The sequence below is a fragment of the Homalodisca vitripennis genome, chromosome 5 (genome assembly GCF_021130785.1).
Source record: "Homalodisca vitripennis isolate AUS2020 chromosome 5, UT_GWSS_2.1, whole genome shotgun sequence".
Lineage (NCBI taxonomy): Eukaryota > Metazoa > Arthropoda > Insecta > Hemiptera > Cicadellidae > Homalodisca > Homalodisca vitripennis.
Window position 1 is genome coordinate 103,220,036 of NC_060211.1, and position 113,282 is coordinate 103,333,317.

Below are 113,282 nucleotides of genomic sequence, written 5' to 3' on the forward strand. Positions count from 1 at the left end.
GACGTAATTCATAACGTCTCTTTCCATACCTCTCCACCAGAACTTCTGTTTCACCCGGTCTAGTGTTTTTGCCACTCCGGCGTGTCCGGCTGTGGGCAAATCATGATTGATCCTAATTATCTCCTGGACTAAGGAAGTTGGTACTACAATTTTCTTTTCACCCGAGCTCAAACGGTACAGGACCTTCTCCGGGCTCATCCGGAAGTTCTTGGCTTGTCTCAATCCCTGAACTACGGGATCTTCGCGTTGACGTGTTCTAATTAACTCAAGGTCAACGACAGGGAGCACTTCCTGTTTAACCGCTCGCACTGCGCGACTTAGCCCATCCGCGTTAGTGTGTTTTTTTCCGGCTTTATGTTCTACCGTGAAATCAAACTCAGCTAGTCGCAACGACCATCTCATCAGCCTACTGCTAGGGTCCTTCAGCGACATCATCCACTTCAGAGCGGAGTGATCGGTGATTACTTTGAAAGGACGCCCCAACAAGTAGCATCTGAAATATTTTGTACTCCAGACTAGACTAAGTAATTCGCGCTCGGTTGTCGAGTAGTTCTTCTCGGCTGGGAATAATGTTCTAGAACAGTACGCTACGGGGTGTTCCCGGCCATCTATCTCCTGTGAGAGGACTGCTCCTAAGGCAACAGTACTCGCGTCTGTCGCTAATATGAACGGCTTGGTAAAGTCAGGGTATATCAACACAGGGGCAGATATTAGTTTTGTCTTTAAGAGATCAAAAGCCTCCTGACATTCTGGTGTCCACACAAATTCGCTATCCTGTTTGGTCAACTCGAATAGTGGACGTCCAATGGTGGCAAAACCGTCAATGAAACGCCGATAATAGCCAGCCAAACCTAGGAAAGAGCGCACGTCCTTCACCGTAGTGGGCACAGGGAAGTCCCTTACAGCCGATACCTTTCCAGGATCGGGTTCAACACCTTTCTTAGTGATTACATGACCAAGATAGCTGACTTCATTGACCACAAAATTACATTTACTAAGTTGTACTGTCAGGTTCACATTTTGTAATTTCGATAGCACTTCACGAAGGGCTTCCAGGTGTGAAGGCAAGTCCCTGGAAAACAAAATTATGTCATCCAAGTAGACAAGGCATTTCTCACCTTTCAAGCCCATTAACACTGAGTCCATTAGTCTTTGGAAAGTGGCCGGAGCCGTGTTTAGTCCAAATGGCATACGCTGATACTCATAATGTCCGCCGGGGACATTGAATGCTGTTTTTGGTCGGCTATCTTCGTCAACTCGAATCTGGTGATACCCAGACCGGAGATCTAACGTCGTGAACATCTGGCACCCGCCAAGTGAGTCAAGTGTTTCTGTGATGTTCGGGAGGGGGTACACGTCAGGGGTGGTCACCGCATTAAGTCCTCTGTAGTCGACACAAAACCTTAATTTAGGGGTACCGTCGGGAGATTTCTTAGGCACAAGTACTACAGGCGATGCCCACTCGCTCTGACTAGGAACAATGATACCTTTGTTTAGTTGATCTTTAACTAATTCGTCAAGTGTGGCCTTCTGATGGTATGGTACGCGATACGCTTTTTTGTAAATAGGGGCTGCATTCCCGGTTCGTATGACATGTGTCACTGCCGAAGTACAACCCAGAGGTTGGTCTTCACTGTGAGCAAGAACATTTTTGAATCCCATGAGAGTGGACTTCACAAGGTCTCGCTCGTGACTTGGCAGATGCCTAAGCTTCTCGTCCAAGCACGCCTCTAAGTCGGACTCGTCAGAACGACTCACCATGCCTACTCTTGCCTGTGGCCTTTTGTAGCTATGAAGTGCTATGTCGCGCACAACAGTGGCCAATTTCACTTTACCCTGTTGGTTCAGATGCAACCCGTGCTTTGTGTACATGTTATGGCTCAATTTTCCTTTGAGGTCTAGAAATTCAATCCTACCCTGTTGAATTTTATCTCTATTTTTAGCTAAATTTTGAATGATGGATTTAAGAATTCCGTTGGCATCTCCAAGTTCGGATTTGAGGTCTTGATCATAGCGGTCAAATATCGACAGAACAGTTACTCTCGCTTTCCACTTCACCGGAAAATTTTCAAATGCTTGTTTCAGGGTTAACGGGTAAGGCGCACACTTGTCAACATCGTTTGTTCCCCCTATCAAGATCACCGTGTCGTTCTCGGTCAATGTATCAATAGTACTACCAAATTTCGAGGTTACTTGTTTTAGTTTTCCATTGGGCATGAAAAAGACTTCTACATCAAAATTTCTAGGTAGTCTTTCGGATAGTATTTCCTGGAGTCCACGACCATGACTGTCTGCTAAAACTAGTAGTTTTTGTCGCACAGGATTTCCTCCCTCCACTGGGTTGAAATCTCTGTCGAGCGTTCCTAACTTCAAGTTCTTGGGTAGAGTTAACTCCTCAGCACTTGCGTTTACGGTCTTGACCCAACAGCGGTTTCCTTTTACCTTTGTCAGGGTTCGAGCAAGATAAACACCGTGCATGATAAAGTCAGGGGGTTCAATCACAACGTCCTTTCCTTCTAAGTCGTCGGAACCGGTGGCACATCGGTTAGTCTTCACTTGGATAATCTTTTCACACCGGGGCGGAATTTTCACATCGCTACAGAAGTACACATAACGTTGCTGTTTTGGAGGTGCACAGCTAGCTGAGGGACGGTTAGGATCCGGCACGGCCTCCCCTTTCTTTATCCGATTTAACCAAATGTCTCCACCATACAACCGAAGTAGACCATGTTCAACATTTATTTCTCCGTTTCCTTTGCCCAAAATATCGCAACCAAGTACGGCTAGGTATCCCTTAGGGAGGTTCCCAACCACAAAATTTCCTACCACTTCAACGCCCGGTTTCATTTTTAAAGTCAACTCTTGTCGCCCGTAAGTTTTCAATGTCCTACCAGAAATACCTTTCAAAATTACGTCTGGTTTGGTGAGCTCAGCGGATGAGGCTCCTCTTTTTACGAGGGAAACCTGCGCTCCAGTGTCAATTAGGACCTTTCCCTCTGCATCTTCTATCTTACCGATGGCTACAAGTTCATCTACCACATCTCGAATCTCGGGGACGGTCCTGACCTGCTTCTCAGTAGTGCAGTTCTTACGAGTCGTACACATATTTAGGTTCACCTTAGTAGGTAGCTGCGAAACAGCTTCCTTTAATTCCGGGGCTTCGTGTCGGTGGATCCACTTACCCCGCTCCCGTTTCCCGAATGAGGTCTTTTAGAGTCTAGTCGAACTCTACAATCTTTCTGTATGTGGCCTGCCTTGTTGCAACGCCAGCACGTTATTCGACTAGAGCGGTCCTCTCTTTTATTCCTGCAGTCCCGAGAGATGTGGCCTTTCATATGACAATTAAAACATGTAATATCTGAGGTATTGGCTGCCTGGAACACCTTGCGTTCAGGCGTGGGACGGGCATTGCCCCGAGTCGGCCCGCGAGGAGGAGGAGGATATGCTAAGTCTGGCTCGAGTACACCCACGTTAGATGTTACCGCACGCGTGGTGACGGACCTCAAGCGTCCCGCTTCTGCCTTTCTACCCATCACTCTCAGTTGTTCAAGAGAGGTAACATCAAAAAGAGCAAGCCGGTCTTGCAGCTGGGGATGTAAGTTATGCAATATTTGCCTAAGCTTTACTTCTTCCACTACGGGTGTTGACAAGCGACTGTACAACCCCTCCATCGCAGCGATAAATAAGTCAATGGGTTCCGTTTCGGCTTGAACTCGATTGAATATCTCTTGCTGTAGGTATATGTCATGGTCAGGATGTTGGAAGACCAGTTCCATATCCCTACACAGCTGTTCCCAGTTCTTGAGACGGCCTATCGTGGATCGATACCACGTTAGGGCAGGTCCCGTGAACAAATCCACTGCCGAATCAAACAGTTCGGTTGTGGTGACCCCTCGAGCTCTGCGCAGTTCTTCTGCTCTCTGCAGAAACGCCCCTACGCTCTGTGATTGGCCGTCAAATTGTAAGCCCCATTTATACACAGGCACTCCTCTACTATGTGCGGATGACGTTAAGTTAAAATTTTGTTGCGGTGTGATCGCGATGGTTGAATCTATTTGTCGAGCAAGTGCACCGACAGTGATGTGGCTTGTTGCCTCTGGAGGCGAGTGCACATCCGCATTTTTGGGCCGCGGGGTCTGCTCGGCTGTTGAATTTTCAGCTTCGGCGTTTGCCGCGTCTTTCTTGGCTTCGGCCGCGTCACACAGTTCTTTGGTCTTATCCATTAACACCTCATGACGTTTTGCGATACTTTTGTCACCCAATGCGCCTATTGGTATACGTCCCGCCCTTAAATAGTTATGCCACATCCTGGCTTGAAGACGCTGACCTTCAGTGTCTGTATAGTCCCCCTCATATTCATTCGCGGAGGCAGCCAATGACTTATATTTATCTTCACAGGCCTCCAGTTCCTCATCTACATTTAAGGAAGCTAAGACAGCCTGATCAATAGGCGTACCTGCCTTAACACACTTCGTCAGCCGTTTTCTTAAATCCTCAGCCGTACCGGAAGTAGGCTGTCCTCGGATTTTCAATTCATATTGATTCTCTTCCTTTTTCAAGAGATACGCGTTCATAGTGTATGCCAATACTAAATTCCAAAGGGGAAATGAAAATTCCATACACTAACTCAACTCTTCAAATAATTTTAAAAATTGTCACGTTCAATTAATCAATTAATTTTTTTTTTTAATTACTCGTCATTAAATCATACCCTCACGCAATATCTCTTCAAATGTCTAACTAATCATCACAGTTATACGCCTAAGTCCACGTAGCGTTTAATATTTTTAATTTAAAAGTCGATAAATTTAGTTCCTGATTTATGAATAAACTTTTTAGTCAATAACAAGTTTTAATATTGAATTAGTCACTAAGCTATTCCTCACACCGCCATAGGCACCCTACCGTAATCAGTAAAGTCCAAAAATTTCGACTAAGTCCTTAGCTCAAAATATCGAATTAAATCCCGAAATTATCATAGAATAGCTAGTTATCACTTATTGAATCGGTAACCGTTCAATTCTAATTTTGCTTTGATTCTACTACTTATGTTGTAAGTTCATACTATCAATCAATAATAATAATAAATAATCAATAATTAGTTAATTTTTATAGTATGTCAAATGCGCTGGCGTCTTTTGACCTGACATGGAAAATTAGCCACAATGCGACTCTATATTTTTCAGAGTCGATGTCTCAAGTTATTATTATTCTATTTATTTTAATTTGACATTAAATTCAATCAATCAATTATAATTAATTATCAGCCATTTTCAATGACGCCCAGACGGCTTCCAACGCACTTTAACACACTAGGTATGGTTATTCTAATATTAGTTTATACTAATACTAGGTTAGTTTAAAAGCTTCTATTGTATGTTAAACAGGTTAAGTAATAATTAGAATACTGTTAACTAAGAATAAGTAGCAGTTAACGTGGACTGTTAGGCTTCACTGCCTTTATGATAGTCTGAACTGATGCCTAGATCAATGCATCACTATTAAATTTAAATACGTCTTCCAAATATGCTTTAATTTAAATTGATAATATATTACCAGATTATTTTCAAATTTCAACTAATTGATTAATATCTGTGCCCTTCCTCTAAAAATATACAAAATAAATTTTGAATAGAAGAACTATTAATTAATCTGCTAGCTGATTATTATTGCTAGCTTAGGTTAAGCGTAATAGATTATTTTTACTTACTGGAATCGCTGATGATCCGCAGTCCCATCTCCACAGGGTTCCTCAGCTCCGTAGGACTCGCAGAAACGTGGAAACAATTCAATCACGGACTTTTGAACCGCACCTTCACACCTGACACCACTTGTAACGGACGAGACGGGACTTGGGAATTAGATAATCAGAAAACTGTTGGCCGCAAAAATCTGATTTTAATTTAACCTTTCACATTAATAATTATTACAATACTATTCACATTCCCTAAACTGTAATTTTAAAATATATTAATCACTCATCAGCGAAACAGTAGGTTACAAATTTAAGATTTTAGAGGGAAGGGCAAACACGGAGCGACGCGTTACGTGCGAGTACCGGCGATCAACTCACCCCACGCACGTACTTTTTCGCTACAAATTTTTGTTAAAATGGCGGACTAGACTCCGTACGGTGCTGCTCCCAAACGATTTACTTGGGCGTAACAGAGTCTAGAAACGACACAACTTGGCCAGACACAGGCTGGAGTCAGCAGAATCAGCAAATTCCTCAGCCAGCTGCAGCTAAAGCTGCCACGGGTATCGGGCTACTTCCGCTTAACAACTCAGTTGAGATCAACTAGAATATTCCGAGCAACTATTACTTGGACTTATATCTTACTAAATAAATATATAATAATCACTGTTCCTTATTTCCTTCTAATAATTTAGGTGACGGTAGATATTTTGTAAGTAATAGTACTTACATTTTACTGTTAGGAACAATGAAGAATCGTTGGTTGGTAATACTACAATATAAATACTGTAGTACTTCACTGGTCAATAATAATATTGACCTCACAGTGTCAAATGGTCAGGGGCTTTCTTAATGGGCCGTCACATACCGTCTATGTCTTCAGGCGTGTACCCGATTTTAGTAATGCGCTTTGTGTGGTTGTTACGTTGATGTAGGGTCGCAGAGAGAGGATTCAATAATAAACTAATAATAATTAAACGACACAAAATCCTCTATAGTTCTCAATTAATCTGCGTCTTCTGAGGGTTCGCTTAAACAAGTTAAGGAGTTCTAAAATGTTGACGACCAGTGAATGAACTTCTTGTTTAACATGGGAAAGTTTAGGGAAGATGTGGGCTTGGATAGAATTTATTAGATTAAAAATACTTTTCAATATTATGAAGTGGGTAAGTATCGTTAATAACATTTTATGGAATTAAAAACGTAATAGAGAGAAACAACATTTTAACTTTAATTTTTGAGGTCACTCTACAACACACGACAATCAACTTGTATTTTGGAGATGTTATCTAACAGCAACATTCAAAGTGACGTTGGGAATCATCAAAAAGGAGATCCCCACAATTTGATCTTTATTTGAATCATTATTAAGATAAAAACATCCGAAATTTAAATGTTTTATTTGTTTTTCTATTTTTACTTAACTAGTTTTGTTAAATCATTGAAAATGATTGAATTTGAACATTTAATGTAGAAAGAATGGCCGTTCAAGTACGGGAAGAATAAACTTACGACAACCTTCTTGATTTGTTGAAATTTTCGTTGTTCAGTCTTTGAAATTAAATAGCATTGAAACATTTGAGACTAATTTTCTTCAGACCTGTATATGAACTATGTTAAAAATAGTCGTCCAAGATTGATTTACGCATTAAATTGTTACTCTTGGAGAGTGAAAAACTTGCATATAAAGTAAACCTCAAGGAATCTTTTTTTGCATCTATATTCACATGTTTTTACCATTGACCATTCTCTTACTAATAGGTCACGTTAAATTTGAGAGGCTCACCAGTCACCAACATTCGCTCACTCAGGCCTCGATGCCCGGCCTCATTCTAAATTCCATCCAGTTGCTTAATGTCATCTGTATACTTATTGGTTATGTGTCGCAAAATGTGTAAACATAAAATCTAACGTTTATTTAAATGTTGTTTAATAAACTCAAATGGGCTCAGAGAGTGAATCTTATTACGATGGGAGTCGTATGTTTTCATGGATTACTGAATTATCTGGGATCCCTATAGATTTGGTAAGATTGGATTATTATTTTACATCAATAGGCCAATGCAAGTAAACAATAGGTAGGCAACTAGGCTTAATGGAAAACAACTAATTTTAAAATGTCAAAAGAAATACATTCAATAGACCTAACTGTTATTAAGCCTAGGCATATTTATATAAATAAATGTGATTATAAATTCAGTTTGTTCTTTTAAATTAGTCTATTCTGATCAGGCTGCAGTATAATAAACGGAATCATCAGTGTTTGTGATTATCTAAACTACTGAACAGGTAGAGTATAATAAGTGGACCCGGTTTTATTATTGATAAGTATAATCATCGATACTTAACATTCATATATTGAATACGAGTCTATCAATCAAAATATCTGTATTCATAATAACAGTCATATTTTAAATTGAAATAATTAATATAATATACATAGTGACAATCTCATTTGAGCTGTAACGATCAAACAAACAATTACGACTGGAAATAGTAAAATTCATAAATAATAAAATGATTAATGTATAACAGAAAATAAGAAATATACCGTACATAGGCTACTATTTATGTGTTTTCTCCTCAGTAGCAATGATTAACCACTTCAAGAAGTTATTTAACCCTTTTACTGCCGACGTCCGATATGTCGGACGTCGGCATTTTTGCCGAAAACGCCAACGTCCGATATGTCGGACGTCTGTTTTTTTTTATTATTACTGGCTACTGTTATGTTCAAATGCCGAAATATTCGGTATTTTGGTTGTTTAGGAGGAAAGGATAATGAAAGAAGCCATTTGAAGAACTTTGGATTTCTACTTTCGTCGTCTTTGACTAGAATTGACGAACTACCTAGACAGCTGTCAAAACCAGATGATCGGGTTAGATTACTGAAATCTTCGTTCATTGTTGTTGTTTACAATGTTATCGAAAGTTTTTTGAAGTATTACTTTTGTTGATCAAGGATAAAATGAGTAAAAGAGTTACATCTAACTCTCCTGTGAGTGAGGGAACAATAATTAACAGTCTAATCGATGGTGGTGTACAAGAGCAAGACGAACTGAGTGACGATTTCCTTCAGAATTTGTCAGATTCATATGCCGATATTAGTGTTAGGGCTATTGATGACAATCAAAGTGATGTGGATGACACTGATGACGATCCTGACTATCTTACCATCAGATAATGAGGAGTTATTAGATAGTGAGGTGGATGTGGCACAGATAAGTTTACCTTCAACTTCCACTGGTAGGCCTAGAGGAGGCCTACCAGTTTTGGGAAAATCCTCATAGTGCAGCTATGTTTCAAGGTAGCACCTTCAAATTTGGTGTATGTTCTAAGCAATTGCTCTAGTTTATAATGATATCATGCTCAAAATTTTAGTATAATTTTAAAAATAAATTATCAGATGCCAAACACAATTTTTATTTATTTTTTTATTTACATAATTTTTAAAATTAAATAATGAGTTTGTTTCAAATTAAAATTTCTTTTTATTATTTAAAAAACAGCATTTAAATACGAGTAAATAAAGTAAAAATTCATGCAAATCTAATGAAAAATAAAAAAGATACAGCATATTTTGTAAATGAATGCACAACAGCGATTTTCCCCCTTGGCAATTTTGACTGGTACGATAAAAAAATGGCCGGCAGTAAAAGGGTTAAAGCATCCTTTCTAGAAAACTGTTCTTCTCTTCTGTACAAATACAGAGATATCTGCAAGCAGTTCAGCTGATATGTCATTTTTTTAAATTCTTTTCACAGTCCTCCACGAGCTTTTAACTGTCTTGTCTATGAAAGATAATACGTTTATGATATGAAAAAGTGTTTATACAGGTTAGTTATCATTCAAAATCACTATTAGTTGGTTATATTGATAGTTATAATTAAGTAATATCATTTGTCAGTATTGATAAAATCCTGGTTCACTTATCGTATCCTACTCCTACTGAACAATAAAAAGCCAAAATGATTAACTGAATTATATATATATATATATATATATACATAACTAATTGTCCAGATCTAAATTGCAGCCACCTAAATTTTGTATGAAAATTTACTATTTATGAAATTGATTGTACGAAAAAGTTGGTGTAGATTGTTAAGTAATAATTTAATGAGTTGTTGACCCACAAGCTCTAGGGATTAGCCTATTGACCATGATCCATTTTTTGGATATTTCACAGGTTGGTTGCCATGGCCAATTTTTCTTCCGTCTGAGGAAAAGAGACGATTGTCCCTGCACTTAGTCCTAAAAGGACCTTTGCTAAAAGGAACTTGTATTTCTGTCCTCAAAATTGAGAGCTCCTGTTCTCTAATGTCCTTGGGGCTGAGAGGATATGCTCCTAGGGATTTTTTCTTAATTTTAGTTATAGCCGGGCATCTTAGCCATATGTGTTCCTGATTATTCCTTATCATAATTACAATTCTTTTTGAGAATCCACCTATACTAATTAAAAATGGGTGGGGAGTTGTAGTATCTCCTGATGGGAAGCGTTTTGGGTATAGTCAACCCAGACTTAATAATTCCATGCTTACATGTTTCCTTAAAATTAAAATGTACAATTTTCATTTTAATCAAACAAGCACAAAACTTTGTAAACCCATACCTCTTGTCATGTTGATTGGCATGGTTTTCAAACCCTGTAAAATTAATTGAGGGATGACAAATTTTGTATGAGTTATCTTGAAAGTAGTTAATAAATAGACGTGTTTTAGAACAAATCTAATCAAAATCGGTCAACTTTTATAAAAGGTTTGTTTTGAAGGAGGGGTCTGGGGATTAATTTACATCATATATTAAATATTGGCTATAGGAACATACCTATAGATCATGGGAAATGGGTTAACCCCAAAACCTGGGGGTCAGCGATGAACTACAGCTATCTATGTACAGACAAGATGGTATAAAACTTACTTATTTTTTACCATTGGAGGTGAGGTCATCAATTTTACTTTCATTCAAATTTACTGTTTTACTTAGTTTGAAATAATTTGGAACAATACTGTTATTATTAATACATTAAAACAGCTAGCAATAATTAATTGCAAATTACTATAATTAGAATTTTTTGCATTCGATACGCTAGTTTAGATATTTTCAATCGAAAATTTGATTTGTTCTGGTGGTGGCTGACAATCTAGCCCTGACTTACTAAAAACTTGCTATTAAGCCCATTTTACATTGGTAAGGTATAGAGGATTATTTTTTTTAATAAGTGTTGAGGGCTTGTGCTAATTTTTAAATCAATTGCAAAGGCGTTAAATCAATCAGCAACAACATACTCAGCTTCAGCTGTTGACGACATACATCCTTGTTTTCTTGAAAACCATGATATGGCATATCTTAGTACTATTTTGTCTTCAAGAACTAGTTTATGTTTAAAATTTCCAATTTGCTAGTTTAGATATTTTCAATCGATAATTTTATTTGATTCAGGTGGTGGCTGATAATCCAGCCCTGACTTACTAAAAACTGGCTATAAAGCCCATTTCACATTGGTAAGATATAGAGCATTATTTTTTGTAATAAGTGCTGAGGGCTTGTGCTAATTTTTAAATAAATTGCAAAGCCGTTAAATCAATCGGTAGCAACATACTCAGCTTCAGCTGTTGACAACGACATACATCCTTGTTTTCTCAAAAAGGGTATGTCCATGTAAAACAGGACAAAAATATTTAAAAAATATTTTTATGAAATAACCTAGGTTTGAATGTTTCCAGATAAAGATTATTCTGAGCAATGTTGGCAGCATTGGCTTTTTAGAGGAAAAATTTTATTTTTGTTGGTATTTTGTGTTTAGTTAACACCTGTTAGCAGAGTTCATTGATGGCTGTTTGTTAAGTCTCACATCTCAATTTTACAACTGATTATACATTAATCTAGAAGGTGGCCAGTACCAAGAAGCCATCTTTAGAACAAAAGCTAACTAAAAATATGTTTTTGTTACATTTAGGTTAAGAATTGTTCTTTCTATTAGGTTATGTTTTAAACCTTACTTCATGTAACGTGAGTTACCAAAATCACAGATTTTTCAAGTTTACTTATGTAATACACAACCAATAACAATAATAAAACAGATTCTATTTAAGAAAACTATTACAAGTATGGTACTATTTTTTTAAATGTTTAAATTTGATTCATTTGCAGGAATTTCATATAAGTTTTTCTTTAACGTGAGTTACTGTAAAGATATTTATTCATAGCACTTTAAACATTGTTTATGTATTGGAGTTAATACTAATACAAAACAAGCTCTTAACATAGTTAACCTCAAAACAATTAAATAATTATGGTAATATTTATATTTGTATTGGTCAGAATATAATGCCTGTTTTAATTGTTCAAACATACTTCTAAATATAAGTGTAACATGAGTTACCGAAATTTTTTCCAATATTTTGGGTTTGATCTTATGATTTTAATAAATATAAAACTTGCATTTAACTTAGATAACCTTACCTTATAAGCTTATATAAATCTTTTTATTCAGGAAATTATTATTTGATTTATTAGACCCACTTCAAGTACACACCAAAATGTTGTAACGTGAGTTACCACTTCAACCTAGAAGTGAGTTCTCGAAGTAACCTTTGTCTTTTATTTTGGTTACTAAGTATTCCCAAAATGTACAGTTCTGGGTAGTTTAGTAGGAGGTAAGATTAATATTAAGCCTAAAAAATTAAGCTGTAATATTTTAAGATTAAGAAATAATCTTCAAACTTTTCTAGTAAGCAAGAAAATATATGAAGTGCCTGTTAATGACCCAATTGTTCCTTCAACAAGTAGTGGTACAGTAAAGAAATGTTCTATATATAATCTGGTGTACAGTGATGACTCTGACCTTTCTGATGAAGAATCATCCGTTCCGAGTATTTCTAGTGAACTAATTAGAAAAGAAAGCATCAAAAGTGGAACTTTTGTCCTTGTGCAATTTTCAAGTGAAAAAGACTCTTTGGTTACATTTAATTATGTTGCTATTTGCCAAAGTGGTAAATTGACAAGTTTGGAGACATTGAAGTAATGTGTTTGAAAAGTGATAAAAACTGTTATACATTCAAACTGATCGAAAATGATGTTACTTTCGTCAAACTTGGACAAATTTTTAGTGTTCTGCCTCTTCCAGAAATTAAAGAAAGGTGGAAGATATTATTATTATTTTAAAAACAAAATAAATATCAGAGAAAAGTAAAATGTTAGCTACACAGACTGTCTAATTGTTTTAAGCGTTGTGCGAGTGAATATTCTTTATATATACAAACCATGTAAAAATGTAGTCTATAATTACCATAAAGTTATTTGATCTTATCTTTTTATTCTTTCATAGTTGTGTTATAAGAAAAATACAAACTGGAAGTTATAGAACAGGCCTAAAGCAAAAAATATGTTGTTTTTAGAAATAATACAACTTGTTTTTACACTGGTTGTATTATTTTTACAATTAAAAACAAATATTTAATTATGCCAAACTAAAATAATTAAGTGTACTGATACTAAAGTAGTTATTAAACACAATTCAATATATAAAATTACATAACAAAATTTATTTCTACAAATAACAAATGTCCTTAGGAAAAAGACATAATGTAACATGAGTCTTTAGTAACATGTAACATGAGTCAATTGGGTCAATAGTATATTATTAAAATTATGTTTTTCAGTTCTTATTGTTGTAGTTGTCACAGGTAAACTACAAACTCTTGAGCCAATCTTAAGTATTTAGATTAAGAAAATTAAACATTTAGGACAAAAGTTGTATCATGTTAAAGTTTGCTTTCAAATTATGACGTCCTTTTTGTGTAACATGAGTTACCGAAACTAGAGAATTATTATTACCTTAATTATTAGTCTCAGGAAGTTGAAATCTGGCCAATGTGTATTATAATTTTTGCTTAATACTGCAAGATATTTTTGCTTAATATTATGCTTTAAAAATTAAAATGTTTCAACAAATAACTTAGGACCCATGTTGAAATGTAACGTGAGTTACCATGGACATGCCCAAAACCATGATATGGCAAATCTTAGTACTATTTTGTCTTCAAGAACTAGTTTAAGTTTACATTTCCAATTTGCAAAATTAGTAAGTTTCTTTTTAGCGAGGTGAAATTAGCTCCTTACTTTAATCTTCAAGAAAATATATAGATTACTAGAAATTGCTGTACCACATAACATTATATAATTTCATATTAAGCTAAATTAATCCTTGAGCTTATCTAGTACAATTTATTAACACTCTTATAACATTCTTTTTAATCAACCAATAACATTGTAAACAATTTAGAGTATTCACACATGATAATAAAAATAAAGATTTACAACACATGATAGTAGAAATAAAGATTTACAACACATGATAAAGTATGCGGTTGTTATAAATCTAACCATACTAATATGGTTATGTTATGTTACTAATATGTTACATTTATAATTACGAGGTATTTTGAAATAAAATAAAATAATTTTATTAGCCCAAGAGAACATGTTATGATGTTATAAGGCTGTCAAATAGATAAGAAACCTAAGTACTAAAATAAATAAATTTAATCTTACAGATATAATAAATTTTCAAAATAATTTTAAGTATGGTAGATCATGGAGTCGATATGTACACTGTTACCAAGTTCTGGGTGAATCCAGCCTATAATCATCAAATGTATGTATTTCATTTTCCAGCAAAATTTAGTTAACCCTTTGGATGCCAAGCAAATTTCAAGATTCGTTTTGAGTAATGCCATGCATGTGAGCTGTGGGTGTTTCCTGAGTGCCAGTGGTAAATGGCCTATAACAGCCAAGTGTGCCAAGCACAAAACAGCTATTTTGTTATGTTAGACTAAAAATTGTATAACTCCTATCATAATACTGATAAATGGACAATTTTTGTTTTGTTTTGTAGGTTATGAAATATACTGTTATGTAATAACAAATTTTTATGATAATATCCAAAAATATAAATAAGTAAACTAAAAAAAAAAAAAAATAAATAAAATTCTTTTTTTATTTTTTATTTTTTTTATTAGAAAACTTACATTATTATACTATTTATGTAAACATATGTTACATTTTACATTAGTATGTATAATTATGAACCAATATAGAAAATTTCAGAAAGAAATATTGAGAAATAAAAGTTTTATAAGATTTTTAATAAAACTTTACATTTGGACTAAAATGCTAAAATATTGACAATGTAATGTAAGGGCATGTTATTGTAAGGACTTTTCTAAACAAAACTATATTTATTAAACTAGCATTGAGATGGTTGAAAAACATTGGTTAGGACCCTAATGCATGTTCAAAAAAAATAAAATCATGACAAATAGCCTATTTTTTATATTATTTGCTTTTACTCACCCTCAGTTATTGAAAGGCAGAAAAAGTCCAATCTTCAATCACTTACTATTTTTTAGTGCCTATAGTCTATAGCATAGGCCTATTGAAAAATGTTACTAAGTCTATAAACAACTATGCAAAGAAATGTCTCTATATAAAATATATACATTGTTACATAAACGTTCAGTCTATTTACACTCGTGGCGGGGGAGACAGTCAAGGTGGCAACCCCGGGTGCACTTGACACATACTGTCGTGGACCTTATACTATAACAAATTATATATCAATTTGTTAAGTAACTCTTCCCCTTTCGTTTGATGTATCCGTTATGAAGATTCGCTTACTATATGATTTAAAAAAATAATATAATCGCAAAGCCGAAAATATCGGCCCGCGGCACACTTCGGTTAAACGTAATGGGCCGAAAATATCGGCTCTCGGCACACTTCGGTTAAACGTAAAGGGCCGAAAATATCGGCTCTTGGCACACTTCGGTTAAACGTAAAGGGCCGAAAATATCGGCTCTTGGCACGCTTTGGTTAAATATAGTGAGCCGATAATATCGGCCCTTGGCACCCAAAGGGTTAAATTACTTTTGAAAGAATTTTATGTTGGAATATGCTTCCATGCTATTGTTAATTCATTGAAAAAATATATGGCTGTTATAAGAAAATAGTTGTTTAAACTGGGTAGTTTTGTGTATTGGGTCTGGAATAGTATTAATGCTCTATGCAAAATAATTATGTTGGGAAATGAGATTTTGCTTTACACACTTTTGTAAGTTTCAAACAGGATTTCCATTATATATTCACCCCTCACTGTCAAAATTCGAAGATCTTTAAAATGGTTCTTGCATGATTGGTTAAAGTCTAAATTACTTAAAACCCTAATTGCTTTTTTCTGAGCCTGGAAAACTTTTTTCTATAAACGGTGACATGTCCCAGCAAGCAATACCATACTGCAGTAAAGATTCAAAATAAACATTTTTTCCCTTTCTTAGATCAGTGAGATCTCTAATTTGTCTAATCGCATAACATGCTGAATTTACTTTTCCAATTGATTGATGTGATTTTCCCAACTCAAATTGACATCAAAAATAAAACCAAGAAATTTTGCAAGTTTTAGAGGACGTTTATTTTCAGAAGAATGTTATTTCTATTTATTCAACTGTATTTCTGATAAAGTGAAAGTTAAGTATTGGTGTTTTTGAGGTATTTAATGAAAGTTTGTTGTTCTTAAGCCAGTAAAATATCAAGTAGCTTTAATGAGTCAAGTTGGTTTGAGATAATATTAGGTACATTAACAAAGTAGTGATTGAATTCTGTTGCAATATCCATTGGATTTGAAATAATTTGATCATTGGCAGCAGACAGATGGTTTTATGGTTAGGAGCTGGTTTTGTTTCTGAGTTTATAATATGCCAATATGTTTTTTTGATATTAGTAGAATTATTTATTTAATTTACAATTGGTTCTTTTTTTCTAATAGGATTAATTTTTTATGACATTTGAGATAAGCTTTGTATTCATTTCAGCTCTTTTCTGTATTAAATGATTTAGCTCTGACAAATAACTTCCTTGTCACAACATCACTTGCCCTAACCTCATCATCCATGAAGGTGGGATTGCCTTGCATTTCTTTGTTTTCTGGATAGGAAATGCCAGTTCATAGTAATAAATTAGTTTCTCCATAAACTTTGAGAACTTCACACTGACAGATAAAAAGATAAAAACATTGAACCAGTCTACATTGAGTAAAAAGTCATTAAAAATTGCGTTCAAAGAGTAATGGGAATTTTCATATTTTTAACAAATATTTAATTGTCTACATAAATGTTGTCACCTACGAAATAATCCCCAGTATATATTGTGCACTTATGCCAATGCTTCTTCTAATTCCTTTAGCACTTTCAGTGATGCAATTTTATGTCTTGTAAAGCAATGGCCTTTTAAGTTTCTCTTTATTTCTGGAAAAAAGTCATACTGAGCCATGTCTGGAGAATATGGCTAGGGCATCATTACAGTACTGTTTTTGTCCAGAAATTCACAACTAAACAATGAAGTTTGCACAGGTGTATTGTCATGGTGCAAAAGCCATGAATTGTTTTGCCACAAATCTAGCCATTTCTTTCGGGTTGTTTCATGCAAATGGCATTGAACATGAAGGTAGTACTCCTTATTGACCCTTTGACCTTATGGCAAGAGTTCATGATGCACTATGCGATTAAAATAGAAGAATATGGTGAGCATAACATTCATGTTCGACTGCACTTGTCTAGCCTTTTTCAGTCTTGGCGATTGAGAATGCCTCCACTGGGATGCCTCAACATTGGACTAATTGTTATATAAGTCAGAATACAGTATAGTGGACAGCTTGAATGGAGACACTTTGCTTAGTTGTAAAGTGATGGGTAAGGTAAGAAGAGATGGATGAACGTGGTAAACCAGAAAAGCGTTGATTCATTGACACCTACTTGTTTACAGTAAATGGGGGCACTGTGAAGACTCACTCTTTCAAAGAATTACATTTAGAGTTAAGTGAAGTATTCAAATTTAATGTTCGATTATAATCTGTAGTCTGTCAGATAAACCGCATTGTTTATTTTTGAAGCTTTTATGTAAACAGAAAAATCAATGTAAAATCTCTGTCTAAAGTAATATTTATGTACAAAAACAAATAGAAGACCTCAAACTTAATCTAAACCACTTATATAGCCTGATAACAAATACTAGGGACAGAGTGGCCTCCTTTTCAGGGACATCACTTCCTTTTGGCGGCAGGAAACCGAACATCATAATGACATGTCATTTTCACAAAAAGTAAATTGATGTTATGTTTGTGCATTACAACTCTTGCCCCCACACAGGTTGATCAGAAAACAAACTTTTGGCTAAGTTTAAACAGGGTGTTTTTGATCGTCCTCCATACAGCCTAGACTCAGCTCCTTGTGACTTTCACATGTTCCTGAACATGTATTGGTGGTTTGCATCTCAGTGATTTACTTATAATGAAGAGCTTCAAAACACCATGACGAGTTGCAACATTCATAGAGAGCATATTTTTTATGCAGAATGTGTTTCAAAAATCTGATATCTGATTGGTAGAATAACAGCTGACTCATACAGTGTGCACAGTTGGTGCAGTATGTGAGAACGTAAACAGATACTTATGTAACTATACTATAGTAAACATACAGACATGTCATGGATTATTTAAAATTATCAGAAATGTTATTATTTTCACAGATAGAATGGACATTGGGTATAACTACTGATACTTTTAGAGCATATTTTAATGGCATAGTAACGAAAAACATAGCTGCCGTCTATAATACAAGTAAAATATCCAATATCAGGCTTTTCTCAGTTGCAGAGTTAAACACATATATTGTAACTATAATACTGGAATGACTCATATTTATTTTCTGTATAATAAATCTTCAAAGTCCAACTCTTAGCACAAGTGAAAAGCATTTGAGTAACTATATTATAACTAGTTTGATCATATCTTGTGAAAGAGATTACAGTGGACTTGATGATGTAATTTATCTTGAATGATTAGTTATTGTAAAAGCTTTAAATATTATAAATAAACATAAGTAACTAAATCTGTTGCTAAGTTTTCAAAATTAAAAGAAGTCGAACTGTATGTTTCAGATAAATTTCACAGTAACTCAAGTGGTGGCTGTAGTTTTGGCACCACTATTCAGACATATTTTGCATCCCTCACGCACAAAGCCAGAGGTCCGCCATGCTTTTGGTTTGGTTGTGGGTGTGGTCATGGGATATTTTGCTTTTGGCAGGTGAGTGTTTAGAGTTTTGGGTCAAAACCAAACATTAGATTAAGTTCATACCTTTAACTGCTTCAATCTAAATTTTAGTGAAATTACTTAAATTTGCACAAAGATGTAGAGTGCAATATTTTAATTACATCCAAGAAATTATTTTGATGTAAAAAAAGTTGCATTACAGTGCAAAATTATGTTTTTGTGGTTCTCTTTCTTGGTGAATGTGTAATTTATGCAATCAGCAAATTTAGTGAATACAATATAATTTTAAAGTTAGTCATTTAGATGTACAGTAGAATCTTGTTTTAAAGCCGAATTAATTAACTGTGACTGGAAGTGATTCAAATAGATGAAAATCAAACATTAAATAGGTCGCAGATAATTAAGAGTGTATTAGATGTAAATGTATGTATATGGTGGTATATAGTAAATGAGAGCCAATTTTTTATTTTTTTACAGAGAGATTAGTCGTAGAGAAAAGAAATAACATAAAATGTAAAGAAATTGTGTTTACTCTTTCATAAAAAAATTGTTCAAGCAAGTAAAATTATACAGATGTTTCAAGACTAACATTGGCATGTAAAGGGTTAAAAAAACAGAAAATAAAAATATTACATATTGCATAGTAAATATTATACATTACATGATGTATATTATAAATTTTAAATAGGGATAGTTTGAGATAGTTATTACATAGTAAATTTTGTTTAGTTTCTAATAAAACAATAGTTGTTGTGTTATTTAAAAGCAAGACTGAACAGATAGTAGAGTTTTTGACATTTAACATTGTGGTATTTTACAAAAATATAGCACTACTGTTCGAGGATTGGACTCTATCCTTCTCTTCACGTGTCAGAAAGACAAATGTTAATCATTCAAACAAAATATAGAACTAATTAATGTTTAGCAATGAATTCACCAAAGCCACAGCAGAATAAGTTTTGTGAGAAAACATCAAGCATATACCTGACAGACCAGAACGGTCAGAAGTAAACATGATAGTGCACAATACATGCTGCACATAATTGTGACTATTGGATCTATTCTGTTAATCAATCAATCAATAAACAGTTTTTATTGCGAGATCATTGACAAAGTCTCATTACAGCTTTCATAATGACTGAGATGTCAAATCATTTACCATTACTAATAAACCTAAGCTTTCAGAAAATATGATACGTCGTTTTATTTTTTATCATTTAAGTATAGTTATGTGAGTTTCAATTGTGTAAAACAACATGATCAGAATTTCGCTAGCAAAACATAACTGCTTTTAGATCCCTAGTACAAATTAATAAATCAGACATAGTTTTTTATATTAAATAAAGTTACGCACCGGTTTAGAGTTTCATTCTAGTTTATTAAAATGTCCTCCTATATGTGTGATTTCAGTATTTTGTTTACAAATCAGGAATATGCAGAAATGTATTTTGTGTTTGCTTTCTGTAATGGCAATGCTAATGTGGCTGAAAGGGAGTACACTGTCCCCCCTGTTCGGCTAGTTGCCAGTACACAACAAGTACTTACAAAGCTGCATCAGCGTTTGGTGCAACATGGATCTGTGCACAAGGAGCCGAGTGAGTCGGGGGCAGCAGCATTGGATTTGAACACAGTAGAATAAATATTGTACAAAGTTAGATAAGACCTGGAGATTAGTAGCAGGGATCTTGCAGGTGACTTCGGCGTGAGTAAAAGTATAATTTTGAAAGTTTTGTAAAAGGAGAAATTTTACTCTTATCATTTTACAAAAATGCACAGACTTGAACCTAATTATTATGCTGTTAGACGAAACTTGTGTCGCTATTTATTAAATTCTGACATTGAACAATATAATTTTTTCATAAAAATCTTATTGACAGACAAGTCAAGTCTTTTTTTTACAAGTCAAGGGGTATTTAACTTTCGCAATATGCACTTTTGGAATACTGAAAATCCAAAAGCTGCAAGAGAGCAGTCATTTTAGAGAAAATTTAATATTAATTTTTGGCAGATGTGATTGATGATCGTTGGGACCTTACATTTTTCAGGGAAGTTTAACTAGAGATATGTATCTTGACTTTTTACAACACAATTTGCCTCAAATGTTGAATGTGTTCGACCCTATACACAGCCAAGATTTTATTTATCAACAAGATGGTGCTCCTCCTCACTGTACCATTGGCGTCCAAAATTGGCTAAATGTTATCTACCCATTTTGGACAGGTAGGCAGTCCTGTACCTTGGCCTGCAAAATCTGATCTCACCCCATGAACTTTTTTGTTTGGGGATTTCTTAAGTTTGAGGCATCTGCAACACCTTTAAATAACGAAGAGGAACTTTTGAATAGGAACCAAGTTGCAGCATAAAAATTAAAGGAAAAGCTAAGCCATAACTGACTTTTGGAGGAATACGAAAGAGAGCCAGAGCCTGCATAATAGAGATCGGAGGACATTTTGAAAATAAGCTGGAATGAAACTCTAAACTGGTGTGTATCTTTTATTTAATAAAAAAATATATGCATAATTTTTTAATTTGTACTATAAATATTGAGGGATCTAAAAGCAGTTGTGTTTAGTGAAACTTTTATCATATTATGTTTTACACAATTGAAACTCACATAACTGTATTTAAATGATTAAAAATTAAACAATGTATCATATTTTCTGAAAGCTTAGGTTTTGAAGCAGTTTCTATGACATATGCTAGTTTCCAGCATTTTTTGTAAAGATTTGCCTTGTCCAAAAAATAAACTATATTGGAAAAGTATTGTTTTAATAACATTTACTATTACTACATTATTACATTTACATTACTATTTTATCCATACTCACTTAAATTGTAATGTAGAATAAAATTGTAGTAATTTAGTTCGAGAAATGTATAGAAATTTTACATATTTTACAAAACTTTCATGATTTTATTAAAAAACAAAAATAATTTTTCTTCATTTATAATAATTCTTAAATCATGTTGATGTTTATAATTCATACTATAACAAAGTTAACCCTTTGAGTGCTAAGTATTTATTGAGTGGGAATACTGAAAAGTGCCAGGTATTTTTCTAGTGGGTGTACCTAAAAAGTGCCAGCCCTTTTAAAGGCATTTTGCAAGGTTTTAGTAAAAAATCCACAGTTTGATTATTTAATAAGCTATCAACATGATTCTTTTATTATTTTTCTCTAAAAACTCTGTTTAATTCACATAAAATAACAAATTTACCATAAGACTAAATTTAGGAATACCAAAAATGGACTTATCTAAAACAATTCCAAATGTTTTTTATTTAATTTTTCAACCAAATTATTATGACAAAAAATCATATCCTTTTCTTTGTCCATATCACTGGAAAGTGTATGCAATTGTCTGTAAATCTCGAAAAATTTATATTGTTATCTTCAATAATGAGTGAGTTATACAACTTTTAAGAAACTATTGTCACATTGTTTCCGGTAGCTATGGCAACCAAAAATGTTTATATATTTTTTTTTGACAATTTTATTTACAATCTGTTCAGACATTCTTAGAACAATAAGTAAATTAGATAAAATAATAAATTAACACGAGTTAGACTCTATCCAGCGATAGAGCTAACACAAATAAACAAGAAAGTTTGAAATTAGAACCTAAGAGGTAAGTCCAGGATTGAGTGTCTCTTCAGACGTGTAACTGACGCACTATTATCCAACAGGTTCATCGCAAGGTAGTTCGGATGAGAATACAGCTTGTCTTGGTACTTCTTGCTGTAGCGAGTTATTTCCTCTTTTACTGTGGGAATTTTGGTGTCTTGATGTATTAATTGATTAGTTATATACCACGGAGCTTCCAGGATGTTCCGAAGGACTTTAAACTGAAAACGTTGGAGAATTTCGATGTTGGAGTTACTGGCTGTACCCCAAAGCTGTATACCATAAGTCCAAACAGGTTTCAAAATCACCTTGTATACTAACAACTTATTTCTTAATGATAATGTCGACCTCTTGTTTAAAAGCCAGGATATTTTTTAAGAAATTTGAGTTTAAAAATAATCTTTTGTGCCAGATATGAGAACGCCAAGTTAGTCTTCGGTCTAGATGCATACCCAGATATTTCACTTCTTCAGATTGGAGGAGGAGGACATTATTAAGAGAGACAGGTGGGCAGTTAGCAGGCCTTGTTGTGAAAGTTACATGAGTGGACTTGGTTTCATTAACCTTCACCCTCCATCTCACAAGCCACTCCGACAAGTCATCCAGCTCAGATTGTAGTCGTTGGGATGCAGTTCCTGGGACTTCATGAGAGGCTAGTATAGCGGTATCATCAGCAAAGGTGGCCATGGTGACATCGGCTCGTACAGGTATGTCAGATGTGAAGAGGGTGTAGAAGATGGGACCCAATACACTGCCTTGTGGAACGCCCGCCTCAATTTTGTGGAGGTCGGAGTATTCGTCTTGAAATTTGACTCGAAAAAACCTGTTTGACAAATAGGACTTGATGACATTAAAGAAAGAATGAGGAACAAGTAGTTTTAATTTATAGAGGAGACCCTCATGCCAACCTTTATCAAAAGCCTGACTGATATCAAGAAAAACAGCCGAGCAGTATATTTTTGCTTCCAGATCTTCCTTCACTACATTGACCACATGATGAATCTGCTCAATGGTAGAGTGCTTCTGGCGGAAACCAAACTGATGGTTGGGGATAAGGTTGCCGCTATCAATAACTTGCTGAAATCGTTTTAGAAAAAGCTTCTCAAAAACTTTTGAAGTCACAGGCAATAGACTTATGGGCCTATAAGAACTAACCTGATGTGGAGGCTTCCCAGGTTTAGCTACCATGACAATTTCCAATAATTTCCACTGTGCTGGAAAATGCTCAATTCTCAATATTGCGTTGAAGACAAAAGTCAAAAACATAATAGCTTTCCTCGGCAGTTCTTTTAAAATCCTTCCTGTAATGAGGTCATACCCAGGAGCTTTGTACGGCTTCAATTGTTTCACAATTATTTCAGTTACTTCAGAGGGAGTAAAGGGCTGAACAGGAAGTAATAGTTGGGTAGGTGATTCTAATAAGTATTCAATTTCTGGGTCAGGAGCTTGAGCTGAGTCACTGGGCTTGAACACATCGCGTAAGTGGGTAGCGAATACTTCAGCTTTCTCCTTGTTGTTCTTGACCCAGCCACCACCTGGCAAGATAATCAGAGGAATCGGCACTCTTGGACTAGTCATGTGTTTAGTAGTTTTCCACATTGAATATTTCGTGTCTTCTGTAGGAGTTAGACTTGCAGTAAAAACCTGAAACCTTTCATTATTGAAGTTAGATAACAAATGTTTCAAATCCCGCGCCGCTCTATTGAAGTTGTTTTTATCACGAGGATTCCTGGAATTTTGCCAAATCCTACGAAGTCTTCTTTTTTGAGCAATCTTTTTCTTGATGCTAAGAGGGTAGTTCAGGCCATTAGTGGTTCCATTTCGTTGATACGGCGTTGATTGCCAAGCACACTTCTGGACTGTCCTGTTAAACAATTCAACAGCTTCATCTATTTCACCATTTGTCTTCAAGGAAACGTGTAAATGCAAGTTTTCATCAAGAAGAGATCGAAATTGGTCCCAGTCAGTATATTTAGAACTTAACCGCAGTGGACCCTCTATAGTAATGGCAGATGAACTTAAAGTGAAGATCAATGGAGAATGGTTTGAGGATAGATCAAGACAAGATTCTACACGTGTGTACGTTTGGGAAATACCTTTAGTCACGAAGAAATCAAGCAAATCAGGAATTTTTAAGGGATCAGTAGACCAATAAGTCGGTTCTCCCTTAGAAAAATATTGATAGTTATTGTCGTTGATAGTCTTGAGGAGATTACGAAGTTTCATAATTTAAAGTTTGTAAAATAAACACAAAAACTATACAAACACACTTAAGCTTGATGAAAATTCCTTTGAAAGTACATATAACATTTAAAAATATTAAAGGTTACAATTTTTTGTGACTTTTTCCCGAACGCCCGGTAAAATCGGACGCCGGCACTTTTCGGCCAACTTTTGTCGTCCGGTAAAATCGGACGTTGGCACTTTTCAGACACCTTTTGTTGTCCGGTAAAATTGGACGTTGGCACTTAAAGGGTTAAGAGAGTGCATGTTCATGAGTTGGATATACATTGATTACCAAAATGAGGCGGAGTTTATTAGGCAGATAACCAATTATTTCCAAATCGAGGGTTAAGCATAATGTTAAAATTTGTAACACATTGGCTATTTAATTATTATTTCAAATAAGACAAGACGTTTCCTGGGATAAAAATTACATACAATGATTTCAAAGACTCAAAAATTCACTTTATAAAAACTTAAGCATAATCCGTCAGCTGGAGTTTGAGATTTATTTTGTAGAATTAACTGTATTAGAGTACACTATTGTATTCCTTGCCTTGTTTGAAGTGGTTGCAATATGATAAAAATACTGAGCTATACCAATTTTGCAGACAAGCCGTACACTTGGCGGGGTTGCCAGCACTGTGTTACCTAATAATCCGCACTCAGGACCCCCAGACCATGCAGAGGTAACATTTCTCTATTGTAATTTGTTTCAAATAAATTGTTATCAATTGATTTTTTAATGTTTACCTAATTACAGACAAATATTGCTTGCTGCACATAAATGTAAAAAAGTGTATGATGAACAAAATAAGATAATTTGAAAGGCACAATTAATTATCTTATTATGTGTTTAAGATGTACAATCAGCGTTTAAGACTTAGGCAAGTCTCAGATCTATTACAACTTATTAAATTAGTTTCACTCTACTGGCAATCTCGTAGCAGCACATGCCTACTTTTCTGATAACTAAGTGTTTGTATTATTAAACACAGTATAATACTGGATAAATATTACTTTTGATTCCTGATCTTTCTTAGTCATTGATTTATTCTAAAGGTACTAACATAAGGTTATTCAGTTTAAAAAATTGTAAGAGTTAGAACAGAAATTAATGTTTGACTGTGGCTAAACATTTACTTCTATAGAATTATTAGTGAAACTGTTACAGTGTACCTCATTTAATATACCTATAAATTATAATAAATTTAAATTTGTTTTCCAGGTTGGTCTTAGTGGTTTCTATGTTTTATCTGTCCTGCATACATATACACCGGCAGATATATGACTATGGCTCACTCTCATTAGATGTTACAGGTTTGTAAAAATTAAATGTGCTTATTAATTCTTTCCACTTGAATGTATATTCCGCGCTGTTCCTCTATACTTGCCTTTGGTTTTGAACAAAAATGTGTGGCTATAAATAAAATATTATTAACTTATTTGAACTAATTAATGTTTTCTTTATAAATTCTGGTCAATCATAACATTGAGAACAACTTACCAGTAAAACAAAAATTATAATTGTATGTATTTGTTAGAAATAAAATAAAACATACAAAATGCTTTTTAAAATCATTTATATTATTTTTTTTAATGTTATGTATTTAAATACGGCTTTGTATTTATTATTGATGTAGTAAAAGTATTTAAATTACAAATAAACTATTATATCAAGTTTTATTAGTGTTTCTAACTTACAAAATATATTTCAGAAATACATACTTTTGTCATTTTACAAATTGCTTGAACTTAATTTATTTCAATATGTCTTAAAACTCCATTTAAACCTGAATGGGATTTACAAAAATCTGTAATAGTAAAATTTCACAAAAAGTATTAAACACAATTTCAGGAATACTAAATTGACTATTCTGAGATCCAAGACAATGTTTGTAGTAATAATTACGTCAAATATAGACTTCCCTATTGTGTTTAAAAATAAACATAAGACTATTTGTAGTAAACAGTTAAGTTGTAATAATTACAAATGAAATCAAATTATCAAACAGAAATAAAAAAAATGATTCTAATCACTAACAGAAAACACGACTCAGCATTCACGAGTCATGAAAACAAAAACAATGTGAAATATTGTTATCAGCTGCTTTTAGTGTGTGCAATAATGCAACTTTACTGTGAATAATATGGTTTAGCAAAGTGTGATAACTACATTGACAAGTTAAAAAGTCTGGAGTCGTTAAATAACAACCAGGAAGTTTCCATAAAAGATATTACTAATCTAATGCCAAGGTATAGATAGGTTTATGACTATGACCCAACACTCTACAAGAAGCAATGCGAGGAAATGGCTTCAATTATGATCAGGCTGTGACTGCATCTTTCCAAATTGGCAATGCACCAGCATATTGGTCAAATCTTATTCAGCACCTTTTAGTGAAACACAGCGTTTCTACAGTATTGACTTAGGTCCATGTGATTTCTGGGTGTTCTCAAAAACGAAAATTTCTCAAAAAAGGAAAATAATAATGCAATGATCGCTGTTGCCACTGAATGACTCATTTTCTTTAAAGTCAAGGTCAAGTATTTATCAAAAAAATCTGTTACTTTTATTGTGTTAATGTGTTTCACATAAAGTTTGCTACAAACTTCCTAACCTTTATTCACATTGTTGTGAATTTCAGTAATAAACAGCTTAATTTTAAAACTTTAAATTAGAAAGGTATGACTAAGAGGGTAAATAGTGATTAGTACAATATACATATAAATCCTCATCTTAAATTTGTGAATGTTAGAATGATTGATGTTAGAGCTTTGAATAATTTGATATTTAAAGTTACAGTGTCTTATAGGTATGAGGTATAACATATAAAAGTAAATAAGATGTAGTGAAATATTTCACTGGTTTTGTTGTTGTTATTGGAATTATATTTAATTTGGTTTTTAAGATATTAGTTTTATTAAAATATCAGTAATATTCAACATTAGGTTTGTAGCAAATGTGGTAATAAAAGTTATTTGCATAAAATGGCATCACCTAATGTATATTTTTACTTTCTGTTTCAATTTACCAATGTCAAATAGACAATAACAAAAATACATTTGTTATGGTGGAATGGGTGGAGTCCGTGAGGACCGAATCCGCCAGGGCCGAATAGTGAATTCGTCCGCCAAGACCGAAAACGATACTTTCCGTCAGCTCCGAATGATTCGACGTTCACGGACTGGAGAGCAAATTATTCGGAGCTATCGGACTAAGACATAAAATATTCGAGGCTCACGGACGATTCTACTTTTCGCCACTCACGGAATCTAGGAGGATTCGGAGTTGGCGGACTGTCTCGTTATTCGGTCCTGGCGGACTCATGTGTCTTTTAGAGGCGAAAATTAAAGATTCCTATAGAGTCGAATAAATTCGGAGCTCACGGACTGATGTAGAAACTCTTCGATGTTGACGGACGAATAATAGAATTTATCGGTGCTATAGGAAAATTTAAAGTAGAATCTTCAACTGTCCGCGAACTCCGAATTCATACCAATCCGCCAGAGCCGAATCAGCTCCATTCCGCCAACGTCGAAAAGAGCCCATTCCGTCAACGCCGAATCGTGAGGAGGGGGCAGTCATGGAGGGATACAAGTTTGCGATGGCTGCTGGCTCCTCCTACTGTCGACAGTAAATTACAGTCGCCTGGCTCTACACTCCTCCCTCTAACGGTACTACTCCGCTACACTTTACGTTAAGTGAAATGAGATAGCTATTTAAGATAGGTACAAAAACTTCAAAATGTCTGCTTCTAAAGAAAAATTTAGTAAAATTAACAGTAAATAGGAAATATTATTTTCGTATATTGTGTTATATTATTTCTTGGATTTTATAGAATTACTTTTAAATTAAAAGTTTGATTAGTACTTAACTAATGTAATTGATATTTACCCAAATGTTAATTATTTTTAAGTTACTCGTATAATTTCAATACTACGATGAAACATCTTTAACCTCATACACCATTATACAAAGGAATTCTAGGTGTATTATATTGACGAAAACATTACTTTATAGAAGGTTTTTATCTTCAGTTTGTTCAAGAACTTACCTTGTCATCTATTAGGCCCAACATATAATAAATCTACACCCTCTTAGTTATAAACGATAGAACGGCGCAACAAAAAATGAGTTCGAACTAACACAAAACATAAGTTGAATGGTTTTCTAAAATTATTACCACATTTGAATCTTCCTTTCACTACAAAATTTACAATTTAATATGGTTTTACTGTAACCGTAGTATTTTGCGTAACAAATTGTTAATTGTAGTGTGATATCAGTAAAATATTTTTAATGAGGAAAAAGATTACATGTTTGCAATCATAGATTGCACATATTTTATTATGTTACTCTCTCAACTTTTATCTATTACAAATAATGAATTAAGTTTTATATCCAGTTTGATATACGTTTGATATACGATTTTTCAAGAATTGAAAACCCAACCAAGGTTACAAGACACATAAAACCAGTTAATTAAGTTGTGATACACTGACTACTTTGTTAGGATTAGATAAGATCATATCGTACGTATTATTGTAGCTTATATGCATTTTCCAGCTACTTGTTACCTAATACCAATAAATAAAGTACCAAATAGTTTGATCTTTTGGCGGTTTCCCACTAATCCTATCCATATTTACAATATTACATAAAGCAATACATACAGTAGTAGAGATCAATCTTGTCTTAGTTGGAGCAATAGTACTTATAATATCCCTCGCAGATAAAGCCATGATAATCGCAGAAAGTTTGGAGCTGGTGAGGATTAACCAAAGTATGTACTGTATAGTTTTAGGGGAGTCGAATATGGAATTAATACCAATGATTCAAAATATTGAATATGTAGAAAATCCCTAAAGGAAATAGTCAATTAATTAACGGAATAGTCAGTTAAATTCTGTATAATGATTAAAATGTAGAAATCTATTTGGCTGTAAAAAAATAATAATGTTAAAAATTAATATATTGGATTAAATGAGTACACTTCATTAGGCATTTTACGTGAAAGATTGTTATCCTTCTCATAAGTTATGAAATAATTTATGCTCACGGAAGTTATTTTTAATATTCAGTGTTTATAATCTGTGTCACTCGGTCAGCCAGAGCGGACGATGCGGTGCATGAGAGAGGGCTAATGGCCAGTAGCGTAGCCAGAAATTTCGTTCGGGGGGGGTCCGAAAATTTGGGCCCGAAACCGGGGGATCCGGGGGACGTTTTGTGTGTTATTTGCCAATGAGTTCACTGGTAAAAGGTAAATACCAAAAATATGGAGCTTTAGTAACTACGCCTTATAGAAAGTGGAAAGATGTAATAGGCAAATACAACTCTCACAGCAACTCTAGTACCACAAAGTTCGATTCTGGCCGAATAGAAGGCACCAAAGTGATGTTGGATTCACTGGATAAGAAAGAAAAAGAACAAAACAGAGCTTCACTCAAGCGTATAGTTGATACAACTATATTCTGTGGAGAAAATGAAATACCTCTGCGGGGACATTGGGCCACTGACGGTCGAAATCCCTTTAGAAAAGGAGGGCAATTTTCGAGTGTTGCTCGGGTACAGATCAAACTAACGGTCGGAAAATGCACCGCAAAAACTCTACTGATTAGAAGTTCGGCTACTTTTGATTTCACTGATTGAGGTATTTATGAATGAATTATAATGACGATTTTTTGTATCATTACACTGTAGACGAGTATATAATTATCGGAAAAACATTTAAAAAATCACTTTCGGTCGGAAATAAAATACACCTGAAAAACTCTAATGATTAGGTAGAACTTCAACTACTTCGGACTTCAGTTATTGAGGTAAACGTGGTATTTTTGATTGAGTTAGGACGACGATTTTTGTTATCATTAATACTCGACTACCTATATAATTATCGAGAAAAAAATCACTTTCTGTCGGTAAATACAGAAGAAAAGCTCTCTACAGATTCAAGTTTTGACGATTTTGGATTTCACTGGTTGAGTGGTTGAGGTAAAATGGTACTTATAATTATGTTAGGACATTGATTTCAGATATTAATTCAATGCCGACTAATAAATATATATTTACCGAGAAAAAAAAACAAAAATAATCACTTCCGATCGGAATATACTAAGGAAAATGAAATAATACCTCAGTCAGTGAAATCCAAAGTAGTCGGAACTTCTTATCAGTAGAGATTTTTTCCGGTGTATTATCCGACCGGAAGTGATTTTTCCAACTTTTCCTTGATAATTAATTATATAGGTATTAGTCGGCGTTCAATTGATACCTAAAATCAATGTTCAAACATCCTACTTCTAAGTACCACTTTTATCTCAACGACTCAACCAGTGAAATCAGTAGAGCTTTTCCTCGGTATTTTCAGACCAGAAGTGATTTTATTGTTTTCTTTCTCGATAATTAGTCGACGTTGCATTAATACCTAAAATAAACGTCCTAACAAAATTATAAGTACCATTTTTACCTCAACCATTCAACCAGTGAAATCCTAAATCGTCAAAACTTGATTCTGTAGACAGTTTTCTTCGGTATTTACCGACCGGAAGTGATTTTTTCTCGATAATTATATAGGTACATTGTATAGTTTAATGATAACAAAAATCGTCGTCCTAACTCAATCAAAAATACCACGTTTACCTCAATAACTGAAGTCCCAAGTAGTTGAAGTTCTACCTAATCATTAGAGTTTTCCAGGTGTATTTTATTTCCGACCGAAAGTGATTTTTTAAATGTTTTTTCCGATAATTATATACACGTCTACAGTTTATTGACACCTAAAATCAACGTCGTAACTTAATTCTAAGCAGTCATTTTAAGTCCTCAAGACGAATTTGAACGAAGTAGTCGCTAATTTAAACTGTTCGCCATGTTACGGTTCACGTTACTTTGCGACGTCACGTGACCGCGCCCTATAGAAATACCGTGATAACACTACACTATCCGAAAGGCCGAGCCCAAAAGTATCGTTTGATACTTTATGATTTAAACGAAAAGACAATTATATTTTTAACAACGGTCACTTCAATTAAATAAATCAATTAATTTAATGTTTGTAGACAAAAGTAAAGACAACTCTCCTTTTTTCTCCTGCTCCATGCTTTATTTTTTAATACGTCTTAAAATTTGGGGGGGGTCCGGACCCCCTGGACCCCCCCCCCTTCGGTACGCCACTGAGGCAGGCCAGCTGCACGGACGAGCAGGAGATGATTGTGTAACATCGCCCATTGAACAGAGTCTCTGCACCTCGAGGTTTGTGGTCGTGTCACAGTCAGGCCCGCGCCGCCCGCACGCGTATTTACAACCCCAAAGTGGTCTCAGCAATCGCTCAGTCGGGTCTGCCGAGGCCTGGCGGGGATATCCGGATTGGCGGGCCCGCATATCCTATCTATTGCATCAGGCTGAGCCCGTGCATAATATTATGTAGACAAACATGAATTTTGTTATTCATTCGTGTCACAATAACGGCCTCTTCCACCAAATGGACATTCTCAAGTTGTAAAATCTACATTGAGGGAATACATAATGTTTTCTTTTCAGAATTAACAGAGTACTCGGTTTATCAATCTTGTACTAGACTTAGGTTTAGTGGCTCATAATATTTTTTGATCACACCGATAAGTGCCGAAATCAATGACTCTGGTTTCATGGTAGTTTTCAAATGACTTGCAAATATACTCAATCAATACATAGTCTATGCATCAAAAGTTTTACATCATTGTAATACTACATCTTTCAATTGAACGCCGACTAATACCTATACAGGGTGAGTGGCTCTTGGTGTGACAAAATTTTTTGGGTTATAATGCAATGTAAATGTGATACAATGGCGGTTATAAAAAAGTCTAACTCCAAAACTTAGGTCTGAAATGAATTATTTTCAGTTTTTCTAAATGACCCGTGTTTTTGTACGTAAATCTGATATTTACTATAACACACAAAACGTCCCCCGGATCACCCGGTTTCGGACCCCCCCCGAACGATATTTCTGGCTACGCTACTGTGTGTCCTCATCATATTTCTGAAAATAGATTTACCTTCACAAACAAAAACAGTAGTTGGGGGATGAACCACCTGCAATCTATTGCCTTAATATCACATAACGTAGTTTGGTCTGTTTTTCTCATTCTTCATATATTAAAAAATCGTAACTTTATTAAAATGGTACTTTCATGTATATATTATTACTATGAAGTTATAGAGAACAAGTTTTTTGTCAATTGGAATTAGTTTGTGTAGACATTCAACAAAGTTTATACAGTTGTAATTACATCAAGTTGGTTTAGGTTTTGTTAGAAATAAGTAAACCTCTTTCTTTCGACATATTTTAAAACTCGTTCAAATAGTGATCCAGGAACGACAGGAGATAATATTTTTTGTTACTAGCAGTTAGTTACCAATGACTTCGAACGCAACATATTCTTAAATATATTCTTAAACAATATTAGTTTTACTCCTCTTTACGATAAACTATTAACCGTTAAACGGTTTAACATTTGGAATATCGTAGTTAATAAAAAACACAAATGCTGTAAGGTTTTTTAAAGGTGCACGATTACAATTCATGTTAAAACTCGTTCATGTTACCCGCGTTTCGCACACAAATTCCTAGGCTTTCTTATGAGCACTTCTCGCTGCAGTGAATTATATATCCGACGTCAATGTTAAGATTTCCTTGTTCAAAGAAATATGTCTAAAAGTGTAGACTTGTAGTCATTGTAATTTATATTTAAAAAAATTAATGATGTAATATGATGGAGCTGTATAGTATTTTTTTCAAACAGGAATAGACATATCAGGTAGCTATTATTTCAGTATCCAAGACACTTTCACAGTTGAGGGGTATCAGATGTTTGTTAATCGAGGTTTTTGCAAGCGTACCTTTAAAGTAGTGGCGCTCCCTTCTACGTCGATGGATTCGTTGAAAAAGTACCTTGAAAATCACAACATTATTTCTTTAAATATCACTTTTATTTATTACATGTGCAGAGTGTATACTTTTTTAAACCATTAAAATTATACCATTTACCATTTTGTGAACTATAACGTATATTGTGTACTTCTATATAGTAATTCTTATACAAATTCAATGGAACCGTTATTTTAAACTAATTACATCTCAATTTAGGTGATTATTTTACTACACTTTACGTTAAGTGAAATAAAATAGCTATTACAGATACGTCTCATAAAGTAGAGTACACAGTTAAACTAATCGCATTATAGGTACAAAAACTTAGAGGCCAAATTGTCTGCTTCTAAAGAAAAATGTAGTAAAATTAACAGTAAATAGTAAATATTATTATTTTCATATAATGTGTTGTATTATTTCTTGGATTTTATAGAACTATTGTAAAAAAAAATGATTTGATTAGTGCTTAACTGTTGTAACTGATATTTATCCAAATGTAGGTAATCATTTTTAAGATACTCGTATAATTTCTATACGACGATGAAACACCAACGTAATGGAATCTTTCAACTCATACACCACTATACGAAAGAATTATAGGTGTAATTATTTTGACGGAAACATTATTTTATAGTAACAGTCAAATCGTCAATTTATGGAAGAACTGACCTTGCCATATATTAACACATAAAACATATACACCCTCTTCACTTTAACCTAAACAATCGCGTACAAACAATAAACTATTACAAAATATAAGTAGAATGGTTTTATAAAATTAATACCGCATTGGAATCTTCTTTTCTTTTCATTGTACAATTTACAATTCAATACGGTTTTACTTTAAACCTTGATATTTTGCGTAACAAATTGTTGATTATAGTAACTTAGTGATATCGGATTTATGCATACACGAAACAATACATACAGTAGTAGAGACCTTTCTTGTCTTAAAGTTGGATCAATAGTAGTTATAATATCCCTCTCAGACAAAGCCTTGATAATCGCATAAAGTTGGAGGACCAGATAAAGACTAACCAAAGTAAGCACAGGTTAAGGAAGTCGAAAATGGAATTAATCTACCAATGATTCAAAATATTATTAAAAATGTAGAAAATAAACCAAGGGAAATAGTCAGTTAATTAACGTAATAGTCAGTTAAATTATGTATAATGAGTTAAATGTAAAACCCTATTTGGCTGTGGACAGAAAAAAATAATGTTTAAGATTATATATTGGATGAAATGAGTACACTACGATACATTACGAATTTTAAGCGCAAGTTTCTATCCTACTGATAAGTTCTGAAATAATGTGTGCTTTTTGTAGTTGTTTCTATTGTTCGGTGTAGGCTATATAATCTTTCACTCGGTCAGCCAGCGCGAACGTTAGGTGCATGAATGAGGCCATGAATGAGGTGCTAACAGTAGGCCACCTGCACATTGAACGCAGGTGCTGTGCGGACGAGCAGGATATGATTTCGTAACATCGCACATTGAACAAAGCCTCTGCGAGCATCCCAGTTTGTGGTCGTGGCGCATTCAGACCCGCGCCGCCCGCACGCGTATTTACAACCCCAAAGTGGCTTCAGTCGCCAGTCGGGTCTGCCAAGGCGCGTGGCAGAGATATCCGAAGACTGGCTGGCCCGTATATCCTATCTATAGCGTGAGGCTGAGCTGTCTATAACCTTGCATAATATTATGTAGACAAACATGAAGTATGTTATTCATTCGTGTCACAATAACGGCCTCTTCTATCAAATGGACATTCACAAGTCACAAAATATACATTAAAAGGAATACATAATGTGTTCTTTCCATGATATTGAATTATCCACAACTAAACAAAGAAATGTACATGACGATGTTACTTTAATATTAGTTAGGTTAAAATTAATATACGTGCTTGCCGATTGGAGTGTTGAGAATATTAATAATTGGCTTTTATTTTCTTTGAACAGTAGCTGAGAACCACTACCCTGCTTCGTCAGTTGCTTGATTAATTTTATTCTCTAAATCATCAAGAGATTTTGTTTTTATAGTGGTGTCGTCAGCAAACACAACTACAGATAATGTAGTTAGGTTAGGTGAAAAATCGTTCACGTAATTTAGAAATAGTAGTGGACCCAGCACTGAGCCTTGGAAACGCCACGATCGTTGAGTTGTCAGTGGGAAGAAAACTTTATCGAAGACTTATTTTTAATTGTAACCTTTTGTTTCTTATGTGATAAATATGAAGATATTGAACTGTGAACTGAAAAGCCATAAATTCTAATTTCTTTAACATTTTTCTGTGTTCAACACAGTCAAAAGCCTTTGATAGGTCACAGAAAAGAGTTGCAGTATGATGTTTTTTGTCAAAATTGAAAAATAAAATTGTATCAATTAGTTCAAACACTGCCTAGGCTGTTGATGAGTTAAACTGATTTTTATACAAAATGTTATATTTAGTAAAATGTTTAAGAATTGTGATTGGGACTACTTTTTCAAAAAATTTAGAAATCACTGGAAGAAGGGGACTCAAGATCCTCATCCGCTTTAATTTTTAACTTGTTAGTTTCTCTATTAACCATCTCCCACATCGCGTGTGGCCTATTCCTCGCATCCAATATGAATCTGTCATTTGCCATTTTTTTGGAAGCAAGAATTACTTTCCTTAAGATATTACAATATACTTCTTATAGTATTTAGTGAGCTCTTGACAGTTCAGTGATTTCTGAGCTTCCATAATATTTTGATCACACCGATAACTGGCGAAATCAATGAATCTGGTTTCACGGTAGTTTTCAAATCAATTGCAAATATAATTAATCAAAGCATAGTCTATCAAGAGATTTACATCATTTTAATCTTTCAAAAAGCTCACGAACGCTTCACAGTACTTGTTTGTATCATCCCTTTGGATCATCACAATGTTGCAAAACGATAGCACCATAGAGCTCTCCACTCCAAAAGAGTTTTAAAATAACACATATAGGTACTCCTTTTTCACGATTCTTAATTTATTAGTCCTCATACCATTGTTCTGCTGCACCGACTGAAGTCGCACTTTCTTCATTCTTGCAGTCTGCTTGTTGTACCTCTTGGAAACTTTTCATTTTAGTTTTCATATCTTATTTCAACACATTGTGTTTTATATCCCACAGCCACCTCCAGACTGCTTGACATACATGAAAGTACACAAAAGTAAATTAGATTTAGGAAAAACATTTGTAAAGAGTTTCGTCTAACAGAAATATAGTCACCTTGTCTGTGTTGTATTAAGCACTTCTTTAAGCAAACTATATGGTATGTTGTAGTTTTCTTCGGTATCTGGTGGATGAAGTACACAGACTAACGGTAGATCTCCTATTTTGTCAGTAGAAGGTAAAGATGTAAGGATTGTGTTTATTTGGTCACATAATCCACTAGAGTCTACAAAAGTTTTATAGTTTGTATCATTCTGTCGTTTCATGATTAGAGATACCTCTGATACAGTTTTAGAGTTTTCACCAATACTTACACGAAACATCTTTTTTTAGATAAGCCTTTGTTATCACAGGTTTCTGAAACGTTTCTCAATCTCTGCCTCCGAAATAGCGTTTCCTTCAACTGTTCATGTGAAAATGTGCATGTGAATAGACTGAACGTTTCTTTAAATACGAAAGTCACATATTCGGTCGGCTTGAGATAAAGAAAAATCGGAAAAAAACTACCTGAAAAACTAATGCCTTCAGGTTTTCTAACAATACGTACACTTCTCATAATAAGCATATAATTTATTAGCAATACGATTACAAAATTTTTGGAATTAGTCTGTCTAGGATATAGTTTTGTTATTGTCACATAGAGCAATGTTCTTTGGTCCTTTACAAGACGAAGAATTCTTTCAGAAGATTAGTATAATACATACAAAAGAAAAGTATTTGATTTCATTCCTTTCCTTTTAAAAATATGAATAGCTAGTGATTTAAATTTGCACATTAAATTACAATTAAATAGTGTATTTGTGTACATTGTTTTCCAAAACCTCCCGCCTTACCTCAGGTCTAAATAAAATATGCGTATTAGACAGCTTTATTTATTTCTAAACTTGAGAGACATCGCTCTCTAAACACAACATGCAGAGTTCTAATATTGTCCAATAAATTGTCTGATAAATAGAATGAAGTGTGACAAAAAGAAGAGGCTCATTGATTTTCAAAGTAATCAAGTATTAGTGGAAAGAGTTTGATTTAAAAGAGGGAAAAGGCGATGAACTCGAAAGGAAGCTAGATCAGTAGGTATGCTGGCCACTATCTCTCCCCCTACCGGGGTTCTCACGGTTCTTATCACATGTCTGAAAATAGATACACCCTGACCGGAAAAAACAGTAGTTGGGAGATCAACGTCCTGGAATATCTTGTCTCAATATCACATAACGTAGTTCGATCTGTTCATCTCATAATTGATGGATGAACTAATCATAACTTTATTTAAGTGGTACTTTCATGTATACCACTAAATAACCATATGTAGGTATATATTGTCACTATGACGTTATAAGGAACAAGTTTTTCATCAAAGGCAATTAGATTGTGTACAGATTTAATAAAGTTTACACAGTTGTGATTTCATCAAATTGATTTTTGATTATAAATAAGCAAAGTCTCTTTCTTGGTATGTTACAATCAATACTTTTTTCAACCTCGTTTCTTAACCCTCCATTTTTATTCTGGATCAGTGTTTCCCAAACGGTTTTTTCTCGCGGCACACAACAAAAAACGGCACACCTATTACTTTATGCCATTGATTAAGCTTAAGTACTTGATATAAACGTACTTATACAACAAAAATCAGGAAAATTATATTATTTATTAAAATAATATAATTTTCTTGGGTAAGTGAAAGAAAAAAATTACATTTAAAAGAAACTTAATTTATTTTAACTTATTGAGCAAAATATAGTAGTATAATACAACCAGTAAAAGTTGGAAAATATTAAACAAAATACTTCTTGATTTCCATTATTCACATTCTTGGTTAATGTTAACACTATTTTCCGCTGTAGAGGTTGAACAACGAATAAGGCCAATTTCAAGTCGTGCTCTACTGTTTCTTTTTTACAACTTGGTCGAGTACAGGTGAAGCAAAAGATGGAAGTACTCCCCGCTTTCTTGTACATGGTCACTCATTATGTTTTTAAACTTTAGATATCGGATTCATTTTAGGCCATACGTCATGAGAAATTAAAATTTGAAATTTCTTAGGCGATATTATTTTCTTTAATTTTCTAACCTTCTTATAAGTATTATACGTTTTCATGTAAATACTTGTATATAGGCTATATTTATCGTACTTCCATTCAAACGGTTTACATACTACCTGTTTCATCATCAGGTATTCCAAGAAAGGTGGAAGTCGAAAATTAACAGTTTTTGCCAGAATGGACCGATTTGTATTGTTTCACGCGTATTGGTACCAAATCGTGTTAGAGCAGTACCATTGTGTTTGAAGTGTCACAAAACAGTTGCGTTATTTAAAAGATGGATTATAAAACGACATTATGAGATCAAACACAAATAATATGCTGATATATTTACACCTGCCAGTAATCTTAGTAAATCTAAAGTTTACTGTCAATCTACGTATCTTCAACTCAAATCAATGACTGAGCAGGTGGAATGTGGAGAGGCTTCTTTACGTATTTCTTGGACTCTTGCTAAGCACATGAAACTATTCAACGATACTGACATAATTAAGGAACACATGCCCGATGTAGGCAATGTTCTAGTGATAACGGAAAACATGGTGTTGAAACTCCATTGTCTGCAAATTCACTAAAAAAACACACATGTTTTGGTAGAATAAAATCATTTTTATTTGAAAGGATAGTTATATAATTCCGAATATTACATATTGGCTAAGGATGACTCTTGTAAAATTACTGTTGAAGCACAATTCATTATATTTGTACGTTTTTTGGATAAAATTAGAGAAACTTTTGTTGATGAGCTATTAGTTATTTTGTTGTTAATAGGAAAAACCCAGGGAAATACATAATCGAAGCGGTAATGGATTATTTCGTTAAATATGAGTTACATTTTAAAAAGCTTTTATCACTAACTACCGACGGTGCACCAGCGATTATTGGGTCAAAAACGACTAGTTCACCTACTAAAAATCAATGGAAAAGTAATGAAAATTTCTTTTCCAACCACTATATCATTCAGCATACTGCGCTTTTCTTCAAACGCAATCCTATTCTTGAGAGAATAATGCAAGAAATTATTTAAATAACAAACTGTCTTCGTGCAATACATCGTGAATTGAAAATATTTCTTTATGAAGTAGACGCTTAAGATGACGTTCTGTTGTTGCAAAATAATGTGTGGTTAAAAGGTTGAAAGCAAAGACTGCATTTTACAACGATTCTTTACCATTTTAGAAGACGAAGACATTTCTTTTCAATATTGATCAGATATCAACCATCACCTACTTAAGTTTTCTTGGCAATAAAGAATAAACACATCCATTGCTTTCTTATCAGATATTCTTTAACAATTCAATAATCTGAACTTTAACTTAAAGGCAAAGAAAAGCTTGCATGGCAGTTCCTGACAAAAGTAAAAAGCTTTTTGCACAAACTAAATCTTTTTAACATTGATCCTGAAAATGAACGCCTGCACTTCCCTAATTAAAAAATAATCAGTAGTGACAACAAGCTTGACGTCGGCCAATACAAAACGTTCATTAAGGACCTTAAAAAGGAATTTGAAAACAAATTCACAGATTTCAAGAAAATTGAGATTGTTGTCGACATCCTTAGTAACATTTACTCTCTGGATTCTGTTGATGAATGGAGCAATGAAGGTGCAAATATTTTCGGGAGTAATAAAGTTGCTCTCAAGATAGAAATGATCGATTTCCAAGAAAATACATTTGTTAAACATCAAAAAGAGAAAGTGTAATGTCAATACTTTTGGATAAAACGTCTACTTTGTCTTAATAAATATCCAGAAAACTAGCCTTGAAACTTCTTACTTTGTATGGGTTGACGTATGTTTGAAAGCAGCATTTTCTAACATGAACTTCTTTAAGAATAAATTCCGAAGCAGACTTATCAACAAAAATCTTTCATATTTAATGATAATAGCCTGTTCAAACTTTAGTCTAGTCTTCGGGAGGATAGTTCAGGGCAAAAATATTATTTTGCTCATTAAAATTGTAAATTACAGATGATACTTCCTTTGGATTATAATGTTTGTTTATTATTTAATAAAATAATATCCCAAAACTCATTTGTTATATGTATTTATTAATATTGCAACTACAATAATGTTTAAATAGGACAATTTAATATTTCAATTATCAAGCCACCATAATATTTCACAATACCTATTTTCTATGACAAGCAATATTTTGTTCAAACCAATTAATTTAATTTTAATTTTAATTTTATAGCGTTTATGTTATAATAACAAAGGCGTTACAATAACAACATAAAGAACTTCGGGAATAGCAAAACTAACGTATACTAAGGATTCCAACCAGTTGTAAGTGAATGGGCTATTTTGCGTGGGCCAAATTGCCAGAAATGAAAACTTAAGGGTTCTTAATATTTCGTTAAATATAAAACAAAGGTGGTGAATGACAAACGTAACAAAACCTACCAAAAATGTATGTTGTCTGGAATGCATTTTGCATCGATGTTACTACAATCTAATTACCCATTAATCTTGTTTCGCCACTTTTTCACGGTGTGAAGTATGCCTAGCCATTAAATTAGGGCTGTAAAATAGATATTATTGCTGAAGTAACGAAAAATAACGAGGGACTGACGATATGAATTTTGAAAACGTATTATTTAATCTGGGTAGGCTAATTTTTATGGTGACACATTGAATTAAGGCTGTAAAGTTTTTAATATTGCTAAACTAACGAAACTTTTGTGAGAACTAACAGGAACTTACGAAGAACTAACGAATAATATGAAAAATGTGGGTAAGCTATTTTGTGTATGTCAACTTTACACACCTGTCGAGTACTACTTTTATTCCAGAAGCCAAAGATATGGCAATCAGAGTTTCTCTATGTAGGAAACAATGTGTATAAACTATATCTGTGTTTTTCTGTTTTGCTAACGTTAGAAAGCCTGTGAAGTGCCCACCCATAAATGGGACACTTAAACAGGACTGCCATAATATTTTGGAATTTTCAAAGAACTTATCAACTAAATTAAAAATGTCTTGTCCTTTTGTTGTATCAGGGAGATCTTTACAAAACAGGAATGGTTCAACTATAGATTTGTCATCAATAAACTGTACAAAAGTCACCACCAGTGATTATATAAGTATATGTATCTTTTCAGTGTAATTATACTAAATCAATAATTAAAGAGTCCATTTCGGTACGTTATATCTCTAAATTGTATGTGTATATAGATTAGTGCACAAACAAAAAGTCAAAAAGTTAGTTAAATAGAGTATAATAATACACATTTCACTGACTGCTCTAACGAGGCCTGTAACTTGTGGGATTAAACAAATTTAATTTGTAAGTTTGTCTGTCTGTCTGTATATCTGTCCGCACGAAAACGAACTAACCTACAAACTTAAAACTGTACCATAAAGCTAAATTAAATTAATTAAAGTTAAATTATGGTACATGTCACTCCATGGGATTTGGCTAAATGTTTAGACTACATTGGGCAACCGTGATAAAAACGAGACAGTATCAACATAAATAAATTTCAAAAATAAACTCATTAACATATTAACGCATGTAGCCTAACTATCCCAACACATATGTAAATTAATAGTGAATTAGTGTGTAGAATTTTATGATTTTAACACCGATATGAAACCCAATTTAATGAACAAAAATTTGAATGTATTATCTGGAAGATATGCCAAGAAAGACCTCATATGAAGGTTTAAAATTTTGCATGAAACTTCATTTATACAAGACTGAGTTTTATTATAGGTAATTTTAGTTTCAAACTCTATTTTGTACGATTGTTTGTCTGATTGTGCACAGTGCATCTTAAGAATGAACTGAGACATAGAATAGCAATTTTTTATGCAACCTTCGCGAATCCTGTTACTTGATCAAAATAATGTCAATAGATGAATTGCATCGAATAATAAGTTTTCACGGTAAGTATATAAAAACGGATTCACAGGTTAAACTATTTAAGTACTAACACGCTAATAAAATGAAAAGTAAATTTAATTTTCTTTGGTTGTAGTATTGCAAAACATATAATTTATGAAGGTGTAAAAAAATATATAGTTTCCTGGAGGTATCCTTCATGAAAGAGAAGTTGAAATGAATCATTATTATTATAGAATGTATCATATCACTAGAAGTTACTCACGGATTGCCTTGCAATTTCGTATGCTTTTTATTTGTGCACGAGTACTTCTTGTTCGAGTGAATTATATTTCCGACGCCGATGTAGTATGCCTTGTTGCCACGATAAAGAAAATCTGTCAAAAGTGTAATATCGTAACATTAAATATGGCCATTATAAATTAATGTTGACTTAGCATTCTTTTCTTCCACAATTTTGTCTTCTATCCCGATCAAGAAAATATGTATACAGGGCAGGGAAAAGCTTCTCTCAAGACAACTAAGATGGGTTTTACAACCAACTTTATTTAAGCTTATAGTAAGTTAGATAGTGACTCTGTCCTTTATATTAGCGTCACAGTACTGACCAAGCACAGAATAAATTAACATTTGCTAAAATTTAGAGTTTATTTTCACAAAAACTGTTATTATCTTATCTGGATATTTTCTTACTCAGTGCTAAACAGCGGTTGCAGAAAATGTAGAGATAAGTGATGCTACTATGAAGCTCTCAGTACGTTTTCAAGCCTATAAATGTAACCAAATTGAAAATAGTGGTTAAACTATATAGTTAAACCTATGATTGTATCTACCGTCAGCAAACTATGTTTACACAAAACATACATTACACACATTACATTACATTTAACAGGTCTTTGAATACATTTCCTTGCTGCAATACAACTTCAGAGACCAAGATGAGGATTTTCATAATTTGGAATACGAATAGGCCTATATGTTAATATACAAACAAACTCACTTTCGCATTTATAATATAAGTTACGATGTAGGTCTCAAAAACTTATTTCGGTCAAAAAATTTCCACATTCGGAACTTGCAATCTTCTTTTAGTCTAAGATATTTCCAGTGCCATTGTGCATTTTACAATGTACCTTTTGTCTATGTTATCTGCATTTCACTACTGACCAAGCACTGTATACCTAATATTTTATAAAATTAAAAGGGTTAAACTTCTTTCAACCTTTTTGAGGAAAATCAGTTGAAACATCAAATAATGCTTTAATATATGTTAATATATTACTAACATATATTAGATATTATATATATATATATTATATATATATATATATATATATATATATATATTCTTTTTCTTCTTCGTCAGAACAACAAGGCAAACTCAACTATGGTACTGGAAATATCTTAGACCTGAAATATATGACAAGGACTAGAAATATACGCTTTTTGACCGAAGTAAGTTTCCGAGACCTGTATGATCTGAGATTTGTCTTTTCTTGATCGGGATGACAAGGCAGATTCAGCTGTGACGTTATGTACATAATTAATTTTAACCAGAAATGCTCCCACATGTGCCAAACATGATTTAATAATTGAGTTAAACTCTGATACTATTTACCATGAACTTAAATAATATCTACCTGATGTATGCCTACAAATTAAAATTTTTATAGGACTTCCATCATATTAGCCTACATCATAATTGCTTTTACTAAGTAATATAAGGACTTTGGTTCTAAGATTGCGTGCGAAGCCGCGGGTAACAGCTAGTATTCTATAAATACCCGGCCCATACTAGAACTACAATGAGATTAACTAACTATTAACTATAGGCCACATGTAAACAAACGATTAACTATATGCCTATAAAGTTGATGTGCTAATGAAAATATGATGCATATATTACCAAGGAATTGACTGTGTAGACTCAACACAAATTCCTAAAACTAAATTTTACGTACAATAATTGTAGTGGAAATATAATGATAATGAGGATTATACTTATTGATGAAGGAAAATGTGACTACACTTGATGTTATTAAATAATGTGTAAAGGTGTAAAGAACGTTTGGAAGTACCCAAGCCAAATTTGACATTTTTTACAAAAAGTTATTGTTTTATGGGTCCTAGAATTTTTAATATTATTCCGAAAAGCATTGCAAATTGTACAAATGCTAAGTTGTTTGCAAAAAATTGAAGTTTTGGCTTTAAAAAAAAGATAATATTGATCACCTTATTAATATACAAGTTTAATTTGTGTTAAATCTATATCGTAAAGAAACAAACATTATTCTAAGCGGCTAGGTTTGTTGAAGTTATATTGCCACAATGCATTTATTTAGTGGGAATTTATGTAGTTAAATAAAATATAAAAATCTTTGTAGCGCAAAATGTTTAATCTTGGAGAAGGAACCTCTACACAGGCTTTGCCTTAGAGGCCCTATGTTTTTGAAAGTAAATATATATAGGATATATACTAGAATATGTGTGTTGCATTTAAACTTATATATAGTATTTTTATTCTTTTAATTATGATAATTTGTGATATTGTATAGTTTAATTGCAGTCAAATTTAAGACTATATTATGTGAATTAATATTATTACCATCTTTTTTGATAATTTTGCACCAGATTATTTTAGTTGTGATAGATTGTAATTACTTTCGAAAAATAAATATATTCTATTCTGAATTCTATTCTATTCTAAATATGTTCATACAATATTCAAGCTCCATGTGAGTTTTAAAATTATTTCTTAAAATGTCGTTCACTTTTCCAACATAATTATGACGTAGAATAAATACCATTCAAATTGTACTCATTGATGGACTAATTGAGTCATTTATATGTATCACATAACATTCTTCTCTACAATGGAGCGAGAGAACAATGAACCTTCCTGTTGCGGAGCCCGCCGCAGTCTGACCTGTACGAAGTGATGGGATAACCGAATGGATTTTATAACCGACTAACCAGTCAGTTATTTTTGTCGTTAATCGGTTATTTTAGTCGAATGAATAACCGATTACCTTTTAAATTCTATCCACAGTTTAGGGATGGGGTGGTGGGGGAATGAACCATTCCTGTTGAGACAGGTACGCGGCGCGGCGCGGCCAATTTACTCACGGCCGTACTTAGCTTTGGCGAGCCCTGGTAAAGATATTCGGTCGGGCCCCGTCGTGTCCCCCCACCAGACACAGTCCCTTCATATAGACGTGTGACTGGCTCCGGAAGAAATTGTACGAAAACCCGGTCTGAGTTCGGACCTGAATATACAATCAAAAAATTCCAAGCAAACCCGCACTGGCAGAACCGTAATTGAAAACGAAATTCTGTAATTGTATTATTACTTTTTTCTGTGCATACGTTATAGTCATAACATTTTAAAAAGTTATATTATCATATATCATTTATAACACTACAAAATAATTACCGTTCAAATTGCAAAATTATAATTTATTTTAATTACGAATCACCAAAGTTAACCGAAAGTTAATCGCTAAAGAACGATATTTCAGTAATAAAAATAACTTATTATAATAAACGAGCAATTCAAGTATAGACTGTCTGCACAACCAGTTAACTTGCAGAAAATTATTCGGTAGAAAAACTAATCTAAAGACTAATTTAAAATAACCGATCAGAATCAACGACTAATTCAAGTACAGACTAAGTCTGCACAATCAGTTAACTTATAGAAAAATTAGTCGGTAGAAAAACTAATCTAAAGACTAATTTAAAATAACCGATCAGAATCAACGATTAATTCAAATATAGACTAAGTCTTCACAACCAGTTAACTTATAGAAAAATTAGTCTATAGACTAATTTAACTGGATGCAGCAAAAATAACCGACTAATCGGTTAAAATAAAATAACCGAACTAACCAGTTATTTTCATTCGATTATTCCCACCACTAGAGGGGCCCCTCCATCACCACTCATTCTCTCCGCCGGTTGCGATCACCTCATTATGCCGCTGCATGAGGAGCTCGTGAACCGGAACACTGTGATTGGGGGACCCCCTGTGATTCCCCCTGGCCTGGGCGGACTCGCCACTAAGCTCCTCCCATTTCACCGACTGCGCGCATACCTCTCCGCTTGGGGGCGAGTCCAATATTCGACGTTCGCGGAAAGAATCAGATTCGGACTTGGCGGAAAAATCCCAATTCGGATCTTTGTTTGAAGGTTATTTTTGACGATGGAAGGATTGTGAAGGAAACAGGATTTTTTTTCCGGACATTTGCCATCGTTAAGTGAAACAAGAAAACAGTAACACTACGTTTCGAGATCTGCAATCTGATCTCTTCTTCAGGTAAAGAACTAACCTAATACATAATTACAAACTAGGTTAAAATAAACAAATCTTACTAAAGCGTTGTGGCACGCCTGAGTCAGGAATCACAACCTACATGTTGTATGTCAACTTCACTAACACTAAAGACATGCACTTAATAAAAAAACTATACAAAACACCAATCATTAAACTAAACTACGGAATACAGGTCACAATATGTCTTCACTCGTCTACTAACCGTCAGTCGTAAATGGTTAGTAGACGAGTGAAGACATATTGTGACCTGTATTCCGTAGTTTAGTTTAATGATTGGTGTTTTGTATAGTGTTTTTATTAAGTGCATGTCTTTAGTGTTAGTGAAGTTGACATACAACATGTAGGTTGTGATTCCTGACTCAGGCGTGCCACAACGCTTTAGTAAGATTTGTTTATTTTAACCTAGTTTGTAATTATGTATTAGGTTAGTTCTTTACCTGAAGAAGAGATCAGATTGCAGATCTCGAAACGTAGTGTTACTGTTTTCTTGTTTCACTTAACGATGGCAAATGTCCGGAAAAATCCTGTTTCCTTCCCAATTCGGAGTTGGCGGACTGTTACGTATTTATTCGGAGCTAACGGACTGCTCCTGCTATAATTCGGCGCTGACGGAATGCTTCAGTTTCGGCCCTATCGGACGATTGAGTTTTATCGGCCTTACGGGATTGCAACTGCTTTCGTCCCTATAGGATTCGGTGTTAACGGAATATTACATATTCGGATCTCACGGACAATATCTTATTTCGGAGCTGGCGGACTCTACGAATAAGTATTCGAGGTTATAGGAATGTTTACGTTAGAATTCGGAGCTGACGGAAAGTCCATTTTTCGACCTTGGCGGATTATTTTCGGAGCTGACGGAAAGTTTCGTTTTCGGTCTTGGCGGAAAATTTCACTATTCGGCCCTGGCGGATTCGGTCCTCACGGACCCACCCGGTGGAATGCACTTTTACTGTTGACCAGAATAATTCAATTGTTATTGAAATATAAAATGTGTGAGTTGTGTAACTGTGTTTTCTATCAATAATATTAATAGAGATAAATTGGCCCTTCTAAGTTGTTTATTATGTAAGTTTTAAAGGTGTACAACGTAAATACAATATTATTAAAATAATTATTTCTCTGTTCATTATATTTTGTAAGAAAAGAACGGGTGGGAAATAATTATTTCTCTGTTCATTATATTTTGTAAGAAAAGAACAAGCATATAATAATTGATTGATGTTAGTTACCCATTGTACATATCGTGTTATTATTTGTTTTAGGTCCATTAATGGTTATTGTACAGAAAGTTACAAGTCTGGCATGTTCCTTGAATGATGGCTTAACTTACAAGGAAGATGACCTATCTGCCAACCAGAGATACTATGCTGTCAGGTACTAGTAGTGGTCTTTATTCATTAAAATACTACCTCTTTTTGTGAATCTATAGGCTGAACAAATGTTGTTTATGTATCCTTATAATTTATTGTGTAAGTTTTGTAATTTTAATTTAAAATAAATCAAATTACGTTCTAGTTAAGAAATTTACTTCTTGTACTGTACATCAGTTTAAATCTTATTAGAGTAGTTTGTAGTCATGCAGACAATGTTGGATAGCACCTTTTCAAACATTAAGCTGTTTATGTCTAGTGTCAATTTTCAATATAAATAATTGTAAATAAAATAAAATAATATATTATATTATTTGAAGTGAATGTTAAAGATATTGAGCTGTTCATGTCATTAAATCCAATAGAATGTTTTATATAAGGTATATAATTTTCTGTGTATAATTGTATAATCAACCATTTATATAATCTATTAGATGTTCTTGAGCTCTGATTTTATCTCATTTTTTTTTATTACGTCTTAATTATTTTGGGTTTTAACTATTTTCAATTTATTGGTGTATAACGTCAAGACTAAGATCCTCACGTTATCAAAACCTGACTTATCACCATCATTGCCATCCTGACTGTAACTTTTTAACTTATAGGACATGGTTATAACAATTATTTTCCTTATATTAAACAGAAGTTATTGATTAATACAAGATAAACTTTTAATGAATGAATCATTTGTGTTCTTTACAGTAAGATACCGTCTGTGTTGGAGTACTTTGCGTACATTTTCCATTTCCATGTCCTAATGGCTGGACCTGTGGTTTTCTACAAGGATTACATAGAATTTGTAAATGGCCACAATATCTTAAAACATTCTTCGGGAATTGATGTGAGTATCTTGTTTTACTGCAAGAATACGTTACGTATATTGTGTTACTATAGCAAGTATTTTTAGTAAAAAGTATTAGATTGTACAAGTAATAAAATAATATAGTAGATATTTTTTATGTAAATTACTTTAGAAGTTTCACACTGAGGCTCAAGTTTCCTATATATTATATTTTTGTTTTTCTGTTTTCTACAAGTTTTGGAGCAGGTTACGCATAAATAGACAAAGGAAAGGGGAAAACGGGAGGAAATTTTTAATGAAAGGCTTTGGGTATTTACAATACCTTCCGTAAAGATGATCTCAAGTACTCAACCAGGATTAAGTGTAGTTTTTAAATTATGGGAGGTGTTCCATTTAAAAATACATTTAATCCATATTATCTAAACATTTCTTAGGTTTTAATAATTTTTTTTCATTACTCAGAAAATTTGTAAATGCGATTATTGAGTGGAGTGTGTCAGTGTGATGCATTAGGTTTTGAAATTGTCTCTGAAGTCGATGAGAAGATTAAAAAAAGACCGCCAATTCACAATAAAAGAACACTTACTTAGTTTTCCTCAAATTTCAATGAGTTTGTTACATTCCTCAAATTTCAAGGAGTTTGTTACATTAAATTGTTACACAGAAGTTAGTTTACCATAAATTTTGTGAAAGATGGGTACCAAATCTAAAGAAAACACATAAAAATCAACTTATGGCTGTTTCATTGACATTTTTGGAAAATTACAACAAGAAAAAAATAGTGACTCGCTGCTCGATCGAATCATTACAGGAGACTACACTTGGGTAATAATATACGTGAATTGCAAAACCAAAATGTGTTTGGATGTGTATGAATCATATCTTTAAAGTGGTTCATCTGCCATAATTCTATAATAATAAATGAGTGTTAAACATTTGAAATTTCTTATGGGGTAAAATTCAAAGCAGTTGAACTACAGCCAGGTTGTTGACACATACAGTTTCAGGAACCAGTAATCCTAATGTTCTACCACTTTCATATCATGCAAACTTTTTTTAACACTGGCACTCCATTCACTCACTATCTCTGTGCCAAACAATTCCAGCATCTTACATAAACAAATATTATTGTGATGCATATTCCAATGACCATGAATCTGTGTGACAGTAACATCACGTTACATTCAAAGCCGTTACTTGGCAACTGGACTGCCACTCGATATCTAACAGGAATTTCTCCTTGTGCACATTCTTATTGAGATGCAGTTGATCTGTGGCTCAATAACCTGAATTTAATTCCAATAAAGGATTTTAAGGAAAGAAGGTCCCCCAGGGTACAATTGAGGCTTTACATTTGGATTCTTCCTGAATTTGAAATCTGTTTTGGGACTGTCAACATACATAGCTGTTCACCACTTCTACCAAAGGTACCTAGTAAGTAATAGTATTCTAACTGTTGTAACAGTATGGAATGATTACTTGTGCTTTGCAACCACATGAGGGACAGTGAATGCTGGTGAGAGAACGTGTATTTTACATTCAAGTACTATTAGGCATATTCTTGGGCACTGCAGCCATTGTTCAAAAAGTAAAAAAGCTGAACAAAAACAAATACTATAATAATTTTGTCAATGTTTCAATTCAAATTCTTTGACGTTGAAATTATTCCTGACCCAACCTTGAATACTAGCTTGAAATACTTCAGTTCCTTACAAAAGAAGACATTTTACTTGTTTAAAGGACTCTGCACTGATTCTGCCTGCATCACGTATCCAGAGTTGTCTGATGACACAGTTTATACAAGTACTGTAGGTTTTGTAATATGTATTATACAAGTAAAAAATGGAGATTTGTAAAATTCAAATAGTATGCAGCAACTACATTTAATCTTTTTTAATCTTCAAACACAAAGATACATGAGAGTTAACTACAAAAATATTTATTCACAGACCTTGACCATTGACAAACTGTACATCAGTCTGTAGTGGGGTTTATGACACACAATGAATGGGAAGCCTACATTTTGCTATCCTCACAACGGATATGATGTTCGTAATTTACTTGATCTTGACTCCAAATTATTATATCCTAATTCACAGTTTTATGTACGTTGATTGCATATGCAAGGTTTTACAAGAAAATACAGGACATTTTATAATTTTGTGTTTATTGTTGCCTCTTAGTGCTATTTTTTGCATGTGCCTATTGACATTCTTGGCTTGTTAAACATTACTATGTGGCATGGGCAATGGATGCATCCCAATTAATTGTCTTTTAAAATTAGTTTTAAAACCTTTTTTATCCTTATATAGATTTTGGAATCTGGAAATATAATTAGAAATAGGGTTTTATCAAAGGTGGATTAGTTGACAAAATTAGATGGCCTTAAAGGTTACAAAGGCTTTATTTCTATTCATAATTTATATTGAAGGGTCATATAATATATGGATATGGCTAAAAAAGTTTAAATGCTTAATAATATGTAGTACGAGACAAGTTTTTCAGTGCTAATGTAATTCTCATCTGCTAATAATGAAGTTACTGTGTGTTTCACTTCTTTATTATTTCATTTCTTGAGAACTTTGTTTTCCCCAGAAATACCGCCAGATTCGGTGCCAGGTTGGGATTGAATTGGAGTGATTAAAAAAATTCTATTTGAAACTGAACATTCTGACTCATATTCTGTTGCAACAACTCTATAAAGCCAAGACTTCAAGAAATATAGTATGTGCATTGTGCACACAATATCCAGTGCATCTAGTTCTGAATAGCCTATGAATCTCTTGATTTACAAATCAATTTTGAAAGGCAAAAAATGTCAATTACACTATATTGCACACTTGGCAGGACTTTCTACTTCATTAGTGTTATTTATTGCAACAACCATTTTGAAATGTTGTCAGTAGAGCAAAGTTAAATGTACAAGAATAACACTGTTAGCACACAACCATGTGTCATGATGGTGAGTCTGTGTCCTGGTTTATGCTCTTTCATTCTTTACTTTCTGGATGACCTTCATACTTTATCCCTTCTTAACTTCATATAAATTCTAGAACTATTTATGTCCAATGGAATAGAGTAAAAAGACTGAGATATTCACTTACAATACTTCTAAAAATGAATAAGCTAGTAATAGCTCTGGCAATGGAATGATTCCATGGTATCAGAAACTGCCCAATGATTAGTATACGTAACAAAAACCATTCACTTAGATATGATGAATATCTTTCTTTCTAGTAAAAGCGAGAGAGCTACAATGATAAAACAGTTATGTAATTTCAAATAATTATTGATTAGTGAGACAACTAACGTAGAACGTGGTTGTTTAATAAATTTAATATCATTTGTATAGAACTTTTCTGTATAGGTAGCTAACTAAGGCTATAAAGATTACTCATATTTATAAGGAGTTAAAAAAAAAATACTAATTGAATAAAATTATCAAGTGAACACAAGAGTTTGAAAGAAAATTATTTTAATGTGGCGTTGCTTCAGTAGCTACTCACCAATATCCATACCTAGTATTTAGCTCGGTTCTTGTCACAGAACTGCACCAGTAACTCTGTGATTGTAAAGCTGAGTTTTTTCTGCGAAGATAGATTGAGTATAAATGTAATAAATCACTCAAAGTAACATTTGTTGGTATTGTATACAAACTTGTCCCAACTCTCATTTGTGTAACTGCCGGCTCTAACTTATTTACATTGGATACTTGTTCAAATCCTAAATAATTCAGGTTTTCTGGAACCAAAGTCAAATTTGGACCAGTTGTAAGATCCGGTAAATTTAATAATCTAACTTTACTTTGACGATATGTATTTTGTTTTTTTACAATTATTACAAGTTTAATATTATGATATGTTCTTTAATGCGCAATATTACACTCAGTTGAAATAAGCTATTAGATGTTGGTTGGTTTCATTCATGAACGTTGTGTAAATTGTAGTTATAATATGTTTAGTTCATATACTGTATGTTTTATTGTTTTTATTTTTAGTAGTACTTCTGCAGATCAGTTTTGCTTTATTGTGATCATTTAAATTGTTATTATTGTAGTAAAGTATGGTTTAGATTTGATTTTCACATTGATTTCTATTTAAACCTATTTTCTTTTGCAGAATCACATAGATAGCAACTTAAGAAGTAGCAGGCTTATGTTGGAGCCTTCACCCAAATTAGTTGTAATAAAAAAGATAGCAGCAAGTGTGTTGTGTGCTTTTATATTTGTGTCATTCATCACGTCATTTCCTATTAGCAAAATAAAAGGTAATATAATTTCCTTGCTATTTATTGCTTGTATCTTGGTGTTTTGTACGTTAGTTGTAATTTTATGTGTAATGTGTAAATCTATTTTGGTATACTTATCTTTTATAAGTGTAACTGATAGTTAAAAATATAATTAACAATTTATGAATACGTTACAATGCAATTAGGTTGCCTATAGCTAGCTATATATTTTTGTGTAGCATCTAAGTTAGGCTGTGGATCTATATATATATATATATATATATATATATTTTTTTTTTTTAACTTGCTGCTGTATGTTACTTTAATATATGTTAAGGTATATTTATTCATCTCTTGTAACCATTTAGAATTATTAATATCAGTCAAGGTTTTATGTATATGTTATAGCTCTGTATAAGGCATTCATCATCACAGTTAAATTTCTGGAACAATTTTCTTCATAAGTATCACTGTTAAAAATCTCAAAACTTACTCGTAAAGTAAACCTCTATCAAGTGACAACAATGAAAACAATGCTGCAGAGGTTCAGTACAAGGTTGATGTCTGTCAAAATTTCATTTAAAAAGGTATGCTAAATACCAGTACTTGTGTTTTTGAGTTCACAAAAGGTTAAGGTAAGAGATTTTTTTTATTTTTTTTTTGAACTCTTTTATTTTAACGTTATTTTAAATTACTAAATATTCAACGTCACAGTTGTTAACAAAGGTAGTGAATTTTAGTGCATTTTTAGCTCAAGCATGAAGTCAGACTGTTGAGAATGAACTTAAGCAATGTCACTTTACAAAACCAAGAGCACTTAAATAATACATGTTACATGCAGTAGGGAAGATGGAAGAAGGGTGACCACCCGACCAGGAACATCGGATATAAGCTAGGAATTTAACACACCTGGAAAAAACTCGAGAATAAAACGGGTATCCATGTAGAATTGAGAAAATATAAAAAACAATATCCCTCTCTTGAAGAACTTATGAAATCAAAAATCAATTTAAGAGTTCTTTCAATTAGAACTCAATGAATCCCGAAACATTGTATTTTACACCATGTGGACCGTAGAACTCTGAATGAAGACATTTTAAGTCAGCCAACCGATTGTCTCAGTGGTCTATGCACGATTGCTCCCACACACACACATTCCGATTGACCGTTAGATTACATAGATTAAAACAATGTAAGTGATGTTGTTTTTTGATTTCAGGGTCACATCCAAACCTCATTTGAACTAGCTGCATTTACACTGGCAAGAAGTTGCATAACCAGTGATAAAGCAGTCACTAGTATTTGCGAAAGTCCTTGCGAGTAAAATTGATTATCCTTGTACACGTTGATAGTACTCTCGCAACTTTACTTGCCATTTTAAATGTAGCTTAATATTGTCGCCAGTCTGTGGACAGCCAGCTGGACAATTCTCCCATGAACAGTTTTTGTCGTTAGAGCAGCATTGGCTGGACGACGGCTGGTGGAAATCCCATCAGTTCTCCAGTAAATTATTTGTCTGAATGATTTTATCCACACAGTGACAATTGGTTGGACAATTTGAGCCGTTCAAACCAAATAGTCCAATGTGTATGAGAAGTCTTACGTAAAGATTCAATAAAGTTTATTTCAAACAGGAACAGTACAATGGAATGCTTAATAAACCCGTGCACTTTAGGAGCACATGCAGGTTGTGAACAGATAAATTTCTACTTAACTTAGTATTTTAATTGTAAATCATTATTAGGCTATTGTTAGTTTAGTTATTATTACCATTACCTCATACAGAAAGTTATTGTCAATCACGCATACTTCAAATATTGCAGCTCCATTGTAGAATTTCTGACTGCAATAGCAATTTCATGATCAATGTAAATTAATTAATCAGATATACCCAACAGAATCAAAATAAGTCAAATATATTTATTAAAACAATGTCAACCATACAAGGTAGTAACCCAAACAAAAAGTCATCACTAAAGAAAATCAAAGATTTAAAATTAAGACATGAATGGTAATAAAGCACTTTTGTGCAAATATGGTACACATTGTGCAAGCAGTTATATCAACTAACATTTAAGCATATATACTATACTCATATGTTTAAGTAATTTCAAGAACAACAAACACATGAAACAATGCAATATAATGTAGTAAAAATAACTAGAAATATAATCTCAGAGTAAAATACCAACAAATATAATATAATAAAAATAAGAAATTTAATCTAGTATAAATAACAAGAAATATATATTTAAAGAGCAACAACGTATAAACAAATAAATAATGGATATCAGAGAAATAGATCAATATATTTTAGACTACTATTTAACATATAACATATGAAATATATTGTATCACCTTCATTTTGAATTTTGGTTTTCAAATAATAATTCATTGTTGAGGTGCGCCAATAGCCCATTACAATATTTTGGTCCCAAATAATGCAAACAGTGTCTATTGCTTTCTCACTTCCTCAGATTTCACTAAACCAGATGATTGTAACCTCACAATTTTTTTTAGAGACGGTCTCAACAAATATATATTCAAACTCCTTCACGTAAATGGAATATATTCTTAAAGCCCATTTTATAAGCTACCATTTCTATTATTTAAAAGTAGAAGGTAGAGGATATTACTTGCAGTTTTAAAAATATATCTGTTTCCCTGAACCTCTGCAAATTCCTTTTAAATAGCGTGATATTAGGTTTTGGTTTTTCCTAAAGGTTAAACAAAGTTAAAAAAGTCTTAGGTTTAATTTTTTGGTTGTACTAAATTGACTTTATATACCAGCAAAATCATAGTCTTGTATCGAAAGTTTGTACATCACTCATCTCTGACCTGCAATGCTGAACTGCAGGCTGTCTCATTGTATTGGTGTATTGGTAATTCTTTGTTCTCTTTATTTTTCCAAATTGGATACGTGTGTTTTCCAAAATCATAGAAAAAAAATTATTAGGTATACACGTTGTTTGTTATGTCGACACGTTGAAAAACACAGATATTAAAATTAAGCAGCTTAAAATAGGTGGTAGTGATGAATTATCACTGAATTTCTCAAATATTACTAGCAATTAAATTTACTAGGCCACCGTAGTTTTATTGCATTTTCTGTAAATACAGCTGGTTGTGAAAAAAGTCACTGTTGCACTCAGCATAAGTATTAAATATAATATTACAGTTGTTTATTTATTTTTGAAAGTGGAATAGAGAATTAAAAATTTTCTGCTGGTTAAAAACCAGGAATTTGGAAAAAGTTTTGAATGGGCATGCTGTGGAAGACTTCCACACACATATAACACAATAACTAGAGACTGCTTAGGAGTCAGTGAGCACCATACAATAAATTTCAATTCCTTAACTTTCAGACTATAATAATTTCTCTCAACAATTGTCTTAAGAATTCCTTTTAAAACCTTAAAAAGATTCAAACAGGAGTAGAAGAATTCTTTGTATCCTTTGCTTCATTCTCAATAATTATGTAAATTGCTCATGGAACACATCTAGAACTATATTTTTAACACATGCAACATTGTTCTGTTTATTCCTGAATGTAGTGTCAACATGCAAACATGCACTTTTATCAAAGTTGAAGGATATATATTATTAATAGGCATCCACTATAAATGCTACATTAATATTTTAATAAGAGTTTTATAGTATAATGTAAAAATATATTCCATTGTATTTGATTTCTCATTACATTTTTAAAACACTATTAAGTAAGACTGGATTACTAATGAGTACCGTCGTTCAGCTCAGTCAAAATATGTTTCTTCAGAACATGTTTTGATGTTACTGCAACATTATCAGCATGTTCGTCATATGATGTTGTTGATTAACCGAAAGGCAGCCTTTGAATCAAGCAGCTGCTATCGTGTTTGTGACAACAGGGTAACTTATATGTTATGTGCTGTTTATTTATTAATTGTATTGCTTTTTTTATTTATTTTTGAGATTTTTGGTGTATTTTAGTTCATCTGACGATGCCTTCTGTTTAATCAAACTTCATATGACGAACAAGCTGATGATTTTGCAGGATTTAAACCTACATTGTCTCTAATCCAAACTCAAATATAATCAATTTGTCACATTCTGCAACATTCATAATCAAGTTTCTGAAATTAGTGTCATGGTAAGCATACAAATTATTATGTGGTTTACTATCTGGTACTAATTAATTATAAACTTGTATTGATATTTAAAATAATATTTAGATGTTCTAGTTGTTGGACATCATATCATGACTCCAGTTTAGCTGTTGTTTTGGACTTGTGACCCAATTGTTTACAATTTCAGACACAGGTTGGGGAAGACTTGCCTTTTAATCAATCGTTTCCGAATCAAGGTGGCTTTAACACATACTGTGAGTTTCTTTTGTAATGGTTTGGGTGTGGCAGCCCCTCCTATACGAACTTAGAGTACAAAGTGACCAGCATTAGAGATGAACTGAGTTAAATAAAAATATAGAAGCATCAACAAACGTCATTCCTCTAAACATAGTGTGTACTTCTGATTTTATTTTGAACTAATTTTGAATGCTCAGATAGTTACTGTAATAAATAACAGTACAGTTCAGACTATTATTTTAAATACTGAATATTACTTTTGAACAAAGAATAGGGATTTAAACAGCAGTTTTAGAATTGGAATTGAGTTTGCATTTATTCCAATTTGTTGTTTTTTAATCCAAAAATAAAGCTATTTATGCTGATGGTTTGGCACCCTTGTTATGTAGTCTCTTTTTTAATTGTAGAGCCTAACCCTGTCACTTTTATTACGTTGAAAGCACAGAATCAATTACTGAAACAAATTTGATTCTGTGTAATCATTTGGCAGAAAATTATACTGGCTTATCAGGAACTGCCAACATTCTATGAAATAAACCATATCCTGTTATAGTACCAAACCCTGTAGAATAAAATTGTGTTTTTGATTATATATTTTATTGAGTTAATCCCTCTATCCATTAAATCATCTACACTAGATATTTATAATGTGTTTTTATTTCTAACATATATATATATATTTTTTGTATGTAAGTCATTAATCTTTTCATATAATTTTGTCGATAAAAGTTCAATATTATTATTCTGTCTGATGTCCAAACCAGGGAAGAGCTATTTATTCAATCCATGAGGGATCTACCTCTCTCATCAATTTCATGGCACCATCCTATTGAAGGCATCATGTGCTACATTGTGTGAACCAAGCAGGTTTCAATATTTAACTAATAGTATAATAAATAAAATAGTTTTCAATCGTTACTGCCACAAAAGTGCTTGTATATAAAATGAATAATTAAAAAACAAAGAAAACTGAAAAATTAACTGCATTCTAAGTATAATTTTAATTTACAGTGTGAGGTATGCCATTTCAAATAAATTATTATTTGTTCTGTCGACTCCTTAAAACAGTTTTCTTTAAAGTATAAATATAGCTTAACAAGTGTGATGTATTTTTAAATATGACACCTCGCAATGTTATGTTACAGATGACGATTTTATTGAGAAAAGAACAATATTTAATCAGCTCTGTTACCTTAGCATTGCCACATTGCTCGTGAGATTCAAGTATTACCACGCTTGGCTCTTGGCCGATGCTATTTGTAATCTGTCAGGTCTCGGATTTCAAGGTTATGCACCCGACGGAAGTGCAAGATGGGATCTGGTGTCCAATGTCGATGTTATACAATTTGAGGTTAGTTTGCCCACTTGTCTTCTAACTGTTACAATTAAATCTAGTAATAGTGGTCACTTCACTACTGATTGTCAACTTCATTTTTGCGTAATGGATACATATTTTTTTATTTAATTTTATAAAATATCCATATATATATATATATATATATATATATATATATAAGAATAGAAAAAAGGAACATAAAAATTCTCTATATTTCGTCTTAAAACATTTTCAAGAGATATAAGTAAATATATCAACAAAAAATAATAAACAAAAGAAACATCATATGTTAATAAAACTAATTTTGAATTACGTATAAAGAGTAAATAATTTTGCTTAATACAAGGAATATTAAGTTATAAATTAAATTTGTAGTTAAATGTGTAATGTTATAAATTAAAACGAATTAACATTGTAAAGTGTAATTTATACCTACAGCTATCCGTATCTTGAATTTAGACCATCTGGATGTTTAGTTTGTAGCAAAATTACTCTAGGTGGATTAGTAAATACATTTTTTGTTACAGGTGAAGCTTGTAGAATATTGTGTGCTGTTTTTATTATACCATTAATTTTGTATATCCCTGGATAGTAGGTGGTAATAAATTTCCCTTGGTTGTTGTAGTTGCTAAGGGTAGAGAATTTTGATTTTTTCATGTTATAATTTACTATTTTGTTAGGATATCCTCTATTTCTAAAAACATTTTTAAAATTTTCAGTGTAACAATCATAATCATATTTATTAGAGCAGTCTATTTGCTCTAATAGTTAGACTTTTAGGAATAGATTTTTTAATGTAACTAGGATGGCAGCTTGAATAATGTAAATATTGCATTGAATATGTATCTTTGATTTATATACACACTGTTTAAAGGCAGGCTGTCTGAGACAGGACAGAAATTGATGCTTCGGTATCAAAATCATTCTGAGATATTGATTTTTCATGCTCTATAACAAATAGTGATGGTCTAAAGAATTGAACTCTATCAACCAATTGCCAGCATAAAACTATATGTAATTGATGGATAACCAATATTCGCCACTTCTGAGGTTAACAACTACAAAGGTTAAACTATTGTTGAACTGAAGTACATAGAAATTCAAGGTCAACTAAAAAAGGTGGATGGGTTAAGGTCAATTAACTGTTCATGTTGAAGATTACGTGAAATTTATAAAATATTATAAATATTCTGTAAACACGTGTTCTTCTGTTTCTATTTAGATAAAGAATACACAACTCCTAATGTAGTATATTTCAGCGTATTATTGTTATTATAATATACACATATATATTTTAAAAAATAAAGAAGACAATTTGGAAATTATAATCATTGTATAATTAATAATATAACTGCCATAATTATTGTGTAAAATTTTCTGTAACCAATTTATAGTATGAATTTTATTAGTACAATACACAAGAATGATGCTTCATTGTAGCTGTAAGAATCAAGAATCAAGATCTTTATTAGTCTTTAAACACAGTATACATATGCAATTGACTTCGTCAAAATACTTATCAGTAATAATTACAGTTATTTTGTACAACCACTCTAAAGTTTAAAATATTAACAAAATAAAAGATTTAACAAGGATAATAAATTAATAAATAATTAACAACAAGAACGTTACAAATAACAACAAATAACAATAACAAGAGAATAAAAACAACGAAAGAATGAAACGTGTCAAAAACTTATATCACTAGTATCACAGGCAAAGTATTCATTGACACAATAAAATGCTTTTTCTTTTAACCAGCTATTAATTACAGACTTAAACCTATCTGTACTAACTAACCAAGCTCCTTTTGGCAATTTATTAAAAAGTTTTATTTCCATATAAATGTGACTTTTCTTAGTTTTTTCTAGTCTAATTGGAGGTAAGTCAAGCTTATATAAGTTTCTTGTATTATAATCGTGAGTATTTCCTCTGATTTGATATTCATTTAAATTTTCTTTAACTTTCATGAGACAATAAAAAATATATATAAGGCAATGTCATAATGTGAAATTCTTTAAAAATTGGCAAACATGTCTCTCTGTCTGGTACTCCTTTAATTATTCTAAGAGCTTTCTTCTGCCATATAAAAGCTTTATTAGATACTCTACTGTTACCCCATAAATTGACACCGTATATCAAATATGTGTGAAAAAAAGCATAGTAAGATATAATGAGCATTTCATTACTAACACAGAACTTAAGCTTACGAAGTAAAAATACAACTCTAGCTAACTTTTTACAAACATTTTGTACATGGCAATCCCATTTTAACTTACTATCTAAATAAATACCAAGCAGTTTAACAGTTTTAAAATTTTCAAACATATTATTCATTGTAAAACAAATTTTTTCAGTTTTATTTTCATTTACTACTAAAAAGTTAGCTTGAAACCACTTAGCAGCCATTTTTAACATTGCATCTTGTTCTAATAAAAGATTTTCAATAACATAATTACTATGTAAAAGTGTGGTGTCGTCAGCATAAAGGACAGATTTACATGGAACATTACAGGAAAAGTCATTGACAGCTATAGTAAAAAGAAATGGGCCAAGTACTGAGCCTTGAGGCACTCCATTTTTAATTTCATTAAAGTTAGACTTAAGTTGGGTTAAATGCATTTAAGTAAAGTAAAGTAAAGATATCTTATTTTACAAGGCGAAGTTAGGGCTAAGAAGCCCTCTCTAATACATAACCTGGGGACCAATGACCTAAAGGTGACTTCCGAACCACCATCAATGGCTGGGCAGGTGGGTTGCTTGCAAGGACAGGATAGCTCAGCGGTCACCCATCCAAGCAGCGGCCAAGCTCGACGTTCCCTGATCCGGTTATCTTGCGATAACCATTGTACTCGCTACTCTGTGCCATTTTTCCTACTGTAAATAACAAAATATGTTTGGATGGAACTGTCCATTTTGGGGTGGTGGGAGTTCAAAACAAAAAATGCTAACCTTTTTATTTGTTTCTCCATGACTACCTCACTAGAGACAAAGTATAGCTATATTTCGCTAAAATTTGCCAAGGAAATGTAAATTTTGTATCTCATATTTTTTCACTTTGGAGACAAACTTCCATATTGGAAAGTGACATAGTTATTCTAAAACATACAAGGGCTATACAGAAAGTATATTACGTTTTGAAGACAAGTGCAAGAAAAAATACTATATACATTTGAAAGTAACACTAAAATACAATTTCTCAACATAGTCACCATACGATTTTAGGTACTTATCATAGTGGTGAACTAGTTCTTAAATTCCAGCGTTATAAAATTCTGCTGCTTGAGACTTCAACCAGGTAGTCACACCCTCCTGCAGTTCCACGTCGTCAAAGAGTTGTGTCACAAGCTAGGTCTCCATTGCTGGAAACAATGGTGTTAGTCGATGGGTCCGGACTATAAGGCGAATGTGGAAACACCTCCCACTTAAAAGCATCCAGGAGTCCAATTTGCCATGTGTTGATTTTTGGTACCTATCTTGTACAAAATGTATGGTATCCTAACTTCTGCATACAAATTTCTTGAAGCAGACTCCTAGAAATTTTATGAAAACTAAGTAAGAGTTCTGTTATTATGAATTGGTGGTCTTCTTTAATCTTCTCATTGACTTCTCAGAAACAATTTCATCGGTCACAATGCTTGACCACACTTTGTTCGTCACCATGCACATTAGTTCTGCCATTTTTAAACTTAATGCACCACTGACGCACTCCACCTTCAGTAATCACATCATTCTCATAAACTTCACAGAGTTAGTGATAAATCTTAATTGGTTTATTGTACAGTGTGTGTGAATATTTGATACAAAAAATACATGAATGATCTGAAAGCATTACATAACTCGTTACATAAGTTAGATAGTTATATTAATGGCAACTTTTCAAACAGAAACTTAACACTACCATATTTGTCCATCAGACTTCACCACTAATGAAAAACAGTGAGAATGTTTTCAAAAATTCCAAATAAAAATGCACAGTGCTGGACATCTGATTTAAGAAAACTGTATGGTTATAAGAACTTCAAATCAACAAGGATATAAATTTCAGTGGCCAATAATGGTCTTAGATTTTTATAATGCTCCTTTAGACAGCAAAGGGTTGCAATACTAATTGGCTGAACTGCTGGATTGTTGATATTTTTGTAATTTTAAATCTAATTTTCATCAGTTATTCTCACAAAGGATTTGAGGAAATCCTAACAAATTACATCCAATGCAACATCTGAGAATGTAGAGCAGGTAGCTTCAGATCTTGAACCAATGATCTTCAAGTCAGGTTTTTCCTATGTCATGATCTTTGATCATACATAAGTTTTCATGATCAGCTTTTCAGGGAAATCAAGCACCTCTTTCCTTAACAACTCTGAATAACCAAGTTAAGCTTTTATTATTGTTTTGGCATCCGTGGAATGTTTATATAACAATGTAACTTTATTAACTACCATACAGTTTTCCAAATCCTTCAGTCGAAATAAATATTTATTTCATGCTTTTTCAATTTCTCAGTCTTGAATTTAGGATTTAATTTCAAAATATATTTAAATGGAATAAATTTATTGAGTCAGTTTTAAAACACTTAGTCAACCTCTGTAACCCCAAAGTATTATATTCAGAATATTATTATACAAGGTGAGTTTTTCTCTGATTCCAGTTTCAAGATGAATTAACATATACTTTTTCTCTATAGCACAGCAATGAGTGATTTATTGAACTCTTAATGTTCTTAACTAAGTATATTTTAGTTTAGGGAGTCAATCTCTTTAGTTATAGTTTATACTTATCAAATATTCGTAGTAAATTATAAATTGTTAACTAGCTTTATATATGTTTTACAGTTTGGATCTAGTCTCAGGGAATCAATAGAACATTGGAACAAGGGGACCAACGTCTGGCTACGGATGCTAGTTTATGACCGTTACAAACAATATCGAACTGTTCTGACCTATGCTCTTTCATCGTTTTGGCATGGATTCTATCCAGGATACTATTTAACTTTTGCTGGAGGTGCACTCTTCACTTTTGCTTCTCGGAGTGTAAGTCATAATATTATTTCATAAGTTTACTATGAAAATTGGAACAGTCTATAATCAATATTGCATTGTTTTATAACTCAGACATAGCAAAAACTATTAAATTGCTTAATTTCGTATGTTTGAAAATATTATTGAAATTTTTGTCAGTAAATGGTTAAACTTGAATTATATTGAGCTCAATTCAATATTTATCAACTCTATATATACCACAGTCACAGATTTCATGGGACAAATACATGCCTGATAAAGCTACCCATATTGCAGTCCAGTCCAAATGCTATAAGGTTTATGTAAAATAAAGAAACAAAATTGTTTAAGAATGTATATATTTTGTGTCCATTGTGATGGTCTTAACCCTTATAACGTCAGTATATCTTTTCACGACTTCCAGCAAACGGCACAATATATATATAAAAAAAAAAAAAATTTAATGTGTAACGTTCATTTTTATTTTTACTTTCTATAATTATGGTAAGTATAAAAAAGTAAAAATTTTAAAATTATAAAGTCACTGTACTCAGGATCGTCAATGTTACGAGACATGTTATTTATCACTAATAATGAACACGGTACTTTGGAATTATACCGACCACACCCAGACATGAATCGTTATTTGACATTTTGCTTCTACTGATTACTAGATTAGCGTAGAACAATATTTAGTCAATATAAAACAGGAATGGTCTTATCACAAACCCCTCCCCATCCTCAGACAGAGGTCAAAGTCGAGCGGTCTAGTAGATAACGTGATTGCAGAGTCTCGCCGCCCGTTCAGATGATGCGGGGCTTTGTTGTACTTCCGTGTTTTACCTCTACATTTCTCCAAACACAAAAATTCAATAAAAACAAATATGATCAAACTAAAACTAAACTCTTTATTGAAAAAATCACTCAAAACTTGTTTTTATTCTTGATCATACTCCGCCACCCAAAATGCGAGTGCCATGCCTTCTCGCTGATGTCAACGAAAGAAAAACATCCCTCGAGATAGTACCTATCAGTAAAATATCAAATTCTAGAGGATCTGATCAGAAATATAAATTGAATTGTAATGGAAAGGCAATTATGTACCGCGCAAATCATGTGATGCCGCGTGGCCTGTCGTAATCGGGATTCTCGAGAAAGATAAGATAACAGCGACAACAATACCGATCACAATGCCTGGAAATGCTTGTAAGTTTGTAATTTTGTAATTAAAGAGTTGTTTTTTCGTTCTATCATGTTTGTTTAGCTATAAATTTATATTTTTGTGTACTTCATACTGGTGTGGTCGGTAGAATCCCAAAGTACCTGAACACTAAATAGGTGACACTAAACACTAAAATGACACTAAAAACACTAAATGAATACTAAAACTAAGATATCAATACTTTTAACAAATAAATAAAAACCATATAAACAGAAAACACGACGAAGGAAACCGACTCAGCGATGGTTAGACACGCACTACCTGAAGCCAAACTGCAAACAAAAGCGCGTGCGCTGTACGGCGTCTGTGCCGTGTGGCGGGGAGAGTGTCTAGACACCGCATCTATTGTTTCAAACAATGTAACGCGACAGCTATATTTTGACGCTTGACATAGGCCAATAACCCACACACATGGTTGACGCATACCGTTAGTGACATTGATCGGATTTAAAAGGAACTTAAATTTGCTATAGACGCAGTTTTGTGTCGATGCGCCGTACCGCGTCTTTGCCGTTTGGAGATAGTTTGTCTATGCGCCATACGGCGTCTGTGACGTTATAAGGGTTAAGATGTGATGGTGATGATGAGTGACGAAGGGGACTTGAAGTGTCAAAGTCGAGGCAACACAATTGTTGTGTAATTGTGTTAGCGTTATTGTTGTCGCTAGTACGATAGACAGACATAGGAGGGCATAATTATTTGGAGTCAATAAATTATTGAATATATTATTGCCTAGGTGTTATACATCATAATAACAATTTAAAAAATTAATGCAAATTATAAGAAATTGTTCACTATTACTTTAACCCTATAGTGGTGAACTTCCAACTCATTGTACAAGCTGGACAATAATTTGTTTCTATTTATTACAAAAAAGTATATGTATGTTTTAGATTTTAAATTTATAGATAAATAACCAAAGTAAGGAAATGTGATTTTGTAAAGAATATTTCACTTAAAAGTTATATGTTCTATGTGTATGTTTGGATTTTGTATATTAATGTTCGCCTGCTGTTTAAATGCAGTTCATTTTATATTTTGTTCTGAAAATAAGAATGAATGAATTCAATATCTAAACAGAGTCACTGTATTATGTATTTACTTAGATTTAAAATTTCTCTGTATTAATTTAACCTCAACCTTCCAAGTGCTGCCTATATTTTTTCAAGTTAAATTTAAAAAAAGATACATTCAAATATAATTTATTATACATGTTTTTCACCAAACCATGCCCTAAAAGGTAAAGAAGAACAAAATACTGACCATTTTTCATTTAGAAAGATGGCCATGTTGACTGGTAGAGTAAAAATTTATTTTATTTCATGAGGTATAATTGATTTTTATGTACTAATTTAAATGCGTAGTATTATCAGGGCCTATATCCAAGACACCGCAGCTCTAAGGGGCTTATGCAACTTCTTGTCTATAGTTAACACTCACATTATAGTCACCTATATTACATTTAGTTTAGTTGTTCATGTTGTTACCAGGTAAGGCACAGTATTATCAGAGGCTGTTTCCAAGGCACTCCAGCTCTAAGGGGCTTATACAACTTCCTTTCTATGGTTACCACTCGCATTATAGTCACCTATACATTTAGTTTTGTTGTTCTTGTTGTTACCAGGTAAGGCACAGTATTATCAGAGGCTGTTTCCAAGGCACTCCAGCTCTAAGGGGTTTATACAACTTCCTTTCTATGGTTACCACTCGCATTATAGTCACCTATACATTTAGTTTTGTTGTCTTGTTCTTACCAGGTAAGGCACCGTATTATCAGAGGCTGTTTCCAAGGCACTCCAGTTCTAAGGAGCTTATACAACTTCCTGTCTATGGTTACCACTCGCATTATAGTCACCTATATTACATTTAGTTTAGTTGTTCATGTTGTTACCAGGTAAGGCACAGTATTATCAGAGGCTGTTTCCAAGGCACTCCAGCTCTAAGGGGCTTATACAACTTCCTGTCTATGGTTACCACTCGCATTATAGTCACCTATACATTTAGTTTTGTTGTTCTTGTTGTTACCAGGTAAGGCACAGTATTATCAGAGGCTGTTTCCAAGGCACTCCAGCTCTAAGGGGCTTATACAACTTCCTGTCTATGGTTACCACTCGCATTATAGTCACCTATACATTTAGTTTTGTTGTTCTTGTTGTTACCAGGTAAGGCACAGTATTATCAGAGGCTGTTTCCAAGGCACTCCAGCTCTAAGGGGCTTATACAACTTCTTGTCTATAGTTAACACTCACATTATAGTCACCTATATTACATTTAGTTTAGTTGTTCATGTTGTTACCAGGTAAGGCACAGTATTATCAGAGGCTGTTTCCAAGGCACTCCAGCTCTAAGGGGCTTATACAACTTCCTTTCTATGTTACTGTGGTGTACATATCTGAATCTAATATAATAAGTCAGCTATCTAAAATATATTTGTTAAGATAGGAATGTTGATTATCGATCTGGCCGTTGGCGGTTATATGTATGTGACGTAATATGAGACCATACTGTTTGAATAAATCCTATTGGCTACTGAGGTCACGCCACTTCTCCCCGCCAACGTACCTTACCATTCCAGCAGCGAGTGTTCTCCCCAGTCCAGTTTTACCCACGGTCCATGAAACCCGCGTCCTCCCGACCAAGATGTAGTACAATAGTTTTCCTGAATTGGTGTAATTTCATTACCCAGTATTATTACCACCGGCCACGAACATCACAAATGGCGACGAGGATTTGTGGAAATTAGTATTAGTGCGAAATTCCGAGTGTACATCGCCGCTGGACATCAACAGTGAACACCACGTGCGCGAACAACACGAGGACAGTTTTGATCGAGTGAACATCACAAAATGGCGAGTGAACATCACGGAGATTAACAGTACGAATTTTCTTTAGTTTTTCAAACCAATTAGTGTGGGAGGAAGTGTAGTGTGCAACCAAATTATTTTAGCTACTAGTTGATGTGGCAAGTACAATTAGACGAACTACCGTTTCCTGTAACTAATATAATGGCGCAAATAGGCGTTATCGGGGAATATGACGGGTCAGTTGAAACTGGGCGTCATACATCGAAACGTTTTGAGCTGTTTGTGGACTGTAATAGCATTGACGCGGGTAAAAAGGTCAGTACGCTTTTAACTGTGATAGGAGTAAAAACGTATAGTTTTGTTGAGAGACCTGTGCACTCCTAATAAACCGTCGGAAAATACATTTAATGAACTGGTGCAACTTGTGCAAAAACATTTATTCCCGACTCCTAGCTTCATCGCGGAGCGATATCGTTTTAGTAAGCGAGTACAGTTGGAAGGCGAGTCGGTTTGCCGAGTATATTGCAAATTTGAAAAAATGACAACCCATTGTGACTTTGGCGCGTCGCTAAATGAATTACTTGAGAGACAGACTGGTGAGTGGCATCAGAAGTGAAAGTGCCAAACAAAAACTTTTATCGGAAGCCTCGTTAACGTTCGAGCAAGCGACCAAAATAGTGCTTTCAATGGAGCAAGCAGAAAAATCGGCGGCAGCTCTATCAGTCGGAAAGACCCGAGCGGATCCATCAGTTGAGCAGCGGTGGTGGCCAGGAGGGGGAGATTCGGAAAATGGCGCACCGCATTCCCAGACGCATTCCCAGGCAGCACGGAGCGACAACGCTGGAGCGGCCTGGAAGGGAGCAGGGGGAACAGCCAAGGTCAGCGGCGGCACGTCACCAGGGCCTTCTGGATGGCAGCGGCGATCTCCGCCAGGTGGCAGTGGCAGTGCGCAATGTTTATGTTGTGGCCTCACAGGGCATTTCCGTTCTCAGTGCAGGTTATTAGGTGTGAAGTGTCATTTCTGTGGTAAACAAAAACCACATAGCAAAAGTGTGGTCGTTCTAAGTTAGCTGGTCGGCAAGGTACAAATGTAAATAGAGATAAGACTAATTTTTAGAGATAGTAAAAGCACTGGGAATTCCAAAAATTATCGCAAACATAACTACCTAGAAGGTGTTGATGACAGTAATCAGGTGTCAGGGGACACTGAGCAATTTTGTGGAGGATGTAGCCAATTTATTTAGAATGAATGAAAAGGTGACTGACAGAGTCAAGGTAGACCCAATTCAGCTTAATTTAATTGTTAATGGTAAAAGCTTAACGTTTGAGGTTGATACAGGGGCTTCTGTGAGTGTTTGCAGTGAGGAATATTACAATTCTCATTTCCAGATGTGTAAATTAGAACCTAGTAAGTTGACACTCAGCTCTTATACTGATCAACCTATCACACCTGTAGGCAAGATCAAAGTTGAAGTTAATTATAACAAAGTAAACAAAGTAATGGACTTGTATGTCATCAAGTCCGGTGCTCATCCACTTATAGGTAGGGAATGGTTAAGTGCTCTAGGGGTTGAAATTTCGTTTTAAAAATAATAACAGGTTATTTTGAGATAAGTAAAAACCGATGCCGATAGTTGTCTTGAACTTAAGAACAAGTTGTTCAAAGAATTTCCTAAGGTATTCAGTGACGAGATAGGTTGTTTTAAAGGCGAGCCTGTAAAGTTTAACAGTAAAAGAAAACACGGTTCCTAAATATTTCAAACCTAGGCCAATACCTTTTTCCCTGAAAGCCAAGGGTTGAAAACGAACTAGCTAGGCTAGTAGATGAAAAAGTGTTAATACCTGTAAGTAGCTCAGATTGGGGTACGCCCATAGTTCCTGTATTAAAGAAATGTGGTTCAGTCAGGATTTGCGGTGATTTTAAAGTAACCTTGAACCCTTGTTTAGAAGTAGAAAAATTTCCCGTTACCAAGAATAGATGAGTTGTTCGCAAACCTGCAAAAGGGCGAGAAGTTTTAGTAAGATCGATTTGGTGTCAAGCATATACCCAATAGAGTTAGATCCAGAGTCTCAGAAACTGTGTACCATAAGTACACACAAAGGTTTATTTTTGTTATTCCCGTGTCCCTTTTGGCATAACGTCAGCAAGTGCTATTTTTTCAAAAGAAAAATAGAGCAGACTCTCCAGGGTATAGATCAAATTGCAGTATTTTTTAGATGATATTCTAATAACCGCTGAAAATGAATAAGGCTCATTATGAGAAGTTAAGAGAAGTGTGTAAGAGGTTGAATGAGAAAGGCTTAACTGTCAAAAAGAGTAAATGTACTTTCTTTGCTGACCAAGTAGAGTATTTGGGGTTTGTCATTGACAAACACGGTTTGCACACCGATCCCAAGAAAGTAGAAGCAATCAAGAACGCACCTATCCCAAAGAATGTCACAGAAATTAAATCGCTAATTGGGCTAAATTAACTATTATTCTAAATTTCTTCCAAATTTATCAAGCATTTTAAGCCCATTGTACAATTTATTAAAGAAAGACGTTCCATTTGATTTCAACAGGCAATGTTTTCAGGCATTTGATAGAGTAAAAGAACTGCTAAGTAGTGAGACTATTTTAGCGCACTATGACGGCAAACTTCCGTTGAAGCTGGCGGTAGACGCGAGTTCTTTTGGACTGGGTGCGGTCCTGAGTGTTGTCACACCAGAAGGTATTGAAAAACCATTAGCATACCAGTCTAGAACGCTAACTAATGCTGAAAAGAACTACTCCCAGATCGATCGAGAGGCTCTAGCAAATTGTCTGGGGCGTGAAGAAATTTAACCAATAATCTGTATGGTAGGGAATTTACTTTATGAACGGACCACAAACCGCTTCTATCAATATTTGGTCCTCATAAGGGTTTGTCAGTGTTTAGCGCCAGCAGATTGCAGCGCTATAGTTTATTTTTGTCAGGGTACAAGTTTAATATAGAATATATAAAATCAGCTGATCACGGTAATGCCGACGCGTTCAGCAGGCTACCACTGACAATGAAAGAGCCGGAAGTGAGCGACGATGAACCACTGGAAGGGCAGTTATTTGCATTGTCTTTTGGAAAAGCTCTGTGCCTTTAACTTTTGAAAATGTACAAGCAGAAACAGCTAAAAGATCCAATTTTATGTAAAGTTATTGGTTATGTAAGGCACGGGTGGCCCAATAGCATCCCTGGGGATAACAAGGAGTTGTTGCCATATTTTGCAAGGAGGGAAGAGTTGTCTATAGTAAAATAATATATTGGTTTGGGGTTACAAAGTAGTAGTGCCTAGCAAAATGAGAAAATATGTGCTGGACGAGCTTCACTCATCCCACATTGGTATAGTCAAAATGAAATCGATAGCTCGTAGTTATGTTTGGTGGCCTAATATTGATGATCAAATTGTGTCCCTGGCAAATAATTGTTTTTCCTGTTTAATGGAGAGAAAATAACCCTAGCAAGTGTCAGCTGCATACGTGGCATTATCCTTCAAGTCCATGGCAAAGGCTTCACATGGATTATTTAGGTCCGATTAATGGAAAAATGTATCTACTAATTGTTGATGCACACAGCAAGTGGCTGGAAGTGTTTCCTGTAGCTTCCACTTCAGCCAATGTAGCCATAAATCATTTAAGAGATTTGTTCAGTAGGTTTGGTCTGCCAGAGACTGTCCACAGTGACAATGGTCCACCAATTTTCCTCATTCGAATTTCACAATTTTATGTCAAACAATGGTATCAGACATACTTTGAGTCCTCCCCATACCATCCCATGAGTAACGGTTTGGCAGAGAACTCTGTCAAATATGCTAAGAATAAGATCAAATGTGCTTTACGTGATAAGAAAGATGTAAATATAGCTTTAAGTAGAATATTGTTTGATTATCGAAATGCTGTTCATGCTACCACCAATGAGACCCCAGCAAAGTTGATGTTTAATAGGCAATTAAGGACTAGGTTAGATTTATTAAGGCCTAACCTGTCAATGACAGTTAGTAAAAGACAAGACAAGCAAAAGGAGTATTTCTCTGGAACTAAAATTAGACTATTTTATCCTGGTCAAAATGTAATTGTTAGGGGCTATCGCACCCGTGACAAATGGGTTAGTGCTACGGTAATTAAGCAGATCAGCAATGTTATATACGAAGTTGAATTGACGTCTGGCATTGTGTTCAGACGGCAATATTGATCAGATTGTAGCCGTGCAGGGAGAGCCAGCTGATGTAAACAAACAGGTAGAATCAGCTGACGCTTTCCATGACAGTTCCTCTTTCCCCCCGGTCATGACGCCGGTGATGGGGCGAGAGCCAATAGCGGTGAGTCCCCACTCTCCGCCGAGCGGCCGTGTGGCTCGCTCTCCTCCCCTCTCAGTGTCGTGCCGTTCTAACGGTAAACAAACAGCTGATCGTGCAACACGTCACCGGCTGCGACGGCAGCTGTCATGCCGCGCCAGCTGTTCCCAAACAACAACAATGATAGACGCTATCCTGTGCGGATTAGAAATCCCGTGGATAGGCTGAACTTGTAAATTATATTGTTTTGTTCTATTTTAGTTTGTTTCATTATATTGTTTTATTTGTCTTAGTTGTGATAACCAAAGCGTTCATACCATTTTTCTTAATTGTAGTTTAAGGAAAATTTATTGATGTTACTGTATTAATGTGTTAATTGAATTTCAACAATGTTTTTTTTTGTTAAACTATGTAGTATGTTATTTTGCAGTGTTTTTTCAACTTTGGAAGGGAGGAAATGTGGTGTACATATCTGAATCTAATATAATAAGTCAGCTATCTAAAATATATTTGTTAAGATAGGAATGTTGATTATCGATCTGGCCGTTGGCGGTTATATGTATGTGACGTAATATGAGACCATACTGTTTGAATAAATCCTATTGGCTACTGAGGTCACGGCCACTTCTCCCGCCAACGTACCTTACCATTCCAGCAGCGAGTGTTCTCCCCAGTCCAGTTTTACCCACGGTTCCATGAAACCCGCGTCCTCCCCGACCAAGATGTAGTACAATAGTTTTTTCCTGAATTTGGTGTAATTTCATTACCCAGTATTATTACCACCGGCCACGAACATCACAGTTACCACTCGCATTATAGTCACCTATACATTTAGTTTTGTTGTCTTGTTGTTACCAGGTAAGGCACAGTATTATCAGAGGCTGTTTCCAAGGCACTCCAGCTCTAAGGGGCTTATACAACTTCCTTTCTATGGTTACTACTCGCATTATAGTCACCTATACATTTAGTTTTGTTGTTCTTGTTGTTACCAGGTAAGGCACAGTATTATCAGAGGCTGTTTCCAAGGCACTCCAGCTCTAAGGGGTTTATACAACTTCCTTTCTATGGTTACCACTCGCATTATAGTCACCTATACATTTAGTTTTGTTGTCTTGTTCTTACCAGGTAAGGCACCGTATTATCAGAGGCTGTTTCCAAGGCACTCCAGTTCTAAGGAGCTTATACAACTTCCTGTCTATGGTTACCACTCGCATTATAGTCACCTATACATTTAGTTTTGTTGTTCTTGTTGTTACCAGGTAAGGCACAGTATTATCAGAGGCTGTTTCCAAGGCACTCCAGCTCTAAGGGGCTTATACAACTTCCTTTCTATGGTTACCACTCGCATTATAGTCACCTATATTACGTTTAGTTTTGTCGTTCTTGAGTTCTGGCCCAGCATTCGAATATACACGTAAGTAATTTATATAATTTACATAAATCTGTATTCAAGAAATAATTTTAATAATTTTGTATGGGATAAATAATCAGTGATATTTATTGTTTGTGTATTAGCATGCAAGGAAAATTAAGACTAAAGTTCTAAGGAATCTGGAAGGCTGAAACTCAGTAATAAACAAAACTTAGTTAACGTGAAGATGCTTTATCAAAAATCAAATAGTATAATAAAAACTATTAATGTAATAATATCTTACTGTCTAAGTTTAACAAAGTCTTAATTCTATATTATTTGGATTAGAAAAATTGTGTGAAGTGTAAAATTCTGTTCATGTATGTATGTGGACTGTCATTGTCAAGAGAAATAAAGATAGAGAACTGTAAAAAGAACAATAGTTCTTTACTTTGAATATTAAAATCTTGTATCAAGTGATATCAGCATTCGCTCTATAGAACCTCTGTTAGATTTGTTATAACTTCCCTCAGTGATGGTGTAACAAGTTTTGCCTTTTATGATTAAGTTCCGAGTAACATTGGTGTTGGAGACATTTTGGAATCAATCATAGAACAGTGAGACAGAAAAGGGCAAAGATGTTGACGTTTTTCTAAGTTCAGTAAACTTCCGTTAATCTGGGGTAACGGTTAGAGCATGGTCAGAACTTGAGGCATGCTGAATTATCAAATATCCCGGATTATTGGATATATATCAGAGAAATAATGTAGACATAATAAATAAACAATCATAGTAAAACACTCTTATTATTCAAATTTAACCTTCAGGTAGTTCTCGTTATATGTGGATATATAAGGACTATTTTTTAAACGGTCTATTTATAGTAGTCTTCGCATCACAAAAATTGACTGGAACACTGTCAAGGTCAAAGGCGCGTTTATCCCAGCCCCTACCTTCTGATAGGGCTGGCAGTGGCGAAACGTCAGTCGTTTTGAGTTTCCCTTCCATCACAAACCTGTGCTGAGCACATTAACTGTGAAATTGACCTTCCATTACTAGACTCAATTGAATTGATACAAAATTGCAACTGGTTACATAGGCTGACAGCCGACGGCTATGGTCAGTCACGTGATTCGGGTCTAAACGACACCACTCGAAGCAGCCAAATATGATGCCTAGCCTCTTCTCCACGCCCGCCTAAATGCTGTGTCCGTCACAAACGGATATAAAACAATGTTCTTTCATTCAAAAGGTGTTCTGAATTACCAAGCATGCCCAACTATAGAATGCCAGATTAATAGAATTTTACTGTAATCGTAATTTTTCAGTCATACTAGGACACACTTTGTTGTTCATGATAGGATTTCAGATAGATCTTCTGTTGGAGGTTACATCAAACATGCAATAAAGCATCCATACTAATTACTTTGTAGAAATTTAGTTTTCTTCCTCATTGGTGCTAGGAGTTATTTTGTTGTTCAATATTTTTTAGAGCAATGATACAATATAAATTATGGATATAGAGTTTCCTTCTAATAACCATGAGTCATCACACTGATTCTTTGAAACTTTGGACCCATTTTGGAGTAGGTTATTATACAGATCAGTTTGCAGAGATGTTTTTATAGGCACTATTCATTTTACTCGTATATGTACATTTTATGAATAAAGAATATTTTACTTACATATTTGAGACTGTCTGTATTTTAAAGGTAGAACTTGAAATTTTCCATGACATCTATGGAAACTTATACACTGTTGACATCTAGTGTGATGATTTCCTGTTTCTTATTATTTCCACCCAATTCTGGCTTTATAATAGTCCAAGTAGCTTTGGGTTTATTAGTGTAATTGTATATGACACTATTATTTGCTATTCTTTTGCTCTCCTTACTAAAATTTAAAAAATCATTTTATATTTCTTAACATATAGCTCAAAATTTGAACCACTGCTGATTCTTGCTAATTTTTATGCAGTATCTTTTTACATTTCAACAGAAATTTGTATTGTTCTTTTTATCCAATATTTTGTATGCCTATATTCACACAAATGTTTTTAAGAAAAAATCATTAATTTTCAAGATAATATATTTTATGTTTGAATAGTTTTCCTCTACTGATCCATTAAATGTTGTATTGTTCATCCGGTAATGAAGCTTTTACTACTCGTTTTGAAAAACTATTTTTCTGTAGTAAACATCTGAGGAATGAGCTTTGGAAATGTAATAATAGAGCATTATGGTCAGACAGTGTAGTGTCAAAATTATATATTGCAGTGTCACCAAATAAAGCACTAGTTAAATTATTTTATGTATATAAAATTGTAGTCTCTTTATTATTAATTGCATAACGAAACTGCTCAATTAAATTAAGAAAGTCAGAACAATCATTAATTTTTAACAGATCAATACTAAAATCAAATGCAACTACTATTCTCTTTGGTTCCTTTTCAATTATAAAAAATAAATTTAGGAACAATCTTGAGATATTATGGCCAGAAATTCTTTATAGTAATGTCACAACACAATTCAGTGCTTCAATATCAATATATGAACTTATAAAAATTAATTCTTCATTTAAAGAAGCTAAATTATGTCTAATTTGATGGAGATCTTTACGAATGAGAATAAATGATCCTCCTCTTGATTTACTATGAAAAAAATCCGTCTGCCAAAGTGAAATATTTCAATGTATTTTAAAAATGAATGTTATCTTATTAAATAGTATTATATAAAGAAATAATTTTTACATTAAATGTACAAGTTGAAAGACATATTTCAAATTCATTTAATTTGTGAATAATTCGATTAATATTATAGTAAAGCACAGCAGGTGGTAGCTTATCATTATGTGTTATTGTGACACTGTTATGTTTCTTAAGTTAAAAAAAGAATTTGACTGATCTCAACTGTTTTTATTAAATCTACTTATTGCTATTGAATGTCCAATATTGTGCAACAAATTGGTAGCTTAATTTCTTTTGGAAGTGTTTGGAGTATGAAAACCAAACAGAGGTGGAGAAGGACCTGAGCTGATGCTGGAACAACAACAGTGGAGATTAGGACTGAGGCCCAATGGGAAGTATTGTGCTGCGGAGATTGATTTTTGAGTTGGTGGATGTCTTCCTTTGAACATAGCAAATTCTGCTTAGGCTGAGGGTTGTCCTTACTTGACTTATTGCCTCTCGTTGTATGCATAGATTTTGAGAAGCAAGCAATTTTTTTTACTTCAGTTCTTAATTAAAATTGATATTTTTATAGGTTTTAAAATGAATTAAACAAATTGAATTAATAATACTGTTATTAATTCACAATGAAATATAATATATTTTAAGATTTGCATATTTAGGATGTGATATAGTTATCTTACAGTCATAGTGAGCTTATATTTTGGAGTAACTCACTGCAGTAAAAAGGAAACCATTACAAGGAAATTTCAAGAAATATATATCACAATTTTCTTATCACAAGTGAATTGTTTGCTGTAAGATAAGCAGTCATCGACTTCTCTTCAGTAGTTACAATATAGGTACAATATTTCCAATTAACTCAAAATTACAAACACTCAATCATTGTTTTAACCAGTTGGTGGCGTGCCTCAATTTTATTTGGTTGTAATTATTCACTATCACCAAATTACTAATTACTTAACTGCTAGTCAAGCCATTCTAAGAACGGTATGGCAGACAATTTATTATTGTTATTTCTTATTTATTCATTCAGTATTATCACAAATTATTGCCCTTGCTAATCCAACATATTTGAATACAACTGTGTTTTATGGCTATGAGTGGCTCTAACTAAAACTAACGTAACAATGGCTTGTGAAAATCTATGATTATTGTAATAAGCCTCCATAACACCTCATTGTAGATTATATTTTACAGTCATTATATAGATGGATTAATACATTTTCAGTTTATACATAGAACAACATAAAATTCATTTGAACTAAATTGTACATATAATAAATCTTTATCTAAATTTCAAAATATCCATGTATCACAAGATTAGTAAATTATTTTCTAATGCTGCATAAATTTCACCAATATTTTTTACAACCAATTCACTTTTTATTTCAGGAAAATCAACTGTTATCTTTATAACATTTTCTCCAATTAGGAAAGAGTTCCAGCCAGCTTCCTTTGCACCCAAAAAATCTAGTTTTGGGTTATCGCCAATATGCAAGATTTCTTTTTTCTTCAAATCTTTGTTCATTTGTTCAACAATTTTGAAAATGGCAGGATCAGGTTTTTGACATTTTGCACTGTATGAGGTCAAAACAAAGTTAAAATACTTGTGTATGTTCAAGTTATTTAATATATCTTCTAGTCTTGGATCATAATTAGAAATTACTCCCAAACGCAAACCTTTACTCCTCAGTTTTTCCAATAAAGTTTGTGAGCCTTCAGTCATCTTTCAACACTCCTTTGTTTTGTAAACTTCTATTAAATCTGCAGATACTCTGTTAATAGCTGATGACTTTTCTAAATTATGACTTGGCAAGGATTCTCGAAATGTGTGAAAACCAGCTGCCTCCATCATTCTTGCCATCCAATATCATTCGCTCCAAAATTTGGGTGTTGAACAAGTAGTTTTTTAAAAACACTGTAGAAGTGTTTTGACAACTCATCAGGTGGAGCATAAATGCGATGGTGGGATCCCACTTTAGCATACTGAAACCCCACAGATTCCCTTAATGCCAATAGAGTTCCAATAATATCAATAAATTGTGATTAATTTCACAGTCATTGCTGTGAAAATTTCCTTTAAGCTTTATATATACTACTTTCCTAATTTAAATAATTTATAAATCGAATTAATTACCTCGCAATATAAATAAAATACTAAATAAACAGTTATTGCTTTTATAATAAAAGATTAACTTTGGAACAGAACTTCACTCTAAAATAAACAAATTATTTAAGTAAAAGTATACAGTATTAACACCCAATACACAAAAGTTGAGGTTAGCGGCTAAAGCAAATAGGTGAAAATATGTCTGCTATGTTTACAACTAGTCCAAGACCTTTTTCTTCATTGTTGATTCAATCTTCGTTCAGTCTCATCTTCACTTTTATACAACCTTATGAAGAATACGATCAAACAATAAAATTACTAAATCATAATCGCCCCAGCTGGCTTTTGATGTAAACCGCTAGTTAACGTAACAGAAAGATTCGTTACTGAAATTTATGTTTTTGGTTATCATGATCCTTGTGGATGTTAGTCTATAAAATATTAAACAATAATAAACATTATAATAGGAAACAATTAATAGATTCTAAATAGAAAAGAGAAAAAATAATAACATCAAACCTACAATACATTGACTTAATCCACGTACTCATGAAAGAGGGCTAGAGAACGTGAAATTTAAACTAACAATAAAAGTCTTCAATCTGTAAATTAGAGCTTACACATTCCTTTGAAATCTTATAACACAAGAAACAACGTTCTTTTTCAATAAATCCCTAGTTTGTGCTTTAAAGAGTAAAGCACAAACTAATACTACCTAAGAACATAAATATTTCTAAAGACAATAGGCCTAAAACTTTTAACAGCTTTGTGTCGAGCAAAATGAACCAATCTAAACTTACTATAATGGCCGATAGTCATGGGAAAAACTTGAGTGATTTAATTCACCAACGAGCTACTGTAAATGTCTGTTCGTTTGTTAGATCAGGTGCAAATTTTAACAAAGTCATTGAGGAGGTCCAACAGCTAACTACAGACTTGACGAAGAATGATTATCTTTTGGTGATGGCAGGTACTAACAATGTAGAAAGTACAAGTGTGAATCGATTGATGGAAGATGTACATGGCCTGATTCGGGACTCCTCTCACACAAATTTAATTCTTGCGACATTGCCAATGAGGCATGATAAACCCAAATTGGATCTGAAGATTTCAGTTATAAATTCAAAACTTGAAAAAGAGGCTAAGACTGATAAGTTCCAAATTCTACCACTTCATATCTTGCCACGGCATTATTACACTACTCATGGTATGCACTATAATAAGAAAGGAAAAGTGAAAATTGCAGAGATGATTGTGAAAATGCTTTCAAAAAATATAGAAAAACCTACCAATCAGACTTCGGGTTTGTCTCCTGTGATTGAGGAGCAGGGAATCCATGTAATTGAACAGGACATGGGCCTTATAATTGATAATTTTTTGTATGACTCAACTGTGGGTTTCGCCCATTCTATATCTGGTGACCTTGGCCATGATAGAAATATGACAGCTGGTGTAGCTGTTGTATTCAGGAAGAAAATTGGTAGGCCACAGCTTTCAGACCTCAAATCAGACAAACTTACGTTTCAAAAGGTAAGCCATGGAGGAGCCTGCATATACAGCCTAATTACCAAAGCGACGTATAATGCAAAACCCATAATTCAGGACTACAATGATGCTTTCGCCCAACTGACTCAGGACTTCAAGGCCAAAGGGCTTAAAAAATTGATCTGCTCCCCAATGGGCTGTGTGAGAGATATGATTCCGCCTGAACAATTCGCCAAGAACATAGTGGCATTCCATCAAGAAACTTGTGCTTCAGTAAGTATTGTGTGCTGTGACCAGGTATCACAAAGAAAATTAAGGCGTGGACTTTCACATCAGGAGTTTATGTTGAAGCTGAAAGAGTCGATTGAAGATGGCATCTGTAACCTTTCATCTGCTGGTGGACAGGATATAGAGTGTCAAGACGTATCAGTTCCTGTGGACAGTCCCCCTACTTCGACCCAGACTCCAGTAGATGAGAAAGAGGATGGTGCGATAGACTTAAAAACGAACCTCCAAACAAAAATATAAAAAACACTTAGATTTAGATAACTTCTGTTTAGTTTGTAACAAATTTCACTGCTATCATGCAAATAAGGTAAATCAAAATTTAAAATTTAAGAATGTTTGGCCTATTTTTAAAGAAGCCAAAATTGATCAGAAATATAATTGGCTATTACATTTAAATATCCAAGGAGGAGTACTTGATAAAAAAATTGATTTAGAAATAATTCTACAAAATTCAAATATTCAAATTATTTGTTTAAATGAACATTGGTTGAGTAGGGATAGTGATACCATTTTAAATAGTTTTTCTAATTATAATCTGGCACATTTTTATTGTAGAGATAGAGATTATCATGGAGGCTCATGTATTCTTTTGAAAAATAATTTTGAATTTAAAACCAGAGAAGATCTGTGCATTTATAATTTGGATTCAGTTTTTGAAGCTTCATGCATAGAAATAATTAATTTAAAAAGGCCTATAATTATCATTTCTATTTATAGAGTGCCAGAAGATTCAAATTTCAAATTATTTTTAAATAAGCTTGAGGCTTTGTTAAAACTTTTAGGTAAAGAAAACCATGTAAACAATGTTTATATTGCATCAGACTTTAATGTAGATATAATGGAAACAACAAATAAACCACAGCAGAAATTTGAATTCCTTTCTCTGATTGAATCATACGGTTTTAAAACACATTTTGCATCACCAACTAGGATTACTTTTAATACAAATTCATGCATTGATAATATTTTAACTTTTAAATTTAAGTCATCCTTTGAATCTCAGACAATGAATTTGGAATTGGGTTTGTCGGATCACAGGGCAGTCTTTTTAGATATTTCTAAAGATCTTATTTCTGATAATGACAATACTAAACTTAGAGTAAAAAGACGGATTTTTTCTAAAAAAGCTCTTTATAGATTTAGCAGTAGATTAAAAGACACTAAGTGGAATGTTTCAAACAATTTTACTTTTGCTGACAACTGTTCTAATTTCTTTAATTGCTTTCAAAATATATTTGAAGAATCATTTCCATTAAAATTCTCTGCTAACAAAACCAAAACCAAAAATAAAAAATGGATAACAAAAGGAATTCAAATTTCAAGCATTAAAAAGAGGGACCTTAGTAAACTAGCCAAACAGTCAAACAATCCAAATTTCATAAATTATGTAAAAAATTATAAAAAAATTTTCAAAAATGTCTGTAATAAATCAAAGCAAATGTATAATTCTAATTTCATAAAAGATTCTGAAAATAAAAATAAAGCTGCTTGGCATGTAGTTAAATCTGAGCTTGGATGCAAAAAATGTGTTAACAATTTTCCTGAGGTTGTGTTGGATAGTGGTAGGGTTGTTAAATATGGAAAGGAAATTGCACAATTCTTTAACAAAAAATTTGCAGAATTGGCCAAATAAATTAAGGCTTGATCTTGTGAACAAGAGGCCCTAAATTTAGCACAAACTGATCTTGAATGTCAATTTTTTAAGTTTAATTTTGGTAATGTGTCATCAGATGATGTTGTTAAAGTGATAAAATCATTAAAAAATAAAAAATCATCTGGGTGGGATGAAATACCTCTGGACGTAATGAAACATGTAATGTATAGTATAGCTGTTCCTTTATCAGTTTTAATTAATCAATCATTCAAAAATTGTAGTTTTCCAAAAAATTTAAAACGGGCTGAATTAAAACCACTCTATAAAAAAGGCCAAAAACAAAATCCAGATAATTACCGTCCAATTTCAATACTGCCATCATTTTCTAAAGTATTTGAAAAATTAGCACTAAACCAAATTACAAATTTTTTAGAATCAAATTCAATTTTGACTTGTGATCAATTCGGATTTAGGAGGGGTCACAGTACATTAGGGGCCATTAATAAACTTGTAAATGAGGTGTCTTGGGCTTTGGATGGGTCACAGAGAACCATGGGTGTGTTTTGTGATTTGTCCAAGGCTTTTGATTGTGTGAACCATAATATCCTTTTAAAAAAGCTTAAACTGTACAGTTTTTCAAATAGATCAATCCTGTGGATTGAATCTTATTTAGTTCATTGATTTCAAAGAACTGTAATTTTTAAAAATAGTGTAAAATCTAGATCTTGTTGGGAGGAAATTAAAGTTGGCGTTCCTCAAGGGTCTATTTTGGGACCTCTACTTTTTCTTCTGTACGTTAATGATTTACCTAAAAATGTTTCACCAAAAATTATATTATATGCAGATGACACAACCGCAGTTGTTAAAGCAAACTCTCACTTTCAATTGGAAAATAAATTAAATCAAGCTTTTTATGAATTGGCATACTGGTTTAAGGTTAACGGATTGAAATTAAATCAAGAGAAAACTCAACTATTAAATTTTTGAACAGCACAATTAAAGGAGGGCTATAATAAGGATGTGATTTTCCACGGCCAACAAATAAAATTATGTGATAGTGCAAAATTTTTAGGTATAGATCTGGATATAAACTTTTCTTGGAAAAAATGTATTGAAAATATTATTAGAAGATTAAACTAGGCATGTTATCAAATGCTAGTGTTACGAAATTCAATTAATTTTAAACTAGAATAATAATTTACTACTCTTTCTTTTTTTCAATAATTCAATATGGTATTGAATTTTGGGGATCATCTTCTGACTTTGATAAAGTTTTTAAGATCCAAAAAAAAATTATGAGATTAATGACCTTTTCATCATTTAGAACTTCTTGCAAACCTCTTTTTAAAGAATTAAAAATCTTATCACTTCCAAATTTATACATTCTGAAAACCCTACTAACAGTACAATCAAATTTTGAAAGCTTATCAAGTGATAACTTTGATCATAATTACAATACAAGATTTAAAGCTAATTTTCAATATCCCATACATCGACTGCGTCTGGTAGAAAAAACTCCAATATACACGGCAAAAAAACTATACAATAAGTTACCTCAAAAATATAAACATTTAATCAATTCAAAAACATTTAAAAGCAAACTAACAGATTTTTTGTTGGGAAAAACTATTATAGTGTTGATGAGTATTTGATGGATCCTGAATTTTAAAATTGTGTTTTAACATAGATTACATTAAATTTGTTACGCTGTCTTGACCTCTTTTATGTATGTTTATTAAGTTTATATGTATATGTGAATTGTGATGTGCATACGTATGAATGTATATGTGTATGTATCATTATTACATTAATTTATGACAATGTTACCTGTTTCTATAGCAATGCTATGTATAAACATTGACGTAACAATAAAGACTGATTCTGATTCTGAATACTGTAATAATCATGGTATTCCTGGTACATAGATTTAGGTCTTGCATATTTGTATTTGCTGCAAGTGTAATCGTTATATTTATTGTTAAGTTAATCTGTAATGACACATATGTTATTTTTAACATACATGCTGTATCTTTATAGTATTCAAGCTGGTCCTACCAACACTATACATATTGTTCTAACAAACTAATTATGATAACCTATCATTTAACCATACAAAAATATTATCAGGTATATTTTCCAGGTTAATTAGTTTCCTACAAGCATTTTTATTCAAAACAAATAACGTAATTAGCTCCAAACAACCGTCAAAAATTTCTATAATCATAGGAAAAATAAAATAAAAACTGTGTTTGTGAGTGGCCCTAGAAATTTCTTCACTGTAAATAACAGTAATTTGGAATAGGAATATTTTTGTATTATATTTTATATTATATAAGTTTCTTATAATGCTATACAGTATGCATAGGTTTGTAAAATACAAAGTTGCAGGTGTGTTTTGTATTACAAAGCATGAAGCTTTGAGACGAGTTGTGAAGAGCATGCTAATGTTGTGATAATTGTTCCATTCCTGAACAAGCAGACTTACTTGTAAATTAAGACCAAAGATTACTGTATTTCCATAGAATTAAGCCAGCTATGAATATTTTCAAATTTAAATTACTAGTGTTTGAATTTGTGGATTGATATTGAAAAATTATGGGTTACAGTATTTGAATAATATTTCCTTGCATTTGGTCAAGATTCTAGGAATTATAGTGTTTTTCTTCAATTTTCTTGTACTAATTTTTCCCAAAATTAATAGACAATAGACAAAACTCTTTATTTCATGAACTTTGAGTACAGAAATGTCTCAAAAGTTTGCAAGAGTTGGAACTTGATGAAAACAAACTAGGCTTGCATTACAAATAGGTGATAAAACCATGTACAAAATTAGTTTTGATCTTGAAAAGTCAGGTCTTCCCTCCACCGAATGTACTCGTCGATTGAGTAAAGGGATCGAACTAGGAGCCAGTTGATAAGCCGCTGTCTCATATTCTTGATTGGTCCTGGAATTTTCAGCTCATCAGGCAGGTAGTTGGCAAGTTTGGCACTGATGTATGAGGGCTTCTTCTCATAGAGTGCCAGTCTGTGATTGGGAAGAACATAGTCGCTACCGTTTCTTGTGAAGTGGTTATGTAGGTTGTTTCTTCTGGGGAGATCTTGACGTGCAGCATGGAGGATTACCTCAAGAATGTAGAGAGCTACCACTGTAAGGATTTTTAATTTTATAAAAGCTCCTCGGGAGGACTCCTGAGGACCTAGACCCAGCATGGCTCTGATGATTTTCTTCTGGTGTATCAGTACTCTTTGGAGGTTTTTTTTTGGAAGAGTTTCCCCATAGTACAAGGCCATATCGAAGATGTGACTCAACAAGAGCAAAGTATGCTGTTCGGAGTATGCTCTGATCTTCTGTGATCGATTTGAGTCTTTTTATAACGAATCTACATGGAGGCTCCATGACAGGTCTGAGTCAGTGGTGAGGCCTAGGTGTTTAGCATATTCAGTTTGGTTTAGTCCAGGTATTTCAGTTACTTGGCGTTTTTTTGGTCCAAAGAAGAGTTGTGTGCTTTTACTCTCATTAACAGCCAAATCATTGCTATGGCAGTACTCAAGTGCCATGTTAAATGCTATGTATGCTTTAATTTCCAGTTCTTCAGGGGTTTTTGTACTATTTATAAGAACTGTGTCGTCTGCATACATAAGCAATGAGCAGTGCCGCTCAAGGAAATTTGGCATGTCGCTGGTGAAAATGATGAACAGGGCTCAGGACTGATCCTTGCGGGACATCTCTATTTAGCTTTTGGCTTTCCGACCGAATTGTTTGCATTGTCCCTTTGTGATCTGTTAAGGAATAAGTTTCTTCAAAATGTAGTGTTTATTGGGTGTTAAAATATTTAACTTATTTCAACATTTTGTTTTATTACAATTGATTCAAAAACTAAGCATTTTTAAAATATTAAAAATTAAAAATACTCTCAAACTTTTTATAAAATACATAATTATGCAATCATGCATGCATATTGTAGAAGTGCAACCAAACTTATGTCTAGAATAGAGACATTATATCTATGTAAAGTAGGAAATAAAATGAAGATTAAAAGTAGCATAGATAAGTGTAGATATAATAGTAATAATTGGTGTAGCAAATGTTATATACTTTGTAGTTTTATATTATTGTTGGTTTTTCAGAAATATGTACTTTTGCTTCCACATTTTGGGGGTAGGAGCAATCGTAGTACTGCCCTACTTTCGCTCTGAGGCCCCTAAACATCCAGCACCTCCGTCTCCTAGGCAACCAGTACCCATCAAGAATCAGTTGTCTAAAGTTGCTTCTAACGGTGTTTCGGTTGGAATTCAGGGTTGAATCTTTCACTTCATAATGTATTGTGTTAAAGTATTGTTTTATTTTGTAATTTTATTTTTTTAGAAGAGTATTCACTGTTAAATATTATTACCTGTGTTACTAAAAGGCTGTGAATTTTGTACATAATATAATCGGACAAATTTTGTTTAAATTGACTTGATATATTTTGATATAATCTTTATTGTTACAAGATTTTATTTCTTAAACCATTATTATTGAGTGGTGACAAGTATGTTTGTTTATTATTTTGTCACACACATTCTAAATCAAATTAATTGAAACATTGTTTTAAATCTTAAATGAGTCCAAAAAATGCTTCCTTATTAACAGTGCTTAACTATAACACATTTTTTGGTTATTTTTATTTGTAAAGAGAGCTGATGACTTATTTATTTAGCTAGTTATTACATTTCCTTTTCTTCCCTCAGACAATATATTTATCAAAGTAAGTCAGTTATATGGAAAAATTTTACCCAAAAGGAAAATGTATTTATAATTAAGTAGTTCACAATAACATATTCCATTTTTACCATTCATCGGTGAAGCTAGAAGCTAGATATACAGCACCAATTGGTGACACTTCCCTTGACAGCAATCAGAGAAGGTCACGGTAAGCACGTGTTAGTGTTAGTTCAATCAGTCAGTGTCAAGGCTCTCACAGCAAGCTAAACTGAATTTTATAATTTTGTAACATTGATGCTGTTAACGCACACACAAGTTTCACCACTGCAATTGTTTTCTCGCAAACTACGATTCATTTCATTACTAGCATAAATTTCACTGTACAACGTTCCTTTTCAGTATTATTTTTGTTTACGTAAGGTAAAGGTTGTATTCTTTAAGTATTTTTATGATGAAACTCTCTATGGTAATTGTAAAAACTGTGTGAACTATTGTATACAATCCACATATTTTATGCTGAAATTGCTACACTGGTGAAATATTTTTAAAATTTTCTAATAGTATTAATAGTTGATAGCTTCAGTCTTGTCATTAATTTAAGGTGATTGGTTCAAATACTAACTTGTATAACATGTGGTATCGGTTGACTATTTTTTCTTAGCAGATTAGGTGTAGGATAGGATTCTTGAATCAAATATGGATTTTACTCCATACATTGCAAATAAGAAATAATTTTAATGAAAGTTTTTGCCCAAGTTTTATTAGGAAAAGCTTTAGATTTAAAAGATTATGGAAAGGACATGGCTTGGTTGAGTGCCTATGGCAGAGGTGAAAAATTTAATGCATTCTTAAATATTGATTGGCATTATATTGGGTTTTATAAGTTTCAGAACATTAAGAAACCGAATCAATTTCTGCTATGAGCGGTATTGAATTAATAATACAATTTATAACTCGCTATTTCCTTTCCATGAAACAGTTTCTACACCTAGCATCATCATTATATAATAACGTGGTGCTACAGTAGAGTAAAACAATACACTATCAGTAAATTTTATGAATCCTTCATTCTATTCATAGAGTTGAATATGCTAAAGGTTAGTTAGTTTTAGGATTACAACTTAAATAGTTAAGACTTATTTTAAAGTATTATATTGTTTTGTGTACAAGTTACGTTTTATGTAAATATGTCTTTAGGCAGAATGATTTATGTAGCATTACATATGCAGAAACTGAAAGCTTGAGTCAGCTTTTAAAAACTTGACTCATCTACAATGTGACAAATGCACAATTTTAACAGATTTGGAAGAGCAGTATTAATATCAAAACATCATTTTGATTTTATAAACAAGTTTCTTACAAAGCTATTGTACAGAGTTTTTAAATAAAATTGTGAGTTTACCAAAATATATTCAAAATGAAGATATTCCCAGGTCTAAAAATTAGGGTATCACGCTAATTACCATTGTTCTTAAATTTGGAAAATGTACAAGGTGTATTTGAAAAGTAAGCAGTATGGCAAACATTTATAATGAATTATATTTGTTGCAAAATTGTTAGATGAAATGCTAATCTGACAGATCTCCTGTTTTTGTTACAATATTTGTTAAGTTCAGTACATTTTTTATATTTAGGGTACATTTTTGAATTTTGTATTCAAAAGTAATCTTGCAATGTATCATGCAGCCAAGTATTGTCAAATTATTCTACTTTGTCGTCTTTTCACAAGATCTTTGAACACTCAAATCCAGTTTTGAAATATAATTGTCAAAAAATAATTGCCAATTGAGAGGCCAGAATAAGTACAATCTACAAAGTCCACAGAAAACTATGCTCGTACATTAAAACAAATTGTTAAACAGCTCACCCACTTTCAGTGCCTGTTGTTTATATTGGATCAGGGAGCCTTTTTAACACCATTGAAAACCAATGGTTCGGTATTGAAAGATTGTTATTAGCAAGAAGACAGTTTAAAACACCCTGTGAATCTCATTAAGAATCAACTGTCTATCTAACTCTTGTCTTACTCTTTTCATACAAAATTTGTCACTAACAACAGAGAGATGGGTACTCATCTTGAATTTCTGTTTCCCCTCGACTAAACACTTCCATATATATTCTACTAATTCATTGAGTTTAAACCACTTGTAATATCCGGCCAAAGATGAGGGTATAGTAATATAATTAATCATAATAATTTTAAAAGTTTTCTCATTTTTAACACTCTCATATATGAGCATGTCAATATACCTTTATAGAACCTGACACTAATAATGTAACTGACGTCAATTTAAACCTGGAAACATTGATCGGGTAACCCCGAAAGTGCGGTCAGCACTGAAAGTGATGATTCGTATTTGATTGATAAAAGTATTATTATCAGTCACAACCATTATTATATTATCCATTAATCGAAAGCCTATGAGTTGTTTTTAGTTTTAGTTTAAGCATTGATTTTCATAAATCCTGTTTTTGGTTGCCAATCTGTGTGATCTTCCCAGATGTGAATTTGTTGTTAACTTCTGTGTTGTGGAGATTTAAATTCTAACAAATAATTTTATTTTTCGCTGTCATTTTTTTATCCAAATTGTGCAGTTTTATCATACACTGTTGATTATAATACTTCAGAATGGGTAATCCCTATAGATCAAGTGATTTTCATGACATTCTAGTAGTGAAATGTGTCATGACTGATTTTATTAAGTCTATGGTTTGTTGTTTTCTTAACAGGTTTTTTTTCTTTTTTTTAGTAAAAAACATGCTTCTACACTGTTCTACATCATATAACTTCATAGAAAGGTAAAAAAGACACATTAATTTTCCACATTAACCCTTGAGTTGAGAGTCATTCATTTTTTAATTACAAGGGTAACCGCTGTAGTGGCATTTGCTCAGAATTTACCATTATGACGTCGGCATGATTATTTTTTATAACATCAGCACAAATTTAAAAAATTCTTATTCTTCCTTCTGAACAGCTATGATTCATTATTGTTTGTCATTGTTTCTCAAGAGTCGCCATTCTCATCTGCTTACTGAGTTTATAATTACTGTGTTGTTATTGTCGTTCGGTATAAGATTTATTTCAGTGGTTGAATTTGATAGATTTATTACCTGAAGTGAAGTGAAGTGAAGTGGTTGAATTTATACATATAGTTTGATTGTGGGAGTAACAAAATATAATTATGTAACTGTTTATTTGTATTACAACTTTATGTAAGTTTTGGTGTAAGCATATCAAAGTCTATCTCACTAACCCGTGTTTCCAAATAAGGTGATGTAAATCGTTTGTTTTCAATGTCTATTTTATCACTTTTTTGTACTAGTTATTTACTGCATATTGGACATTTTTGAAACAGAAGTGTTGGTATTTTGCCAGTAAGCATATTAATGACTTGTTTTGAGCGCAACCCATATGTTGAGATAGGCCTAGGTTTGTGTAGCTTACCAAATAATTTTTTGCTGTAAAAACCCACACAACTATATATTTTTTGACTCTTTTCTATCTTTTAGCTATTTTTGAATTATAAATTTCCAATGTAATGTCACCAAAATTACTTAAATTTAATTTTTTTTATTTCAATTTTTACTTAATGTAAGAAATGTGTAAATCAATGAGTTATATTTATCAGTATGTTATATTATTCTACAAACATTAATGAAAGTTGGTAAAATTTGCCACTTTACACTTTTTTCTGTAAACATAAAATTATTAAATTTTCTTTTCTGAACCTTATAATTCTTTATATTTTGGTGTTCATAGCTAAATTTCCAACGATGTGCTTCTTTTGGATTTTAAAACCCCTTATATTTTATTATGATGTGGATACTTGTATGTAGTATATTTTTTACATATTAAATAATAGATACTTTCTGTTTGCTGATTTTCAACTTTTCTTCAAACTGATGTAATTAGTCTTATTCTCTGATTTTTAACAAGAAAAATCATATATAACACCAAATGTACATTAAGGAGGATATACAACTAGCATTATGGATGCTGACCGGACATAGCTCTCTTATGAAACATCTGATGAAAGTGGGTCTAAGCCAGACTGATGAATGCAGACTCTACGGAGAGGCAGAATAATCAGCGCAATATAAATGGCTAAATTGTCCTGCCATTTGCAAAATCGGAAGGTGCTTATCTCCTTGGAAGAATATCAGAGAACAGGAGCCCTCAAATCCTATTGGCTTCTGTATAACCCTCAGATTCTGAATACCAAAAACTAAGTAAGGGAGATGCTTATATATACACATATATATATATATATATATATATATATATATATATATATATATATATATACACACTCTGCATATAAGGTTTTAGATCAAATTTATAAAGGGACCCTGTAAAACCTACAAAATACCGTGCAAAATGTAGAATTTCTTATATATGCTTCCAGAGTTAAATTTATTGACATGCCTTATGGTTTCTTTTAAACATGTTAAGGTAAGAAAATATCTGAGAAGAAACATGATCATGTCATATTTTTTACCCTTTTCAAGCTGTACCAAAGCTAATGCAGCAGATAATTTCTTTCTAAGAGAGAATTTCTCTAATCACAAAAAATCACATTTGCTTATATAATGCAAATTGGCTCTTGACTCCTGGACTAAAAGCTACATATCTTGAAATGTTTGGTACTTGGATAACTTTGAACTGAGCTGCCCCTTTACAATAGTTTTTCACATTTATGATATATTGGTAATAATGGTCCGTTTCTATCTGAACCCATGGTTATTCTGCTCTTTGCTTTGTGTTATCTAGGAGAAATATATCAATTTTTTCTTTATCTTCCTTGAATGACAAAATTGTGTTTGTTTTGCGTAAAACTTGTGTTTGCATCTTGTGCTGCTATCATTATTTGCAACTGACTGTTGCTCACAATATATTTTCATAGTTTTACCACTATTTTTATTGTTCTGTATTGCTAAAATGACAGTTCAAGTTGCTGTTACCATTATTAATTGCAAGTTTGCAAATGCAACTTAAAGTTTTAATTCCATAAACCTCATAGACATACTATTTATAACATTACCCCACTATAAATAAGCTTTACTACAAAAATATTCAGCAGTTTTGTTTTAATAAATAAAGTGACACTTGTAACCTCCAAGTGACACTCCTAAGTAATGTTGATCTTATGCGTGCTCATTTTAAAATTTGTTATAGCGAACAAGTCATGATTTATCAAGTAATTAACTGTAGTCAAAAAGAGTGCCTTAATTCAGTAATTTTGCTATATTTTTAATGATACCTTTTTTATAAAGTAATGAATGAAAGGAAAGTGGTAAAAGAAATGATCCCTTGATTCAGTAATTTTGCTATATTTTTAATGATGCCTTTTTTTAAAGTAATGAATGAAAGGAAAGTTGTATAAGAAATGATGATCCCTTGGACATTTTGTTTGTTTTGATCGTCTATTCATCATGGTTTGTTTCAGCTGTAAAATTAATTATTTGGGAAACAACTATTTCTTTTGTTATCAGTGGTCGTATTTTAAGTTATATTACTTCATATATGCAGTTTAATTAGTAAATTCGTTAAATTTTATGACAACATTTAAATTCTAAATTTATTAGGCTTGTAATATAGGTCATTATGCAGTCTCTAACTTTAATTCATTTAAAGCAATAATTATAAATATACTTTTATTTTGGATATTGTGTTCCAAGTTTTGGTGTAACATAAACGTATAAAAATAAATTACGAGTATTATATGTTGAAAACATTTCATCAATAGTAACAAATTTAAACTTTTTGTACTATCTGCTGCTGTGGACTAGCATCAAAATGTTTTCAATAAAAAATGAACAATACTGCATTTTTAGAAACTAGATCAAATTCATAATGTTTTGGCTATCTCAGATTTTAAATTTTGTTACATTATCATTCTGGGCTTCTTAGCCCTAACTTCGCCTGGTAAAATAAGACTTCTTTACTTTACATTCTAGTCAAATCCAGTTCCGCCAATTTTTTTAAGGAATAAAAAATTAAATTTGACTAGAAAATGTTATAGCTATAATGTGAGAAATATTTCATCCATAATTATCTACATTCTTCTGAGAAAATTATGTAATATGTGTTGAAGTTCAGAAGTGCTTGAGAAAGAAAGAAGACAAATATACAGAAACATTTTCACAATGATACCATCGGATAATAAATTCAGTGACACGTTTGTTATTGATGAAGCTTCTGTAGTTGATTTTCTGGATTTTCCAGAATCAATTGGTTTTTAAGTAAGTAGAAGTGAGTGTGCCTCCTAACGACCAAGACAGTGACAATTACAATGAGTTGACAGGAGATAGTGGGCGATGAAATCTCACTTGATGGAAATGACATTGTAAATAGTTCTGATGTCATAAATGACGAGGGATTAGTGAGAGCAACTGTTGAAATTACTGGTAATTTATATTTAAATATTGCAAATGAAACCGCACTCTCTGAAAAATAATATACACCAGTATTAGAAACCCCTCATGGTCCAGTGACAGCTGCAAACATGGAGTGAGTGTAAGCTTACTGGTAGACAGTTTTCATTTACTGGCCCTGTTGGTTTACAATATTACTTTGTTGTATCCAACTCAATGGAACTTTATCAACTGTTCACAAAAGAGGAGGTTCTCGACCTTTTGTTTATAGAAACAATAGATACACCCAGTATTTAGCTAGCCGTGTAATCAAGAGATCGATGATAAGGTAGTGGATAAATGTCACACATTCATACATCAAAAAAGTTTACACATTTTCAAAACAATGATGACGAAGAAGCTGAAGAAACGAAAGTTAAAAAGCTTGTTGAATTAGTTAACAAGCTATCTAAGCAAATATTGTTTCCAGATGGAAGCATTGTCATACATGAGACAATGATCCCGTGGCATGGACGTTTTATTCTACATCAGTATAACCCACAGAAAGCTCACAAGTATGAAGTAGAGCTTATAAACTTAGTACACAAAAAGGGTATACATATAAAAAGAAAGTTATGCAGGAAGAGGAGACAACCAGAAATTTTGGCCATGCACAAAAAATCATGATTCATCTGATCTTACATCCTCTTGGCTTGTTGTATGCAAACAATTTTTATAACCAGCATGGGTCTATCTGAACAATTGGTAAAAACCTATGTGTGTAGCACTTTAAGAATCAGCAGGGAAATGCACCAGAAGTGACAAGCAAGAAACTAAAGAAAAGGGAAGTTTTGCTGAAGAAAATGAGAACAAAGTTGAGGTGATAAAATGAATACATTAAAAAAAGATATTGATGGTATCAACACGAGCAGAGGACTCTGGCGCCTTGGTTCCATCATTGAAAATGAACAGAAAACGGAAACCCATTATAAAACCCACAGCTGTTCTAAAGTTGGAATAACACCAAAAAGGATGTAGACATTTCAGACCAAATGTCTTCTTATTACACTCTCTTATGCAAGAGCAGCAAATGATACAAGGAGTTAGCGGTAGAAATACTGCAGAACCTGCACTGATCATTTTGGACGATGCTCGTGAGCAAAACCAGAAGTGGGATATGCTAAGATAGGGAAGAACTGATAAAAAACCTTACATTATCTTCAAACTCTGATCTAACCCCTGACAAAACCCCAGTAAGAATCCTGCTGAATGCAGTACTACGGGTCCAGGGACAACAGCAGCTCATACACTTTCACCAAGCGAGACAGATTGGCCCATACATCAAGAAAGAGGTGTCGTTTTTGTTATGAAGGTCTTGTGGATGAATAGGGCACTAAAGAAGCAAGAAAATTTATAATTATTTGATTTACAACACTTGTGCGGATACATTCATTTTCAAAATCACCTTGCTGCAAGGCTTCTGTGTGCTTTAGTCACTTTGTCCAGAGCATCATGAACCAAGTTTCTCAGCATTGTTTATTTAAATGTCTTATTATTAAATGCTACCTCTCCCTTCACTGGAAACAATATGACATCCGTCTGATGTGTGCCGGAAATCAGGAAAACACAAATAAGTTTCAAATCGCCACTTATTCAGCGTCAATGGGCACTGTTGATAATAGAGAGGGAGAAAGGGGGCTGTTTCTTGGAAACACTTTGAGTGATCCATCTGGTGCTACCACTACAGCTGGCTGGTACGACTTCCGTTTCCAGATATTTCACCAGATTTTCACTTTTCTGACATCACCTATTATATATTGTGTTTAAACTTTATTGGGTGTTACAGAAATCAGTTACATACTTGTAGATTGTAGAAGAAAGTGCATTCACAGTATAGAAATTCTTCTGCTGTACGACGTTCTCAACTATTACCAGTTTTAATATTTAAATCACCTGGGTGTGAAAATAATTTTACAAAACAGAGTTAAGGCCAATTAAGCCCAATTACTATGATCTAATGCATTCATAGTATATTAACTAAATTTTAGGTTACAAGATATTACTGATCAATGGTTGTTCTCATCACTTATAAAAGAAAGGTTTAAACAAGTATCTACTAAATAGCAGAGATCAACAGTAATCAAGTTCCTATTATATAAGGTTCCAAAATAATGTGCTGGCTACCCCAAAAAAATAACTAATTCTTAATAAGCGATTAGTGCGGCCACCAAAACCATGTTTATGCAAGTATTAGTTATGAAATTAAGAAGCTCTCTTCTTCCCTCAAAATTTACATCAATATACTACTAAAACAATCTTGAATACATTTTTAACAAATACCTTTTTTACATGGGTTATCCGATGGCATATAGAACCAGCAACAATTAATAAACCAAGTATTTATTTAAGTTGTTTATAGATTGAATTGCATTGACTGTGAACATTTTTACATAGGTAAAAAGGAAAGAACGCTTAAAGAGCACATTTCAGCCCTTAATAAACCTTTACAGACAGTCTAAAGTGGTTGAGCATCTGAACAATAGCAACCATTGTTATACAAGCATAGCAGATAGTATGGAAATATTAGATCATTTCCACAAAGGACAAAGATTAAATAGATTATAAGATATAGAAATAAAAGGCCATTGTACAAGTGAGAACAATATTTTAAATGAAAGAACAGCGCCAGGAATCATCCCATTTATGACAGGACTTCTATAACAGAAATACAAACAAAGCAGTTGACTCAAGTGAGATGTAACTGATAAGTGATGTTTTAAGTGTGGATGTGACTTTGATTGGAAGGATGTTGCCATTTTGGATCTTGTCCTCACTTTTACTGGAAGCATCACAACTTTCTGTACATAGAGTGTTATACAACTGCAAGTACTTTGAGAGTTGTAAAAGCTTGTTTGCAGCTGTCAAGCTGTTGTAGATCCACAAGTTTTCTAACTGCTTTTAGTACAGCAAACATATTACCCATCATATAATACTCGTACCAAATCTGTCATGTGAGACACTGATAGATTCTGTTTTCTCTCTAAATAGGGAAACAATACGTACATTTTTTCAAGCAATAAATCTTAATCTTGTCTTATTTTATATATTCTTAAATGTATACATTAAAGTATGCTATCTTTTCAGGTAAGAGTAAAACCATTTTAATTTTTATAATTAATAAAATGTTTTGAGGTGTTTTCAAAACAAACCTACACACAAGACTTGGAACGTAATTGTATTTTTTTATAACTTTACCTCTCATTAAAGTATATACGTTCAAGCAACAAACAGTATTTTTTATTAAATTTATTAAATGCACTTTTTTCGGAAAAAATACTACCTGCCACTGAACATAATTTTCTAAAACTGTTAGGTGTTTGTTCAGTTATGAGCTTTTTGATTTCAAGGAAAACTTGAAACCATCTGAAACTTATCATGAAATTTATTATTGTAATCATAGTGATAGGTATGTTTAGAAAAAAAATTAAAGTAAAGATTTCTTATTTTAAAGTGGGTGAGACAATTTAATGAAGTTTTCCACCAACAATTACTCAATAAAAATTACTCCATGTGGTTGATTGTAGGATCTGTCTTCGTCCAAACTTGGTCTTTTATTTATACTGTGACACTTCTCAGTGTGAAGCAAATTAGAATAATAACAATGTCACAAATGCAGTTATAAATTATTTCTATCTTCGTTGGTGCTGAATTTGATTCAGGGAATGCTTCTAAAGCTTGTTTCATGGCAAATTTCTCAACAATTGTGGCAACTGTCTTGAAAAGTAGTTCAGAATGTATACTTTTTAAAGATGAAAATACATAATTTTGTACAACACTTACTTTTATATTACAAAATACGCTGCTTACTTTTTAAATATGCCGTTTAATTTAAAATAAGACGACTTTTTATTATATTGTAATAATAGTATTACTGAGTGTAGGACAGTACATTAGATCAGGAACAATTCAATGTGATGTTTAACGGTTATACTTATTAACCAAATTACATGTTATACTTTCACTTAAGTATCATCCAAATAAAACAAGTTATTGTCCATTATACTTTTGTAATTCCTTGATACAGCCAGGAGATACATATTATCATTGTCTTTTCAACATTTCTCATTCAATAGAGTTGTGGAAACAAAGAATTTGTGAATCAGTTCACAATAGTAGTTTACTCACAGCCGTATTTTGATCACATGTTCCTATTACGAGGCTGTCTCAGCAATGGCTTAATTAATTCCTTAACTGAGCATTTGTGTTTGAAAATCATCGATTAATGAGTAAATGAGTACTTAGCTTGTTAGTCACTTTACACCATGACAATGTCAGTTTCACGTGTGTTTTTGTAACACAGATGAATCATAATAGTAACAATACTCGTAATAATCATAGAATGTAAAAAGTCATTATTTTAAGTGGAAAATGAACATTTTGTATGTGCAACAGAAAGCTATCACAACTCAATATGTTTTCCTTTTGATTTTTTTGCTTAAGATACTCCTTACAAATCATGTGTGAAATATTTGTAAGCAATAAAAGCCAAAGTAAGCCATTTGGATTTGTCCTATAAAAACAAAAATTAGAGTTATGACACTTTCTGGTATACTTGCAATTTGTGAAATATATGTTTTAGAAGAAATAATATGGGGATAAAAACTAATTTTAAACTATAAATATGTTAAAAAATTATGACTATACTTAATAAAGTACTTGATAGGCTAAATTTAGGAACTTATCAAGAAACAAGGAATTTATCAATGTTATAAAAAAGGTGTTTTAAAATCAATTTAATAAAAAAAGTTTATTTAATATTTGTTCAAAGTAAGATGCTATTAAAGGTTTGGTTTGTTTTAATTTTAAAGGACATACTTATTACAGTTTTGAATTTTCTTCTGCCCTTCATAAAAATTAAAATTTAATAAATTAATTATTGTATTATACATTTAGTAAGATACAATATTTACAGGTCAATTACTGTAGTTTTATATTTTCGATTTAGACTTTGCAATACACTTAATGTTACTTGAATTATAATTAATAACTCGACTTAACATCAATTACCACTATAAGTTATGTCAGATCTGAATTATATTGCATCAGTAATTGGAACATGTAGGTTTTTCAAATTTGTCACTTAAGCTGTATAACACAGGGTGCTTGCTATAAAGATTATATGCATCTTTATAGAATGCTGTGTATTTTTTTGTGAAAAAAAAATCTAAATTAAAAAAACATTATCGATATGTGTTTATTAGTAAAAATGTAGTTTACACATGTTTTTTTACAATCTGAACTAAAAATATTTACATTTATCTTACAATGTCTCATTTTAACATAGCAATCATCTGTTGATGATTGTGTACAAATGTGCTACACTTCGTTTTTATTTTAATATTATACGCTTAAAAATGTATTTTAGCATAGTGGGATTTTGCAAAACAAGTCAAAGGCTTCTGCTTTGTCTATAACCTGATAAAAAAATGTGCACATTCTAGCACTGAACTGGGTAATTAATATTCTAATAGACGTCACAGACTAAGCAAAACCTATTAAAATACGGATTACACAATTTTGTTTAGTTGAAAAAGTCCATTTTTAACACTTTGTACCCTGAGCCCGAGTATAGGTCGGGCCGCGTCGGCAGCGCCTGCTACCGGTGCCCGAGTCCGAGTATAGCTCGGGTCGTGTTATTTAATTGTATTATTTAGCTCAGTCATCTTATTTTTGGATTCAAACATTTTGATTATGTTCATTGGTTGTCTAAGTTTGTATTTGTTGGTTTTGAGATGTCTGGGTCACGTTTTAGTAATGAAATACGTATATTTATCGTCGTACTACAAGCTAGTCTAGACAGCTGATCGTAGGCGCCGCGGCTGATCGTCGGTACTGTCAGTTTGCTTTGTAGTATTTCACGTTGTGTGTTGTTGTGAGTCTTAGTGATGTCTTCTACAAATCTTGCCGACAAATACTGAAGCAAATGTTATTATAATGTATTATAAATGTGAATTTAACTGTTTGTAAATAATCAGAACTTTAGTTTCTTACTGAATGAATTAAAGGCAAATGCAAGCAATGTGAGGTTATCCGTGTGTTTTGTTTTGTATTTATACTCGCTTTGTTCTTTCTTCTAGACTTTCCGTTGATTTTATTTTATATTATTTACTTATTATTTTCGAATTTAAATAATTTGGGTGATGAAATCAAAAGTGATGCAATTCGCGATCTTTTGTTTGACTGCGAGTCGGAAAGTGACTATGATTTTGATACACACTTGAGACCAAATATTGATTTTATAAACGATCTAAACGAAAATTTGCGAGATCCTGTACTTGATTCAGAACATTGTGCTTTAAAAATTACCACTCTTAAGGCGAATTACCTGAACTAACAAGCTATGTAGCAAAAACTTTTTTTGTATTTTTTACATAACATTCAATATTAAGTAATAATTTTATTTTGAAAATAAACTTTATATTTGTATACATTTAAAAAAAGTATGTATGTCTATCTTTAAAAAGATATATAGTATGAGTTTATAACATAATTACTGTAATAACACAGAATTTTTTAAAATCATCATAAAACCCCCAGGGAGCCACGCAGAAACATGTATTAAGGGCCTAGGGTACAAAGTGTTAAAGCTATGGATGTGTGTTCCTCTGTGGAGTTAGCAGTTGTGTAAAACTACAGGAAGCACGCTCAAAGGGTAATAATGTCCACCATTTTAAAACTTTAGAAATAACTCTTATTGTGAATTTTAAAGAAATACCTATAACAGACATTAAACAAAGCAAGATTGAACATTGGATGTGAGGAACATTTTTGTCCTCTTTTCCATAAAAGTCATATATTAAATTCTCAAGCATTTTTTTCTGTACATTCTGTAACTTCATATCTTTTAGCTTTCTTACAATTCTCCATCTTTGGTCTTCCACTCGATGTTATTTTAATTGTTTTATTACTTTCTCTCTCCTAATAAATTGGGCCTGCCACCTTTGCCTTTAGCCTTCCTTGGTGTTTCTTTTATGGCAAAATATTTATTAATTCTAATATGTTCAATTGTGTTGCAACTTGAATTGTTGCATAAATGTATATTTCAAATTTGCTTCTAAATAAAAGTGACATTTTTCAATATGTTTTAATGTCCCCTCAATTGGCTTATATAACTTACTTTGATATCTGAAATTTCAGGTTGTTCATTTAGAATAAAGGTTTTATTTAATAAAATTAACTACATCGATTTCTTTATTTGTTCCATGTACAATTTACAGTGATCATATTGATTTGTCAATGCAATGTACTAATTTTCATATTAACAGTTTTTTCATAAGTGTTAGTACGGCTATATTATAGTTGGTACAAAGTTTTAAAAACTCATAAATTATGGAAAACTGGTTAAAATACGATAGTGATTTGGAAAACATTTTCATTTACATATAATGTAATATAACAACTTTGTACATTTTCATACAATAACAAGATCTTCAACTTTTTTAGAAAAGTCAGAGAATATTCCAGTAGTATTAAAAATAGATTGTACTAATATTTAACATTGTGAAAAACTTATCTGTATTGCAAAATTTCTAATAAGTATAAAAATGTGCATTTGATTTTTTTGATTATTTGAATTTTACTCAGATTGTGAGTACTCATTTGAATAGAGAATTTTGTAATTTTACATTTCAGTCTAGAAACGTTTGGATCACCCTGTATTTAATATATTGAATATTGCCCTGTAACTGTAAAACATTATGCACAGAAATGGAAATTTTCTTATCACATGTTAGCAAAAAATAGTCAGTATAGTAAAACAGTCAATATTCAGGGTTACACTAGTATTTTTTTTTAAATAAATTGTACATTTTTAATTTTAAAATAATTAGCTATAGTTTATTTCTATTTAGAACTTTGTAAAATTGTGTTTTAAAATTGATAAGATTCTACCAAAAAAATTGTTGTATTGATTTTTTGTTTTGTTTATTGTTACCGTGTTAAATCAGTTGTTTGATTGTACAAGTGTATGTTTCGTTATCAATAGTAATTCATGGTTTTAAAGCTTTTGATAAATAATTGACGCTTTCTCTAATTTTAGATAAATGTTACTGGCAATCAGCAGCCTGCACTTGACTGTTAAAATGTTAACAATTTAGTTGATTTTATGCATTTGATAATAAAGATTCTTAAACAAACTTTGTTGTCATTGTTTAACAAACACAACAGTAGCTTTAAGATTTATGTGCGTGGTGTAGCTGTGTAATATTTAATTTTCTGTCTTTTAGGGGAATCAACCCTTTGAGTGTCGTATAGTCATTATTGCAACTCCTTGTTCCTGCCATACATCATTTACTCACTATACATGAAAAATTACAGCTACTAATCCTACGTATTGTATATCAAAATGTTCTCATTATTATCTAATATACTACCCTGTTGGTTTTTTAAATATAATACCTACATTAAAACACAAAAGAACTGTTTGAATTTTTTTTTTCAAGCGCTTTTTGTTACCTGTGATATTTTAATTCAAGTTATTATATGAAAGAAAGTATTTGAATTTTTTTAGTTTTTTAAAACATTAGGTTAAGCATGGAGTCGTATTTATATTAAAATACAATTTTTAATAAAAATAATAAGCTTTTATTAGCTCAAGATATACAAAATTTCAAAGAATATCAGAAATTTTCATATTAGATAGAGTGTACAATCTCCAAAAAAATTAAGAATGAATCCATAAATTATACAAGTTATCCCATAACAGGCAACTAATATTTCAGGAATTGGCTCAGTTTCTTATTGGTAAAAAATAAAAAAAAAACACAAAAATATAGTTTCCTGAAATATAGTTTTTCCATGTATTTAGCTTTATGTGTTATATAGAAAAAGTTTGGAAAGGGTTTAAGCTACAGCTCTTAAACTTAGTTTACATATTCTGAGTATCCTTAATAAATAAAAACTCTTATACTATGTACAGTTTCAATTCTAATGCCAAATTTCATGGGAACTGGACGTTTTTACTAACACACAATAAATAAACTAAAATGTGTAATGCAATGAAAAAACCAAGTAATACAAATCTTTTCTTAGATTAACTCAGTTATAACCTTTATTCTAAATAATCTTATTGTAATGGAATACCAGTAATTTTAAATATATTTCACGTTGTAACCGTATAGCACTATCCTCTCAATATGACTAATAATTAGGATTTGCAGTGGTTTAAGCATATAATACAATGCTTATTTTAACATTTTTATATTGTTTTAATATTTTTTAAATTAAAAATCTAACAAGATAAATATTTTAATTCACAGGAGTGTACAGACATTCATTTACGAAAGGATTTGGATCATTCTCATACAATGAAATAATATTAATAGAATACGATTAAAACTAATTGAAATGAAATTGAGTTATAAAGTGTAAGTGTATATTATGTGTATTTGAATTGATTTAAAAATACACTGAATTTCTTATTTTTGTTATAGCTCAGATATTTCACAGGCAAAATTAAATATTCTCAATTTAGCAAGTCAGTTAACCTGTAAAACTAGGTTAGAAAGAAGCTAAAAAAGACTGGTGGAAACAAAATGACAATAATTAATAAAAATATTAAAAAAGAATCTTGAAACATAGTTAAATATTTTACATGCAATGATAATGCCAAGAATAATATTAACACAGTCATACTTGAAACTGGTCTCTCTGACCACACTGTTCAAACTATAAAAGTATGTGTCTATGGAGTAAACATCCTCTCACAGATTATTTTCAAAAGAAATTTTAATTTTTCTACTACAGGCCAGATAAAACCCTTCTTAATGGACAAAAACTGGGACCCCTTGTACATGGCCTAGAATGCAGAGGAAGCCTACAATGTCTTTCAGAGAATTCTCCAAGCAACCCTTGACATAGTCTGTCTTACAAAAAATGCTGACAAAAACAAAAGAAGACGTGTTTACTATGACTCATTGCCATAAATTCTAAAAATGACTTTCTAAGAACCTTGTACAAAATTGAAATCACAGGAAACACCCAAGACAAGACAGCTATGATGGTAAAGAACATAAACTAATACCAAAAACTTAGGAACCTCAGAAAAATGCAAATGCCCACCTCATCAAATCTGCTGATAACAAAAGTAATGCTCTGTGGAACATCATCAACTATGGAAGATAAGAGCAACAACAACTTCAACCAAAAATCTGCTTCTCAGTAAACAGGAAACTGGTGGATAAACCCTTACAAACTGCAAGCTCTCCATGTGACCAACATGACAATGAAAACAACAACAAAGCTTCACCGAATTATAATGATAAACTTCTACACTTAACCCCAACATGCGTTAACGATGTATAGAATATTATAAAGAACCTAAAATAAAAATCTTCATATAGAGTGAATGAATATTCTTCGAAAATTGTGAAGCACTGTTTTGAATAGCTAACCCCACATTTGGTCAGCATAATAAATAAGTCTTTCAGCCATGGTGAGTTACCCAATGCCTTGAAACTTTCTAAAGTATATGTAAAACATAAAAAAGGTTCAATATCTAAAGTTCAAAACTAATGCCCCATCTCTATGATCTTAACACTAAAAAAAAAATCGTTGAAAAATTAGTTGTTCACAGATTCATGGCCACAAACAATCTAACGACAACAAAAAATCTAATTACCAAAAATTAATATGGATTTCTGAAAGGAAGATCAACCAGCTCTGCCATCATCAGCCTTGTGGAATATATCATTGACCACAAATAGATAAAGAACAATATGTATCTGCCCCTCTCCTAGACTACAGAAAGTCGTGACTGCCTGGGTCACACCTCAAAGAAATTAACATCTCTGAGAATCAGAGACTCGGCAAACAACTGGTTTGTAAACTACATTACAGGATGATCCTAATAATAGTCCACCATATAAAGGTGTCACCGATCCAATCCACTACCCGTTACTTGTAGAGTACATCAGGGATCTGTCTTGGGGCCAGTGCTCTTTTTTTTATTTGTGAATGACTTTCCAGCTTACATAAGTGGCCACAATGTAACCTGTATGATGAATGCAGACGATACAACTCTGTTGATCAAGAATGACACTGCTGAAGGAGTGTATTAAACTACCTCCAACTCTCTCAGTAAGGTTCTTAAATATTGCAGAAGGAATGATCCTGCTGTAAATCCATCAAGAATTCACATCAATTTTAGCAAGAGTAAGGACTACATCCCTAAACATATCTGATATATCAAGAAAACACCATGTCAAATTCCTTGGTATAACTATTGACAGCAAACTCACGTAGACTGAACATGTAAGACAAGTTTGCAAACAAGTCAGGAGTGGCATATATGTAGTATGACGATTAAACTGAATTGGCAACCTGGAGGTAGCAAAAATTGCTTACTATACTGTAGTGGAAACCCATCTGAGGTATGGACTTGCTGTTTGGGGCGGATCTTCAGCAAGAAATCTCAACAGAGTTCTTCCTCTGCAGAACCCTAGTGGACATAGAACACTAAAAACTTTGCCTACATCCATTTAAAACCCAGGAATAATGACAGTCAATGCACTATACATACAGGAAGTAATACTGCAAGTTGACCAACTGAACTTACAAACGGAAAACCTCATACACATAACACACACCATGAAGTAAATTACATACTACCTGTACATCGGACATTCCTTTTTGAGGAAAACTATCATACATCAGTAGAAAGTTGAGCAACCTCCAACCAAAAAGAGCTTAAGGAGTTGCCTTGAAAAGAAGCCTTCACAAAATCCTGGTGAACTACCTGATATACTCCATCGAAGAATTCACAGAAGTAAACAAAGAAGTCTGAAAGTTTTGATACTGACACGTGATATTTCATCACACAATTCTTTATTATATACACTATATTAACTTATTGACTACAATTTGTAATTTATTAACAATGTGACACTATTATTAATTCTTGAAGAGTATGTTAATAAAGAAATATGTCATTTTTACTACAATTAATTAAAAACATTATGACAATATCATAGGCAATAAAATTCTCACAAGATGTTTTGAATGATGTCATTCATGTAAATGCTGAATAAAAGAAAACCCAAAATTGACTCAGGATGTTTCTATTATCAAATTTCCAATATTCAATTTGAAAAACTGCTTTGATTAATACAATTAACCAATTTGTCCTACATATTGGATTGTCTTATAGCAAATGTAATCGTCGAGCCAATTTAAACAAGCCCCTTTGAAGCTAAGTTTCTGAAACTCTCACAAAAATCATGATTTTTATAATGCTTTAGGTTGAAAACCAACCTTAAACTTTTTAATTATTCTTCAAGCATTAATAATCTTTTATTTTTAAAGCGTATCAGATCTAATTTTGTTAATATTTTTTTATTTGAAGCTGAATTATGTTGGCTTAAACTTATTATTATTTTTTTATGATTATAACACTTTTATCTATATATATAAAAATGAATGTTTGTATGTTTGTCCTTTATGGAATCGTGAACTATTGGACCGATCATGATGAAAATTTGTACGTATATGTATTTTTCCACGGAGAAGGTTTATAAGCTATGCCCATCCCTTTCCCGATTCAGGATTCCGCCCCACTGGTTACAGAAATACCCATAAGAAATGCATTGCAGCAAACATATGTTAACGTCTTTTCAAATTTTTAATCAGCTGTTCTTTGTAAACATATATTACACTTATAGTTTTAAAGCATAGAGTAAGCTTAAGAGAAACGACAAATTTTGTTTAAACTGTTTTTGCAATCACTGTTAAACATAGACTTTACTATCCAGATAATACAATTCAAATTTGACGTAAAAATTCACCTTTAACTGCAATATTTATTTAATATAAACCATGCTCATGCTTGATCAGAAGAGTAATGCAGATATCATAATTACTATCTTACGTTGGCTACAAATATAAAGAATGTTATAAAATCAACCTTAGTTGTTTTTTTTTTGACAGAAGTATGGTTCTCAAAACTCCGTGTGTACATATTCTCTCGATCGAGACAACAAAGCAAGCTCAATCGTGGCATCGGAGATATAACTAATTTAATCTAAAATTTATTATAGTAAAAAAAAAAATTTACTAAGTAATATAAGGACTTCGGTTCTTAAGATTTGCGTGCGAAGCCGTGGGTAACAGCTAGATAGAGGCAGGAATATGGTACATACCTTCATAATACGCCCAAGAGGCTCACGATGGAACGACTATCAATTATCTCAGCAATGTTTAGAATGTGATAGAAAAAGAATAAGTGAATATAGTGTACTGTTTTCAACGGGAAATTGCGTGCGAAGCCAGCGGGCAACTTTTGCAAAAAATTATTGAAATGCGCAGCAAAGCGCGCCGGGCCCGCTAGTTATTGATAAATTTTTCTAACATTTTGGAAAGGCTTGGAAAAAAGGAAATGGGCCTGTAATTTTTTACAACTGTGGAGTCCGTTTTACATGCATACATACATGTATACCTATGTACTGTACTGAATAAGTACCTGTTTATCAGTGTTAAGCTCAATTAAAACTAGCAAACCGTGTAAGTTCTAGCCTAAGAGAAAACTGTTCATGTGCAGGACTAACTTTTGGCACTGTTTTTGTCAGTTAACGACTTTATGGTTTTGGATGACGTATTATTACATTCATAGTGATTGCATAAAAGTGTGCTACTTATATAATATTATGCACCATTATATTTTTTCTGGTTCATTCCGTTGTCTGCCATAATACTGTTCAAGAAGTATTTCTATGACAACCACATGTCATACGAGTAGTTCTGGCATTTCCTACTAGATGTCAGAACTTAGTCCTCTGTCATTGCACTTTGGATAGTTTGATGTAGTTGTACAGTGCAGACAACTTGTGTGTATTGTTGCATATCACCTATCCTGGAGTATTTTATGGTCTTATTTCTAGTGTTTATTGTACCATGGAAATATCTGATACACAAATAGATGATTGGCTTCATTTGCGTGATGATGACACAGAGAGTGAAAATAACTTAGTGGACAACATAATATAAAAAAATAACAAAATCTTAGAAATACTAAAATCTTTTTTATAAAAAATATCTAAACTCTACAAATCTCTCCTGTAAAAAACAGTAGTAATCTTAAAAAAAAAAACACTACAAAAACTGTTAATTGAATAATAATATGCTTTCACCAGCTTCAAAATTACTAATATAACTTTTCCTGGTGTGCTGTCGTTCTTCAGTGTTCAGCACTAAAATGAAGTTCAGTTACATAATTTCTCTCTGAACTAATATTAGAGCTTGAGTTTGAAGAATATTTACAAATTTATTTAGAACTCTTAAGGTTTTAGTTTCTATTTTGACATCCAGACATTTCAAAAGTATTTTGATTTAATTATATAAATATAATTTAAAATATTATAAACTGTATTTTGTTATTACAAAGAGTAACCGCTTAGCCCAATGGTCAATATTACATAATTTTTACAGTTGTGAGTACAAGCAATATTTAAAACACAAAAACTTTACACCAATACTTAAAAAGTATAATTTTACTTTTTAAAATTCGAATTCCTTACTAAATGCTCTTAGAAAATAATTACAAATTCCTACTAAATGATTTTAGAAAATAATTACATATAAATTTCTTCTCTGTTTCAGTGCCATTTTAATAATTTAAACTTGTACGGACGGCTACACGTGCTTTAGCCCTGAAAAGTATATGTTCTAAACTCATTATGTAGTCTAAACTACTTTAATGTTGTCAATGCTAAAACCAAGTTGCCAAATATTTTCTCTTCCAACTTCTCTATCTACAAAATTCACTGCTGAAAGGAAATATTCAGTTGGCTTGGCTTTCCTAAGTTGATGGTGAGTGACCGTTATTAAAGTCAACAATACAGTAGTCTGAAAGGAATGTATGTAAATCCCCAGAACGTCTTAAAGCCAATAGGCAAGCAGAGAGATATTGTAAACACTAAAAGTATATAATCAAAAATTGTATGAGATATTATCTTATCAAAAGTAACTCCAGTAATTAGTACAAAACAACCAGCATAATTGATTGAAATGCAAATTAGGATCATACTTTATCTAATTAGATCTTAATAAGTTCACTGTACAGATCTAGACACTGTATATAACAAATTATTTTATTTAGGGGAGAAATTTCAGTTCTGAAATTACAATAGTGGTTTCTCTCTAAACATAATCACCATTCACCACAAAAACAATTGCTGTCATTCATTTAGTGAGGTAAATAGAAATAATGATTCCAATCAAAATTTAACTGCTCAGTAATAGAGAATTGAAATTTATTTTAGTACATAAACATCTAATGCAAAAACAGAGCAGAACAATTTGTTTAACAAAATATACAACGTTCATTAACAAGAATTTAATTAACTATAATACAAGAAAGAAAATAATATAGAAATATTAAATTTACATGATTATTGTTTCAGATCATATTACTCAATGCTTGAAGTCAACAAAGGGAGGGGGTATTATCCTGAGTAAGACCAATCCAAGCGGAAACATTATTTGGGTTAACTTCAAAGTAAAAAAATGCTAAAATAAAAATTTGTAACTTTAAATTAAGAAGCTAAAATATACAAAGAGTGTGATCATCTGAATTAATGTGAAGTAATTAAATTAGTTCTTAAAACTCATAATTAGAAATATAGAAATTAAAATGCATTTATAACAAAGTAATAATTGTTGCAAAATCATATGAAATATACAATAATACATTCATTACACTTTTCTAAGACAGCCTGGAAAATTATACAAAATTCAACAAATAACGTCTTTTTGAAATCCATTCAACTTGATTTCAGCTATGATGGGGTAAAATTAACCATCTAAATGCAATTGCTTGTCAATTTAACAAATTTTTCTCCTCGGTAGCTAGCTCTCTTAATACTGAGCATACATTGCAACTGGATGCAATCATCATACATAACCCTGCTTCATCTATGGTTCTGGCTCCTGTGTGTTTTAGGACGTAGTGGGACATACCTGTACTATATGAAGTTTTTAGTTAAAACTTCCAATGGCATATCAATGTGGCTTATATAACAATGATGTCAACACATTTTAAGTTCATTGACATTTCAAGTTCAATTTCCAAGTTTCCTTCGAAATTTGCACCTTTGCATCCACACTCAAATTGGCAAAAATCATGCCTATTTTTGAAAAAAAAAGGTAATCCAAAAACACTCAATTTTGCCTGTTTGTAGCTCCTGCACCAACTTTTTAATTTTCTTGAAAAACACAAAATGTCCAAACACCAATTTGGTTTCAGACCAGGAAAATCAACTGGAGCGAATACTCAACTTGTAGATTTTATTGTTGAAGGCTTTGAGACTGATCAAGGGACACTCATTGTCTTTCTAGATCTCTCAAAAGCACTAGATTCTGTTAATCATGATATACTGCTAGACAAACTGGAAAGCTGTGGTGTATGGGGGCAGCACACTAGTGGCTCCACTCATACTTGAGCAGCAGAAATCAATGTGTTCAGGTCCTATCAAGAAGTATTAAAATATAACAAGGAGTCTCACAGGGATCTATCTTGGGCCCTGCCCTTCTTTTGATTTATGTGAATAACATCCATACATCAGCCTCATATGTGAAATTCATTCAATATGCATATGATACAAATGTCTATTTCCGGGCTGAATCTCTGACTTCTTTAGAGATTCAAACCTTCACTGACCTCAATTTCTGCATTCAAAATGTTGTGGTAAATAATCATGAAAAGACAAATTAAATCGACTTCTGTATACATGAGTTTCAGACTTATGAAATCACAACAGTAATGGTGGATAACATTGTTCTGAAGAAAACTGATCTGCTAAATTTCTAGGAATACACCTAGATAAAGGAAGGATTAACCTTGAAAATTCAAATTGAAAGTCTGTGTGCCAAATAGGCATCTAGAATTTTTGTCTTTCGAAATTTACCAAAGCATTGTACCTTTGATGTTTTAATGATGGGTTACTACGGAATAATATTCCCATAGCAGTCCTACGGAATTTCTCTGTGGGGCAGTTCTGTCATATCAAACTTGGAAATAGTATTCAGACTGCTGCTGTTCGAATCATACAAAAATTTAATAACAGAGAACTGTGTCAAAGCACCTTCAGGGAGCTCAACTTGCTAACTCTACCCATTTTTTATATTTAGAGTCTTCATTTTACTGTTGATTTAAGTGTACATTGACATAGGGCAATGATATACACAGGTATGAGGTAAGAGTTCGGGAGCGCTTTCAAGCCCGACAGCAGCATTTGAACGCCTTCCTTCTTAGGCTGGGATCAAACTCATTAACAATCTCCCTGAAAGACTAAATTTAGAAACCAATCCAAAAAATTAAAAACCCAATTAAAATATTAACCTGTGCTTTTTACTCAGTTGGCAAGCTTATGGAGCTCCTTGAGATTGATATTCACAGCAGTGTTGCAATCATGGCAGTTACCATGAATTATGATTGTGCACCTGCATGCAACTATATGGAAAGTCGAGACAATGGATTTTAGTTTGTAAGATATATACCGTGAAAAATTTGTATTATTATTGCAATACAATGAACAATATAGTGTCAACATAATAAATACATTCTATTCTATTCTCTCCAAATTTGTATCAATTAAATATGCCTAATTCAAGGCAAAATATTTAACCATAGTATTTCAGATAAGTTGAACTAATGTTATACAAATACTTGATTTATTTTGAGGTTGTTAAAATTAATCATCTCATAGTGGGAAATCTGAAATTACTACTGGGGTAATCAGACCATAGTACACATTTACTGCTTTGCTTATTTGATAATACAATAAAAGCTAACAACTTGAGGAATCAAGGGAGATTTTTTACTGCCTAAGAAATTTGGTGCGAGAGAGTTAAAGGGCATGTGATTTTAAAAACATAGAAATTCTGGAACAAGAAAAAAAAGGCAGATTTACTCGTCAGATATATATATATATATTTTTGTATCTTAAATTTTTAATTTAATTTATTGTACACATGTATACAGAACATTATTTTCGTAATGAAATAGTAACATTTTCACCACATCAAACCGAGCACTATATTATCCTAATAATAATAATATTGTAAATGTGAAAGTGCCTTTGTTTCTTTGTTTTGATTTTCTTGATTGTGGCAACAAGACAAACTCAAATATAATTCGGATGTCGGAAATATAATTCTTTTGAACCAGAACTGCTTATACACGTGCAAAGCCTACATAACAGAATGCAATGCCGCACATAACTGCTATGTATACATATTTTCTTGATCGAGGAAACCAGGCAAAATCTTTGGCACAAAAAATAGGCCAGAGTAAATTGCAATGGACATAAATGTACACTTTTTGACATATTTTCTTGATCGTGTCAATAAGGCAATCTCAACATTATATATTTCTATCACTATTGCATGTTCTTAATTCAAACTATAATTTTTTTACTGAATATACTGTAATTCTATGATATGGAATAATTCCTTCATAACATAAGAAGTTGCCTTTAACTCAGTAGTCGGACAATATTAAAATCATCAAAAAATATTATTCATAACCAGTTTTAAAAAATCAAGCAAATATACAATAGACTTTTTTGTAGATATAGGATATTAATGTTGATTTATTAATATGAAAAGGAGTGCAAAAGTGCATTTAATGGTTTTATAAAGAAAGATTAAGGAGGCATATATAAAACACTGGGAGAATCCCTGTGAGTACTGGTATGCCTGATAAAATGGAGGAGTATACAGAAGACACTGTTGTCAGGAGAGAAATGAATACAGAGTGGAGGACAGGATTAGAGAACTCACATTTGAAGAGCTGGAGTGGACCATAGGAAAAGTCAAGAACAAGAAGGGTCCAACAGCAGACGGACTGAAGAGAAAGATGGCGATTTTAATGATGTAGGACGTTGTCTTGGAATGGGTTGATGGAGGAAAAATTATTTACTAATAAATAGAACGAATCTGTTTTTTCTGAAGAGCTAGAGTATGATTTTTGGCTAGGGTGAAGAACCATTGCTCCATTACACTGCTGCTGGTACTGGGTAAATTGTTGAAGATATATTAGTGAGTAGACTAGGCAATTTCTTGCAGCAAGAAACCAGGATTAATAAAAGGCAACATGACTTCCATAATTCTATCATCCCAAAATGGTGATACTTTTGAGGTGCTAAAAATTATGAAGTGAAAAGTGCAAAAATATCAAAGGAGAGGTTTTTCGAGGTAGCCACATTTGATGGCATAGTGGCTAGAGATACTAATTGGCAATGTCTCTGAAATATTTACTATGAGATTATTACAAAGAACAATCAATTGATGGAGCTGCTTGCTGGAAAGTCAAGGATGGAATAGATGATGAACCGGGATTCCTTTCAGAGTTCAGTCCTGTGGCTATTATTGTAAGTATTAAGAATATTGGGGCTAGATTAAAATGAGGATATTGAAACATTGTGTGATACAGATTATTGACTGCTTGTTGTTGGTGAGAGGAAAGATCAGGAATGGTTTAGAGTGAAGTAATAGAGGCCTTGAGCATGGTGTTAGCAAAGGAAGTTGAATGTTTCAAATCAATGTTTGCAATGTTGATGGGGGACTTAATCATAATTTAGAAAATAAAGAGATATCCTCAGCACTGTGAGCGAACGATATTGAGGATCAAAAAAGAATAGAAGTCGTTAGTTCTGTAGGTGAACCACGGTTTAGGGAATTTCAAGTGTTAAACCCCAAAACATAAGGTCAATGAAGGAAAATGGTTACAATATAAACACATGGTGACTTATTCGCCTAAGTCAAAGTTAATAGCAAAAAGTTACTCGTATATTTGGTCTTTTATTTAATTATATTAAATTATATTGAACAGATATTTTATTTTTAATTCAACAATTCATTCACCTGAAAACAGAATTCATCTTTATAATACTGCCAGAAGAGAGTCTATCTACTATCAAGTGAAATCTAACTGTCCAGCATATGTTGGACAACAAGGTACTCAATTTTTATAATTATTTTTAAGCACATGATGGATACAGTATCATATACTTTGATCATCTACCTCCCAACAACTTGATTATCTTGTCAATATGTAATGTTCTTTTCATAAACATGTACTTGTAACATGTTAATTTTCCCTCTATTTACAAATTTAAGTAATTGTATTGATTTAATATTAAATAGACCTTATTCTTTCATGAAAATTACTTCCAATTAATCATTATACAGCGCAGGTTGACACTTACCAGGCGCTTTAGTCTTATCCGCGCAGCTCAGGTGTAAGGGACTCGCGTGCGCACGATCTGC

The 113,282-nt window shown here is 32.8% G+C and overlaps 1 protein-coding gene across 2 annotated transcripts; it reads left to right on the forward strand.

Moving 5' to 3' along the window:
- Positions 1-7,305: 7,305 nt before the first annotated feature.
- Positions 7,306-97,023, forward strand: LOC124362608 (lysophospholipid acyltransferase 6). 2 transcript variants are annotated; one of them, XM_046817259.1, is made up of 11 exons: positions 7,306-7,721; positions 18,689-18,834; positions 25,259-25,336; positions 25,876-25,967; positions 48,232-48,343; positions 49,042-49,180; positions 53,260-53,407; positions 58,860-59,065; positions 63,886-64,083; positions 73,644-73,798; positions 86,030-97,023. In XM_046817259.1, exons 1-11 carry the CDS (start codon positions 7,638-7,640, stop codon positions 86,202-86,204), a joined length of 1,533 nt encoding a protein of 510 aa, XP_046673215.1. In that variant the 5' UTR covers positions 7,306-7,637; the 3' UTR covers positions 86,205-97,023. The 2 variants fall into 2 exon arrangements, with proteins under 2 accessions (XP_046673215.1, XP_046673216.1); XM_046817260.1 differs by lacking the exons at positions 73,644-73,798; positions 86,030-97,023 and adding an exon at positions 66,763-67,420.
- Positions 97,024-113,282: the final 16,259 nt, after the last annotated feature.

Coding starts and splice junctions, on each gene's coding strand:
- LOC124362608 (XM_046817259.1), top strand. CDS start 7,638: ATGGGCTCAGAGAGTGAATCTTATTACGATGGGAGTCGTATGTTTTCA. Junction 48,344..49,041: donor CAGAGATACTATGCTGTCAG/GTACTAGTAGTG, acceptor TGTTCTTTACAG/TAAGATACCGTCTGTGTTGG. Junction 59,066..63,885: donor TCGATGTTATACAATTTGAG/GTTAGTTTGCCC, acceptor TATGTTTTACAG/TTTGGATCTAGTCTCAGGGA.